This window comes from Spodoptera frugiperda, chromosome 29 (assembly GCF_023101765.2).
Source record: "Spodoptera frugiperda isolate SF20-4 chromosome 29, AGI-APGP_CSIRO_Sfru_2.0, whole genome shotgun sequence".
Lineage (NCBI taxonomy): Eukaryota > Metazoa > Arthropoda > Insecta > Lepidoptera > Noctuidae > Spodoptera > Spodoptera frugiperda.
The window spans coordinates 9,238,438-9,374,949 of NC_064240.1; the positions used below are offsets into that span (position 1 = coordinate 9,238,438).

Consider the following 136,512-nt stretch of genomic DNA (forward strand, 5'->3'; position numbering starts at 1 on the left):
GCAGTGTCGTAGAAGAAATTTTTAGTATCGATCGTTTTTTTTTTTATTTCTGTTTAAGACCTTTTTAGTGAATCAGTGGACCCGATAAAATTTGCCATAGTTTTGCCATTGTTGCACCTCTGCCGTTTTTTCTACTTAGGTGTACCCAAAATACATCGAATTGCTAGTAGTCAAACTATTTATTTATTTATTTATTATAGCTACTAAGTGAGCATTTCGTTAAGATTTAAGAAAGTGAGAATAATTTGTCTATCTATTGACCCATTATACGAAAATAGCTTTTAAATACTTAAATTAATTAACTTTTATTTTTTACATTAGTTGCTTTAAGATAATAACCGGATCGAGGGCAAACCACGATAATTTCTGATGTAACTTAGTTCACATTCTGCATAACATAGAGTTATTATTTTAAAATAGATACGTAGGGATGTATTTAAATAAGTACCTATTTATTTTACAAACTAGCTGAACAAGTATATAACGACATTTTTACATACCAACCAGTTTTTTTTTAAATTTATAATAACTTAATACAACTTTTTAAAAACTAAAAATCTTGGAAACCCTCGTTCTTAAACTTGTCAAATGATTAAAATTATTATTTATTTTTAAATATCAGCTTATCTATCGCAATGTAAGTAATAAGTACATATTTATTTTATTATACCTAGCTCGTGTTTGCAAAAAAAAAAAACAAATCTTGACGCATTACCTATCGCATTATGCCAGTACCTAATTAATCTGTATTGTGAATTATAAATAATAAAAAAAGAAGAGTTTTATTTATGGCTTGTATCCAGTCGCATTCGATGATCGTCGGGTACGTCTTAATATAGTTACTTTCGTGCACTTTACAGTCACGGCAGTAAACAGTAAACAATGATAATAATAATGTAAACATATATTTTGATTTAGATATATAATACTTACACCCATTCATTGATTTGAAATTATAGAGTGAGGTACCTATCCTCTCCACTATCTAGGTATTCTTTTTTTAAATAAAAAAAGTTTTTATTCTTTACTCTGTTTAAAAATGGCGTCATTTTAACAAAAGTAAATAATGTGATACATTTGTCTTTTGTTTATTTATTTAATAAAAGGTTAATTTATGTCATAGTTACCTATTTCACGCTCTGAACTCGGAGGAAAATCCCTGGCGTGAAAATAGAGGGAAGTGAATGTAGTACATACTTATATACCTAAGTGATTTAACAAGCGTTTTTCCTCAAGATTTGTACTGAAGTCAAGTGGAGTCGGTAAGTTGTTTCATTCATGTTTTCCTTTAAAATATATTGTCTTTAAATAAGAATAGCGGAGTTCTTAATAACGTCGCTGTTTAGTTTGCAATTTCATTGGCTGTACCCAAAAACCGCATACAAATTCATTCAACAGTTTTTGAGTTCATCGCGAATAGATACGTTGCGCGAAGGGGATTTTTTTTACAATAAAATGTACATCTTTGTAAATAAATACCAAATTGGTTAATGTGTTTTAGGTACCTATTTAACCAATTCTGACGCACACAACCTTGTTGAGTTTAAATAATGGAATTTATTTAGGTATCGGTAATTAATTAATCAATTGTAATTAGATATTTTAACTGCAAGGAGTTTCCGATTTGATTTCAAATAGTGCTCCGCATATCGGAAATTCTCAGTAGGCATCTACGCAGTGTGGTGTCGCCTGGTATAAAGTCTACAGTCATGTAGGTATAGTATACTACATAGCGTTATAAAGAGGTAAATTAAATAGGTTCACCTGATGAAGGTGTAAGATAGTGTTAAAGAGTGATTCTTGTGTTGTGTTTATTCCTTTTTACCTAACTTTTGTGAGATAAAAAGTATCCTATCATCCAAGTCAGCTTATACCCTGTCAGTATACCAAATTTCATTAAATCGTTAATCGTTAAATCGCTCCGTAGTTTCAGCGTGATTAACGGACAAACATCCAAACAAACTTTTACATTTAATACAATATTAGTGTGAAGTGTTTTGATAGGATATTTCATGAAATATCCTATCAAAACCTAGCAATAGGCATTCAAAGTCAAATCAGTATGGCCCGGGTCGACGGACGGACGGCGCAAATCGATTGATCGTTCAAGTAGATTTATGTTGTACTACCAACCTACCTATGGGTGCCACTGTAATATGAGTGAAGAACATACCGGCCACGCAGTCGCGCCGTTAACCATAGATGAAATGAAATTATGTTTTTTTATACCTACCTGGTTTTACAGTCTCTACTTCTCCTAAAGTAATTTATTAAGCACAATTTGTCAGATTCATACAATTAATCTACATTTTTACTTAGCTTCGATACATCGGAATGTTTCATTTTATCGATCAGTCAAGAAGTTGAGAAGGTTAAGAAACTGGCCCTTATTTTTTTATATTATGTAATGTTTGATATCATTTGTTACCAACTCTCTGGAGTATAAAACTTAAGTCTTATCGTACTTGTATCTAGAAGCATATTCGATGAATAAACTCGCTTATCGAGTGGCCTGGGAGTCTCCGGCGGTTCACGGCATTAGGGCTCTACAAGCATAAAGTCATCCAAAACAAATGGTTCATTGATAAAACATTTCAATGATAAACTTTAAACTTTCAAATACACTGTTATCAGGAACACCTACCCGATGTTTTGATTCTGACGCAACTTTATTTTGCAATTTGGATTATTTTTTAATGTTCCTTTAAACTTTATATAATTTTATGAAGACGGTGTGAGAATTCTGATTTTGTAAGATTAGGTAATTTGTTTGCTGAAATACCTAAAGGCTTTGAGAGTTGAAGTTTGTAACGCTATCTAAATCTAGCTTCCCCAAAAGTTCTTATAAACCTCTTCTTAGCCAAAATGTGCTAGATACATGTTACGTTACGTTAGTACCAGTCATAGAATTCTATTTTTATCATGCGACAAAAAATATGAAAATTAACTCACGACGTCAAATATAAAAATTACCATAACAATTGTGAGATAATATGGGACTATTTAGCTCGAAAATAGATGGAATCCCCCCCCTCCCCCAACAGATTTGTGATGAGGTACTTTCAAAGATTTTCGCAATTTGGCAATGTAGAAACTTCTCAGGGAGGGGTGCAAAGGTTTGGGGAAACTGAATTCAGTCGGGTTGTTGATATAAGTAGATATTTACCTTGGTTCTTGGTCGGTTAGGAAGAGTGCATCCATTGATATTGGCCTCTGTTGTGAGGAGCATGGCAAGCTGTCCCTTTGGCCTGACATGCTGTTTACAATACTGGTCACGAACCTTAACAGTCCTAGTATGATTCGAGGATACCGGTATCTACACAACGATAGAGATCTGCCACCAATCGGTACGTAGAAAATGCTAACTTTAAGTAGCATTCAGTTGCAATGAGATTTTCTCGTAGCGCACACTTCGAGATGGTCAACGTTTGATATCTGTCAAAAAAATGAAACATTCTTTTTTTTTAATAAACTGAAGACCAATTCAGGTTGAAAACAAAAGAGTTTTTACTTAATTCTTATTAATAGCTACTTAGGTATTTACACTACGAATAGTTTTGCGAATTTACTTATCGCATGACGTTGTTATTGCAAGGGTTGAGATATATCAATCAAAATATTATATTACGTCAGTGTTGTTAACTGCTCGATTCACTCAGTGGCTTGCTCTAATCGCAACGTGAAGTTTTTGTTGTGGTTCACACGTTGCTATCAAGATTTAATCAGTGCGTGAACTTTAAAATGACGTTGAATTGGCAATATAATATTCAAATCTGTGAAATAGTCACATGAGTATTTTTTTTATCTCATCTCATTTTTTTATTAAATAAAGTAATTGACCGGATATTGAATTCAATACTAAGTAGTTCGGCCCTTTGATATACTACGTAGCGTAGCATGTTATGATTTTATGCTACGCGTTCCACGAGCTACGAGCAACTATGTAGCGTAGCGTATTATGATTTTTGGATACGTAGCGTAGTATGCTACGAGTTACTGTAATAATATAACTCATTGGGTTGGTGGTCAAACGCAGACTTATCAACGCTAAAAAAAAAATGGTTTAATCTATACATATAATAAAATCGTAGAAAAGTGCTGTCTGTACATTGAAAATAAAAATAAAAAAAATAGCAGGGGTTATTGTTATGTCGATGTCGAACCCAAAAATGTAATTAACTTTTTTTTTGTCTGTTTGTCTGTTTATCTGTTTGTCTGTTTGTCTGTTTGTCTGTGTGTCTATGCGCGCTAATCTTAGAAACGGCTGATCCGAGTTGGATGCGGTTTTCACGAATATATTGTGGTATGCTTCAATTTACATTTAGTGTTTGTTTCATGTCAATCGGTTCATAAATAAAAAAGTTATGTCAAATTAAAGAATCACGTCGAACACTATTCTATGCTTATACCATTAATCTCCGCAACTATTTGACGGATTTGGTTGAAATTTGGTACAGATATAGTTTAGAACCTTAGAAAGGACATAGGATAGTTACATTCATTTGGTTGGGTATCGGCCGAGCGCTTCGGTACTATCGTAAAAGAAGTGTATTATCAGTCGTATGATTATTTGTCTGTAGTGGTCCTGCTGTTTCGTATAAATATTCTAAATAAATTGGTTTCGTTGTATTTGTCAATTAATAAGTTTATTTGTTGGGTTTTCCTGGTTTTCTGGTTAAATTATTTAACGTAGGTTTAGTTTGATATCGATTATTAGTAGTTACTGTAGTTAGTTTTTTTAATAAAATTGTAAGTCTAATTTATTAATTAATTAGATAGATTAGATTTAAGTCGTTTCTTTTAAATTATTTAGTTTAAGCTTGGTTATTATAACATAGAGGATAGGTTGTAATATAATTTCTTTTTTAATTGTTATAAATTCGTAATTCGTAGCTTTCTTTAGTTTTAAGTTATTTTTCATCTTAAGTTCGGAAAGATTATAATATTTCTTTAGTTTAAGTCCGTTTTTAAACTATTTTTTTCAATGCCCTAAGTGAGTATACATCTATTAAATTCAAACGCAGAGCTCATTATGTTGATTTTTGAAGAGTTCCCTGGAATATCTTCTACATCTCATTTTTGAAGAGATTCCGCGAGATCGGGAACTATGTGGTTAAAACCAAAAATTTGCCGGAAGTCACTATTCCACGCGAACGAAGTCGCGGGCAAAAGCTAGTTTAGAATAAAATAGAGTTTTAGCTTCTGTACGGTCATATGAACTGTCTTTACATCAAATCAAAGAAATAGGTCATCATAATAACGCGTTTATGAGCTCCGAAAGTGTTGGTTAGAGAAACACATGAAATTAACATTCGGTTAAAGGTAATGTGTAGTGCAAAAACATTCTACATTCGTATTTCTATGCAGAAATATAACTATTGCACCAATACTGATTTTGGAAATCATGATAAAACCACATTTACCTACATTTTTTTATCCGACTGTGCGAGACAAAGAGAGGTTATGTTTTCATCCATCTATGTATGTTTTTCAAATAAGACATTAAATGTAGATTTACATACATTAAATGTAGACAAGTAATTAATTATAGATTTACAGAAATAATAATATGCCTTTATCAACTCACGCGCAGTAATATGTGTCTAGTTCTAGCTAGTATTTATTTAATAAATCATGACGAGACTTTATTATTATAATATTATAATTACGTAAATGTATAGACATAAGGAAAAGTGAAAATGTATCTAATTATGAGTTATCGTCGTTTTATTATTTGATGTAAAAATGTAAGTTCATGTTCATGCGTTTTGCTTTAGACGAAAACTGAAAATAATACTACATGGTTGTAATCACAATAATTATACATCAAAATAAGGTCGAGACCCTGTATTGTAATTAAGAGCACTTAATCAATAACATGAATATTGCAATCATCGCAAAAATTTCATTAAACAGGTAATTATCATTGTTTAAAAAACACTTTCAGATAATATAATTGAGATGTAAATACTTTACAAGTATCTTATTGGCTAAAGTTGGTTAAATATCTTAACAATTGGCTCAAAAATAAAGTCAGTTTATTTGTACCTAAATCAAGACTAGAATGGGTCACTAAATTAACTCCATGAAATGATATAAAACACAAAACCTGTGAAGATGAGTGTCAATGCAAATGGAATCCAGTATCAATTCTTCTAAATTTTTGGTGTAGATCTTCTAGATTCTTCTGTAGTCTCGCCTACTTATTAGCACTAAAATGTAAAATCAATGTTTCCGTAATAATTTCAGATGGTAAGCCCGTTTAATAACATAATAATCCCACCCAAAACATAAATGTGAAAGGATGCCAAGTTCGATAATATTGGAATGCTTCGCCTATAAAAGAAGTGAGATCTAAATAAGTACCAAGTTCCATACACAGACCTCAGTTAAAAATGATATAACAAGTTGGCAAGTTTTCACACACTTTGTTATAAACCTACTAAACGCAATGAGTCAAGTATATAATTTTCTATTAAAACTTGCCAAGTTATATCATCTTTAACTGAGGTCTGTGTATGGAACTTGGTACTTATTTAGATCTCACTTCTTTTATAGGCGAAGCATTCCAATATTATCGAACTTGGCATCCTTTCACATTTATGTTTTGGGTGGGATTTCATTTATTTTTGTAAGGTTTATTTTCTTTTTTTCTTATTTTACTTTACTTTGACTAAATACAAACCTTCGTAACGAATTTTAGGTCGGTACGACCATTGGAAGATATAGATAATTTTTTTGTTTTAGTTCCTCAGGGGTATGAATTTACACCATCATTATTTTTAAAACCGACTCACACTTGGCCATTTTCAGATTTTTTCCTTTACCTTGACCTAAAGACCTACCTCCATGCCAAATTTCAAGTCAATACGACTATTGGAAGTGGTCTAGGTTTTTGATTGAGTGAGTGAGTGAGTGAGTCAGTCAGTGAGTGTATAGTAAAAATAGCGATTTTCTGACGTCAATATCTCAAGATCTACAATAGGTACATTAATGAAATTTTGTATTTTAGATAAATAAGTAGATCTCGATAGATACTAGAAATTTCATATGCGTAGATAAAATAGATTTTGAGTTATAGGTGGGTCGAACTTGGCCCGAAATGGTTCGTGTAATATAACCCACGGCCGGTGTGTCGGTTTTTTTGCTCGAACTTGGCGGACACACTGCCGTGTGTCTAGATATAATACAAAAGTACGTACATTATACCATAGTAGGTACATATAATTATAGTCAGCGTAACAGCATCAACATTACAGCGTCTTGAAAAGAAAATATTTCCAAGCGAACGTAAGGGAATATCTCAAGTTATCTCTAGTACTCTAGTCAGTTGACAGTCATATATGAAATACTAATTACAGTCTAAAGAAATTGTGATAATTTTCTCTTGAACTGGTATGAGGGTCAAAGGTCTAAGAGAACACGTGTAGATCAACAACAAATCTGAAACGCATGAATCTGGGTTATTGTGGTATTTCCATAATGTATCTTTTAACTATTTAAAAGTTATTATCTGTTCTAAATCTAGAAGCGTAGATTTTTCTATTTTAATGTGTTACATAGTTGTATTCAGTTATGGAAATCCAAGGTCGCTGCTCCCTGATTCTTTACAGAACGAAAATAAGAATGAGCGATATCGAGTTTCCGATCTAGATTGTACTGAAATAGGTTTTGTAGGTAGTAGGTTACACTCACGTGTTGTTAAACGTGGTTTAAAATACTATGTAAGTAAAACCTTCACAGAGCATTACAGTACGCTTTTTGTGCTAACTATGTAATATGTAAATTGTATATTTTTCAGTTTAACTAAGTATGAGCTTAGTGCTAAAGTTCAAGTACTTATTGGTTATTTATCTTCATAAGAAATCTGTTATTCTTTTCTAATAACAATGTTTTGCTTCATGTATTTATTTTAGACGTTTACATCATTCGTACGTTCTTTGGAATAAATAATTATCTCCAGTCGCCTAGGTCCAGTAGTCTAGGCTGTCTAGTGTCTAGGTCTACTCCAGGATGCTTACTCCTGAAACCAATATCAACATCAATGCAATTTCAATCCAATAAAATCTCAATAATTATTCTATGTCAAAACTATAAGTACAACCCCAATCGTAGGTGTACAAACTTAGTTCATTCAATATCCACGCAATACGAACGGAATGGGCGCTAGTGTTGCAACTCAAGAGTACGAAATCGCAATATCAATGTCGATCGATCGGAATTGGATTCAAGAGTAAGCCCCAGGTTATGTACCTAACTAAGTAAACATGAGTTTGGGTTTAATACTCAGTTTGGAGAGCGTATTGAAACTTCTTCAATTACCAAACCATTTTAGTCGGTCGTGGTAGCCCGAAGGTTTAAGACGCCCGCTTCTCGTGCATGAGAGTGCGGGTGCGATACCTATTAACGTCAAGTACCAATGTGACTTTTTCAGACACCACTGAGAAACGGTGAAGGAAAACATCGTGAGGAAACAATTTACAATTATAAGTTTGAATTGTCAACCCGCATTGAGCAAGCGTGGCGATTAATGCTCAAACCTTATCCGTGTGAGAAGAGACTTTGGTCAGCAGTGGCCACTTATAGGCTATTGATGTGATGTTTTGTGAACTGTTTCTGGAAATAAAAGGCTATGTATTGCTTAATTCAGGAAGTATAAAATAAAGTAGGTCTTTAGGTACCTATGTTAAATATTGTTTATTTATTTGGTATCAGAGTTATTTTAACTGCCTTCAAACGGTGAACCTAATTGTAAATTGTGGAAGTGACATCAGTATCTTATCTGGAATGACGAATAATTGCTCGTACGTGATTTTTGATTAAGGAAAACGAAGAGTCGAGACATTGACCCTTGTTGAAACAAGGTTACTGAATGTACACACACTGATAACCGTTTCTGTTAAGAATAATCTCTTATCATGCCTATTTGCTTTCTGAACGGATGGACTCACTGTTCATTTGTTGGTGTTTGTGATCTCGATGACAAGGGAGAATTTATTGATGAGATTTTTGTACAGTTCCTGGCTTGAAAATTTAAGGTAAAGGCTCGCAGCCGCTTTAGACTAACTTTTATTAAATTAAAATAATAGTCTTTTACTTGTCTTAATACATTAAAATTACTGAGTTTTAGTGTCATCATCTTCATCATTTTACCCCTTAAATGCATATTATAAGTTCAATATACATATTTTCTCTTTCCATTTTCCTCTTTTGTCCATCAAATGTTATATCTCAAACCTCTTTTCATATAGCTCCTCACAAGATCTATCCATAACTTCTTTGATCGTCTTTTGCTTTTCTGTCCCTCTATGTTTTAATTCAGCTCTTGGTGTGCAATCCAGTGATGACACAACCACTCACGTTTTTCACACGTTCATAATAAGAAAGATGGGTTTCCGTCCTGAAGTTTAGGACATTTCAAATTCTCTGTTAGCGGCGTTGGTTGGGTATCGTGTTCCATAATAATATCTGTAAGAAAAAAGAAAATAACGAAAGAACTACACTATTGTTAATTTCGAAAGTAAGAAGTAGGGTACCTAGATTTGTAACAACACCAATTTAGAATTTATTTCCCATACTTATGATGTGCGATTTTCAACAACCTCTCCTAAGTTTTAAGGAACCCTTAAACTAAGATAAGTGAAATTGGCTTTCGCCAATCTATGTGCTATGGCACTCGTGCGTACGGCGCATTGAGTTAAAGAGCCATCAGCACCATAGACGGGACCTAGTAAGGCTGATGCTGACACAGAGCTGTGGACTGCTTAGCAGGTTACCGGGCTCCGGCTCGATAGGCAGGAGTCGGAACGGGATGGTTTTTAGTCAGTAAGAATCTGACACTCCCTCTCACCACGCCCAAGCAGAATCCATTGGAAGAATATTCCCCTTAAAAAAAGTGTTATGTCACGCTAAGTAACTTTTAGCTAAGAAATAGTTTAGGTGTGGTTGGTGCGAAAACGGTCATAACGAAGTTGTCGACTATTGGCCTGACACTATGGTGTGGACCTAAGACTATCAATCCATATTATTCAGCACTAATTTATACGTTATCTTATCTTACTCTATCACTAGTTATTATAATAATGTAGTTATTGAACATAATTGATTTAATCACTTTATTTGAATAACAAATCAAATAATTTTTTTACAGGTATTTAACGTTATACTTATAATTTTATTAGAAAGTCTTTAGGTAAACTATTGCTAAGTTTACCTACAGATAGGTACAATAACTACTTAACATATTAATTATACGTAGGTTTACTTACTTATTTTAAGTCGCTTTTAAGAAGATAAGTACCTACAATGTAAGCTTCTTTGCATCATAATTTTAGATTTAGTTTTTTTTTTATGTTTAAGAAACACGTTTATCGCAACTTGTATTGTTTATCCGATGGTGTAAAATCTGAAAACGACTTTCGCATTGGGTGAATCGAGAGGGAATCTCAGGGTGCTTTTCCACCAAATTAGCTAATATGCTGCGAAGATGTAATAGCTAAGCTATGTAACTAAGTGACCGTTTCCACCGATACTAACTGTGAATACTATGAAGATGTGCCATAAGTAGCTCCACGAGGAAGATGGCAGCTCGAGTATACGATGTATCGATGCCCGTGCTAAGCTACGTTTACCAATGAATATACTCCTGCTTCGAATCCTGCTAACCCGGTAGTCTTTCTGTAGCCCGGGGCACGTCAGCAGACTAATTATGAGAGTTACATTATAGAAAATTTAAATCTATAATTGTCTTTCAACTATTCAGATATCTCTATTTACTTGCCCAATACCTAGGCCTGTTGAAAAAAATATCTATCTGCGACGATGATTAACATTTTAATACCACGATAAGATACCGCCTTTCAGGAACAAATCACGGCAACACGCAATTCGGTACCATAAAACACGAAGCAATAAAAATTTATTTGCAAAAATAATAAATTAAAAATGTGAACTTTAGTAGGTGGAGTTTTGATCGTCACCTCTTCAAGAATTCTAAACTACTGAAAGAGAAATGGATTTCCAGTAAACCATTAATTACATCAGCTGATGCAATCAACAATGCCCTCCATTATTACAATAATTATAATAGAAAATGAGAAATGATCTCAGACGCTTTGTTTTAGGATCGAACAACACATGTTTTCACAAATTTTCAATCACAGTCGAATATAGAGATAGGTTCGTAACGTGATCGGTGTACCTATAGGTAGTTATCAATTGATTGTGACTACAGATAATTTGTAAACAGTGGGTTGTTTAACACAATAATTAGTACGGCTGCCGTCGCGAATGAAAATACATTCAGTGCTGAAGACAATCAACAAAAGCTGTTATGGATTTTACTCGTGCCGGAATGTTTGATGCTATTCGGTTTCCAAACACTATCTTGGAGTGTCTCGTGCTAGTGTCGAAATGAACTGGACGTTTCAGTGACATAATTCTGTGATATTTGGTGATTGTGCTCTAATATACAAACATTTGTTCAAACTTTTCTTATCCAGCATGTTATTCGAGTGCAGAAAGGGTGATTTATGGAAATTATGCAAGAACGTCATTTAATATTTAGTTTATTTTATTATATCACATGGATATCGATTTTACTTGGAACGCAGGTTGGTTTATTAATTGATATTAATTTAAGAAATAAATAAAATTAGTCCTTCAATGCATACGTAATTAATTTGAATAGAAACCGTAAAACTCGCTCAATGCAGCTGAAAAGTATTTTGGCATTTTGAAATTCTGCAAGTTATGAGTGCTTTTTATTCAGTCGAAAGTCGAACAAAGTTTTGCCAAGAAGTACTTAATTTGGTACTACACAATCAAATAATCCTCTGAAATGACTTCATATCACGCTCATAAATGCGTATGAGGAAGGTAACACGCCACTGGGTCTTAAAATAGTGATAGCCTAGATAAGACCTCTTTGTCGCAGACCCAATAGAATATAGCGAAGTATAATTAAAATATCAAACTGATTAAATTGGTATTGTCATTATTTTAGGTGCTTACACGAATAATTGATTGTTTTTTAATTTAAAACCTGCGAAATGTGATAAGATACCTAATTACAAATGTAATATAATAATATCTAATAATTACGATTTTCATCTGTCACCGTATGTATCAAGATTTTAAGGTACTACTTATTTAGACCCAGAGTACCTATGTATTATTTGCTACCGATACTAAAAATGTTTCTACTGAATTCTTTTCCTTAAAAGTATTTTCTGCGGCCATAATTCTCCTTTCTTCTTCCATTTTAAGACACACCTTTGTCAAGTTAAAGACATTTAACTTAACTTATTTTTAAAAACAGCAATGACGAGTAGACACCCTTATCGCAGTAAACAACAATTCGTTCCAGGTTCAGTATATCACTAAAGGACATGAACGATTAAAAATCAAACAATCTTAATTACATCGACACCATTTCGGACTGCTTCGAACAGAATAAGAATAACCTTAATCGTATTGTCTTGACTTTCGCAATCGCTATCTTATAAAACTTGCATTCATTGATACCTAGTGATAAAGTGTTCCTGTTCGTAATACTCATTTTCGAATTCTAATAAACAAAGATAAAATATCTGAAGAATGTCGACATCGTCTATATTCTGGTGAACAAAAATTTATTAATTAGATATTATTAGTGCTGAAATAAGTATAACTGAAGAGTTTTTTTATAAGTGAAACAAAGACAGAGAACCGGCAGTAACGCTTTCTAATAAATCTGAACTGTGGAAGGGGAAAATCATCCAAAGGGCTTCTCCTTCTACCACTGTGGGTGAGGTAAAAGAGAGTGTCAGTGTATCTTACTGGCCAAAAACCACCCGATTCTATTACTGCCTTGAGCCGCCTAGCCCTAGCAACCCGCTAGGTCGTCTGCAACTCCGGGTATAAACCTGAACATAGCAATATTAAACTGCATTCTACGATCGTAGTTTATGGCAACCCCCTTTTATGTAGATTACCGGCCCATTAGTCTGTACTAGTGTCATGGGCTGTTGATTATAAATGAGTGAACAATTTTTATATAGAATTTTTTCTATAAAGATATAGTGATAGCCTAGATAAGGCCTCTTATTTTAGGAATGTATCAACTAGGACATAAGCCAGTAGCAATACCGGTAACTGCCACCCAAAGCAGATACTTAGGTGAATAGTTATTTTCGTTCAAATTACCGGTAATTCAGATGATAGGAAGGTATGTGATTTTTTCATAAAATTACTGATACTGATATAAAACACGGAACTAAGTGATGATTGAATTTTATTTATGTCTCATTTTTAATGCGTTGTTAGAATTTATAATTTTCAGCATAACTTTGTAATCAGTCTCTCGAAGTCTAGATGCATTCCTAAAGAGCGTGTCAAGCTGTAAAACTTAGCTGTTTACATAATACACGTATGTATAACAAACGACATACTATCTGTTCAATAACAGACGAAAAGCTACTTTAATGTTACCGATTAATGTTTATGAAAATCTATCCTTTTCCTGGCCTTTTCATAATCAACTTCGACTATTAAGAGATGCTGTTCACACTATAAATTGTTGAGCTTTCTCAGTAATACTAAATTCAGCTTAGGCCGAAGAAAGTTTTCTGCGTAAGGAAATTATCATTAATCTTAAATTTGCACTAAATGATAAGCTGCGCGATTTTCGACCTTTGGATTATGAGGATATAAGGTTAATGATCCTTCGATTGTAGGTGGGGGCCCACCTCAAAGATGTCCTGAATCCTGTGAACGTAGAATTGGACGCGTGGCACCAACGCGACACAAGGGTCGCGATCCGCTCCAATGAACGCCTTGCCTGTGAGAGGCCTAATATTTATATTTGTGAGGTAAGTCTTTTTGATAATATAAACATTCATGAACTTTAGTCTCTTGTATATTATACCTTTACGAATACAATTTATTAAGAAACTAGGTTTAGGGCTTTATTTAAAAAATCTTGGAAAAAACTTCGGTCCATTCTAGACAATTTTGTTTCACAGATATGCATCTAAAATATACAGATCAGATTAAAATTAGCAGATATTTTGTTACAAAGCCCAGGCATTCCCATTTCTTATTTAATAAAGAATTCATTAGGTAATCAAATAAAATCATATATTATCACGCTTGTCCCTTGACGCTCTTGTCAAACTTTTAGGAGCCACCAGAAACGGTCCCACCAGATGCAAGGAAGACCTGCAACTACCGCAATGTGCGTTACCACGAGCAGGTGTTCCGATGGGTGGCTGGACGAGGATGCCTGTTGTATACTCCAGACTTTCTCTACGTTGGAGGGGTCAACAATTTCAACCTGAATGCTGGCTGCTTCTATGGAAACTGGTTCGCACCATGCTTGGAAATCGTTAGTTCATATCATTGTTTATTTACGTAGATAGACTGGAAAAATATTACTTAGTTCTCACACTAATGTTATTCTGTCGTTTGATCCTGTAAATGGAGAAGCCATCTAGGACTACCGTAGAATCATTAGAATCATTTATATCGTCATACCTTTTAGCCCCGAAAGGGTAGACAGAGGTGCACATTAAGGCACGTAATGCCAATGTACAATGGAGGTACACCTATTTTTCAATATTTATAGGGGGTGAGCCTATTGCCCTATACCGGACACATTTCCAGACACCGTGAGTTTTTTTCTTTCAAAAAACCGAACAAATCCAGCAATACTTTGCCCGCCCCGGTAGTCGCACTTGCAAAACCAGTGCTCTTGCTACGCTTTTAAGAAACCTTCGAGTAAAAAAGTCCATACAAATTACAGGGTCTCGCAATTTTATCTCAATTTCTATCAAACATAGTAAGTAGTACTTAGATTAGATGGCTATCTACCAAAATGGAAATAACATTAATTATAATACTAAGTGTTGTATTAGAAATTAGATTAACAATCAAAATTAGATTTTCATTTCACTATCCATCGTGTAAGTGAATGTACTGATGATTATCAGTGTGATAGTAGATCGCTTGCGAAGATATGAATTTGAGATTAGTCCAGAACATTTAACGATATCTTGATTGTGTAGCCTTGTACCCGAAACAGAATTACTTGAGGTTTTACAGTAGTTAAGACATCATGTTGCCCGTAATAGCAATCTGTGTAATAAGTTTAACTTCTGTGCTAGCTAGGGTTGTCAGATCCAGACTGATCATCTCCTGGACATTTCTAGGGCCACGAATGGAAGCTAAGTTTTGGTGTTCTATTCGAGACTAAAATGTAAAAGTAGGAATTAAGTAGGTAACTAGAACTTGCCCTTCTCGCCCCTCAAATCACGCAGCGCGACTTGCGAGCATGAAACAACGTTTGTTTTGACTTTTGCAGCCATAGTATTGTATTTTTGTAAAAAAACTAGTATTTTAGCCATTAGTCATTGTGCTAACTAGTTCGAATCTTCATATTATTATACTAGCTTTTGCCCGCGACTTCGTTCGCGTGGAATAGTGACTTCCGGCAAATTTTTGGTTTTAACCACATAGTTCCCGATCTCGCGGGATCTCTTCAAAAATGAGATGTGGAAGATATTCCAGGGAACTCTTCAAAAATCAACATACTGAGCTCTGCGTTTGAATTTAATAGATGTATACTCACTTAGGGCATTGAAAAAAAAGTTTAAAAACGGACTTAAACTAACTTAAAACTAAATAAAGCTACGAATTACGAATTTATAACAATTAAAAAAGAAACTATATTACAACCTATCCTCTATGCTATAATAACCAAGCTTAAACTAAATAATTTAAAAGAAACGACTTAAATCTAATCTAATTAATTTATAAATTAGACTTACAATTTTATTAAAAAAACTAACTACAGTAACTACTAATAATCGATATCAAACTAAACCTACGTTAAATAGTTTAACCAGAAAACCAGGAAAACCCAACAAATAAACTTATTAATTGACAAATACAACGAAACCAATTTAGAATATACGAAACAGCAGGACCACTACAGACAAATAATCATACGACTGATAATACACTTTTTCTACGATAGTACCGAAGCGCTCGGCCGATACCCAACCAAATGAATGTAACGAAACCATAGCGCGATCTATTTCGATCTATCGAGGATAAAGACAACTTGGATTATTTATTTATACTCCGTTCGGGCATTTTCTTTGTACTAAAAGTTTAATTATATTGATATTATTTTTTTCATACCTTTTTACTATTTATTTACTTTTTTTCGATGAATTAAAACAATAACATGAACCGAAGTCGTGTAACGATCGACATAGAATTATCTATACTCCGTTAGAGCATTTTCTTTGTACTAAATGTTTTATTACATTGATATTATTTTTTTCATACATTTTTACTATTTATTTACTTTTTTTCGATAAATTAAAACAATAACATGAACCGAAGTCGTGTAACGATCGACATAGAATTATTTATAAATAATTTATTTCTTATTTTTATTTTTTGATTTTTGAAATAAAAATATATCTATGTCCTTTCTAAGGTTCTAAACTATATCTGTACCAAATTTCAACCAAATCCGTCAAATAGTTGCGGAGATTAATGGTATAAGCATAGAATGTTCGACGTGATTCTTTAATTTGACATAACTTTTTTATTTATGAACCGATTGACATGAAACAAACACTAAATGTAAATTTAAGCAACCCACAATATATTCGTGAAAACCGCATCCAACTCGGATCAGCCGTTTCTGAGATTAGCGCGCACAGACGAACAGACAAACAGACAAACAGACAAACAGACAAACAGACAAACAGACAAACAGACAAACAGACAAACAGACAAAAAAAAAGTTAATTACATTTTTGGGTTCGACATCGACATAACAATAACCCCTGCTATTTTTTTTATTTTTATTTTCAATGTACAGACAGCACTTTTCTACGATTTTATTATATGTATAGATTGCTTACACTTAAGCATTAATTACCTACAACTTTGGTTACGGAGCCAAATTATTCCGCTTATTTTTTGCTTCGCACTTTCAAAATCCGCTCTTCCGAGTATTAGATAATGCATCCGTTCAAAACCCGACGTTTCAGTTTTCTTTTTACCTGCCTACATTAAACAATTTCTGTACCCACCGTTTGGTATATTATAATGTACTAGTTGGCCCGGCAAACTTCGTACCGCCTCAAAAATTTTTTTTACCTTTTAAACCTTCCCTGGACTTCCACAAATAATTCAAGACCAACATTTGCCAAATCAGTCCAGCCGTTCTCGAGTTTTGGCGAGACTAACGAACAGCAATTGATTTTTATATACAATGTGATAGGGGTGAGACTTCTAACCCGTTAAGGCTGAGTTCTACATCAAATTTTATCGACAAAAGTCGGGGGTCGAAGGGGTCGAATCCCCTCCCCCTAAAAATTATGGCTATTTTAATATTTTTTTTACTTTTTTTGATATCAAAAGTTGTATGCGTCGTAGAAACAAAAAAAAAACGACAAACGGTAGCTAATAACCTTGGCTAACTAATTCATTACTTTTTTCATATGTTTGATAATGTTTTGGTGGAAAAAAATTATTTCTGAATTATTTTTACCGAAAAAATCGCTAGTTTTCAATATTTTCAATTGGGGTTTAACCCCCATATTATTTTTTTTGTCGATAAAATTAGATGTAGTACTCAGCCTTAACGGGTTAGAAGTCCCAACCCTATCACATTGTATAAAGATAATCTGGTTAAAAACTTAGGTGTATATTTTTTAAGTCTCCATCAGTTTGTTTGAGTAGGTATCTTGTCGTTGCAGGCTAAAGAAGACGGCTCATGTGGCTGCTATCCCTTTGACCCTGGTTTAGAGGAGGTAGCTGCAGCCGTTCACGACGCATTGATACCAGCAGCGCAAGGAAGATGGGAACGATGCTTCTACGCTGCCACCGACTGCTGCAGCCATTACATGCCCGAGAATCTTAATACTACTATAAGTAAATTTCAGTTTTTCTTGTTTGTAAAGTTTAGCTTTAGATTGATATCCACTGAACTTGACAAAATAAAGTCAGTGTTCATAATAGTAAAATTGATGATAAATTATTATGAGTCAATGTGGGTTAACTCTAGATCGACTTTCAAGTCATATTTTTTGTAAACAGGTACTCTATTTATCAAATTCTACGAATGTGCTACATTATGTGCCTCATCATATTATGATGTAGGTGTTTTTAATAAATCAATTTGCATCCAAGTCTTATGCCTAAAGTAGTTGCTCTAGTTTTTAATTTTATTGCGCCTTTGTCTAACTGCCGATTTCAATCATCGGTCTCAATCCAAAATCTTTAAATTAAGATCTATCTTCAACATCAGGTCTATAAAGTTCTGATAAAAATGAAGATCGATCCAAAGATCTTGGAGTAAGACCGGTTATTCAAATTGGCAGTAAAACATACAACTTCAATTTTAGATCGCAATCGATGTGAGCCCACGTTTGACGGATGGACTTGCTGGCCCGAAGCTCCAGTGGGGACCGTGGCCACAGAAGTCTGTTCCGAGTTTGCTTACTCCAATAGTGGGCCTTCTTGTCATCGTAAGTAACTATATTTCTTTTAAATGTTGCCCCACTCTTATATTTTCTCCTGTATCGTGGGTGCGTTTACAAACATACAAGTTCATATACACATGACACCCAGACTCGAAACAACAATTTGTGGATCACAGAAGGAGTTGCTGCGTTACGCAGCAGCCTGCGTACGGGATCCGACCACACACGTTGCGCGGTAGCTGGTTGCCCTGTCACCGGGCCAACCGTGCATGCAAATCAAATTGTATTATATATATTTAATGTGTACATACATACAAATTCGGTATTATCTGTTTCGCTTCATTAATTTTAGATCTTGTGATTTTGATATTGACATTTCTAGTTTTTTCTTATCGATAATGCTACACAAGCAAACAATGTAGGTACCTACGGCAATGTTATTTTCGTAGATACGCTTAGAAAAAATATAATTGTATCTTCCTATGCATAACAATATACATTTAAATAACAATAACTTCAGATAAAAGATAAAACATTATTTTTAGCTACAATTTGAAGAAACGTAAACTCCATTCTGTTTCTCACTCCATATTGTTTCTTTCTGCGTTTACAAAATTGCAATTTCAATGTCAATCCAATAAAATTTCAATAATTATTCAATGCCAACAGTATCCCACACTAATTATAATAGCATTCATGGCACGGAATATCAAGCCAAACTCAATACCATTTAGTTCGTTCAATATCCACGCAATACAGATGCAATAGGCGCTAGTGTTGCTTCTGATGAGTACGAAATTTCACAATATCAATGTTGATTAATCGAAATTGGAAATAAGTCCCGATTTTGTTCGTTTCGAGAACACTTGAAGGAGCAAGCAAGTGTATACCTTAATATGTCACAATTCTGCCAGCTTCTTCTACTGAGCTTTTAAAAAATATCCAATCTTCAAAATGTTACCTAACTCCAAAAATGTTGGCACACAAACACAAGTGCATTCACTTGTGTTCAGACTCTTCTGGTGTTTCGACGTTCCGTGAGCTCATTTGCTGCCCTATTTCATAAAAAAAATCGTCTTTATGAACATCGTCACTCTACTTAGAGTATGACATTCTACACTGCATTCTCGAAGGCGTGGCCTTAATAATTTCACCTTCGTTTTTTATTATCTCATCAAGATACCTTTTGGGTATACTTTCGCAATGCACGATGCAGTCTATCTATATTTATTTTTTACTTTTCTTTTCCTTTAAAAAAGCAAATACGTAAGCTTTACTTTAGAGACGGTTGCTGAAATCGGTCATTAATGTTTTAAGAACTTTGCTAAAAAGGGACTCATTTTTTATTCATCATCAGTTACGGTATCTTCCCCTGTTGTTCCCTGAAACTGTCTTAACGCACTCATTCCGATTCAATATTCTAAAGAGCGAGCTTATTCCCAAAGACTATGAATTATAAGACCTTTTTATCAGAAGCCTTTATCTTTATTAAGCTGAGCGTTCCTCACAAACCAATTCCATTTCAGACTACAGCAGCAAACAATGCCACAGGAACGCGTCCTGGGAACTTCAAACAGACTACAGTACCTGCAGCATCACCCCTCGCCTAGTCCGTAGATACCAGTACTACATCATTGTCCTGTCCATCTCCATCGCCGCCTGCCTCCCCGCAGTCTTCATATTCTGCTTCTACAAAAGACTCAGAATACCTCGCGTCGTGTTACACAGAAATCTTCTTATTGCTATCGTAATAAGGAATGCACTGGTTATTGTCAGCCGAAGTGAGGTAAGTGAGAACAATGGCTGACATCACGCCGGATAATCTGGATTTTAGTACCTACTATTGTGTTTGTGCTGAAATATTTACTTCGTTTGTTTGTTTACAATCAATTTTTAAGTGGTAGTTGCTTTTTGATTAAGATTTTTGAAGGTGAATGTATACACGTCGTCGTTTATGTTTACAGTAAAAAGCAAGGCGAAAAAACTATGAGAGTTCGATTAATATTTACTGAAGTAGTGAAACTATAGACTACTGATTTCCATTTCAGTACTCACGTACTTTTTTTTACTAGTGTTGCCTTACTTATGTACCTTTTATAAATGTCAAGTTCAAAAACTAATTACGTATACCCAAACAGCAACAGAGGCTAACCCAATGGAGCTTTACAAGTCCTAGCAACAAGCATAATCAGTTAAAAAACGTATTAAAATAATCCTTCTACCAACCTGCTAAATTGCACCATTTCTCTAGATCTACATAGACGAGCTAACAAGTGCAGGAGAGACAGTTATGTCGACACACGGGATTGCATGCCGCATCCTAGCATTTGCCGAGAGAGTTGCGGGCAACGCCGTGTTCGTGTGCATGCTTGTCGAAGGGATCTACTTGCATCGCTCTATCGTCGCCGTTTTCAAACAGAAGCTGAAGATTAAATGGCTGTATGGTGCTGGAGCTGGTTCGTACAATTATCTCTATTTAATTATTTAATTAAGGTGCGTTGGGGTAAGATCGGCGCAGGGGTAAGAACGTACAAATCAAATATCTCACTTATTTTGCTATATTTTTTAATGCTGATCACATTGCGTGGCACGTCATTAAATTCCGCTCCGTCTCGCGGTGACCACCACTTGCTCCGGTTAACACGGAGTGAGATATTTGATTTGTACGTTCTTACCCCTGCGCCGATCTTACCCCAACGTACTCTACATATCATTACGTCACGTATTTTATCTCGATCACAAGCTTTTTATCTGATGTGTAACTTGTGTTGTGATTCTTTTGAAATAATGACCAATTTGTTTTCCTTTTTTCGACATTCGGATAATGCCAAAGTACTCAATCACAATCCCAGGCACCGTATCTAATATTTACTAGGAATTTCAATCCGAAATCTCAGTTGGTCACCTTTAACAAGAATACAGATTCAGGTTCACAGTGATGCAGGTTCACAGAGAACGAAAACTTTCTTTTCATTAGACAGGCCATAACCTTAATCTCTGATTTGCCGGTATATGAGACATAATAGAAAACACATTGTGTCTCGCGTAGATCTACGATCGGCACACAACGGGTTCAGGCCGCTTCAACAACCAGAAAATAAACCACCTTCCTGAGAGTTCACTACAATCGACCGCTTAAGATGCTACCAAGTCAAACCTAACAAAACTCTTTTCCCTCCAGTGATAGCCCTAACCCCAGCAATATCATGGGCGGCAGTGATGGCAGTCCACAACGACCACTCGTGCTGGCTGGTGTACACTGTGCCACACATACAGTGGATCCTCGACGTGCCTCGCATCGCCATCTTACTGATCAACACCATACTCTTCATCGATATCTTGAGAGTACTGCTCACGAAGATCAGGAACTCCGAGAATGCTAATCAATTGTGAGTGACACTTATTTGTTTCTACATCCATTCTTAAAATAACGGGTTGTCTTTTAATGATAGGGACGGTACTTGTAGTAAAACATCTTCATTTATTGTAAGATTATTTAACCCTGTGAGACGAGTAGACGACATTCTAACATTTTTATATCATTCTTCACAAAATCCCTTCCTTTTATCCATCTTTCCTATGTGTCGTACATAACTATATACTTATTTTTCATTCCATTCATTATATAGTGTCCCAAAACCCAAAACTCAACGATGACTCTACTTTTGAGATATACTGTATAGGATATCAATATTTTCAATATAAGTTTTTAAATTGACATTGTCACCAACAATATCATTTGGTCACTAACAATATCTGTTCTAATCAATATTTTCAGACTGAATTCCACATTCCAAATTCCAAAATCGAAGAGCTCAATGCTATCATTTATGTTTAATTAAAGTATTTAGAATAAAACTGTAGGTAATTGCACTCGCCTTATCTTAGATAGCTATAATCCCCCTCATAAATAACGCTAAGGATTAGTTGTATTTTCGTTGAATGCGTTAATCTTTCTGTTTAATGTGTATTTATTTAATCAGATGCAAATATATTATGTAGGTATTTTAGTACGGTATAATCTTATTTGTTAAGAAAGAAAAGGGACTAATCGAATTAATGTAGAACGCAGTGGATTTTTACCTTTGTAAGAAGGCACTTTATGAATGAATTTTGTTATCGCATTTAAGTCAAGACTCTTCGTTTATATCCATCAGTCTACTTACCTCTTTTAGTCTTTTACCTCTCGTTCGCTTATAGTGGTAGTTAATAATGTATGAATTGGCCTTGGCCAAAAGAGAGTTAAAATGATTCAAAGTCAGATTAAGATTAGGTAAAGAAATTAGGTTTTTAGGTCTCGATTATACTTAAATAATCCAGTAATGAATCATATTTGACAAATTTTACTCATAAGTAATCATTAAACGTGAATTAACACAATTGTTAATTTCTTAGTAATCAAAAGACATGAATTGCTATATAATACTAAATACTTCCGTGCGGTTTCACCACCGCTGTTCCCGGCTCATATTGATCATAGCGCGATGTTTTAGCCTATTACCTTCCTTGATAAATGCACTATCCAACACATAAAGATTTATGCAAATCGGATCAGTAGTTCCGGAAATTAGCGCAATCAAACCAACAAACTCTTCAGCTTTATACATTAGTCTAGATTTAGATATAGATTAGTCACCAAAATGCCATAAAATATTAGGTTTAGAATCAAAATGAACGAGGTCATTTAGGTACTAAAATATTTATACAAGATTTGAAATAATAATAGTAGTTTGCCTAAAGTTATTAGAGCAAACCTGCATATCGTTACTAAATATTGTGCAAGAAGTAGATAGTCTTCAATTTAATGTCCTACTTACTTCGAAAATGTTAAAATTGCACTGAATGTTGATCTGCCTGTGGTTACAAAAGATATTGACTGAAGTGAATCAGATGATATTGGACTTTATTAGCACTGAAATGTGGCTTAGTTTAGAGCACGGTGAAGGTATCGAGAGCTTAATCTTTGGTCCGATATCCGATTGGACAAAAAGATGGCAACAACAGTCTTTTTTTATGTGCAAAATCAACAAAGTACGTAGTTATAATACAGCTGATGACCCTGAGGTGCGGACAGCCTAGCAGGTCAGAACAATTGTGTCAGAATGGTCGATACTGCTCAGTAGCAGTACGAGAGGGACGGAGCTATACAACCTACATAACTCCGTCCCTCTTGCACTGCTCAGTGATCGACCATTCTGACACAATTGTAATAGCAGACTAAGGCCCCAGGTTACCGACGCTCCGGCTCGAAAAGCACGAGTAGCAATGGGGTGGTTTCTAGTCAGTAAGAGATTGACACTCTTTCTCGCCTTGCCCAAGACGAGAAGCCATAGGAAGATTTGCCGCACTCAAAAAAAAGTACAGTTTATCTTTCGCTTCCACTCAGTTAGACACCGGCCAGTTCTCACGGGCCAAGCTTGCACATATGTATTTATGAATTTGCTTTCTTTGTTCCTTTCTACCTATTTATCCCCTGTTCAGAAATGTATCTGTAGACAGCATCATGATCTTATCTACACTAGATATTTACTTAGTTACAAATTACTCAACTCCCTTTATCTTACAGGAGCACAGCAAAAACAACCTTATTCCTGATGCCTTTGTTCGGCACGCAGTTCTTACTGACTGCCTTCAGACCGAGCACTTCCAACTGCCTTGAGGAACAGATCTATTACTACGTGTCCTATACCTTAGAGGGGCTGCAGGGCTTCATCGTCGCCATGCTTTACTGCTACATTAATAAAGAGGTGAGAATTTCATATAAGTATTTATCTTACTCTATGTTTTAGAAAGGTACTACTACAAACAATGCTTTGTTGGTCAAAAAATTCCATTGTTGATAATAGCTTTTAATCTACTTTAATCAAATAATGTTTTTTTTTCGATCCAATGTCCTCTGTTCGTAAACGATTACCGATGATAATTGTACCTATTTTTAGACCTTAATCTTTTCTCTAGGTCCGTGGATTAATTAAAGCAACATACAGAAAGACTGAAAGTGCAGTTGTTTCCCGGATACGAAGAGATTCCTCATACCCTCGTTCGAGTCAGGGTTCGGATAGAAGAATTACCTGCAGTACAGGAATACCGTCTAATGCGGCAGAGGAATCGAAAGACCAATACGCGACCATAAGGCCTAAGTTACACGTCGCTGAAATCATATCGATACAAGCGAGTGAACGACTAGCTGAGATTCTAGAACCAGTGTACGAAACTATACAAAATGGAGTCACCAACGAAGGGTACGACTCATTAGACAGATCCGACTTAGACAATGACTCAGGCTTCATAGCCAATAGAGATTTCAAAGTAGAAGATTACTACGGTTTCACGAACGCGTCGAGCGTCTCCATTGACTGTCAAGACTGGATCCGCTGCGTCTCATCACCGTCCAGTAGCGTTTACAACAACTCCTTGAACGATTACGAAACAAAATATTTAGAGAAAAAATTCCCAAATCATTCCAAACTTCGTGGCATTTGTGAGGTTCGCGAAAAGAATTCGGATCAAATAATTGCGAATTGGAATTGTATGGAGTATGCGGCTGCGCAATCGCAGCCATCTAACGAAGATGTTAAGAAAGAGATCGGCCGTGAGAGGGCGCCCGTCCCCGGCGCGGGCGGCGCGAAGCCGACCGACGACGGCGACTACGACGACTGCGAGAACATGTTCGAGGAGATCATGCAATACATAGAGACCACCGACAATACTAATGCTAATACTAATACTAAAGTCTCATTAGACCCCAATTGTCTTGCACCGAACCGTCGCGACGGCGATAGAATTGTATTTCTAGATGAATAAATCACTCACTTACAACTTGTTAACATTAGATATCACGAAATCCATTTTGTTTTCATATCTGCTGCGGTAGATGATTGTAAATGTTTTAGATAACACTATCAGTATTTCCTGAAATCAACACAATTTTTTATGTATTTTAAATTAATCGCTTTAAATTAGGTAGTAAGCGCATTCCATTTTAATTTTAATTTGCTATTTTATTAAGCTACTACTCGTGCCTGCTAAGGTACCAAACATTAGCGGAACAATTAACTTTTTTATATATCTGAGAACTGATTAATGTTAATTTCGTTCAGTTTTATATCCTTAATTAATCTTAAACAAAACTGTAAAACGTTTAACTTATCACTATTATTATCTTACTATAAAAAATATATGAATACACATTACGCATCAGAAACTTGAGTTTAATTTTCACATGATCTAAGATATATAGACAGACAAACGCAATATATGAGTAACGATAGGATTTCTACACACCCAAACATCAGCAGTAAACATTAATTGATGTATCAACTTGTACAAAGATCTAGATCCTTTCGAAGTCGGCTTACAAAACCGAGTGCGGCAACTTACCCATGCACAGTCGACCGCGAGGTGTGCAGTTGTTACCTTTCAATTACTACTCAACCACTGACCATAAGCTAACTAATAAGTAATAACTTCACTACATACTTAAGCCAAGTTTTATACTTAAAAATGTTTACTAAGTTGTTATTAGGGTTAATTTTGTGTTGGGGTGTGTGGAGTTTCCCGGACGGGGCTCCGATCGACACGTGTGTAAAGAACCGTGCTAATCAGCCCAATCATGGGCAACACAGGACTCAACCCTTGTCCAGTCTACCGTACAGGGTGCTCGCATCGGCCCTGGTTTACGGCCCAAATACTCCGGTTACAGGTAACGTAAATAATTTCCATCATTGTCTCGATATAAGTAAATTGTTTTATGAAGAGTTTATAGGTATTACGTAGGTAATAATGTCTAATGAATATAGATAAGTTTGCTTTTTTTAATAATTTTCTTCTTCGACGGCTAAGCTTGATATTTTCATGTTTGTGTTATAGTAGGTACATCTCGTAAGTCTTATTGCGAAATTAAATAAATAGGATTTGTTATTTTTTTTTTGCTTACTTAAACAAATTAGATAAGTTGTTTACATGATGTTGCTAAGCTCCTTGAGTACTTAATTATTATCATGAAAACATAAAAGAAAGAGAAGTACCTAGTTTTTTTTTCTATTATTCATTAATTAAAGTAATGATTTTGTCATTATTTTCGCAAAAATCGTCTTATGTAGTAAGGTATTTAATTATTGAAATAAGCTCATCAATCATTTACAATGAAACGTCTAGATTGCAATAAAATATCAAAACAGAATCAAAAATTAATCTAGAAGCATCGATAACATTCTATTAGTACCTACAAATAGAAAGTCGAAACATGTCATTCATTCATCATATTCGGCGATTATTGAAAGGAGCAAGCTTTCGCAATCACTTAAGAACGATGTTTACAAATTGAATACAAGTTTAACCTCCAAATTATACTTGCAAACATTACATTCAGTATTAAATGTGTACTAAAACGGATATATCAAACAAAAGGTTATAAGATAAAACTACTTTTGTAGTAATATAGTTACGTTCATTGATAAAATCTACCGGTACACAGTGAGTGCGTAACACGTTCTATTACACAAGACCTTCTGCGTATGGTATTGTAGGTCAAACTGCCTATGGTGGTTCAACCGGTTCGTTCCCAAACGAATTGGGGTAAGGGTGACTACATAGATCCTTGAGAATTGTTGTTGAAGTACCAATAGGTACATTTGGAAGGCTGGAGACCTAACCGGCCTATTTACACACAGTCAACCCTCTTGTTCTAGGTTGAGTCAGCAAAGTACTTAATTTCATGTGCAGGCAAAATAGATGGAATCAGAAACAGAGACAGTTATTATTATTGTAAATACTATGCTTTGGTAACCATGTATTTTTTCTGTGTCAATTTTTTTTATCTGTATTCCAAATTATTTGGCTGACTGTAGGTACCCGAACTTGAACCGTTTAGGACTATTGTGTGATTTAGCGAGCGTGTAAACGTTCGTATAATTAGAATAACTTAAAAACTCGTGACAAAGAGTAATAAAAGTTTGGGTAACTAGGTATCGTTCATAATAACCTGAAATAAATCTTTCGCCTGTGAAAACTGAAAATTATAGGACGATAAAGTTAAGTAGAAATAGTAAGCAAGATTACTATTGATTTATGATATTCAGGTTTTCTAATTTAGAAATTCCAAACACAGCAGCAATTTTACAAAAAAATATGTTTTCGGGCGTAGTAGGAAAGGGTGAACCCATGAAATAAATAAACTTTTATTTCTTTCTTTTTTACTCCTTACTTCTTTCTTTTGAGTAAAGATTAACTTATAAAGAGAAAAGATTTAGGAAATTGTTATTTGATTGAATTGGCTCAAAAAACAATAAAATGTGAACCGATTTAAAAAAGAAACTTAGATATTGTTCGAAATTTAACTCTCTAGGTACGACATGATAGCTCATTAAAAACTTACGTTTATAAAATAACAACAACACAACTCACATCACTTCAAAAAACAAACTTTACAGTGACAATAGAAGGATCAGAGCCGTTCAAGGGATTCTTCATTCAAGCACGTTCAGTGGAGCACGACAACTGGATAGGGGCGTGGGAACCGGCCCCGAATACGACCATACACCCAGAATGTTCGTCCATCACACACGGTGACCCTGAGTTCAAGACGCGGGCCACTCTGCTATGGAGAGCGCCCCCTGATGCACATGGCAGGGTGTATTTCACGTAAGTATTATATTGAAGTGGTTTTGTAAGTATTAAGAATGTTGTCTATGTTATTCAATGTTGTTTCGCCTTATAATAATGGGGTGAGCAGACGTGTTTTGTACAAATGTTTATTCATAAAATAATTAAATGAGCCGTTTTCTTTACTTCAAATTAATGTTTTCAAATAGCAAATAGATTAGTTTAGGTATGCGCTTACGAACAAGTATTATATATCAGGGTAAATCCTGAAATAGTTATGGTGGTACCATGAAGCAAACTTCATGGTGGTGCTACTTATTTAAATAATTACCGTAAGTATGTGCTTAGATCTTACGAAACATCTTAATTATATCGATCACAGCTTCCAACAAGTTAATTGAAGTACTAAACTAAATCGATTACATACATACCATACATGGATTTTAAGCTAAAGCGTGATAATGAGGTTGTCGACCCATGCCCTAATAGCAGCTCCTTTCACTGCACATACATTTATGTGGTACTTGCGTAACATCAATGAGCTGTCAGCATTAGTTAACGTAGGCTGACCTTTAGATAAACTTCATACGTAGAATATGTATCAATCGAGAATGATCATACAATCATACGTTTACTCTACATTAATTTAAAGCGCACACATAATTAGCCTTGAATTTATTCTTTACTAGCTTTTGCCCGCGACTTCGTTCGCGTGGAATAGTGACTTCCGGCAAATTTTTGGTTTTAACCACATAGTTCCCGATCTCGCGGGATCTCTTCAAAAATGAGATGTGGAAGATATTCCAGGGAACTCTTCAAAAATCAACATAATGAGCTCTGCGTTTGATTTTATTAGATGTATACTCACTTAGGGCATTGAAAAAATAGTTTAAAAACGGACTTTAACTAAAGAAATATTATAATCTTTCCGAACTTAAGATGAAAACTAACTTAAAACTAAAGAAAGCTACGAATTACGAATTTATAACAATTAAAAAAGAAATTATATTAGAACCTATCCTTTATGCTATAATAACCAAGCTTAAACTAAATAATTTAAAAGAAACGACTTAAATCTAATCTAATTAATTTATAAATTAGACTTACAATTTTATTAAAAAAACTAACTACAGTAACTACTAATAATCGATATCAAACTAAACCTACGTTAAAAAGTTTATCCAGAAAACCAGGAAAACCCAACAAATAAACTTATTAATTGACAAATACAACGAAACCAATTTAGAATATACGAAACAGCAGGACCACTACAGACAAATAATCATACGACTGATAATATAATACACATTTTCTACAATAGTACCGAAGCGCTCGGCCGATACCCAACCAAATAATTGTAACAAAACCATAGCGCAATCTATTTCGCTCCCAACGCCATCTATCGAGGATAAAGACAACTTGGATTATTTATTTATACTCCGTTCGGGCATTTTCTTTGTACTAAAAGTTTAATTATATTGATATAATTTTTTTCATACCTTTTTACTATTTGTTAACTTTTTTCGATGAATTAAAACAATAACATGAACCGAAGTCGTGTAACGATCGACATAGAATTATCTATACTCCGTTAGAGCGTTTTCTTTGTACTAAAAGTTGTATTATGTTATATTTTTCATTGCTTTTTACTATTTTGTAAAAACAAATTTCCAATGAATTAAAACAATAACATGAACTGAACAATTGTAATTACACCATTGCGCGATCAACGCCATCTATCTACGGAGTATAGGAACAGCCCGACATTGTTCAATTCCGTACTATAAGTACGAAATTGAACAATAGATGGCGCTGTATGTCCGGAATAAATTTATTTTTTATTTTATTTTTTTTTTATTTTATTTTTATTTTATTTTTATTTTATTTTTATTTTATTTTTATTTTATTTTTATTTTATTTTTATCTTATTTTTATTTTATTTTTATTTTATTTTTATTTTATTTTTATTTTATTTTTATTTTATTTTTATTTTATTTTTATTTTATTTTTATTTTATTTTTATTTTATTTTTATTTTATTTTTATTTTATTTTATTTTATTTTATTTTTATTTTTATTTTATTTTTATTTTATTTTTATTTTATTTTTATTTTATTTTTATTTTATTTTTATTTTATTTTTATTTTATTTTTATTTTATTTTTATTTTATTTTTATTTTATTTTTATTTTATTTTTATTTTATTTTTATTTTATTTTTATTTTATTTTTATTTTATTTTTATTTTATTTTTATTTTATTTTTATTTTATTTTTATTTTATTTTTATTTTATTTTTATTTTATTTTTATTTTATTTTTATTTTATTTTATTTTTATTTTATTTTATTTTTATTTTTATTTTTATTTTATTTTATTTTATTTTATTTTATTTTTATTTATATTTTATATTATTTTTGTTTTTATTTTTATTTTTATTTTTATTTTTATTTTTATTTTTATTTTTATTTTTATTTTTATTTTTATTTTTATTTTTATTTTTATTTTTATTTTTATTTTTATTTTTATTTTTATTTTTATTTTTATTTTTATTTTATTTTTATTTTATTTTTATTTTATTTTTTGATTTTTGAAATAAAAATATATCTATGTCCTTTCTAAGGTTCTAAACTATATCTGTACCAAATTTCAACCAAATCCGTCAAATAGTTGCGGAGATTAATGGTATAAGCATAGAATGTTCGACGTGATTCTTTAATTTGACATAACTTTTTTATTTATGAACCGATTGACATGAAACAAACACTAAATGTAAATTTAAGCATCCCACAATATATTCGTGAAAACCGCATCCAACTCGGATCAGCCGTTTCTGAGATTAGCGCGCACAGACGAACAGACAAACAGACAAACAGACAAACAGACAAACAGACAAACAGACAAAAAAAAAGTTAATTACATTTTTGGGTTCGACATCGACATAACAATAACCCCTGCTATTTTTTTTATTTTTATTTTCAATGTACAGACAGCACTTTTCTACGATTTTATTATATGTATAGATGAAGTAGATAATTGCGCTGTCGACCATCCGGTGACTTGCTTTTTCGAATAACGAGTGTTTATGAATTTTACCTACTTTAGTAATGTAGGTATCATATTATTGAACATTAATCAGCAAGTTGGAGATATTGAGACAAACAGACGCCTGCATTGTAAACTACCACAAACCGTCAGAATTCTTCAACTGATTTTCAACTTTATTCCCAATTATTAAGTTTGAAAATATAAAGTAGTGTGACTTCTTGGGGTATCTTGATGTGCCAAGTTTCGCAAGATTTTAGCACAATTGATAACCCGGAGATGATTGTTGAAAACTAGATTCTACGAGTTTGTTAATGCTGTAATAGGTCAGATGTTTGTGTAAATTTCAGTAAAAAGAATTGACGTGTCATTCTATTATGTGTTGGACGAATGAAGATAGCCGCGTGGCAGACTACTTCCCGATAAACTGTGTTACTTGTTCATAAACAGTGGATAAACTTATTACACCTATTTCGTCGTAATTAAAATCGAAATGTTGAATTTTAGGCTTTTCGTCTGTTTGTTTATCGACTGATATTTTATATCGATATCGATTTTCTCTAGACTCCTGCGCATCATGACGAAAGCAAAAGCAATCAAGGCCAGTTTGGATAATAGATGTTTTATTTTTATACATTTGCACCCTCAGCAAGGCTGATCTGAACCAATCATGATTGCACGGTTGGCGTGGTGGCAGGACCACCGGCTGCCGTGCAAAGTGTAGTGGGTTCGATTCCCGCACGGAGCAATTCTTTGTGTGATCCACAAATTGTTGTTTCAGTGGCACTTATGTCATACTTATTTATCCAATAAAAATATTTATCCATTTCATAGTTTCAAACATTTAATTTTTGATGTAGTTTACATTGAAATAGAACATAGGCTACATTAACGCCATCTGGTGAGCAAAATGGCGGCCGTCATTTTGCGAGTAACGTTAATGGAAAAACATCACTACCAAGTGAAACCATACATACGAGTAGAATCTGCAATCGATACCTAATACGTAGACTGAACATTACCGCCACCGCGGCCAATTCATAATCTGATATCACGTCACGGCATGCACGCGTGGCACTAGCCCACTCTAAGGCCAGTATCATAGAACGACACTCAGCGGAGATCTTTTCTCAAATACAGTTAAAAAAGGACGCAAATACATTCAACAGATACGTGCATCTCTTTCTAACTACGCTTGATCAGACATCTCCGCTTGAGTACAGTTCTATAACACCGGCCTAATACTCACCACCGTATTTATTTCTCTAATCAATAAATAATAATCACTTTTATTGCCTCATCAAAGACAGTTTCTGTAAACAAATTACATGACTGTCTTCCTCGTGTCGTAACTAAATAACATGTTTCTATTTACAGCGGCACTGTACTGAAGAACTACGGAACTTTCTGGTCCAACCTCATCGCTGAAGCACCACAGGACCCATCACAACTTCAGATACTTGGATGAAAGGATTTTGAACTCAAAGCTTTTGATTACAATGTCGAAATTGCTTTCAAAAGTGGTCGCTTTAAACTTAGGTTTACTAATGTAAATAAAACTAAACATAAATAAATAGATAAGTATATTAGAAATGTATTGAGTAACATAAATGCACATTCATTTCATATCAAGATCAACCAATTTGCCGAGCATCTAGTTATCACAAATTAGCAAAACGTGTGCACGTATCATTATCTGACATCGTGTTAAAATATTATTACAGTGTCAAATGTCGTTACTGATAAGCTCTATATGTATAAAAAAATATGAATCTCATATTTCTGTTAAGGTACGTTTTCACTGAGCGAAGAATTGTTCTGAAGATATGTTATAGCTGAGTAATTGTTTTGTGATATAAATAATATTCCTCTTAAGATCACATATCATCTTTTGTTCTAAATAACCCCATTATTTTTAGTAAATTAGACTGCATATTAAACCATTCACAGTTATTACTCAGCAGTTATTCAAGAAACAGAGGTCTGTACTTACAGAATTCACTATCAATGCAGTGACTCACATTCAACTTGCATTCTACAATTTCCACAAGTCATCTTTATTCCCACATTTGCCCAGTGAAAACATACTTTAACACAAGTTCATAGCACGTATTATCACATTAGCAAGTTAATATAACGATACTTCTTCAGCGGGAAAGAACTGAATGATATGCAGTACTAAGTAACTTGTATTGCAATCCTCAGTTTAGTCATTAAAGACCGGATTGTTCGTTATTTATGACACAAGATTAATTATTATGTTATAATAAAAGATGTATTATTCACTACATATTACGTAGGATTATATAATAATAAAGGACGTCTGAATTTTAATTTCAAGTTCAAGAGAATTACATTAACATATTATCTTAGTCTCCATCACTCCATAGTGCATCTAAAAACTCTTTGACAATTCAAACGTATTTTATAAACAACAATTATTTTATGAACATAAAGTATAAAACGCATAATTTTGCATATAATTACTATTATAACTTTACTGAGATAACTATTGTTGTGGATACAAGTCAGTGTATATTTATTATAATCTTGGATAGATATAACCTATAAGTTTAAGCATTTGGCGCCACCCATGGACATGCGCAACACCAGTACCCTTAGTATGAGTTTACTTTACGTTTAAAGTAATCGAAACGAGAGCGTTTGGCGCTCTGATTGGCCGGCTCGAATAAACCAACCAATCAGAGCGCCTAGGGTACAGTCCGTTAGTCCTTTCAAGTGCGTTACACTCTACAGCTTTAGGGGGACATTGGACCTTCTGGGATCGTTCAATCCGGTCTTTAATGCTATTCCATCATACAATAAAGCTATACAAAGCGTTAGTATGTGCTACAATATAAAAATCCTCCTACAATCTTACGCTCCCGTCTTCTGTTTCATGACTGGTCTCTTTATATCCATGAGGTCGCAGAGATCGTTCCTTATAGGTCTCAGTTCTGATACCTCTCTTTCCCAGTCCGTTTCTGCGAGCACCGACATTATCTGTGGAAGAGGAAGTTGGGTAAATAATGATTAGTTATAGGTGCCTGACTGCTTCGTTAGCCGTCTCAGGTTCGATTGCCGGGTCGGGCAAAGTATAATTGGGATTTTTGTCGGTTTTACGAGAAGGGTAATATTAGCGAGTGATCCCTGTAGTTTTGTGACACGTTCGTATGATTTGAAATCAAGAACCATGCGATGATTTTAAACGTATTTTAAGCTGAAACTTCGTGTAGAGATTCTATTCAACCTGTATTCATCAGCGCTTCTTGATGTATATGGTCATTTTGTTACACGTTGTATAGGTGCATAAAAAAATCGAATATCGTTGGCCTCATTATCACCTAAAGCCTGATGAGATAGTAGCCTCCTACCTAATACATTAAGACATTAAAGATAAAAAAAGTATTGTTACTTCTCTTTAAAATTAAAAAGGAATTGAAACAGACCTTATTGTTACTATGTAAGTACATTTTCACAGAGTTAGTGAAACTAATTACCGATAAATCTTCGTACAAGTGCATCGAACTATGAGTCGTTGACTGAAAGCGGTTTATAATCAAAATATACATAAATATATTATGTTCCTACACTATCAAAAAATTGCAGAATGTCGTTTTAATTAGTGCCATTGCACTGATATAAAAATTATTATTAATCCCTGTTTTTATTGGTCACGGTCACAGCACGTCTGGACGGATAAACAACAAATGAACTAATTATTTGTTTGTGTTTATAAGTGTGATATTCGCAGGTAAAGGTATCATGAAAGAAAAATATTGAAAATTGACGATAACAGTACCTACTTAATTGATAAAAGAAATATACATGGTACTATTTCCTAGAAAATAAAAAGGGGTAGGGGGGAACACTCGCGTCATTCTAAGAAGGGGTAGGGGTGAACACTCGCGACATTCTAAGATGGGGCCACTAGTGAACAATAAAATGACTATAATCAGAAATTACATTACGCGAAACAAAATATAAGTAATATACGCAATTTATATACTGATTACGTAAAAGAAATAGCACAAAAACAAATGTGTCATTTTTTAACATAATATAACCTTTTGGCATTTGACCACAAGTGATATTTTGGCTACTCATAGTTATTGTATAGTTTTTGGTAGCACGTGTAAAGAAACGTGTTATGATTAAAAACAGAATGCAACATAAGAAATGTATTTATTTGTAAGTATTTCTGCTAAAAATGCAAGGCATGCATTGCTGAACATAGGGCTCCCCAATGACTTTCAGACAGGCTGGTTGGAATCGATTTGCATTTAGCGGCCATCCATCATCCATCTCTGCGGCCTTTATCATATACATATTTATACATTGCAAACGAAAATCGAGAATCTTCTCCTTTAAGCCGTCGTCGGTTAAAAATTATATACCATTAATAAGATTTTTCGTAGTTTTTTCAACTATTTGCGCTTAATAACGATTGAGTGTTAACTGAAGATTTTAATCTTTTACTTACTCAATTTCAAAGTATTTATTACTTTTTTATAGTAACTACGAATAGTTTTTGTACATGACGTCAATGAAGATTAGAACCATTAGTTAAAATAAATGATCAATAGACTAAACGTTAATACTGACAATAACAAAAATGTTTTAATGAGAAGTGCGTCATAGTGAGATTACTATAAAGATCTTAACGCTATAGGTATAGTGTTAAGTAATATAACGACTCATATATGTAATTATATTTGCGCTTTATTTCTAAATTATCGGAAATTGGTAGGCGATGTGTGAATAAAAGTTTTCAAATATTGTTTATTTCAGAAAACCATTTACGAAAACTGGCGCTTCTAATTTTACAAAGTCATGTTTATTTTTTAATGTTAATAGAATTGGAATAAGCTCGGGAAAAAACTGCTCATCGGTCATATGTTGGAAATTCCTCACAGCATTAAATTGCGCGCAATCTTTCGCGATTTACGACAAGGCATGCCATCTATTGGTTTCAGCGTCGAACTATTATTCTATGTATGTCGCTACACACAGATAAAACTACTTTTATAACATGTTTATGACACTGACATATAAAACCATAACAATTTAATTCCCGAAGAGTGTATGTAGACATCCACTCTTCACTCGATTAACATAATTAAAGGTTTTTTAAACATCAGCCCCATATTTTATCAACCCCTAAAGCGCAAAAGCATGTGAAGACGTACGTATGTTTATTACATTTTAGAGCAAAAATTAGTAAATGGATTTTGATAGAACTAAGCAATGTTACGCCTTATCCCCGAAGGGGTAAGCAGAGGTGCTCATTACGACACGTAATGCCGCTATACAATGTACACCCACTTTTCACCATTTGTTTTATAAGTTCCATGTAATAGGGGGTGAAACTAAGCGCAGATATAAATTAGTCTGCAGTAACACGCAGGCTACTTTTTATCCGGATAACTGGCAGAAGCTATTTTTTTTTTTGTTATTACAATATTAATATCGTATACAAAATACCTGGTCGATATTGTCCTGTGGCACGGAGCAGACGTCCCCGTAGAGAGTGAGCGCCTCGTACAGCCGCGCCGCGGCGCAGCGCCGCACGTACCGGTCCGCGTAGCACAGGTAGATCACTAGCTGGCCCAGGGACCTGCTGCATACTACGCCACCCACCTACGGAGAAGACAGAACAATCATGGATATTAAGACAGGTGTAGTTCAAGAAACAATATATTTATGTAATAAGTAGTAGACATATGTGGTGTGACCATATATTCTCTGAAGTTAGTCTTGCAGACTGAGTGATGAATAGTATTTCAAGTTAGATTATACTATGCAAGGTCTATTTGCAAACATATTGAGACTTTTCTTTAGTTATTAGGGATACGTTAAGATCTCAGTCTAGATAGCAAACAAATACGTATCTAATAATATTACTGAAAAAATCACAAGCCAATTTATACGAACTTTTCCGGCATAAATAGTGGTACTAACCTGAATAAGTTGACACAAAACGTTGATAGAATCTAACAGCTTGTAGATGTTCTTTCCTCCTCGAAGTTCCAGTTGTAAATGCTTCAGTATGTCCATAGCAAACGTAGACTCAGGGTCCTCTAGTATCGGTGATATAGAGCCTATAAAATAAAAAAAAAACGGATAATCCGTTTAGCTTCTTCTAGAATTTTATTTTAATTGAAATGATTAGAAATGGTATTTTTGTCAACCGTCACATCATCGCTTACTGTCAGGAGTAAGACCATAGTTATAAAGAAAAAAAAACAATTCGAATTAAAATGTCTATTATTCAGAAACTAAAACAAATTTAATTGTCAGTCTATTAAAGAATATTGTAATTTTTATAGTATTTTTTAATAATATTTTAAAATTCAGTATTCTTTAATAAGTCAGTTAGTCTTTCCTCAAGTTTAATCTTAAGTCTTATCTCCTACAGCTTCCGAAAATGTACTAGATTCATACCTGAACTCAACAGTCGGTCCAAGAAATTGAACATAGGTCCGGTTATCCTCTTGACGTGGAGATTGTCAGCAAATACTTTGATGATGGTGTCGCAGATAGACTTCAGCATTTCTTTGTTATCGTGCAACGTGTTGAGGTAGGCGTACAGAGACTGAGTCGTGTGTTTCACCTGGGAACGAATAATTAAGTATTAAGTATACTTTGGTTACTGGGCGAGGCCTATGTTCAGCAGTGGACGTCTTATGGCTGATATAATGATGATGATGTTGGTTATCACTCATGCTGCTCATGACTATGAGTCCTGTGCGTTGTTTGAAACTAGTCGAGTTACCTCGTTGAAGAGTAAATTTCTGAATTAAAATCAATAGAGCGAGCAGGGTTTGATGGCAACAAAAATAATGATTGTTAGTTAGGAATTTGAATGTAGGTATTCCAATTTGCTGTTGCTTACGCGATATAATTAGCTTATTATTACAAGACTATTTGGTAATAGAATTGAACACTGACTCGTAATACTGGTAATAAACAAACTTTAACAATAATTCCAAAAGCAAATTCTAACATTAATTAAACATACATACCAAACTCTCAGTCAACTCGCCACCGCTGACAACCAGCCCCTTGATAACATTGTACCGATAGTCTGGGTAATTCAACAGTTGTACGAATCTGGGCATGGTATGTCCAGGGAAGAGCCACAGTACTACGTTGGTGTTCTCACTGGTCATTGTTTGATCTTCCTCTATCTCCTTAGCTGGAGGCTTCAGTTCAACTTCTTCACATGGGAATATGCGCTTCAAGGCATCGTGGTGAGGTATGTTCGTGATTGGTGGGTCACTGAAAAGATTTTTTGTAAGTACGAGTTGAAACACAATATAATTGTAACATTTTTAAGTCTAAACCATATTTAGCAAGAGCGCGCGTTTACGCGCGTTTTCGTTGCAGCGCGGATTGATATTAAGGATTTTTACGTTGTGGACTTGTCAATAATGTTTAAATTGCTATAAAAAGAAAAAAGTACGCTTATTGTTGCGTCGACTAACGGGACTCTCAACAGTCCACAACATGCGTCGTATCGAAAGCATATAAATCACAATTACGACGTTCTACAATCGTAGCGAAAATAAGCAACTCATATGATAAGTCTTGATCCTTGGTGCTTGTATTTGTTTTTTTTTATTCGACAAAAACTAATGCTTGACTACAATCCATTTCTGCACGACACGTCATAATAGTTTCTTGAATACATAGTAAATTCCTACTTGTATATAAGCGATGTAAAGATCCTCCCAGCATGTGCTCTAGTGCGATCGATCTTCTCCACGGCCTGTTGGGCCACTCCACACATGACTGCCGACACTACCGCCGGACTGTTCAGCTCCGGGGCTTCTATGGCGCACTGCCGGCTGATTGATAGTAGACCTGTTGGATAAATAATACACTCAATATCACTGTAATTTTTCTAGATGTTAAATTAATTCAATTTTACTGCATAATTTATACAGCACCATAATTTATACAGCACGACTCGTGGGCTAAACCTGGAGGAGGGGCTCGGAAACAACATCCTCCGAGTACTTGGTTGCCCTCCAAGTTGTGTCTTGAATCAAGTCCACTGTCACCACCGGTGGCAAGACACTTAGGCAGTTGTAGGAAGGCCTTAAGGCGGCAATAAGGGCTTTATTATTGCTTGCTAGACTGCTGCATCCAGTTTCTCTCCAGTCGTAGCGGTTCTCCGTTCCACTGGATCCAGGGGGACATGGACGAGTGAGTGCTCCTGCGTTTGCGCGAACGTTTGAGCACTATAATATATCCTGCGTATCTGACCGTTTCCGTTTAATGGACTCCGATCTGGCAAAGTCTGGTGGCGATAGGCTAAGGTAGAGAGGTTCGGTTGGATGCAAACCGAGCTTTGTCCGAGGCCTGCACATCAGCGGCTCTGGGGGTGTGAGTACACACCGTGGTCGCTTTTACTCTGAACCGGGGGGACAGAGTGAATTCGGCAGCACCCAGAGTGACAAAGCAGCCCTATTTAGGGAAGCACTGCTTTCCTCGCTCAGCCGAGGAGGGGGCTAGAAAAGGTGCCCTAAACAAGTGCTCACCCCAAAGTATTAGGTTAGCAGTAACCACGGCTGTTAGCGCATCAGTGAATTCGTGGTCGACGCAGCAATAACAAAAATAAATATACTACACCAATTCTATCACAACATTTGACATTTGGCGCATGGAATGTACGGACTCTCTTAGACCGTAATGTTAATGCCTGCCCGGAACGCAAAACTGCCATAGTAGCTCGGGAACTTCGTCGCTATGATGTGGATGTTGCTGCTATCAGTGAAACGCATTTGGCTGACGAGGGTGTACTGACTGAATATGGTGGGGGCTACACTTTTTACTGGAAAGGAACGTCCGCTTCGGAACCGAGGAGATCGGGTGTCGGATTCGCGGTCAAAAATCAAATCGTTAAGAGGCTTCAGGAGTGTCCTGTACACATTTCGGACCGCATTACTACCTTGCGCCTTCACTTAAGTGACTGTAACTACCTTAATGTGATCAGTATCTATGCACCAACTCTTGACAGTGCTGACGACATTAAGGACAAATTTTATGAGGAACTGTCACAGTGTCTTCAGAAGATCCATCCCAAGGAGGGCATTTTGCTTTTGGGTGACTTTAACGCAAGGGTAGGCCGAGACTATGAAGCCTGGCCTAAGGTACTAGGAAGACATGGAGTTGGAAACATGAATTCCAATGGTCAGCTGCTGCTAAGTTTATGTGCTCAGTATCGGCTGGCTGTAACAAATACTATGTTTCGCCTTTCTGCTAAGCACAAAACGACATGGATGCACCCAAGATCTAAGCACTGGCACCTAATCGACTATGCTATCGTACGGCAAAGAGACGTGTCCCAGGTCCTGGTTACTCGCGTTATGCGCGGTGCACACTGCTGGACGGACCATAGACTTGTCATAGCTAGGTTGCGTCTCCGCCTTCGCCGTCCTTGTCGATCCACCCAGACTAAAGCTATACGGTTAGATGTAGACAAACTGGCTAATTCTGTGACGAGGGAGGCTTTTGCGGAGACTGTAGCTAATAATATTGTGCCGACGGTCCCTGATACTCCTGATATTGATTCTGTTTGGGAATCTCTGTCGTCATCGGTGCTGGAAGCTGCAGTTGCAACTATAGGTGTAAAATCTCAGCAACGGGAGGACTGGTTTGACGAAAATGACAGAGTACTGACGGATGCAATTGCTAAACACCGAGCATTGCTTAAGAACACCAAAAACAATGCGGTAATAAAAGCTAGTGATCGGGAGTTACGTAAACTCACTAGAGACGCTAAAGATAGGTGGTGGAGGGATAAGGCACAGTATATGCAATGGCTTGCTGACAGTCGTCAACTCGGTGAGTTCTACAGCGAGGTTCGGAAACTCTTAGGTAGCTCCAATTTTGTTAAAGTGCCTCTGAGGTCGCTTGACGGTGAACGTCTCCTGAAATGTAAGGATGAAGTGCTCAGGCGTTGGTCGGAGCACTTTGACAGTCTGCTGAACGTGGAACGAGCCGTTGACCTAGCTTATATTTGTGAGTTGCCTCAACTCCAAACTGAAAAAGAGCTTGACGATCCTTTGTCTCTGGGCGAAGTTGTTCGTGCGATAAAAGAACAGCAAAATAAACGTGCGGTAGGTTTGGATCTTATCCCGGGTGAGCTGTTTAAGTGCGGCGGTGTAGAGTTGCAGACGCTGGTCTGGAAGTTATTTGTTCGCATGTGGGACGAGGAACAAGTTCCTAAATCATTTAAACTCTCACGTATTAAGGCCCTCTATAAGAACAAGGGTGATCGTGCGGATTGTAATTCATACCGTGGTATTTCACTTCTTTCAGTCCCCGGAAAGGTTTTTGCCAGAGTATTGCTTAACCGCCTAAGAAAATTGTCTGAAAAGATCTTGCCAGAAACGCAGTTTGGCTTCCGTCCGGATAGAGGTACGTGCGAGGCAATTTTTGCGGTACGACAGCTCCAGGAGAAGAGTAGAGAGCAAGGTAGACACTTGTACCTCTGCTTTGTCGACCTGGAGAAGGCGTTTGATAGCGTTCCTCGTGAGGCCCTTTGGATGGTACTGCGGAAACAAGGATGTACGGATAAGTTTATAAGGCTTGTGCGTCTCCTGCATGACAACATGAAGTGTTGCGTGGCGGTGGAAAATGAGCAGTCGGAGTTTTTCTCTGTTACCTGTGGTGTAAAGCAGGGCTGTGTCTTGGCCCCCACGCTGTTTGCTCTTTATTTTGCAGTGGTCATTCGCGAGGTCCTTGCTGTATCTTCGGAGGGTGTCAGGTTGCGTTTTCGAACAGATGGCGGTCTTTTCAATTTGTCGCGACTAAAAGCAAGCACTAAAGTGTCTCTTGCACATATTGAAGAAATTATGTACGCAGATGACCTATGTTTTGTGGCAGAATCCCCGGAACGCCTTCAGCAGCTTGCCGCAAGTCTTCACGAGCAGTGTTCTAAATTCGGCCTGAAGATCAGCGTCAAAAAGACGGAAGTTATGTCTCTGGATGTTCATGGTCGTGAGATGCTGAACATTAAGCTGGGTGAGGACGTGCTAAAGCAGGTTGATAAGTTTCGATATCTGGGGAGCACGTTAACATCGAAGTGTGACCTTGACGCCGAAATCAACAGCAGAATTAGTACTGCTGCTGCAGCTTTCGGTAAACTAAATGCCAGGGTCTTCTGCTCACACGACTTAAAGCTTGCCACAAAAATATCCGTGTATATGGCTGTCGTACTACCTAATATTTTATACTCTGCCGAGACATGGACACCATACCGACGCCACATACGACAATTAGATCGATTTCATCTTAAATGCCTTCGTACCATCTTAAACATTCATTGGTCTGATCGGGTGCGCAATACTGAAGTATTGAGACGAGCCAATGTGGGAGGCATTGAGTCGTACCTCATGAGAAGGCAACTTCGATGGTGCGGCCATGTGGCGCGTATGTCAGAGCAGAGAGTGGCAAAGCGCATCCTTTATTCAGAACTTCAAGAGGGCAAGCGAAAGCATGGCGGACAACTCTTAAGATTTAAGGATGTGCTTAAGCGACACATGAAGGCGTGTGACGTAGACCCATCTCAGTGGGAAGAGCTTGCATCGAACCGCGGAGAGTGGAGGTCACTGGTGCGGCAGAAGATATCTGATTTTGAAACTCATCGGCTTTCAAAGCTAGATGCTAAGCGTGACGAAATAAAAGCCCGACCACCAGCGGCAATCAATTACAATTATGTTAATGGTGCTCTCACGTGTCCACTCTGCGGAAGAACATTTGTAAACAAAGGTGGATTTGCCAGCCACATGAGAGCCCATGATAGACGCCAGTAGTCCAGAAACGGTCGCCGTAGCCGAAACCGGCATGGAAGGATTATTATTATTATTATGTATGTTCATTACATAATCACGGGACCACAGGGTCCCGGACCTTTGGAAGGCGTACGAGGGGCCGAAGCCAACTCGCAGAGGCCCGTTGAACAATTTTAATCTAAATGTAATGGGACATCAGCCGTCGATTATCCCTGTATGCACTATGGAAGTACACCAAAGAACAATCCCCGGCTGATGCAGAACTATTGTGAGATATGGTAAAAGGAAATGATAGGGATATGGGTGTGGGTGGCTGTGGAATAGTTAACCGGTTAACTATGGGGACTATGGCCCCTGCCCCTGACCAATATTGAAAAATACGGATAAACAGGCAGGGGGTGACTCGCAAACTCAATAGTGGGCCCCGGAAACGGCCGCTAGCATGTAGCGACAAGGGAAGCAACATCCGTTGAGCTGCTTGAGGAAGGGGAGGCATCCCACGGCTATCTGGGGCCGTATTATGAACTCTTATTTCCAGTCAGTTTACGCCGTGAAATGAATTGCCCGGCTAATTCGTATTATGAACACTACTGCCAGCCAGTCAGTGGTCACGTGACAATACAAACCGATTTCTGCACGACTTTTGGCTGGCTGGTTGGCGTTTACGCGTATTATGAACCCTATTTTGACGTTTCAATTCTCATGTTAGTTGTCAAATTACGACTTTCAAAACAATTCAATAAAAGCGCCTTACTTGCAGCTTAAACTGAATTGCTTGGTTTTGAAAAGTTTGTTTTAGGGTTTTTATTTAGTGTTTTTAACATAATGTGTAAGAAATTGGTAATATTTGATTTTTTGGCAAGTATTGACGAGGAGCCGAGGCGCCAAATGGCCATACAGCGTAAAATACGCTAACAATGTGACCCATTCTCGATCGATGACCGTGAATTGGTTAAAAGGTATAGGCTTACCGAGGATTTAGTGCGAATCTTTGCGATGTGCTTAAACCTCATGTCTGTGCAAAAAACATAAAAAAAAAACATCAAAAACATCAATTGCAAAAATATCCAGAAGATGTCAGCCAAAACTTCCCATCGACATCAACAGAAGAGGCTTTTATTGTCTGACGAAATCCGAAACTACAATGGAGAATATACCACCTCAGACATGAATGTTCATGTGGGTGACGTGGCATTACCAAGGAAGAGGTGCACCGGCTACTCATAGAAATAAGAAAACAAAAATTGAAAATCGAAAATAAAAATTCAACACGTACTAGTTGCAACCGAATAAAATTGCAAATAAAGGAGAAGGGGACTTTTGGGCCCAGCAGTTAACTAGTTGAAATGTATATTAAAAAAACCGTCATATTTTTCTAAGGGAAATCACAAAATATGGTACCTTGTTTCTATCTAGGAAGCGAGAAAACTTAAATTAGTTATAAAACTAAATAATTATTTATGTATAACGTACTCTGTGATTTAAAACTTCTTAAAACACTTCTGTCTGACATCAGTCAGTCACCGATTGACAGATGACACTCGTTCGTTGTGTTTCGTTCTGAGTGCGCACGTATTTTCCATGTTTTATTGTTTAACCCCACGACCTCGCCTTTATAAAGGACTTTTGACGGCTCTTGCATCTCTAAATTACCTGACTCTCTATTTTGGACAACTGTTTAAACCTATCAATCGGATATTGACGACATGGATCGCTGTGTAAATTGTACGATTGCGACTGGTCGCAGTAACTCTATTGGCAGAAGAGTCTTGGAAGATGAGGCGATTTTATCAGTTATTCGTCAGTGGCGTGCATCTCAGCCTGTATAATATGGTATCTCAGTTGGGAAAGATACCAAAAAAATATACGTACCCCGACCCCTACACAATTCTTAGATGGCATTCTCCTAATTATTGAAGATGAATAATACATATTTTATACTAATATTGGTGTTTTATTTATATATCCTCCTGTCCCTTTTTTAGTTTTTAAAAGGTTAGTGCCTACTGCTTCTAATGGCCTATACACACCACGTTTTTTAAACGCGCCGGTGCCGCGCATTTGTATCGATTCAAACGTATTTTTTTTTGTTTCATTTTCAATGTATAAGTAGAATTAAATGATAATGATGATCATTCCTGACAGTACACAATTCCTTCCAACTCTTCACAGCGCCTTCGCCTTACGCATTCAAATGCTCGGAAATATTTTCCCACATTCTCCTTGTAGGTATGCTTTCGAGCATAAGCGCTCTTGTTGTAAAAACTATATCTATATAGCGTTCGAAAACTATATCTATATCACATAACGTACAAATCCAATTTAAATTGTTATCCAAGGTCAATATTATTTGATTTATATTTCACTATGTTTTGTACGTATTGTTTTATGATATATTCTGTTTTGGAAATATATTATCTTATGTTTCAATACTAAAAGAAAACCGTAACTTACCGAAAATAAAAAATGTATACTTCCGAAGGTCGCCGGCAAACATTACAAACCAGCCAAAGACAAAGTGAACAATTCAGAAGGCGGCCTAATAAATATATGTCATAATATGAAATTTAGCCAGGCAGTTTACGGGCGTGAAGTGAATTGCCTGGAACCTGCATGGATGTTTAAAAGTTCATAATACGGCCCCAGGGGCCGTATTATGAACTCTTATTTCCAGTCAGTTTACGCCGTGAAATGAATTGCCCGGCTAATTCGTATTATGAACACTACTGCCAGCCAGTCAGTGGTCACGTGACAATACAAACCGATTTCTGCACGACTTTTGGCTGGCTGGTTGGCGTTTACGCGTATTATGAACCCTATTTTGACGTTTCAATTCTCATGTTAGTTGTCAAATTACGACTTTCAAAACAATTCAATAAAAGCGCCTTACTTGCAGCTTAAACTGAATTGCTTAGTTTTGAAAAGTTTGTTTTTTGGGTTTTTATTTAGTGTTTTTAACATAATGTGTGAGAAATTGGTAATATTTGATTTTTTGGCAAGTAGTGACGAGGAGCCGAGGAGCCAAATGACCATACAGCGTAAAATACGCTAACAATGTGACCCATTCTCGATCGATGACCGTGAATTGGTTAAAAGGTATAGGCTTACCGAAGATTTAGTGCGAATCTTTGCGATGTGCTTAAACCTCATGCCTGTGCAAAAAACATCAAAAAAAAAAAAACATCAAAAACATCAATTGCAAAAATATCCAGAAGATGTCAGCCAAAACTTCCCATCGACATCAACAGAAGAGGCTTTTATTGTCTGACGAAATCCGAAACTACAATGGAGAATATACCACCTCAGACATGAATGTTCATGTGGGTGACGTGGCATTACCAAGGAAGAGGTGCACCGGCTACTCATAGAAATAAGAAAACAAAAATTGAAAATCGAAAATAAAAATTCAACACGTACTAGTTGCAACCGAATAAAATTGCAAATAAAGGAGAAGGGGACTTCTGGGCCCAGCAGATAACTAGTTGAAATGTATATTAAAAAAACCGTCATATTATTTTAAAGGAAATCACAAAATATGGTAGCTTGTTTCTATTTAGGAAGCGAGAAAACTTAAATCAGGTTATAAAACTAAATAATAATTTATGTATAACGTACTCTGTGATTTGAACTTCTTAAAACGCTTCTGTCTGACATCAGTCAGTCACCGATTGACAGATGACACTCGTTCCTTGTGTTTCGTTCTGAGTGCGCACGTATTTTCCATGTTTTATTGTTTAACCCCACGACCTCGCCTTTATAAAGGACTTTTGACGGCTCTTGCATCTCTAAATTACCTGACTCTCTATTTTGGACAACTGTTTAAACCTATCAATCGGATATTGACGACATGGATCGCTGTGTAAATTGTACGATTGCGACTGGTCGCAGTAACTCTATTGGCAGAAGAGTCTTGGAAGATGAGGCGATTTTATCAGTTATTCGTCAGTGGCGTGCATCTCAGCCTGTATAATATGGTATCTCAGTTGGGAAAGATACCAAAAAAATATACGTACCCCGACCCCCTACACAATTCTTAGATGGCATTCTCCTAATTATTGAAGATGAATAATACATATTTTATACTAATATTGGTGTTTTATTTATATATCCTCCTGTCCCTTTTTTAGTTTTTAAAAGGTTAGTGCCTACTGCTTCTAATGGCCTATACACACCACGTTTTTTAAACGCGCCGGTGCCGCGCATTTGTATCGATTCAAACGTATTTTTTTTTTGTTTCATTTTCAATGTATAAGTAGAATTAAATGATAATGATGATCATTCCTCACAGTACACAATTCCTTCCAACTCTTCACAGCGCCTTCGCCTTACGCATTCAAATGCTCGGAAATATTTTCCCACATTCTCCTTGTAGGTATGCTTTCGAGCATAAGCGCTCTTGTTGTAAAAACTATATCTATATAGCGTTCGAAAACTATATCTATATCACATAACGTACAAATCCAATTTAAATTGTTATCCAAGGTCAATATTATTTGATTTATATTTCACTATGTTTTGTACGTATTGTTTTATGATATATTCTGTTTTGGAAATATATTATCTTATGTTTCAATACTAAAAGAAAACCGTAACTTACCGAAAATAAAAAATGTATACTTCCGAACGTCGCCGGCAAACATTACAAACCAGCCAAAGACAAAGTAAACAATTCAGAAGGCGGCCTAATAAATATATGTCATAATATGAAATTTAGCCAGGCAGTTTACGGGCGTGAAGTGAATTGCCTGGAACTTGCATGGATGTTTAAAAGTTCATAATACGGCCCCAGAGCAATCCCGGAAGTACGGTCAAGACCCCTACCAGCATCTTACTGGGATACGTCCTTCCCCCAAGTGGAGCTGAAGGCAACTCCAGTCTTGCGAATCTCCACTCAAACCAGCCGATTAAGGCAAGAGTGAGGTAGGAGAGGCCACTCCGGATAGTCACGAGTACTAACCGGAGTTAAAAAGTAGGGCCTCTCCCGGGAGTCAGGTCCGTGGGGTCGCCACTGCCCAACAGCTCGCCACAAGCTGCCTTGCGGACCACTGCCCAACAGCTCGCCACAAGCTGCCTTGCGGACACTGCCCAACAGCTCGCCACAAGCTGCCTTGCGGACCCACTGCCCAACAGCTCGCCACAAGCTGCCTTGCGGACACTGCCCAACAGCTCGCCACAAGCTGCCTTGCGGACACTGCCCAACAGCTCGCCACAAGCTGCCTTGCGGACTTATTATTATTATTATTATTTATACAGCATCATGATTATGGGACCCTGTCGTGATTGAAACCAATCGAACAACCTCGTCGTACAGTTAGGTAAGCCGTTTTACCATTTATTTCTCTTTTAGTATACATGTCTATATGCGAATAAACATGGATATAAAATCCCAACGAATAACAGTTACGCAGATAGGCACGATCACCTAGCCTGGTCAGAGGATCCTCCTTTTCTTAGGGAACTTTACTCACTGTTCCCTAAATTATATACCATTAGATTACCCAACTAAACATAATTTCCTACATTTTCCTTATACACTACAATACAGATAAAATCAACCAAGATCTTATAACACTTACCAGTCATACTAGCCTCCCGCACCCAAGCGCCGATATCCCCCCTCATATCGATAGTATACTCAGCCAGACAGTCGAGCAAGGCGTGTATAATCCCCGCGACATAGTCCCGCACTCCCCCCACGATGCCCTGTGTCTGGCATACTTCAGTGAGCCCCACTACTGCGTCACGTCTCGCCTCGGCCCACTTCTGTGTACCTTCCGTCACTTTAGTACAGTTGATCAAAGATTGGATGACCAGCGATAGGTGTTCTGTGAGCACGAATTTTGGTAGCGAGCCTGAAAGAGAGGTTTAATTATTATTATAATGTATGTTCTTTACATATCTCGGGACCACAGGGTCCCGGACCTTTGGAAGGCGTACGAGGGGCCGAAGCCAACTCGCAGAGGCCCGTTGAACTGAACAATTTTAATCTATATGTGATGGGACATCAGCCGGCGATTATCCCTGTATGCACTATTATTATTATAATTTTTCGTATATTTTTATTTATAACACTCTAAAATTATATTTTTAAACATTACTTATAAAAATAAAAAACAAAATAACATTTAAAAATATAAAAATAGGATTAATTAATTAATTAATTTAATTGATTTTATTATTGTTTTTTTTTTTATTTGTTTAACATTCTCTAGATTTACATTTTTAAATACTACACATATAAAATAAAATAATATTTAAAAATATAAAAATAGGAGCCGACCAGTAGCGGGAGCATGGTCCAAGCCACCGGTGGTTAGGGCTCCAGAGACAGAAACCTCCTCACAATACGTGCCGTTTCGAGGAGTACTGCCTTCTGCATCAGGCCCTTGATCCATCCGCCCAAGCCCAGCCTCCTAAGGTGGTTGTCGAGGCTGTTGGGAATTAATCCATTGGCCGACACGACTATCGGCACAACGATAGCCGAATCCACATTCCACATGTCGACAACCTCGTGAGCCAAGTCAAGATATTTTATTTGTTTATCTTTTTCAGCTTTCACGAGGTTCTCGTCATGAGGGATGGTGATATCGATTATCATCGTGCGGCGCGCTTGTCGGTCTATCACCACTATATCAGGTTTATTGGCTACAATAGTCCTGTCAGTGATGATAGATCGATCCCAGTACAACGTGATATGGCCGTTTTCGAGAACTGGATCGGGCACATACTTGTAGTATGGAACCTCAAACTCAACAAGTTGGTACTGCAAAGCAAGTTGCTGGTGAATAATCTTGGCCACCTGATTATGTCTATGCAAATATTCACCATTAGCCAAACGACCACAACCAGAAATAATATGTCTTATGGATTCACCAGGACTATGACATGCCCGACATATGTCAACGGTCCCATCCTTAATAATATATTTCCGGTAGTTATTCGTAAGGATAACTTCGTCCATAATTGCACAGACAAATCCTTCAGTTTCTCCAAAGAGATTACTGAATCGTAGCCAAGATACGGACGCTAGAAAATCTACACTGGGTCCATGAAGGGCCCGGAAGAAGCGTCCGTGGAGCTCCTTGCTATGCCATACCTCCTTGCGGTCATTGACGCTTAGTACCACAGGTTTGCGCCAGTTCTCTTTTGCTAAAGATAGTGGAGTGAATCCATTGTCCACTGCCGCTACTTCTCGATGCATACCCTCGTTTACTTTCAGGAAATATTCCCTGAGGTTGCACACCTCACGGTTATGAAGGGTCTTAGCATTTAATAAGCCTCGACCTCCACATTTCCGCGGGATGTACAACCTCATGATCGATGAACGAGGGTGATGCATACGATTTGCAGTCAGCAGTGTTCGGACTCGCCTATCCAGGGTGTCAAGTTCAGTCTGAGTCCACTTGAGTATACCAAAAGAATACATCAGAACCGGCATGACCCAACCGTTATAGGCTCGCACCTTGTTTCCGCCTGATAATGAACTTTTCAGCACTTTATTCAGGCGGCCAAAGAAGCGTTCCCGTAACGATTGCTTCATGTCCGGTCCATTAATGCCTAATCCCTCTGACATACCCAGGTACTTGTAAGTATCATTTGCGGAGAGCGCTCTTAGTTTTGTGAAATCTGAGAGTTCTAGACCCTCAGATTCCACAATCCCTCCTCGCTTCACATGCATGACAGCACATTTATCTACTCCAAATTCCATTCTGATGGAACTACTAAATTTTTCAGTTATTTTCAGTAATTCCATCAGTTGTTTGTTATTTGGAGCAAACAACTTGAGGTCATCCATGTAAAGCAAGTGGGATATGACTAGACCCCTTCTCCGCAAAGGATAGCCTAGCCCTGAAGCCTCCAATAAAGTACTGAGAGGATTCAAGGCCAAGCAGAACCATAGTGGGCTCAGACTGTCACCCTGGAATATTCCTCGCACTATCCTTACAGGTTCTTCACTCCCTTGGATTTGTCTACATCCCGGATAGCAAAGCACAGTACTCCATTGCCTCATACATGACTGCAAGAAGGCGCGTAGAGTTGCATCTATTTTATACAACTCCAGCACCCTCATGAGCCATGTATGTGGCACAGAGTCATATGCCTTTTTATAATCTATCCAGCATGTAGACAAATTCTTTCGGGACCGACGAACCTGTTGGCTTACAACCATATCAATGAGGAGTAGCTCCTTAGTTCCACGAGACCCCCTCCTACATCCATTTTGAGATACAGACATAATGGAATATTTTTCAATATGATTTGTTATTTTTGTTCTCAAAATAGATGTAAGAAGTTTATAGACCGTTGGTAAACATGTAATTGGTCTATAATTTTTGGGTTCAGTGGAACTACCTGATTTATGGAGCAGATGGGTAACGCCTGTTGTTAGAAATTGGGGCAACGATCCAGCTTCTAAAGCTGCCTGGAACTGCGATGCTAAGCGAGCGTGTGAACTGGTGAACCATTTGAGCCAGAAGTTGTGCAGCCCGTCTGGCCCCGGTGATTTCCAATTTGGGACCGAACAGGCTGCACTGCTCACATCAGAGGAGGTGATTATCACCTCCTCCATCTCTGGCACAGTTTCACACCTCCGCTCAACATCACAGATCCAGTCATCCTCTGTGTGGCTAACAGGCACCGACCAGATGTTGCGCCAAAATGTGTTAGTGGCTTCATCATCCGGTCGCCGCCCATCAGTCACATCTTGGTTGGATCGTTCCCAATTTCTATATACCCACCTCTGATCTCTTTGGAACATGCGATTCTGAGTATATCGCTCAACTCGTATTTTGTACCGTCTGATACGATTTGCCCATGCGTAGATTTTCTGCTTCAGGAAGTCGATGCGCTCTGTAACACGTGACATGTATTCATGAGGACTGGTTTCAGTCCCCACAAATGCACGTCTTACAAAGCGCATCACTCTAGGACGAGTATTGCCCTCCCTGAAGCAGGATAGTTTGCCGATAAGCACCCTGGCCTCACTGATACGACGTTCAATCCTGCACTGCCAGGCTGGTACTGCTGGTTTTGGTCGGACTGCTGCGTCAAGATTCGAGAATCTGACGTTAGCCACTCGACAAGCTGCTACCGCCCCACAGTACAGAATCGAGTGTGTATCATAGAGGTTTTCGCTACTTTCAAAATATGTTTTTAGTAGCGAATTTAGAGCGCTTACCAGCGCCCTATTTTTTCCACACATGGGCAAACGTGGCAGTTTTGGTTTTAAAGGAGCAAATCTATACTCACGAATCGCATCCTCCAAAGCACTCCTCAGTCTTTCATTGCACTGAGTACTTACTTGTTCAACCCTGTCGTCCTCCACTCCAGCGGTAGGAGTGGTCGGTGTCACATTTTGTGACACTGTAGGTATTTGTGCCACCTCTTGTGGTGGGGCGGGGACGACACGGTTGCGCAGTGCTTCTGAGCGTAGCCGATCAAGTGCAGCCTCGTCCAATCTACGATTGCGTTGGATGACCCGCACCTGATCCGAGAGTCGTTGAGCCGAGACGTTGACGGATGGTTCGAGTACCTGAAACATCGACAGCATCCTTTCACGGTACGCAGTGAGGTTAGTTCCTCCCTCCGTAGCACCGTAGTACGCGCGCATGACGTTCTCATTTATTGTTTGAGTCCATTTCATGCGCCGCGCAATAATTATTATTATTATAATTGATTTAATTATTATAATTATTATTATATTAACTAACTTATGTCAGGGAAATTGATATATTGGAAAAAAGTATATTTCTATGTATTTATGACCCAGACAATGTGTATTTTATCTCTGGTAGCCAAATTACCCACAATTATTGTTTCGCTGAACCACTTAAACAACTGACACAAGTCTTTAATATTTTTGGTCATTCATTAATTAATTCGGAAAAGTATAGAGAAAAAGCTTAATAACAAATGTAGAAAAACAAACAGCTTCCATTAATAAATACTGAAAAAACTACATTTAAGTAGTTGTGAACTATAACTATACAATGTACACCTGTTTTCCACCATGTGTGTTATAAGTCCCATGTACTAGGGGATGAGCCTATTGCCATAACCTGCACCTCTGCCTACCCCTTCGGGGACAAAAGACTTGACGTTGACGTTGAACTATAATCAGTCCATACTCACCAACAGCCCTAGCGTACCCCATCCTCAGCACCAAACCATTGACCCCAGTATTGCTGAGCTGTTCACAGTACTTCTCCATCAGTTGCTTGCGTTTCTCCTTAGCAGTCAGCTCGCCGTACTTCAAGTTATCATCGCGCAAGTAATGGTCGAACACTAGAGGTAATGCGTAGATTGCCTTCTCCCTAATGGCTTGTACCTCGTGAGATAGACATTCTTCAATAAGATTCAGCCATTCATCTGTAAAAACAATACAGACATGTACCAAACAAACAAATATAGACTTTATATACACCTTACTTATGAATCATATTCGTTTATCGTTTATTTCAGCTTAACTTGTAAACGATTTATTTTCGCCCCGAAATTCGACCTTATTGACTGACAGTGACCTTTCCAGTATATTTTAGTTAATAATGAATAATGTAAATACTTTTTTTATGGAATAGTAGGCAAACGAACAGACGGATCACTTGATGGTAAGCGATCAGCACCGCCCATGGACACCCGAAACACCAAGTGCGTAGCCGGTCTTTGAAAAAGAGAATACGCTCTTTTCTTGAAGGTTTGAAGGTCGGATCGGTTCGGGAACACCGCCGATAACAGCTCATTCCACAGTTTTGCTGTGCGAGGCAGAAAGTTTCCTTCATTCAAAAGATAGGCAAAGGTGCCTACCGTAACATTTTACACTACTTTTACATCAGTTACTTTGTGATTCGCATGTACTGTATTTTGCGATTTCGTAAATCATATTTTGCCACACACGGGGGCTGTTATTAAGGAAGAAATAATTATATTTAGTATATAATAGATATTTGGTCACATACGGGGGTAATGAAGAAATTATTATATTTAGTATACAAATAGCATAAGTTACCAATAATATCATGTCCATGGTACGGCTGGTTGGCCAGCGACAGCGAGGCGATGCAGTGGCAACACGCCTGCCGCATGAGTTCCCCGCCCAGCCCGCGGAACTGCTGCCGGGACCGGAGCCCTGACACCAGACCTCGGACTGATAGACATACGTCTTCTGATAGTAGGGAGTCTGCGGTTTTACCTGGAAGATGCGTAGTAGTCATTTTATACACAAGTACATTTTTTTTTCAGCCACAGTCATCCCACTGCTGCGCAAAGGATAGGGATTTAAGATATCATACACAAGTACAATAAACAACAAAAATCATTATCCTAATTTTATTTATCGGACTGTAGATATTGTTGTTTAGTAGAAAAAAATACGAATGGAAAACACACCGTGAATAGATTGATGAAATAAAATGTGGAAAAAATACTGATAAAAAAGAAACTTACCATTTGGCAGTTCAGCTTGAGAGAGAGCATAAATAGCTTCACCGATAGCTAAGATGGCTCCGTGCCTAACATTCAGATCAATGGACTCAGTCTTTTTCACCAATTTCGGTAACACAACCGTTGCTACGTAATCCGGTATCTGGAATTAAAAGACAGAGTATACCATTTTTTCCAAAATTAACTTAGTTATCTCACAACTCAAAAAGATGGGAGCAAAATATAATCTTACAAGGTCTCGCATCTTGGATTTTCCAGACGCTCAAAAAACGGTGAATGGAGTGTCGAAAATGATTGAATAATACACACTCAACATCAAAATAAAATATACAAAAATAAAAATAAAATAACTAAACCTACTTAACCTAAGTAGCACAAAATATTTATAAAATTATGACATAATGCTGTCATATTGTAGTGTTCCAAAATTAAATTTTTTGACGCAGGTTGTAGATGGCCAGTCCGAATAGTAATAAAACCTTTTTATTATAAAATCTATTTTAATTTTATCGTACAATCAGGGTCAATCGTTAGCCGGCAAACTAATATTATTTTTAGTTTGCCGTTAAACTGATATTATGTAAAAAATAACTAACTGCTTTAAATTAAGTGAAATTATTTACCTTATCAGTCAACTTATTGAGTGCTTTGGCGGCAATTTCTCTTATAGCACAGTCCCAATGTTCAACCTTCAGTTCAACGAGATGGTCTATGAGAGGCTGCGTGTATTCTGGGTATGAGGCCACTTGTGGGGCAATGACTAGGTAGGCATTGTTCCTAGGGCCTACGGATTGGAAGTCCGCAGTAGTGAGTACGTTGATACCGTGCGGGAACATGCCGTGACGACCTACGTTCTCTTGGTAAGCGGCTGAAGCGGCGCGGCGACAGTTTATCTGTGAACAATGAACAATGAGGTGGACTTACTGTAGTTAACATCATTTATAGCCAAAATTGCATAGGACGTCCACAAAAGTTTTACATCGTGATCGGTCGAAACAATGAAATTAGGTGCAAAGTATTGTTTTTGAAGTTTTTACTGGCATTTGAATATTGTCTTCAGCATTATTATTTGAGTACTAATTTTATCAATATCAAACTTATGTGTCGCCTTCCAGTTAAGTGAAGTGACAGTACATATTCATAAAATAACCACTTTAATATCCAATGAAGAATTCAAGATTATGAAATGAAGACTTACCTCTCTATCAAAACAAGCAGTACTAATAAGCGCGAAGGCGAGGGGTTTAGCATAAGGCGCGAGTGCGGCGGCGTCGTATGCCCGTGCGAAGGCCCATGCGGCGTGGCAGGCGGAGTCCCGGGCGGCGCGCCCCCCCGCGCCCCCCGCGGCCGCGCGCGCCTCGTCCCGCCGCAGCGCGCTCACCACGCTCGACACGCCCTGCCCCACCTGCCCCGGGGACAGGAGACCGCGACGGGCTGGAAACGTCAAACTATGTCATCATCAACAGTCTCTCAGAGGCCATAGCTGGACCATGAGCCTCTACAAAAGAGGGACCTGTCATAATATACATTAAGTAAACTGTGTTTTAATATCATACAAAAATCCCTTTTAGATCTATCCCACAAGTTGACACCCAAGCAAAAATCGCCGACAGCCGCAACACAGATTGATTGATCAAGTCATAACAAGTCTCAAAAAAATGTTTTTTATGAGTAATTTGTACATTTCGTTTTACTACTTTACCTAGTTCAGCCAACGCCATACATCCTCCATGCCAGGCAGTCTCTCGTTCGTTTTCGGCGAACAACGAGAGTACACTGTCACATACATCGGCGGCGGCGAGCGCGGGCAGACGGGCGCCGATACGACCGACTCCTTTAGCTGCCGACCATCGCACCACTGTGTCGTCGTCGCGCAGGGAACATAGTAGCAGTTCTACTACATCTTCCACCTGGATGAAACGAAATATTTTTAATTTAATTTTATTTGGAAAACAAACAGATATCATATAACAATAAATATATATTAAATATACAATTTACTGTTTCTGTGCTATTTAAGGGTTCCTGTATGGCTCGAAACTGATCGCGTAACCACAAATAAGTACTGTATACGTCATTAGATTTGTGTAAGGTTGAAATCTTATATCTGAGTGTACTATTTGTTGCAGAACAAAAACAGTGAGAGGAAATATTGCGCGATGATATTTTGCAGTGTGGATTGAAAGTTATTTATTTACATATCATAACTTAAATATTAGTAATCTCTTATTTTATACCTCCTGAGGAATATCCTGGTCATCATCATCAGGTGGAGAAGTGATAGGTTCGGTATCGCCGGCGGCCGCAACTCCACCGCCGAGCGTCACAGCCAACGAGCGGGAACCACGAGTGTAACGCCACGACACTACACGCGGACGGAGGAATGTCAGACCTAGGAACAAAGATATAAGGTTTAATTTAGCGTGGTTGGTTTTTATTTATTTTTAAGGTGATGTTCTATGAAAAATTATAATTAATAACATGTGGTTTCTAGAAACAAAACACATGAGAATGCCTTATTGATTGTCATGAGTTAATTTCCTGGATCAATGACGAATGTTTACTGTTTAAAGTTTTCAGTTGTTGCATGGGGCCTACAAAGCACTTAGTGTATAGCCAATAAGTCCCCCCACCCATATATTAAAAAACTGATAGTCTAACTACCAACATCACAAAGATATAAGTAGTATTTTATAAATATGTTCACTCACCTATTCTCTGCACAATCTTCACACCATACTTCCTAACGAGCATAGCTTTATGTTGTTTATAATTCTGGTTGGTGACCCAAGCCAAGAGTTTCGGAGCCAACGGTAGCAGATCATCTCTCTTGCCATGTTTCAGTACAGCTGCAACTGCTGCTAGCACACCATAGTGAATCGTTTCCTCTTCTTGTAAATTGGAATGTAGATCGCAAGCCCAGTCGAAGAATGCACCCATGTATAACTCTTTTACATCAGACCTGTGAAAAGGTAAAAAATGATGTGTAGTTTTGTTCAGATTTAAAATGTTTAAGTTTAGTTTCATTTTTATTCTACTATAATTTTCCATGCTGCCTTGCCCTGACTACCACGTTGGTCGAGTGGTCGCAAGCGCGACAGTCGGGCAAAAAGTCTCGGTCTCGGGCTCGATTCCCGGGCCGGGTAAAATACAAAATACTGGGCTTTTTTCCGTTTTTCAAAAATTTCTCAGTAGTAGCACGGGGTCTAGAATTTTGCCCAGTATATTATGGCAATAGGCTCACCTCCAAATGGTTTACATTGTGCGGTGGCATTACATATCGTTATGTGCACCTCTGCCTACCCCTTCAGGGGTAAAATCGACTGCGTTTCTTTATAATATAAAAATAAAAAAACCTTAAAACAAGAAAGTCATCAAACATTGAAGCAGTCGGGACCCATTCTAAATATGAAGACTTAGTAAGGGCACTTAGAATGGGTCCCAACTACAACTGAATTTTTTTAATTTTGACGATGCGTATAATTTTCCAAATACAAAAGAAACAGCTAAAGCTAAAGTAATTCCTTCATGACACAACAAAAATATGCAGATAAAAATATTGCATGTCATTGGTTCTAATATTTGTATGAGTTTCAGAACAAAAAAGTGAACCATTTTGATTATTTAATAAATTATAATAAAGTATTCACCTTATAAGAAACTTGGAAGCTAAGTAAGCACTGGCCTCAGCACATGAGTCCTTACTCATAGCATAAGTCTTGCAGATATTGAAAATTCTCTCCATCACGGTCAGTTTCTTTGATCCTTCCGCAGTATCTGTGAAAATAGAAAAAAATAAAAGATGGTGAAGAAGGGTAATTGGGCCTCTGGTAACCTCACAGACACAACGGAACAAACGCAGCTTGTTTCACACCGGTTTTATGTGAGGCCGCGTTGTCTCTCTGGTTGTGCCAGCCCATTCATATAGCTCTCCCCAAATGCAATATTTAATTCAATACTAATATTAATAAACTATTTATTTTTGATAATATTTTATTTTTACAATACTTTCTAAATATTGCATTAAATCAAAAAGAATTTGTCTACCTGCTTGTCCAGGTGCAAACCCATCAAGCCGACTCATGTGGAAAGGAATGATCACAACAATAGAGAGCCACAACAACAACACAAATCTACTCCTCCATGTCTCCTTGTCTTTGGGATCCTGAGCCTCCAGGAATGTTAATACTGTTAGGAGATCTGACACCTGAAATTTTAAAATAATGTAATTGAGTTATAAATGCTTCTAAATGGGCAATATGTGGTTGTATTATCATACTATCATTATAATTGTGAAAGTTTGTTTGTTTGGATGTTTGTCTGGCAATCATGTTGAAACTACTGAATGGATTTTGATGAAATTTGGTATACAGACAGGGTATGACCTGACTTAGGTGATGGATATTTTTATCCTATGGGAACATGGGTGAAGTTGCTGGCAGAAGCTAGTCATTAAATAACCATGAGCAACTATGTTTGAATAAATGGCTAGGACATAGCAACAATGTGGCCTGGTAATGTTTGCAATGTTGCCATGGTGTTGCAACCAAATATTGCACAACAATATCAAACTTTAAATAGAACTTTTGCAGTTATTACTGAATTACTTGTTACTCAGTATTTCAGTCATTAGCCAGAACAAATAGCCAAACAACAATAGAAAATAAAAAAAAAAAAACATAAAAAAAATAATTTTAGTGTACATATCGCTTGTATATTCATTTGCATGCATAGTAAAAAGCTGTTATTTTAATATTAAAAATAGACACTCCAATTTTATTTATTAATCTAGTTTACTTAGTATTGACTAAGGTGTAGTTTTAAGAACTGGATATTTAGCATAACAAATTACCTCATGAGGGAGATGTCTTATAACAATCTTGTATCCTCTTACTCTGATGATTTGATACATATAATTAAACGTAGCATGCTTCAACTCGAAAGGAGAGTCTTTATCCTTAATTAGGCTCAGGAACTTCGATAACATCTTGTCTAGATGGGGATCAAGCAGATGTGGTTGTTCATAGTATTGCTTCAAGATTGCATACAGTTTATCATATTCTACTTCCAAAGCTGGTGTGTTATATATATTTTTAACATTATCAATCATGTTCAATACATCTTCTATCTCTGAAAAGTGCTCTAAGGCACATCCTAAGCCAATGTTGTCGCATTCATCGTCCCGGTTGAGGTCTGTGTCTAGACCAACCATTTTAAACTATCTGCTCACGCTGAAATCAAAAACATTCAATAAGTTTTCATAAATGAAGTTCTTCATCTTATTAGAAAATATGAGCTTCAAGATTACTCACCAATTTCACACGCAATAAAACTAAAAAAACAATATTTTTGTTGCGGTACGAATGCTTTTGTTTGAAATGACAATTGACAATTTGACATTTTTACTCGATTCGATTCGGCAAGTTTTTGACATTGACATTGGTACTTCAACACGATGTTTTGCTATGATTAATAGTACTCTTATAACATCATGCTTTTTAATCCCTGGTAGTGAGTAGTTATTAATCTTATAGATTACTATTACTACATAAGTCTTCTTCTCTGTCATTTCACTCTTGGCAGAGCGGTAGTGGTCACGTTGAGGCGGCCGTATTTGTATTGACGGTGGAAGCTACTTTCCTCACGGCTTTCCTTATGATCTCTCCCTGTTAGTGGATTGTCTGGGGTAGTCTGACACAGCGTTTCTCGTAGCCGATTTGACTTGGTGAATCTAATTCATAGGTGATCTGGTTCCCTCTATTTTTCCCTGCACAAACAGCCGCTCGGTGAAGACATGGCTAAAGTACTACATAAGTATTATCTAATATAAGGTTTTTCTTGTTGTATTTAGGAAATAAACTAATAAAAGTCTAAAAAAGTAAAAAAAAATAACATTGAGAATCTTCTCCTTTTTGGGTAGTCGGTTAATAAAAAAGCGCTCACGACTAGAGAAGGTTGATGATTTTTGATAAAATACCAACTGAAATAATGATGATATTGAGAAAATAATCTAAAAAAAAAGCGGATCAATACTCAGTAATACTTACTCGATGTTTATAAATTATTAAAAATCGCACGAACATTATAGAGTTTATTGAAGAGCAAAGGAAATTATATACTTGATATGATTACAAATTTTAAAGTCTTTTCAAGATTTCTATTTTATTTATTTGGAATATAAAACGTACGATTTCGTATTTTAAACTATTGCAACACTGACATCTTAATTTTTTTCTACTATATTACAAAAATCATTATAAAATAACCTCCAATGTCTAGTTTCAATTAAAAATACTTTTCAGTCCACTCGTCAACTTGCATGATAAGGTTTTATTTGATATTTAAAATAATTAATAACAGCAAATCATGAGTAAGTAAAACATGAGTTGACAGGTTATTTTATATTTTTTCTATTTTTCGTACAAAAAGTTTAAACATTTTTCATTACTTTTTTTAATGATAGCAACATTGATTTTTAATTTCATGGAGTTGAGAATCTGTATGTTTTGTGTTTCTAAATTCGAGAAAAAAATGGTTTTATTGAACTAAATGTGTGTCAATCTTTATAGTTTTAATAAAAAATGAATAATCGTAAGTATTTGGAGTTAATAAATTCCCTTGTGGTTCATAATAATACAACACATTCAACGATAAAGCTTTTCCACTTGTTGTAAAAATGAATTGATTCTTTTTCAGAAAGCCGAGGCCCGGCTAAGCGCAAAGTGAAGCCGGTTGAGCCACAATCTTTGTTAGATTTTGATCTGGGTGAAGGCGAAAGTTCCGATGACTCAGACTTTCGGATAGAGGATCACCCTGAAGAAAGTGATGATTACTCGATAAACACTGACGATGAAGAAAAAAGTATGTATTCCTGACTGTGTGTGTGACTTCTAGACATAAATTCCACTATTCCATTAGTATATACTAAGTTAAGTCATATAATATTAAAGTATTAACAGCAGCTTGACTGTTTGTCCCTATGTCTGTGCTATTGTGTTCCTTATCATCATGGTATTTATATTTCTTGATCTGTCTCTTAGTCCTTATTCCAAACCATAGCTTTTCTTATACTTAGGACCTTAGTAAAAGGTTTGCAAGCCATTATTTCATTTAGTATGTATAACTTATTTGCTTTTGCAGAATAAGTAGGGACTTCAAATGTGTTTTTGGACTATTATTGATATTTGTTATGTATTATTTCAGAGGCAGCTGCACAAAGTGAATCCTCAGAGGAATCAGGATCTGATGATGATGAATTCAAAGGTTCTAACAAAATAGGAGAAGATAAACCTGTGAATGATGTTCTGGAGAAAGCAAAAAAGGAATTTAAGGTAACTATTAACACTGTCCTACTTACACAATAACAATAAAGTAGGAAGTGGACATTATGATTTAGTAATAGCTTTGAAAGTTCAACATAACAATATCTTATGATAAACAATTTCTGCCAGTGGCTTCACCCACATTCCTGTGGGATAAGAAGAATCCTATCACCCAAGTCAGCTCATACCCTGTCTGTATACCAAATTTGATCAAAATCCATTCACACAAACTCTGACATATAAGATACTTTGATAACAACAAATGACCTAAACTTACAAATCTTAACTTTTAGTTTTTAATTCCATTGACAGTTTAAAACTGATTAACCATGTAAGGTTTGACTTTCTATTTTATAATGTTGAAAGCAAAGTAGACAAAATAATATGTAAGAAATGTTACACTCTATTTTTAGCAGTTATGATTATATAATGTAAGGGACAAGCTTGTTGCTGTCCATTATTTTATTGGGCTTTACATTTAGTTTTTATACTTTTATATTTCAGTTTCCAGTTGAATTGGCAAACTTGTTGATATGTGCGGGATGCCTTGGTTCCAGAAGTGATGATTTCAATGAGATAGTAGAATGTGACGGATGTGGTGTTACTGTACACGAAGGTATTTGCCTCTTTTTTATTATAGTAAATGTTAATTAAATGCTGTAAATGAATGCTTATGCTTATAACTATTACTTGGAAATATGTTATTTATCTAGTTACATCATTTATTATGCAATTGAAAGGAACTTTGCTGTGTATGTCTGTCTATATTGTCTACACTTTACCTTTTGAGGTAAAGACATCATATTGTAATGTGTTACTGTATACTAGAGAAATCTTATTGCTGATAAATAATAAATAGAACAATAGGTTCACTTTATTTATTTCCAGTATTTTTCTCTTTAGCTAAGCTACATTATTTGTTCTAAATCAGGGGAAAAATTATGCAGGATGCAGTATTTCGCTTTATATAGGTAGTAATGTATTAGGTATATTATCTATATTTATGCAACTCTGTGCTAAATGACTAACTAATCAAATTGGTTGCAATCCAATAGTTAAAAGGAAAGCATTTAAACTTAAATGTTAAAGACAATAATTATAACTAGATACTGAATCTTTATTTTATTTGTAGGTTGTTATGGAGTCTCAGACACAACCAGCGAGTCCAGTACAGTCAGTTCAGCTTCTACTGAACCATGGTTCTGTGAGGCATGCAAAGCAGGAGTGACTGACCCTAATTGCGAGCTTTGTCCAAACAAGGGTAAGGTTTTATTGTACTTAATTTTCTATTGCTAAGCGACTTACTGACTAGTATAATATGGTGTATGTAATGCACTTTGGGAAGTGTAGCAGAGTGTGAGGGGATATGTGAGTTATGTGCCTGGGCAACAGTTGTTTAGTTGTCTATAAAATGTCTCTGTTTAACTGTCCCTCTCTGGTTATTCCCTCCTAACTGAGGTTCATGGTCATTCTGGTATCATTCTAGATCGAACGAATCGTCTCCTACGTCAGCTCCTGTCTGCGGCAAATCAAATTGATTTTATCTTTTATTTTCAGGTGGTATTTTTAAGGAGACAGAAGTTGGAGCATGGGTACATTTAGTATGTGCGCTTTACGTACCTGGAGTCGCCTTTTCGGAGGTAAATATTCAGAAAATTGATTGGGTTTCTATTCTATACAATTTCTACTTAACGATATCCTATACTTAATGTAAACCTTCTTAAACCTTATGCTTAAATTGGCCATGTATGTATGAGGATCATCACCATATAAGCCATAGCCCACTGTTGAAGATAAGTCTCTCTCTTTATGTTTCAGATTGAAGTGTTATTATAAGGGTACTCTAATAACTATAAGGTTACTATAATAATATTATGTGCAGGTGGAGCGTCTATCCGGCGTGACTCTGTTCGAGATGGCGTACTCCCGGTGGGGCGCGCGGTCGTGCGCCCTGTGCGAGGATGCTACACTGGCCCGCACTGGCGTCTGTGTCGGCTGCGACGCCGGACTCTGCAAGACCTTCTTCCATGTCACCTGGTAAATATATTGTTTTATAATATTTTTACACTTACGTCATGCTCAGACTGTGAACACTTTCCACACAAAGAGTTATTTGTATAGTTGGTCTACCAACCAATATACCAACAAAATCATGTTTTACCAATTATTGTTTAATTACAGTGGTCAACGTTCAGGATTGTTGGCTGAAGCTCACTCGGAGGAGGCGGAACAAGCTGATCCATTCTACGCTCATTGCAAGCTACATTCTGATAAAGCTCTAGTCAAAAAACGCAAGAGGAACTGGCTTGCATTGCAATTGAGAACTGAGAAAAGGTATTTGTTTAGTTTAAGACTATTTCTTAAAAACAGCAGAGGATTTTGTAGTTTGGTTATTATATTTAATGCTATTATTTGATTTGTTGAGTGCATGTACTCGTAAGTGTCAATATTGAACAAGAGGTTTTTACCGACGATTACCCGGTCAATATTATTCAGTTTGTAATTGATAGTAGTTTATGGCAATAAGATTGTTTCCTAAGAATGATGAATTATATTAAACACAAATTAACAAAACATTTGTTTTAGGAAATTGGAACTCCAAAATAACCTAAGTACAGACGAGCAACTAAGGATTCAACGTAAACTAGTGAAATATCGAAAGAAGTATTTGATACAGAAAGAGAATAGGAATCCTCCATGGGGTAAGTTAACTAGCACTTACGAATATTTTATCCTTTGACTCCGGCGCGGTTCCAGCCTTTCTGCCGACTCCTATTGATCGTAGCGTGAAACAAACAAACTCTTCAGATTTCTGTAATAAGAATTAAAAAGTGTAAGATATCAAATAATGTTCAACAATGTATTTGTAAGTTTACTGATGTTTTGGGTATTCATAGCGGCGTTGATCACTTACCATTAATTAAGGTGATGTCTTTGTTTGTTTATTTCGTCCAAAAAAATTAATATTAAGTTAATCTGTGAATTCGCTATAATCTAAAAAACAGCAGAACTTATTGTAATACGTATTTTTATTAGTGGATATAGAGTGAGATTATTGAGGATAGTACAAAATTTTAATTCGGAAAAATTGAAGAACTGAACCAATTTAATTAAAATATCGATACGATTAATATATTGACTTCGTTTTCAGTCCCAACACAAAAAATGGCGCGGTTGTTATACAGCAGTGCGTCAGCCATGAGGAAGTTTCAGAAAAAAGCAGAATGCATGGGCATTGATACACATGCATTGGAATTTCAAGATGCACAGGTAAGATTATCTGGATATTTTACAAACGAACGACTGCCTCTCTGGTCCGCTTGTTGCAAGTGTAACTGCTGGGCAATGGTGTCGGGTTCGATTACTGGGCTTTTTTCGGATTTTTCGAATATGGAGTCTGGGATTGTGCCCAGTATTACATGAGACTTATAACACAAATTGTGAAAAGTAGGTGTACATTGTACAGTGGCATTATGTGCCGTAATGAGCAAGCCTCTGCTTACTTATTCGGGGATAAAAGGCATGATGATACAACAATCGATAAACGAAATTTGTCAAAATATGAATTAAGGCCGCTTCAATTTGGATTAGGGCTGGCTTAAATCACTTAACAGGCATTGTAAATCAATACGTAAAACGACAAAAATATTTAATTAACACTAAACCTCTTTCCAGATGTCAGCACTAAAAGATGTCTCCCGTCGTTGGCACGTACCGCCAGCGTTCTCCGTCGAGTTCGTTGGCTACTACCTGGAAAGGAACACAAGAGTCTCATCTCTAAGACAGTCGCTTGAACGACTTACTAAGGAAAATGAGAAGCTTTTGGCTGACGATGATAAATTGCGATTGGATTACGATGAGGTAAGTTTTTTTTTTATTGTAGTAAAATCATTTTATTTTACTATACACTAGCTGTTGCCCGCGACTTCCTCTGCGTAGAAGAATGACTTTCGAGAGAATATGAATTTTTAATTTTTATTAAAATAAAATAGCCTAAGTACATCAGCTACTTGCCAATAAAAGCCCCGTTAAAATAGGTCCAGCTATTTCAGAGATTAGCCAGAACAAACAGATAAACAGACAAAAAAGTAAAATATATTATTTGGTGTGTGTATTGTGTGTATATTCATATGCATGTAGTAAAAATTTCAATGTTACCAGTAAACACCACAATTTTATTTATTAGTGTAAGTGTATGTTTTCTAATGTGGCCAATATTAGCGAATTCCATTTATTACCTAATGCTTTGCAATTTGAATTAACTAAATGTTACATGTTTTATGAGTGCTCTTCTAGATTTCTGTGATAAATGAAACACTTATGCAAGTCATATTCTTTCTAATTTTGTTCAAAGAAGAATCTATAATCGTCTCTTTTTTATCTTGTCAAACAAGCCGGGCGGAAGAATATTATCATCACATTATATAACCACCCTTAATAATATCTATTCTAGGCTTCAAAAGAGAACACAGAGGCATTAGCAACACTAACATCGACGAGGCAGGCCCTACTGAAACTGTATGAAGTCATAATAGCACTGTGTCCTAAGATCACGTCGCCTCCCGTCTTGGAAGACAAACCTCTCGTCCCGCCCGAGTTGCCTCGCTCCACGCCTAAAGTAACGCCGCAACAGTTGCAGAAACGGTAAGTGAATCCACTCCACATTATTTGTTTGGAAATTCAAGTTATGGGATTTAAAAACAGATGGCAGCACCCGCGTAATATGATTCTGTGAATGACTTTAAAATTTTATTGACTTTGTGTTGATTAAATCAATCAATTAATAAGTCATTGCATTATACAACTTATCGCACCTTTAGAATGAAAGTAGAATCCAAAAAATTTCAAGTTGTAGTAAATGAGCCAGAAAGTCTCAAAATAGAAACATCCTAACATATTGTTCTTTAATTTGATCAATGTCTATTTTTATTTCCTTTTCTCTAGATATCTTAGATACGAAAAGATACAATCACTGCAGCGTCCAACTATTCATATCATGCTTTTGTCATTGAATTAAATAGTGTAACATTTAGATTTTATTATTTAACGCGTCAAGTGATCGTATTTCACCGTAATATTACCGCTAGCATTATCAAGTACACTTGATGTTGCTAGCGGTATGACAACCATTCATCACTGGTCACACGTTACAAACCACGCCCGTCTCTATTTTCCAACATGCAGTCCTATACTACAAACATGTTGCCAATTGTCCACATTTTAATGTGCTACTTTCTAAGTGCTTTTAACCTTTTTAATTATAATATCATTGGACAGGGTCTATTTTTTTGTCCCAGAACACAAACACAATGACATCTCCTCTGTGTACTTGCTTCCAAAGTGTCGAATTGTACAGAAAGCTTGAAGTGTCCAGTGATGTTTGGTTCTTAATACTACTATGTTGTATTACTTGATATACTATAACGAGCGTCGGCCAGCAGGTCAATGTCTGTGCCAACTGCGGCTGCACTTAAGATGGGCGTTGGTTTTCCTCTTAGCGACAACCCGGACGCTCGCCAAGGAAAAGTCTTGTCAACATCATTGGAAGGTGAGTAGATCTAATCATTATTTATCTAAATAAATCTGGTCTAAATCTAGTGCGAATTATATTATAGACTTTAGACAAGCTCGTGTCCATCCACTGCTGTATATCGGCCTTTTCAATAGCATATCGCTGAACAAAAAACAAAATATCCCAGCTTGTTAGGTGTCAAAATTTACACTAGATTGTCTGGTTTACTGTAAACCGAATTGACATTTGTACTATGACCCAAATGGTTTCATTGCATGACTTTTTTTTATAAACAAGCAGACTTATTTAATCCTCATCCATGTTATTTGATTGGACTGATTTCGTATCCTACACCTATACTAATTCATTATGTATAATATGCCAAATATAGATTTTACAGCGTAGAAATCTAGCCTAAAATTAAGAACAGTGTATGATAATAGACCAGTAATTGGACCCATAACGTTATTATAATAAGTCCGAATAGTACCAAATCAACGCCATACCATACCATATAGGTAATAATAATAACACTGTAAGCGTTAACGCGTAGATACGCTTTTTATACAGGGACAGATAGCTTTACTTGCGTAAATGATTTATCGGTTTGTCGCGAATTTTATAACGTCAATAAATAAATCGAGAATCATCGTGAGAGTTATGTAAATGAGGACAAATATTTTTTATGTCGAGTCATCGCTATAAGGATTTAAAAGTTTTGCAGTAAATATTTTCAGGAGTCATAATGATTTGTTAAATATATTTTTAGGACTTGTCAGTTTTTCAAAGTTTACACCAAAAGGTAATGAATGCTAGGAAAGTGATAAAAAAGCAAATAATGGGATCACAGTAATTACGATAAACTAGTAGAGAGCACCCTGTTTGGAGTAAGAATATGAATTGTGTATAATTTTTGGAAATAAAATTATTTTGCTTAGATACATTTCGTAAAGAAGGAAAATCAAATTATTTAGTACCGGCCGGTTTAAAACGGTTTCTAGATTTACGGTGATATACTTGTTCGCGCTTACTCCATATAAATGTTCACTTAGTCAAGTTTTGTTTTCTTTCCTCAAGGAAAAAAATCAAAGTGGAGATACAACAACCCTGTTCATAGTATTAAATTTTTCCTCAATTACCATTCAAGGAAAAAGGCGAATGTCTAAAATAAGAGAAAGTCATTTGCCAAATGACAACCGAATATCATACACGTGACTGATTCATTAAATCGTGTACGGATAACATTTGCTACCACTCTTACTCCTCTTGGCCGTCGTAAAAACTGAGGATGGGACTACATATTTTAAGATGGCATTTGGTTCTTCGGTGACTGCAATAACCGACTGCTACTAGGGACCGCGGTCGCCTGTCGCAAGGCGACCCCTAGCTTTCGGATGTCAGCGATCGCGACATCGCCAGTGTTCGTGTTTAGTGCTCCATATAAATTGACACTAAGCAGTGGGTCGCACGATCTAGTCGCGGTCGTGGGTCGCCGTTTAGGATGACTGATTCATTAATATTGCCTCTATTGCTATCAAATCTGATATAATAAATATTTATTTAATCCCGTTAGATATATTGCAAAAGTTTAGGTATAAATAAAAAATACAGTCAATTTTGATCTTAATTCATGAATTAATAAGTTTTGAAGTTAAGCTTATTTAGATCAGATTGAAAGATTTCAATAGCTGTCGTGACTCGCAAGTCTCATGTCTGTATATTTAGTTGACATTGCCCGACTTTGTCCCGGTTGCCGTACGCGACATGTTTCGCACCGTGTTATGACTTGCCGTTTTAATAAAATAACAATACAATTTAACAAAGTAACTTTCCACGTGTTACAAAAATGCTTCGTCATTGTATACGCAAATTAATTAACCTATCTCAAAATCTAAAAAGGGCTTTAATGTATTAAGTTAAAGTATTAATCAGATTATACTAAGATCTTAGGCGGACTTTGATAGGCGACGTACGTACGTATTAGAGAAGGCCCAAATTAGAAACATCAATATTAAGAATCAAAGTAGTAGTAGGAGAATAATGTTATTTAGTTTAAGAACATGTATATAGTTTTAGACAAGACGGTATAATAGAAGGGGATGAGTTATGTATGATCACGCTGAAGATCTTAGCACGCACAGAACGCTAAGTGTCTTTAAACGCACATAGGTTGCCGAATAAAGGCACAGGGGATACTCTCGCGATAAATGCTTAGTGGTAGGCTAAAATACGTCGTATGTGAAGGCTCTAATGTTGTTTTTCCGTCAGCTGCGTCGGGTTCGCTGGCGGGCCGTGAGTGCGCGGCGTGCGGCCGCAGCTCGGAACAACATTTGATGGCGGCGTGCGACACGTGCCACCAACATTACCATCTGCACTGCCTCAAGCCACCGCTGCAACGACCGCCTAAGAAGAGCAAGCTTTATGGATGGTATGATGCTTTATTGACTTGTTTTTTTAACAACACTACTGATTTATTGGTCCTTAAATATATGGCCATATAGCGTATGGTAATTTTAAGGTAGTTAACTGCACGATTTTTTATAGGCAATGCTCCGAATGTGACAAGACCTCCGATTCTGAACCTGAAGTGCTGGAGAAGAAAGTACCAAGAAGATCGAGAATACGCTACAGTAAAGATGGCGCTATCATCACTGAACCACACAGCCCAGGCTCTCCACCCAAACCGGGCTCAGACAAATATCCCAAAGTTGAAAAAACCAAGTTGGAGACACCTGAAAGTATATCTCCTATTAAAGTAACCATCAAGCCGTTTGAATTTAGTAGCGACGGCAATGAGAGTTCCGAAATTAAAGTGAAAAAAGAAAAGAAAATAAAGAAGTCGAAACAAAGAGAACATGCGTCGGCCTCCGCCGGAGAAGGAGAGTCTCCGAGCAAGAAGATACACAAGCGAAGCTTTACTTCACCCACTTTGACAAATACTCCTCTGATGTCTATAACTCCGATTGTCGCCGATAGTCCAAACGACTCGCACAATGAAAATTCAAACGCGTCCACGAACGTTGCAACTACTAAACGAGAGGACAGCTTTTTGCCTCAGAATTTATCGTTCTCATCTCTTCTAGTGGATGGCAAAGAAAGAGACAGCAAAGCCATAGAGAGTTCAATAGAAAGTACATTAGCGAATTTATCGTCAGATATTGCAACCTATAAAGCTAATAGGAAGCGTAGAAAAGAGAAACATAGATCTAGATACTCCCCGGATCTTTTGCGGTCACCTTCGAAATCGCATAAACATAAAAGGAAGAAGAAGACGCAAGATTTGGAGAATCCAGATCCTCCGCATCCTAGAATCACTATCAAGGTAAAAATGCTTTTCTTCTGAGCCCAAAAACAATTAAAAATTCTTAACTTAATATTTAGACTTAATATCTTTTTCTGTATTTTAGATCAAGCCTATTCCAAAACCAGATGGGTCATTAGATACGCAAATGTTCTACGTGCCGACGGACAGCAACGACGGCCCGCCGCCTGCAGTCATGAAGAAGTTATCTAAGGTAATTTTAATAGTTCATTTTGTGTAACAGTGTCAGTAACATCATATAATATAACTTACGTATGTCGATCTAACACGGGTAAGAGTCGGTTCATATCTGGCGTAAAATACGTCTAGGACGTATCATCGGTCATATCATATTGAACGGTTTTTTCTATACGTCTGTTTTGGCGTTACGCGATACGCGACCCATATTACGCTACGAATGTTCCGTCAGATGTGAACCGATTCTTAAGGATTTAATAAACTAAATAACTAACTAATAGACTAACGCCCGCATATTGAAAAGCTACTCAATTTTAAGCTGTACTTAAATATCTTTGTAATTTTGAAAACGAATTTATAGAGACAGAACTATTTTTGAGAGCAACTTGAAATTTAGTGGCGTTTGAGTATTTGAACATAAATGTGTAATACCATTTGCATGTGAGTACCGTTAGTAATGTGCCGTGTGTGTGTGGTTAGCAAGCGGAGCAGGAAGCGGCGAAGCCCCCGGCGGCGCCCGCAGACGAACCTGAACTGCCACCCGCGCCTGAGACTCCCGACGCTGCCGTGGTAAGTTACACGTTTTGATTTTTGTACCCTTTTTACTACTTTCTACTAACTTATCCTTACTACCTTAATCCATGGTGTGCCAGATGCAGATCCATATAGTAACATGTATTTTATGTCTCATATGGTGATAGTCAAGTCTTTAATGATATAATTATAAAGCTCTGTACTAACTTATGCGTAATCCTTGTGTAAGACTAGACCAAATTGAACGAGTATGTGTAAAATGTATATTGCGAATAAGTTTGTTGATGAAACGAATGCTATACTGGAACGGTAGCGCTCTCGACATTTTTTCGAGTTAAGTGTCTTTCGACGGTAAAAGCCTAGAAATATGAGCAGCCATTATTACTATGCTTACAGTGCTAGAAGAAATTAATGCAGTAGCATTAACTGCTATTTCTTCTAGCACTGTAGCTCTACAATTAACCGTCTTATACGAACAACAATAGTGTTATTATTTTGATAAAAACTTGTTTGACTTCTCTAAAATGAAAAAGTATATCAATATCAAGAAACATGTTTATTGTAGTAAAAAACACGCATATATGATTAATGATTCAATCTTATGTTAGATAATTTATTATAATTATAATAGCATTACCATCTACGAATTAGTGTAAAAAAATATTATTTTGTTGCTATTGTTTGTATCATAATGTTGTGTATGTATTTTTTCACGCAAGCTTAAACCTGTGGAAAGTAAACCAGCTGAATTGATTGAACCCAAACCAAAGGTAAACTTGAGGAATTGTCTCTTTACATTTTGTGATACAACACATGGGGTCATAAAAATAGATTTTTAAGTTAATGTTATGAGCAAATTAGATACATTTATGTTACATTAAACATTACTTTTGTGCTTTAAATGAGTGAGAATTTTAAAGAGGAAGGCGTAAATTAAAAATCAATCTCAATCCAAAATCTGTTTGTCAAAAACGATTCAAAGTTAGATAAAGATCAGTAATTAACTTCGGCCATAAGAGTTTGATCGATTGAACAATTTTTCTCAACTTCCGCCAAATGCCCAAATACCTATTTAGTATTTGTTCAGTGCTAAGTCATTGCAATGAAAATTGCCTACGTGATATAAAGTCACGTAGTCAAAGAAATATACACATCATAATCACTGAAATTGGAGCTTATTAAGATCTCTGAAATGATAAAATTTTATCTTATCAAAGGGGCGTTTTGCTAGGCTGTTATTGGTTATACTTAGTTTGCTTAAGTTATGGGCGGGTCCTGATAAGAAAATCTACTATACTGATATGAGTTTCATTGCTGAACAACTAATGGCCCAAGTGTGTTGTGTGCCTAGAGGAAGCCCTCTTGCAATCAAGCTACAAGTCTTAGTATTTTCACATTTCAAGTATGTTTTCAAAGTATGTTTATTATGACATGAAATCAACGTATTAAGATTTTTACTCGATGTAAAACAAGCATGTTCTAATTTAGCATTGAAAAACTAAAACATTATACAAAATTTTTGAGTACCTGATATTTGTATGAGTATGATAGATGAACTAGAAATTTAAAATCTCACATATACATATTATTATTATAAAATAACGTACTCCTGTTTCTATAATTTTGTTCGATGATTTATGCCTAGATAGATTTTTTACTATACTTACTTAAGTAAGGTAGGTACCCTAACCTATTTATATTTTTAAACGTTGCCCTACATTAGGATTATTTGTCGATTTGTGTCGTGGACGCGTTTACAAACATACAAGTCCTCATGCACATTACACTCAGACACGAAACAACAATTGGTGGATCACACAAAGAGTTAATCCGTGCGGGGAACGAACCGCTACACTTTTTTATAATTGTTATTTACAACGCATACTATTTATATATTACCTATTTCATATATGCCACTAAATAATTGATTCTACTATACAGAGAAGTCGTAGCGAGCGCTCGCGTCGCGGCGGGTCGGGCGTGAGCAATACGAGCGCGGCCGCGGCGGCTACACCGCTCACACACTGCGATGTCTGCATGGAGGCTGGGGACGGTACCAATCTCGTGAGGTAAGGCACTCGTGATATACTTAATAAATATACTAGTGATAGTTAGAATAAAGTTGCGCGTCATATTAAATAGATTTTTTTGGTATGGTATATTATAAACGATCACCTAATGGTAAGCAATCGCCGCCGGCCAAACATCCCGGCTCACCAGAGGCGTTAGATAACGTGCGTTGCCAGCGTTTGGGGGGTTAGGAATTTAAGGGTTGCTGGGGAATCGAAGATTGGGAAGGGGGTAATTGGGCATCCGGTAACCTCACTCACACAACGAAACACAATGCAAGCGTTGTTTTACGTATTATTCTGGCCCCACTGAAAATCTTATTTGACTTCCGATTTGTGCAACAAAATGTACCTAACACGAATTTTGTCAGGTATTTTTCTGTATGAATTAGCCAGTTTATGGCTAGCCACAATAAAGACTCAGTTTTTATAGAAGTTTAGTGTTGGCCGAATCCATTTGGCACAAACTTTTAGTAGTTTCAAGTACAAAAAAATATTTGGATAAAATACAATAGAATCTTTATGTGTTGTATTTGTGTGCAGATGTGACGAATGTGCCAAACGCTACCACTTCACGTGCTTAGAGCCGCCGCTGAATAAGAACCCCAAGAAACGCGGCTACTCGTGGCATTGTGCGGACTGCGATCCGACGGTGAGTACACATATATTTGTCTTGCACTTTACTTTGGAAGTAACGATAGTAAGGGCCTGTAATGTTTCACAATATTTGCTTAATTGTCTGTTAATAAATGGCTTAGGACTTAAGACATGTCTCAAAATAAGTGTCGGTTAAGTATTAACTAAGTTTTTCGTTGTTGTAGATTCGGGTGTGACCAATTTATGTAATTTGTTTTTCTAAACTATTTGACTACACTTCTATGATTTTTCAAATTATATTTTAGAACTGTTGAGATTTTTGTGACTGGTTGTAGGGTCTATGTACTATAGGCCTATATTAAAATATGTATTTCTACAATAGTAGGCTATCATGTAAAGAGCGCGTGTAAAAAATAAGGTTCAGCATGACACGATGTTAATACCGATAGAGACTGCGACTATAAGAGAAGTTTACTACACGCAAATGACAAAGCAAATGACAAAGCAAAACTATTATTACTTAGCGGTAACTTGTAAGTTAAAATACTTGCGGTTTACGTAATCTCAGAGTCAGATCCATCATCTGATAATTCAGGCAAAAATTACACATTATTATTAACATTTCTATCCGTCCTTGGAAAGGGTATCGTTGAAATGATTATTAACACTATTCTGTCTATTACTAAGACGTATTACTTACTGAACGAAGTTTACGCAATAAATAGCGTTTATAAAGTTTGATGTAAAATGCTGTCACGGAGTCACTAATTATATTGTGTAAATAATAATCACATGTAGTACCTTAGTTGCGCTTCCAACAATAGTACTTATTTTGCAGTGCGCAAAACTGCGCAAAACGCGCAAATAATGACTTGTCTGAATACACTAATAAACTTAATTTATTTTTGTTCACAGGACGTCGAAGAAAACAACTGACATTGAACAAGTATTGTCATGATGAAATAATCTCAAAATGGTATTATTATATTTCTATCTATGTTACATGTGCATACTTTAGTTTACGTTGGATCTTAAGTTTTATTTTTATATTTAGGTATGGATTATTTTTGAAACTGTGTGTTGTATTAGAAATACATGCTGAGAATAATGCTTTTACTGTGAACAATTAGGAAATATGAGAGTAATAAGGATTAATTATATTTAAAAATAAATATACATAGATGACGACAAGCAAATTGTGTTTTATTTATTTTTATGACAACGTCAATTTTAAGTCGTAAGTAGTTTATAGATCCAGTTGACTGCGCGACGTTGGGTGTCGCTACGCCGTGCATGCTGTTAATGAATAAGACTCCCGTTGTGTCTTGAAACTAGTAGAGCTTGTATCGACGAGATAGTTATTATTCAAAAACAAAAACTTATTCGATAATTAAAAAAACAAATAAAGCTACAAGCCACTTGTGATCATTCAAGTGGCGAAGCAGTAAACAATTACATATAAATAGTTATAATATTAGCAGCTGTTTGCTAAACGATATTAAATTCAGGACTTAATTATTATTTAGAACTTATAATCATAATAGTTTCAGTCAGCAACAGACTGATAACGGTGACTTGTAAAAAAATAATAATGACTTTTCATAATATCTATTTACAAACAAGAAATCATGACTTGGCAAAAGCATAGGAGATTGAACTGCATAATACTACTTATATCTTGGATAGCAAGATATTGTTTAATTTGTTATTAAAAACAAAATTCCTGCAAGTAATGTTATTTACCTAGTAGTCAGATAAGTAATAGAGATAGCCTTATTCGTTCAGTAGAACGGTAAACAAGCGCGAAGCCCTAAATTTTAGTCTATGATTTTTACACAGGTGGCATCGTGGCTATGCAACTGATGGTTTTGGTCCCCATGCGGAACAATTAATTGTGTGATCCACAAATTGTTGGGTGTAGGTATGTGAAATTGTATGTTACAAACATACAATTACGCACGTGAAAATTCCAGTTTACAAAGGTGAAAAATCCAGTTTATAAAAATCTTGTAGTAGTTAATCTAAATAGGTACTCTACTACTTAACTTACTCCTACTTAGATATACATTTTCATTTCAGTTTGGTATGTGCTATGTGTGTCAAATTAAAACTATTCTTATTTTATAATTGAAGAATTTTCAACTATATTTACCCTACTTGGGAGTCACGTTTCCAATCACTGGATCTATCATCTAAAGTCTAGATGCTCTAGATTCTAGGCTTCTAGGCTGTCAATCACTTTCATTACTTGCAAGAATTATGTTTTCAATAATATTTTCTGATCAAATAATATAAGATTAAATTATGTAGGTAGGTATTAGGTAATTCAATCGTTCATATTTTTATCACATTTTCCTGTTAGTAAATAGAAATTCTGAAAAGTCATTATTTTTCAAAGTCATTTTCAAGTCACATGTTTTTATTAACAGTTTATTATCTACTACGTCGTGTTGCTAATCGGTAACTCAGGACTTATCACATCTCACTCTGAAACTACACATTTCACTGTGAGACGGTACCTATGTAAGAGTTCAAATTAAATAAGTATAATAGCTTCCTTTTTCTTTGTGAGGGGAAAATCATCCATGACTTCTCCCGGCTTGGGCGAGGCGAGAGGGAGTGTCAGACTCATACTGACTAAAAACCACCCCGTTCCTTCTCCTGCTTTGAGCCGGAGCCCCGGTAACCTGATACGTTGTCCGCAGCTCCGTTAGGTAATACATAGTCTGACACGTAGTTTTAATCTAACACATGGATCAACTTACAGCGGTGGTAATGCTTTTTCTCGCGATTTTGTTTGCGGATAAACGAACCAATAAGTGCTGTGTAACCGATGAGTAAGTGATGTCTATCTACATTCTACAAAAGAAATAATTAATTTTATTAAAAGGTAGCCTTCAATTTTTTTTTTAAACGCCTGCATGTTTTTAAGATACGTATTTTTCTAAGTCTGAAAAAAATGCTGAAAACAGCATTAACATCGATTAAGCCAAACGCGAAATAATCACACACAAACATACACAAATATACACACAGGTCAAACTGAGAACCTCATTTTCGTAAGTCGGTTAAAAAGTGTCATAAGGGTCTATTAAAAACGGTCTTTGACTTATGATATAAATATACCTTCATAAGTAATAATTCTGTGTTTAAGAAAGAACTCTACCAAATCAAATCTTACCTACTGAATCGAAACATATGATAGGATTTCATTCAATCAAGATTTTTATACAATTTCTTACTCCAATTCAGTTATAGATAAGTCTTCAAGATATTTTACTTTTGGAAAATATTGAGTATAAAAGAAACTTTTGGGGACTCTTCCAATTCACTGATCTTTTCATTATTTAGTTTAGTTATTAATTTTACGTGAGAAGAGGTCAATGCCCTCGATGGCTTTGACCTTTCTTGATTTAAAGGTATAAGGTATAAGAATATAGATTCACACATATTCGTAAGTCAAGTCAAGATCAAACTTCGTAAGTTTGGTTAACCGCACGATTGCCGGTATACAAGACACAATAGAAAATACATTGTGGAAATAGATGGATCCGCCTTTAGGCACACTACCGGTTAATCGCAAGTTTGATGATCACTGATTGCCAAGCATTATTTTTATAGCATTCGACTGCGTATATTCCACATCTTAAAAAAAATAAAAAAAATTTAGCTATCTTAAAATGTAACAGCTCTCTCGACGGTCTTTCCATAACGCCACTTGTCAAGATGACAATATTAAACATTCTAAAATTCACACAATAAAACAAGCCGGAACACGACCCCCACCACGATTATAAATTACAGATTATGATTAAGATTGCCTAAACATCCATGTTTTGCTTCAGCCAAACAAATAAAAACGTTGATAACAGCAGAGTATAAGTAACGCGGGCAAATTACGTTTGTATGTTACTTGTTGATCTCTGCTCGAGAAGTCGACTGTGTTAACATTAAAATAATTTGCATACAAAAAAGTAATCATGGTATTGCTACCGATTACTTTGGCCTTAATAACTTTAGTACTAGTATGGTATTTCATTGGGATATACAATGAAAATTATTGGAGAAAACGTGGTGTGGTCTTCTACAGCAAAAACAAAGTCTTAGGACCATTATGGGATTTCTTAGTGTCACCACGTCCCTTGTTCCAAGTCTTTGGAGATCTCTACCAACAATACAGACACGAACCAGCCATCGGTTTGGGACACTTGTTAACACCAGCGATGTTTGTCATCAATCAGAAAAATGTGCAGCAAGTTCTATCAGGTGACTTCCAATCTTTTAATCATCGAGGCATGGAAAGCATTGAAGGAGACCAATTAAGTGATAATATTACCTTCATGACTGGTCCAAGATGGAAGCTGATGCGATCGAACATGACTCCGTTGTTTACGGCAAACAAATTGAAGAACATGTATTACATCATGGACAAAAGTGCTCAAGACTTTGCGAACTATTTGAAAAACAATCCCAAGACCCGTGATGGTAACTTATTTGAAACTCTTATGATGTTCTGTAATGCTGCAGTTTGTGGAGCTATCTTCGGCATTGGATCAGAGTCAATCTTTGATTCACCTTTCCTCAAAGTTGCAAGAGGCATATCCCAATCTAATTTATCGATGAAGTTGAAATTCGTATCATTTATTGTAAGCCCGAAATTGTCTTCACTTTTGGGCTTGAAATTTTTCAAAGAATATGAAGAATTCTTTGTTAAATCAATTGGTGAAGTGTTAAAACGAAGAGATCAGGAAAATGTAAAGCGTCACGACTTCGCTGACATTGCTTTAGCTATACAGAAGAACGGTACCATGAGAGACCGTACAACAGGATACGAGATAGAGCCTACGACCGGTATACTCTCTGCACAGGCTTTGTTCTTCTTTGCTGCTGGTGTAGAGCCTTGTGCTAATGCGATCTATGCGACGTTGTATCTTCTGAGTGTACACCCAGAAATATTACAAGATGTGCACCAAGAGATAGATAAGCATTTTGAAAAATACAATAACAATATAACCTATGACGTTATTTGTGAGATGGAGTTTACAGAAAAGGTATTGAGTGAAGCAATGAGAATGTTCCCTCCAATTGGATTTTTGACGAGACAATGTGTTCAGGATACTGTCCTACCTGTTGGTAATATCCCAGTACAGAAAGGAACCAAAATATTCACTCCAATTTATGATATCCATCACGACCCTGAATTGTATCCAGACCCAGAAGTGTTCGACCCGGAGCGATTCTCCAAGGATAGGAGACCCAATGACGACATTTACATGCCATTTGGAATGGGCAACAGGACGTGTATAGGCGCCAGGTACGCCAAGCTACAAGTGCAGGCTGGTTTGGTGCACGTCTTACGAAACTTCACTGTTGCATCGAAGCAAACAGATGAAAAGGTAACATTCAAGCACGATTCGTTTAATGTGAGATTAAAAAACGTTGATGTTCAGCTTATTCCTAGAAATGTGAAATAGATAGTTTTGTGACAAAAAGTGGTTACTTACCAAATGCAGCTGATAAACCAAAGGACTATGATGTACTTATGTATGTAAGCTATATTTTTTTCTATGATTTTTATATATTCGTAGCCTATGAAGCTTTTTTTAAATGATTTAAAATGTGTATAATTTTCATTTAATTCACATTCGCTTGTAATTTTCAGGGAACAGAATTGTTTCAAAATAAATATCTATGTAATAATAATTTTAGGTAATAGAACGTTTATAATATATTCAGTTTATTCAATGTAACTATTTGTGTATATAATATGATGTGTAAAGAAGATTTTATAAATTATAATAAGAGAGACGTACTAGCTAGGTATAAGATATTATCTTTCAAGGAAAAAAGGAACTATTGCCGTTTTCTTAAGTGTTAATAAAAATATTGAATAATATGACATTATTTTATTTACCCTCTAAAGTGTGTTTAATTAATAACAAATATGAAAAATCAAAACATTTCTAATTAAAAGTTTGGTATTGACTTTTAAGAAACTGATAAACTCTTCAGTCTACAGTTATATACTTACATTTATAATAGAACATACATAGATTGCATGCACTTAGAACAGCTGGTAATTCTTAAAACTAAAACCATGTAACCATTTTATATAACCGTGTCCACGCTGTTAGTCTAGTCGGCGGATTCAATTCGACATCAAAAACCACTCATTGATTTTCTGCAGTGGGTTCCGTGAAATAGAACGATTCTGAACGTAGGTACCGGATAAATTCGGTCTTTGTTCGAAGTAAGTTCTGCCAATTTACTAACTGATTTCGATTTCGGATTTAAGACTTAAATCTCAACGTAAGTTGGTGGGCGAGGTTTTGGAAAATGGGAGAATTATATCTAATAATAAATTTCCCGATCGATTTCGATTACGGTGGCCTGTCTGTCTAACTAGACTAGCCCACTACGCAGGAGGTATTATAGTGCACAAGTGTGTGCGCAAACACAGAACATAGGTGCACTCTCTATTCCTTTACTCTTTACTGTTTCATTACTGATAGGATAGCAGACTGACACGACCGGAGTGAGAGATTAGGCGCAATAAACAACGGCTTTCCGAGCCACTTGCGTGAAACACCGCCAAACTCCCTGACTCCGGGCACAGAATAATAAGCTCCGGGCTAATAATGGTCATTTTGCTTAGAAAATGCCATTATCATTTTTTTGCCGGCGCAGGAACGAACCCTCGACAGGCGACACGTTGCACAGCAGTCGGTCACCAACCACTGCGCCAACCGTATAGAAATATAACAAAACGGCAAGCTGACTACTAGCATCTTCATTATTTTAATTTTGCAATTACAATGTAACACGTTTCAATTTATATGAGTTCTTACTAGGAACTAGCAAGGAAAGCTACGCCACTGGTTAATAGTTTGTTAAAAAATTTTAAGGTTCTAGTTATTTAGTAACTAATAACAACAACCAGTATTCATCTGAAAGTTGTCTTGCTCTTCCTGCTTCCTCAGAGGAAGGGACTTCATAAGGATTCCCATCTTTTTGATTGGCATAGCTAGATGAATAAAATGTTTGCTTTTAATTTGGTAACGATCACAACAGGTTACTTTGTACAAATATTGTATAGTAAGTATAATTGACAGTCAAGGTCGTATTAATATTATACATACAAACATAAGAAGTTTCATTCAGTTATCTATTACGCGATCGAGTAGTAAAGTTCATAAAGGTAATTAATCATAATTTTATCCGTGGTAAAAAGTTGTTTTATATTTTAACTAGCTTCTGCCAGCGGCTTCGCCCTCGTTCCCGTGGGATAAAAGGTATCCTATCACCCAAGTTAGCTGATGTCTTGTCAGTATACCAAACTAGCTTCTGACAGCGGCATCGACCGCGTACCTGTAAGTTTAAAAGTCGCCTATATGTTAGTCTAGACTATAATCTACCCTGTTCCAAATTTCATTCTATTTGCATTTATAATATTAGTAAAATTTCTTAAAAAATCATTCAGTAATTTCGGCGTGATTGACGTACAAACACCCAGTCAGTTAAACCTTTACAATATTAGTGTGGAATAAAAAAATAAAACTATTTACTCTTGAAAATGCCAGTGTTTGTAGGTGTGTCTAATTCTAATTGCATAAATGTGATTTAAATGAAAACTAAAATGGTACCTAAACTACATAAGCACTACCTATAGTAGGTAAATGTTTAATAGAATCAAACTAGGTAGCGCTCTGGGGTACCTACCTGTCCCCATGAGACAATAACATAGGTTTATTATTGTAATATACTTATGTTATATACCTACATCGATATTATGTAGCTGTTATCTATGTTATAGTCTGGTCAATGAATTGTTCAACATCATCATAACATAACATTTTTGTTATCTAACCTATGCCATGATTTTGCAGTTTTAAGAACCGGTTTATATAGTAACATTTGTTTACATAATGACGTTGCCGTTTTTATAGATAAACAATGTTTTTACAAACTAATATTTAGGTTTTTGAGATTACATAGGTATAGTTATATTTACTGCACTTTTTTTTTATTATTTTCATGAATTCACAGTTGAAAAAACGCATTCCTCTTATCAGGGGATGGCTTATTACGGGAGGTCACTAAAAGCTTTAACTTTAAGTTATATACTTTCAGTAACAGATCATTTCCGTGAACAATTTTAGTACTGTACTACTTATTTGGTATGAACTGGCTAAGTTTTTTATCTTTTAGAAATTTTTCATGAAACTTTTTGCCTCGCACAGCAAAACTGTCGAAGGAGCATCAGTCGGTGGTATTTCCAAACCGATGCAACCTTCAAACCTTCAAGAAAAAAAAGTATTCCTTTTTAAAAGGCCGGCAATGCACCTGTGACTCCTCTGGTGTTGCGGGTGTCCATGGGCGCCGCTGGTCGCTTACCATCAGGTGACACATAGTTTAAACAGTGAGTAAAATGCGAAATAAGCAAGCGATTCTTCTAAAGTTACAGATGTCCATATGTGCTAATAGAGCAGTAATAATGTCGCGACTGTGCTTACATTTCGTAAGTTAATATGAAATGTGAATAATAAAAAAATCTAAACGTGTTATAATAATGTACAACATTCACAAAATGTTTCCAAAATAAATCCGATAACTATCGACACTGATAGTACCTACCGATATCACTCATACAGCCGCAAGTTTATCGTCTATCGGTACAGAATAAGTAAGTATAGGATTTAATTGCATTAATTTGGCAATTGGCCCGAAATGGTTCGTGTAATATAACCCACAGCCGGTGTGTCGGTTTTTTTGCTCGAACTTGGCGGACACACTGCCGTGTGTCTAGATAGGATTTAATTGCATTAATTTGGCAACGATTCCTTATTTTTTGAGCCAAACAGCATACGTTATTTTATTCATTGCCTTTGAGCCATGGTTGTAAACAACAAAATTACAGTACGTACCAATTTAGGAGTAAACCGTCTCTTTCCAGAACTCTTGAATGTGAACTAGTTGATTTGTAGTGATGACTTAATCCATAATATTGACTTATTAAATAATTATGATTTGACTTAAGTTAATTATTCAATTAACACATCACATTGAACCTTATTTGTCTTAACTTAGGGAACTTTACTCACTCTTTCCTTAAACTTTATGGCTTACAGACAATTTTACCAATGTTTTGGATATTATTATATTCATAAATACTCTTTACTTCTGGCCTATATGGCTAAAAACAACTTCCTCTTTCCAGAATAGCTGCAAAAAAGAGTCGATTTGTGGATTTAATTAAATTCGTTATTAAGTCTTCACTCCAGTCAATAATTCGTATGATACAACATTTCTACGACAAATCGTGTTGTATATATTTGACAGAATAAAATGTACTAATTTGGAAATGACAATGCCAGAATCTCTATAGAGCTTTGCCCCAAAAAAATATATTGTACAGGCATGCCAAATGTAGCATTCAATTGCTGCTCTATTAGTGATAACTAAAAACATGATTAAAAGCCTTTAGAGCTTGCGGTTTCTATATAAATCTAAGAACAAAATATTACATTTAGGTTAGGTACCAGTTTAGATTCATTGCAGTTATAATGGTAGAAATAATTAAATTAAGTGCTTTATATTATTACAATGCTATCATAGGAATTTCATCACCAATATCACCTTTAGTAATCTTACTTTAATTCATAGTCATAACGAAACAACAATGTAAATAGAACAGACAGAGCGAATGTCAAATAATGACTTTTTGGACGTAACTGACACACGCGCCAATGACGTTTCGTTGCATCTAATCACTAACGTTCAAACACGAAATAATAATTAGAATATGCATTCATTATAATATATATTATAAAAAAATAAATTAACTAACAGTATGTATTTATACCAAATTCATATTAAAATCCGTACACATTACATTAATAAATCCTTTTTTTATTGAATGACTCTTTGTGTTCCTTTTGCAAGCGTACTAAGAAACGCAGATGGTCGCGATAAATACAGGAAGTAGGCCTTGGGTTTTTTAAATTCTTTTTATTTCCAATTTTTATCCGCAACTTTATCAGAATAATAATTAAGTAACCAAGGGTCTTATTTTCATTGCATAATATTGATTAATTTACATTTCTTGTACATTGATGAAATTAAGTGGGGCAGGATCTGGCATTGTCATTTCTGAAGTCTTCTTCGTTCTAAGAAGTACTAATGTAAAACTGGCTTTAGCTAGTTTGGACGCACGTTCGCTAAGTGTGAAATAATGTTTACACGTGCTTCTATTTTTCAATCAGTAACTGACCAGTAGGTATTTTCAATACAAAAGCTGACTAATAATGACTTTTAAATTTCATTTGCGTAAAAACTTAGAGATAACAATAACAGAGACAACCGTCTCCGATCTGCAATTTACTGATAACAGCTGAGTATAAATAATGACGAGCAATATATTTTATTTACATAACGTTTAACAACCGAAGGAGTAAGAAGTGATTTTTGTGACCCATTTTTGAATTAATATTAAAGACACAATGTTGTTTCTACCTTTGAGTTTGATAGCAGTGGGCTTACTACTGGCTTGGTACCTAATAGGAAAACGCAATGAGAGCTACTGGAAAAAGCGTGGCGTAAAGTTCTACAGTAAAAACAAAGTGATTGGACCTTACTGGGATTATTTCATAACACAGCGTGCGTTGTTCGAAGTCTTAACAGACCTGTACAAAAAATATAGACATGAACCAGCTATTGGTATTGGTCAAGTCCTAACACCTGCTCTCTTTGTCATCGATCCGAAGAATGTTCAGCAAGTTTTATCAGGTGACTTCCAATCTTTTAACCACCGAGGCATTGAAAGTATTGAAGGGGATCAACTGACCGATAATATTCTCATGATGAATGGTCCAAGATGGAAGCTGATGCGACAGAATATGACTCCGTTGTTTACGGCAAACAAATTGAAGAACATGTATTACATCATGGACAAAAGTGCTCAAGACTTTGCGAACTATTTGAAAAACAACCCCAAGACACGTGATGGTAACTTATTTGAAACTCTTATGATGTTCTGTAATGCTGCAGTTTGTGGAGCTATCTTCGGCATTGGGTCAGAGTCAATCTTTGATACACCTTTCCTCAAGCTTGCGAAAAACATATCGCAATCCAATTTTAAGATGAGAATGAAATTCGTTATTTATAGTCTCAGTCCAAAGTTGTACAAACTGTTGAGATTACAAGCTTTCAACGAGATCGAAGACTTCTTTATTGGTTCAATAAGTCAAGTGATGAAATCAAGAGAACAAGAAAATGTAAAGAGACACGACTTTGCTGAAATTGCTGTGGCTATACAGAAAAATGGTATTATGAAAGACCGTACAACAGGTTGCGAGATAGAGCCTACTACCGGCATTTTGTCTGCACAGGCATTTTTCTTCTTTAGTGCTGGTGTAGAGCCTTGTGCTAATGCAATCTTTTCAACATTATTTCTTTTAAGCAGTCACCCAGAAATACTAGAAAGAGTTCACCAAGAAATTGACGAACATTTTGAAAAGCATAGCAACAACATAAATTACGATGTTATATGTGAAATGAAGTACACAGACAAGGTGCTGAGTGAAGCGATGAGAATGTTACCTCCAATTGGTCACTTGACAAGACAATGTGTTCAAAATACTGTCCTGCCTGTTGGTAATATCCCAGTAGAAAAGGGGACAAAAATGTTCACTCCAATTTATGCTATTCATCACGACCCAGAATTGTATCCAGACCCAGAAGTGTTCGACCCGGAGCGATTTGCCAATGATAGAAAACCGAATGATAACATTTACATGCCATTTGGAATGGGCAACAGGGCATGCATAGGGGAGAGGTATGCCAAATTACAAGTACAAGCCGGTTTAGTTCACGTCTTGCGAAACTTCACTGTTAAACCGCAGAAACATGTAAAAGTAACATTTGCCCAGGATCCAATTAATGTGAGACCGACAAATTGCGATGTCCAACTAATTCCGAGAAATATCAAATAGATTTATTAAATGTATTTTAACTTATCTTAATATTCAATTGGTTGTGGTTCGCCTCGTGAAGTGATTCATCACAGAAGTTGCTCTGTTTAATAAAGAAGGGTATAAGGGGACAAAAGGTTGTATAATATCCAATGGGGCTTTTATGTTGTTTGGTAAATATGGGATAATGTTGACTACATACTGTCAATGTTTGTCAATGGATTAATGGCGATGTGATAGCCTAATAGAAATTGTTTAATATGTTAATTTGTTATTTTCACTTGGAACAAGAATTGTGAAATTACTAGAACAAAATTTGCGTTTTGAAGTAATTCTGCAGATTGAACTTGAACTCGTATTTTATATTGTTTATAAAACTTAATAAATGTTATATTTCATTACTTCGAAGTTTTGTTGTTTAACTAATAAACACACACATTTTTTTATTGTTAAGACATAACTTTTAAGTACGTATGCATAGTACTATGCCTTATATTTTTTAAAATGCAGAGGCTTCGTAAGCTGAGGTTAACTCCGTAAACTTATTGTTGATTGCACTCAAGTTAGGTATATTACCATCCATACCATCAATTATGGTATATAGCCTTATCCGGGACAGAGATAAATCTATCAAAGCAAATATGTATTGAGCCAGTGTGAGCCGTCATTATCGATCTAGAAATGATTAGTATCATAATTAACATTTTTGCTTTACTTATACACATGTGTTTCCACAGGGTTCGCATTTAGGACCATGTTTTTTAATACCTTTCCTATTGATCATATGGCTGTATATCTATGTATACTTACTAAATAATATATTGAGCTGAAGAGTTTGTTTGTTTGAACGCTCTTTGAAAATCGATTTGAATAATTATTTTTGCAATCTAAATAGTGCATTTATCGAGGAAGGCTAAAAAAATATCAAGCTCTTTAACGGTGAAAGCCAAGCAGTTTTAAGTGTAGGAGAGCCATGCTTCGGAACGAATTGATGAACACGGCGGCCTCACAGAAAACAGACGTGAAACAACGCTTGCTTTGTGTGAGTGATGCTACCGATTCCCCAACAACCCTTAAATTCCTAACCCCCAAAGGCCACTACAGATGGGGCCCAGTAGGGTTAATAACTTTTTTACAGGTGCGAAAGACTTAACTGATTGCCGGGGCTCTGGCTCGAAGCAGGAGTAAGAATGGTGTGCTTTATAGTCAGTAAGATTCTAACATTCCCTCAGAGAAGGCGGGAGGAGATTTTTGATGATTATCCTCCTTTAAATGTGTCTGCTGATGCGCCTTGAGGCTACGCATATAGGTTACCTGTGCTTAAATCAATTTGGTCGCTACAAACAGGTGTAGGATTTTTATCTTTTATTTGGGACATGTTGAATATCTGGTAAAAAGAGGGTGTTACTATAAACATGTGTCAATAAAACTTCGTAGTAGGTATATAAAAGATTTATTTAATTATGGAGTATAAAGTATAAAATAAACATTATAACAATATTAAGTCGTCAAGATTCACGTCCACACACAGAAATAATTTCAATAAGTAAAGCATCAATTTGTAACGATACTTTTTTAATGTAGTATTGACTTTGTCTACAAGTATTGACTTTGTTCTGTAAACCTTAGTCTAAAATCCTTCCTTAACAAGATGCTTCAATTATTTCATTTCGTATTTATCACATCGTCACATCATCAGTTGCGAACAACGTGTCTGGTTACCGGGGCTCCAGCGAAAAGCAAGAGTAGGAACGGTATGGTTTTTAGTTAGTAAGAGTCTGACACTTCCTCTCGCCTCGCCCATGGCGGGACGCCATTGAATGTTTTCACCTCTCAATAAAAAAAAACATCATCGTTACTATTATCACTTTACACGGTAGTGCGTAATACAAAACTTTATTTACTTAGGTACCTAACTTAATAACTATATTTTTATCAGTAATAACAAATGATCTAAATTAATACAAATTGAATATCATATGAATCACAATTAACCATTCCTACTAGGTGTTCTCATTTTCATTTTAATAATTTAACTTTATTATTGTCTGTCTACTATCTTCAATATACAACATGTCTTCCTTTAGTTAGCCAACTTTAATGTCTAACTAATCACAATAAAGACATGGTAGATGAAGAATCATATTTTTTTACGAATGATGTCAAGAAACAGTTTCATCTCGTGTTACAATAAATGATATCATAATAGGCAAATTACGCTTTTTAATTCTCTACCACAGTTGCTTTTAATACAATACACTATGTGAATCACAATCATTTAAAACTTATAGAAAAAAAATCTCAACACAATCTCTTAAATGTTTCTCGGTATTAGTTGGACATCGACATTTCTCGGTCTCACATTGAGTGCATCGTGAGCAAATATTACTTTTTGATGTTTCTGCGGTTTAACAGTGAAGTTTCGCAAGACGTGCACTAAACCGGCTTGCACTTGTAATTTGGCATACCTCTCACCGATGCATGTCCTGTTGCCCATTCCAAATGGCATATAAATGTCGTCATTGGGTCTCCTATCCTTGGAGAATCGCTCCGGGTCGAACACTTCTGGGTCTGGATACAATTCTGGGTCGTGATGAATAGCATAAATTGGAGTGAACATTTTTGTCCCCTTCTCTACTGGGATGTTACCAACAGGCAGGACTGTATTTTGAACACACTGTCTCGTCAATTGACCAATTGGAGGGAATATTCTCATTGCTTCGCTCAGTACCTTATCTATGTACTTCATTTCACATATAACGTCATAGGTGATATTGTTGTTGTACTTTTCAAAATGTTCGTCAATTTCTTGGTGAACTCTTTCTAGTATTTCTGGGTGACTGCTTAAAAGAATTAATGTTGAAAAGATTGCATTAGCACAAGGCTCCACGCCAGCGGTAAAGAAGAACAAAGCCTGTGCAGAGAGTATACCGGTCGTAGGCTCTATCTCGTATCCTGTTGTACGGTCTCTCATGGTACCGTTCTTCTGTATAGCTAAAGCAATGTCAGCGAAATCGTGTCTCTTCACTTTTTCTTCTTCTCTTGCTTTCATCACTTTACTTATTGAGCCAATAAAGAAATCTTCATACTCGTTGAAAACTTTTAATCCCAATAGTTTAAACAACTTAGGACTTAGATTGGCCAATATGAATTTTAACCTGATACTAAGGTTGGATTGTGATAAGCTTTTGGCAACCTTGAGGAAAGGGGTATCGAAGATTGAGTTCGTTCCAATGCCGAAGATAGCTCCACAAACTGCAGCATTACAGAACAACATAAGAGTTTCAAAGAAATTACCATCACGCGTCTTGGGATTATTTTTCAAGTACTGCACGAAGTCTTGGGCACTTTTATCTAGTATGTAGTACATGTTCTTCAATTTGTTTGCCGTAAACAACGGAGTCATATTCTGTCGCATCAGCTTCCATCTTGGACCATTCATCATAATAATATTGTCGCTCAATTGGTCCCCTTCAATAGTTTCAAGGCCTCTGTGGTGAAAAGATTGGAAGTCACCTGATAAAACTTGCTGAACATTCTTCGGATCGATGACAAAGAGCGCAGGTGTTAAGAATTGACCAATACCAATAGCTGGTTCTTGTCTGTGTTGTTTGTATAGGTCTCCCAAGATTTCAAATAAAGCACGTTGCGATGTTAGGAAATCCCAGAAAGGTCCAGCCACTTTGTTTTTACTGTAGAACTTTACGCCACGCTTCTTCCAGTAGCTCTCATTGCGCTTTCCTATTAGGTACCAAGCCAGTAGTAAGCCCACTGCTATCAAGACTTAATGGTAAGAAACAACATCACTGTTACGAGTTTTTCAAAATTTACATAAACACTTGTCAGTCCGTTACTTGTTTTACATAATATAAAGATAATTATATTTTGCTCGTTATTTATACCCAGCTGTTATCAGTAGAAGCCACGGATAAGTATTCTAAAAATATCTCTAGTTTTTACCGGTTCCATCATTCTTGTTTTTGCTGAGTCAATATTTTGATTGGTAGGTATACCTATAAAATTTATGAAAGTCATTGTTATTTTTTATTTTTACTTACACCAAAATACCTACTTGTTAATCAATTATTGTTTTGTTACCAATTAAAAGAGAACAGTCATGCAATATAATACCAATATACTTATAGGTTTTTTTTTACTGACTGAAACTTTAAGTCGAACACATAATGTCTTCACAACACATAAAAGTGAATGCACTTGTAAACGTGAATTAACCCTTTCACGTTTCACGAATTCAAAATCTTCAGTGATTAATTTATTTTGGAAACTACATATTTTAATATAATTCTACATATTATCCATACAAAATTTGTCAAAGCAGGTGTTAGTTAAACTAACAGCAACAGCAACTTAATGAAGCATTTAAAAATTGATTCGAAATCTCTCTCTTGCGTCCGATAATGCTTTCCCTTGGGAGAAATAAAAGGCGTTATGGTATTATATGGTACCAACATCCATCATTTTTGAGTCTGCTCGGACTGATTACACATGAGGACAAAGACTTGTAATAAATTGAAGCTCGGTCTGAAGCTGCGAACATAATGTAGTAGGGAAAGTTTGCCGAACAAACGAACAAACTTGAGGCTTATTGTGTGCACTGCGGCAACGATAACTTGTGTCATTACTCGCACTCGAGATAAGCCATGTTAATATTATAAATGTGTGTGCATGTCTGCTTGTCTTTCGTCCATGCCAAGCATTAATTTTTAAGGTTTACATGGTTGGAGAACTGGCGAATAATATGTTTTAATTTTCACAGATGAAATAATATTGTCCCATTTTTTCTGGAAAACGATTGTTGTTACTAACATACCAATAAATTGCGGTACTTACCAATAGATGGCGCTGTTTTGTGGTTTCTATCTAATTTCTCTCTTGGTATTTTGTCGTTCATACAGCCTAATCTGGTAGGTAAACGCACTGGAATAACTGTTATTATTAAAGAATAGTAATAAATATCAGCGTCAGTAAGAGTAAGAAGACGTCCACTGCTGAACTGGGTATGGGTAAGACCTTTTCTTTGTTTAGTGTAATTGATGAAAAGTTTCTTTGGAGATAGTCATTATAAAAGAAATATTTTGTCAAGAACTTTAAATACTTTTCATTCCAGAACTCACTAGTTCTTTGATTATCATTGTCATGGATGGTCATGGATTATCATTGTTTTTATCCTCAGTATGGAATAAATAAGTAAATTTTAATTGGGATAAAACCTTGTATCTTACATTATAACCATAAGAGTATAAATAATGCGAATAAAATGTGCTTGCTTGCCCTGCTTTTACGTCGTAGAAACGGAGCGTTTTAAGTAGGTACTTTTTTTGAGATTGGTGACCGGACTCAGGAGAATGATCTTGGCTCCTTTTTTTCGACCATGGCCGAAACCCAAAGCTTGGTCGTAAACTCTTTTATTGGAATTTATATCTTAACTAGCGACCCGCCCCAGCTTCGCATGGGTGCAATTGTGATATATTATGCATGTATTATACATATAACCCTTCCCCTTGAATCACTCTATCTATTAAAAAAAAACGAATCAAAAACCATTGCGTAGTTAGATTAAAGCTTGCAAAGGGTCATAGGGACAGAGAAAGCGACTTGGTTTTATAGTATGTAGTGATAAGCTGTTGTTATATTTCGTTCAGACAAATAGATAGTCAAACACACTAGAGGTGTTTGTTTTATAATTATAATATTATATCATATATATCCCTATCAATAGTTTATAGTAGAGTTCAAGAGATAATAGCTCCATATCAATCGAGGTCACACTCAAGGTCGATTGGTTTTTTTGCTTCCGATACAAAAGACAAGGTTTTTGTAATTATCGTGTCGTTGTCTGATACCAATATCGAATCGAATTATATGAAAATATTCTCCTTAATATACAAATCTATCTGCCGAATAAATCTAATATCTCATATTTTTATTTCAATATAAAATTTTTAATTCATGGGACAATTTTTGTAAATTTCTTAAAAGTTTAAGATTAAAAAAATAGTTATGTAACCAAAGATTTTTTAGTCACAATTTTTTTTTGTACAGTAGAAATACTATATTTCTATTGTTTTTTTTTAATACACCGAATTGTATGGAAGCTATTTTCTTCAATTACTTCAATGATTGGTTTGAAAAAATAATAATGAAACAATTGTTTATAATCACATAACATTAACTTCATATAATACGTAAACAAGTTTTTGTATAAAACATAAAAACAAAGTCTAACAACTACATAATAATCTAACAACATTAATCTTACACTACCATAACATAATACACATAACAATAATACATTATGCACTCTAATACAAAGCCAGTTTGGTTATATCAGTCAATCCCCTCCTCAAATCAAGCCAAGGATGGTGAACTTGGGGAAAATGCCACCTCCCATATGACAGGAACTGTCCTCTCATGTCCTGAGTGAGAAACCTTCACAAAGAATATTTACTCTTACCAGTTATATAAGTTATCTTAGTTCTTATTTTGAGGTAGAGTTCCCATGCATGAAAGTTTATTTAATTGCTCTAGGAATCAATTCAAAACCGACATTTCTCAGTCTTACATTAAGTGGATCATGCGCAAATCTCAACTTTCCACTGGTTTTCGAGAGTTTAACAGTGTAGTTTCGTAAGACGTGCACCAAACCAGCTTGCACCTGTAGCTTGGCGTACCTGGCGCCTATACACGTCCTGTTGCCCATTCCAAATGGCATGTAAATGTCGTCATTGGGTCTCCTATCCTTGGAGAATCGCTCCGGGTCGAACACTTCTGGGTCTGGATACAGTTCTGGGTCGTGATGGATATCATAAATAGGTGTGAATATTTTGGTTCCTTTCTCTACTGGGATATTACCGACTGGTAAAACAGTATTTTGAACACACTGTCTCGTCAAAAATCCAATGGGAGGGAAGATTCTCAACGCTTCACTTAATACTTTTTCTGTATATTCCAAATCACAAATAACGTCATAGGTTATGTTGTTGCTGTGTTTTTCAAAATGTTCATCAATTTCTTGGTGCACTTTTTCTAGTATTTCTGGATGAGAGCTCAGAAGATACAACGTCGCATAGATCGCATTAGCACAAGGCTCCACACCAGCAGTAAAGAAGAACAAAGCCTGTGCAGAGAGTATACCGGTCGTGGGCTCTATCTCGTATCCTGTTGTACGGTCTCTCATCGTACCGTTCTTCTGTATAGCTAAAGCAATGTCAGCGAAGTCGTGTCTCTTTACATTTTCCTGATCTCTTCGTTTTAACACTTCACCAATTGATTTAACAAAGAATTCTTCATGTTCTTTGAAAAGTTTAAAACCTAAGGCTGTATAAATTTTTGGGCTCAAACTGTAAAATATGAATTTCATCCTTACCAGTATATTCGATTGCGATAAGTTTTTGGCAAGCTTGAGGAAAGGTGTATCAAAGATTGACTCTGATCCAATGCCGAAGATAGCTCCACAAACTGCAGCATTACAGAACATCATAAGAGTTTCAAATAAATCACCATCACGCGTCTTGGGATTATTTTTCAAGTATTGCACGAAATCTTGAGCACTTTTGTCCATGATGTAATACATGTTCTTCAATTTGTTTGCCGTAAACAATGGAGTCATGTTCGATCGCATCAGCTTCCATCTTGGACCATTCATAAAGGTTATGTTATCAGACAATGTGTCTCCTTCGACGCTTTCGATACCTCGGTGATTAAAAGATTGGAAGTCACCTGACAGCACCTGTTGCACATTTTTCGGGTCAATGACAAACAGTGATGGAGTTAAAATTTGACCGATGCCGATGGCTGGTTCTTTTCTGTATTCTCTGTACAGCTTCCCGAAGATCTCGAATAGGGCTTTTTGTGATGTCATGAAGTCCCACATTGGTCCCACTACCTTATTTTTTTCGTAGAAGGCTACACCACGCTTCTTCCAATAATTTTCATTGTACTTTCCAATGAAGTACCACGCCAGAACTAGAGAGACTAGTACTAATGCTAATGGTAAGAATACCATCGTAATGTATTTTCGGACGTGCGAATAAACACGAGTGACTTATCAATTGTTTGAATACACAATGTGGTTGAATAATCGGCGCGCAATACTTATACTCGGCTCAGACTCGTTATCAGACTTGTTTGTTTAAAGTATAGGTATCAGTCGGTGTATAGATATGATGTATATACCTATAGTTTATTTGTATGACCACCTACGAACAAAATCACGACATCATCGTGACTGTCGGGTTTTTGTCGTAGTTAAGCTAATATTTCTTGTTACTGCTTACTACGTACCTGTATTATAGTTTTTCACTTCTCATATTGTTATATAACTTACTTTTTGTAATAGCAAATGTATTTGTCCGGTCATTATACGATATTGAAATAACAAAAGTTCCGACAGAGCTTTATTTTGGTACATACCTTAAATTCACTATCTATATCTATACTTATAATAAATCTGTAGAGAGGTCAATTCTGTACATAAAATATATTTCCAAAATAACTATCAGCGGGTGATTAGTGATCGATACTGACGCCAAAAATGCAATCAGATTTTTTTTTGTCTGTCTGTCTGTCTGTCTGTCTGTCTGTCTGTCTGTCTGTCTGTCTGTATGTTCTTTATAGAAATAAAAACCACTCGACAGATTTCAATGAAACTTGGTACAATTGTTCTTCATACTCCTGGGCAGGTTATAGTATACTTTTCATCACGCTACGATAAATAGGAGCAGAGCAGTGAAGGGAAATGTTGGGAAAACAGGAGAACTTACTCCATTTTTTAAGCTTCCGTCGCGTGTGCAGCCTTAATGGTTAAAGCTACACAGAAATCATGTATCACGGAAATGTTCTCCTTAAAATTGTTTAAAAAATATTCCACTAACAGCAAATGTCTATCTCTTATGGTTGACTCACGATAACACGTATAACTCCCTATAGCTTAGCAGTTCGGAGCTTTCTGATTATATTTGTCTAATTTTACGTTTAAATACTTTCATTCATTCATATTATAATAAATCTGTAGAAGGGTCAATTCTGTACATTGAAAATATTGAAAGAATAAATAGCAGGGGTGTTAGTGGATCGATACCAAACCCAGTCTATCTGTCAGTCTGTCTGTATGTTCAGGCATCGCGTGAAAACTAACGGTTCGATTTCGATGAAACTTGGTATAATTATACCTTATTATCCTGGGCATAAAATAGGATACTTTTTATCCTGGAAAAATACGTAGAAATAAAAAACTTTACTTTTCAGTTTTATTCTACAGAACGCGAGCTCAACAGCTTAACAGCAATTATAGCTCAATAAAGGGATCTCCTTAATTATTACGGGCCTCGCCGTATTTGGGTCCAATAGATATTTATAAGATGTCATTGTCAAGTTACTCAAAATGGAGAAATAAAACTTCCACGCGAAGTACGACATCCGCGCGGACGGAGTCGCGGGCGGAAGCTAGTAAAGATTAAAAATTTAAAAGTCCCCATCGATCCCATATGTGCTTCAAAAGTTATTCGAGGTCAAAGTTCAACATTTTAGGTTTTTCGAGTTTTTCTCAAAAACTGTAAGTTTTTTCAAAGTGAATACTTCAGACCAAATTTGTAGATCTCAAAATTCTCTACAAAATGGTCCTTATAAGTTTGTCCTTAAAGTATTACCGTTTCTAAGATAGATTCGTGTGTCCCCACACACACTTTTCCACTTTGGAAGCGTCTAACTTTCAAACGATTGATTTTAACGAATAGTGGTTTTAGAAACCTTAATGTCTTTTTAAAGACCTATCCATAGACACCCATCACGGATATGTAAGCTGAACAAAAAAAAATTTTTTTGAATCAGTTCCATGTATGGAGTGCCCCCCCCTTTACTTTTTAAATTTATAAATTTTTATTCAAAATTCGAATAGCGGTTACCGAAATACACCATCTTACAAAGTTTCAACTATGTAGGCCCAACAGTTTCGGAAATAAATGTCTGTCCGTCCGTCCGTCCGTCCGTCCGTATGTCACAGCCTGTTGGGCCACGAAACTGTAAAAATCTTTTATAAAACTAAAATTCATTGAATACCAGATTTACTGAGAAAACGTAGAAAAATGCTTTGATTGAACAAACCTTGTCAAATGTTTCGATTCAAGTAGATTTTATTTGAAAAGAGTCTTCATCAGTTTTATTCATCGAGAAAAAATACAAGTTTTATTTAAAATGACTAAGATAGTAACCTCACTCAGACGGTTTTTTTAAGATGGAAAAATCCTCAATGTTTTCTCATGCCTTGAGCGAGGCGAGAGGGAGTGTCAGACTCCACTTGATTAAAAACCGTTCTGTTCCTACTCCTGCTTTTTGAGCCTAAGCCCCGGTAAACTCACACACACGGTAGACGTGGTTTCACGCCGGTTTTTTGTAAGGTCGTGGTATCACTCCATTTCAGCCGCTTATAAGGCTCTCCACTGTTTAAAGTGAAACAGATTATATGAATTTTATTTAAACTCCGAATCAAATAATGTACTTAAGGACTACTTTTGCATCAATGACAAGAGTCGCAAAAAAACTTCCATGTTTATCCGAAACTACTAGTTAACGATGCTAACAATGTGAGCGCAGAGCTATTTACTCAGTTAAACCAAAACGAGTGCAGAAACAAGCAACATAAATACCTCGTAATTCCCGTGTGCAAGTATTAAACGAGTACTTATACATAAATATGTAGCAACTAGCTACTCCCGTGCGGTTTCACTTGCTACTCGGCTCATATTGGCTGCATGTTTAATGAAAAAAATTGATGCATGGTTATTAAAATACGTTAAATAGGAATTTTTAGCTTTCTTCCTAGAACTATGCAGTGTACTCCATACAAACTTACAACCCCCTATTTTAGATAAGTTTTTTTAAGGAGACCAAAAGTAGTTTCTTCATCTCTTTCTTCAACTATCTTAACTTTTCTTTTTTTGGTTATGGTATATGTCTGTGAACGAGCAGAGGGATCACCTGATGGTAAGCAATCAGAGAAACACCAGAGGCGTTATAAGTGCGTTTGAGGGTTGTTGGGGAATCGGGGATTGGGAAGATTAGGAAGGGTGGTAATTGGTTCTTCGGTAACTTCACTCACATAACGAAACAACGTCAGCGTTTTCTTCTTTAAAAACCACGTCTATTTATCGCTCTGTTTTTCCTGAAAAAACGGACAAATAAACAGACACACACCAAATTTCACATTTAAAATATTAGTATGGAAGTACCATGTTACAAAAATGCTTGAAATTTTAGCAGCAGAACGTGAAAGTTTCCGTGAAATCACTGAACGATTTGAATATTCTGCATGCATGCAGTTAACGGTGCAGTTTTCCGTGTAATTTGTAGACAATAACACTGATGATGTGAGTTAAAGTTTGCATACATTTTGGAAACACATAGTTTTTAACCAATACTCTTTAAATATAGGGAGTTTTCTCAATTTGCTTTTTTAATTTTTTTAATGAAATCATATTGGTATATAGAATAATAGTTAATAAATAATAAAAAAAATAAACAACAGTTTTTAAACAAAATATGTATCTTCTATTTACAAATAGTTTTAAGGTTAAAAGTGGTATTAAATTGTGGAAAATTAATATTAAAACTTATTATTCAAATATTCCTTAAAATGATGTTCATTTGATTAGACAATAATAAATTATAATATTTACTTTACAGCTGTTTCGCTTTTTATATAAACCATGACCTCACATACAGACGGACACACCTCCTTAGGATTTATAAGTAATAAAATAGGTATAATAGGACGCTAATAAGAAATCAACGATTTTGCCGTTTCACGGTGAATCATACTGAATAAATATTTTATTTATATCTTTTTGGGTTTTCCCTACATTTTTCACAAATGTTTTAGTATATTGCATCACATAATCAACATATTTTTTAAAGGTGATAACTAGATCTGATATTTCAACGCCCCGCGTATCAACAGGTAATCTATAGATACCTACTAAAATAAACATTTTGGTTTGATACGAAATACTATTTTTAAAATTGATAAGATGATTATCTCTTCGCCACTTATTGCCGTACTCAGAGACATTCAACTATTCCTTGGTAACCATTTTGTGAGAGATTTTGCGAGACCATTAAATGACTCTGAGCTCGGCGGTTAGAAACAGAGTTACTAACTAATGTAAGCACAGAGGTGGATTAAACGTAGGAAGCGCTTCAGTATAGCGCGAAAATACAACATCACAGACTACTGTGAGGTTCTATTTATTATTAAACTGCTTACTCATATGCTTTTTTAGTAAAGAGTAAAGTTCTCTAAGAAAAGGAATATCCTTCGACCAAGCGAGGTGACCAAGCCTGGGGGCTAGCTGTCCATCAGTTGTACGTTGGGATTTTCTATATATGTTTATTCACATGTAAGCTTCACATATTTCACTAATACATATTATAAATGTGAAAGTTTGTTTATTTGTATATATCTTATATAGGATTTTTCAAGTCATCCCTTGATTTGGTCGTCGACCGTCTATATCTGACTTCTGTCATCTGTCACTTATAATGTATCGCCCCACGTTATAGACGAGGTTACTCGACTAGTTTCAGGTCACGTCAGGGGCTTATAATTATTATCAGCAGCATTTGTGACAACCGACACTACAAGAGGCTCACCACCGATCTTTGCGTGGGTGTGGCTAAACACATGTCTAGTTACCTCGTCAAAGTAAGTATATGATTAAGCCAAATAATAATCTAATTAACCGTTTGACGTCCTCAAAGCTGTTACCAAGCTAAAATAACAAATCATCGTTACAAAATATAACGGTATTCAGTACCTACTCCGTTTGTTATTGATAAAAACAATACCTAAATAATTCATTGACGCACAATTACTATATTGCTTCTTCACAATGAGATTTCAATTATAAATATAGCAGTCGCTATATGCCACCTGGTCCAAGATAATATACAATGACAAGGCAGATATTTGTTCTAAATATAATATTTCAGTTGATAAGACGTAATATTCATGTTTCTATTTTAAAGTGTTTACTAGTTACATGTTTTGGTTTCGCTTATGTATTTTTTAGTTTTTATTATTTTTTTCCAATTGTTTCTTAGATTCCCTCTTCTCATGGGATCCAAGACAATACGGCTCATAATATATTTTTTGTGGGATAGGCCGGCCAACGAAAATGCGGATTACCTGATGTTAAGCAATCGACGCCGCCCATGGATACGCGCAACATCAGATGATTGCCGGTCATGCCATGTGTGTAAGTCCATTTCCGGTCTTTTGAGGGTTAGAGATTTGAGGATACTAAAGAACAAAATATAACGTATAAAACCTTATTTTAAGTCATCAACTGCCGCCAGGACGCTGGTTATATAAATATGTATGTTGTTTCCTCATATCGCATATTGTCTTAAAATGACTTGTAGAACCACTGATTTCCCCGTTCAAATAAACAAACAGACAAGCGCAGAATTTGAATTAAATATGTATATTATTCACATCTATTTTTATTCATCCTCAATCATATGACAAAGTGTTATCAAAAAATAACACTGACATCTAGGAATCTTATCTATAATTCGTATTACAATATTTTGACTTTATCACATAAAAATCTTAAGCGGCTAACGACACTGCGTTTAAATGAATGCGATAATGGCTATTTTTATACAATGTGATAGGCGTGGGACTTCTAACCCGTTAAGGCTGAGTACTACATCTAATTTTATCGACAAAAAAAATAATATGGGGGGTTGAACCCCTAATTGAAAATATAGGAAAATAGTGATTTTTTCGGTAAGAATAATTCACAAATTATTTTTTTTTCTCACCAAAACATTATCAAACATATGAAAAAAGTAATGAATTAGTTAGCCAAGGTTATTAGCTACCGTTTGTCGTCTTTTTTTTGTTTCTACGACGCATACAACCTTTGATATCAAAAAAAGTAAAAAAAAATTTAAAATAGCCATAATTTTTAGGGGGAGGGGATTCGACCCCTTCGACCCAGGACTTTTGTCGTTAAAATTAGATGTAGTATTCAGCCTTAACGGGTTAGAAGTCTCGCCCCTATCACATTGTATAATAGATTAGTACTTATTGCGTCTGTTATTCACTATCAGTTTTAAAGGCGGAGATTAGAACAAAAGTTGAAACTAATAATGAATTGCAAAAAAGTACTTTACTGCACAGATAATACTGTATTTTTTCCTGTTGTTAAACAAAAGAGCTTTGAAATTGGCGCACGCATGCTGTGCACTTATTGTTCTACCGAGTCAGGACATGAATTTAATATCGTTGCATCCTTGCGTAGCACGCCATCGTTGCGTTGTTTCCATAATTACGGCAAAGCGATGAGAAGCTACGGCCTACGCTACGCCGTAGCCGAGCTGTAACTCGATTTCCGTAGCCAGTGCTACGATAATCCTGAACACTCCTTTATACGTAAAATGTTGTTATGGCACTGATTTATTTCATAAATTGAGCCGAGAATTGTATTATAATAATATTTTGTATGCTTTACCTCTCTGTAGGTAATACCACGCCTACTTTTGCATGGTACGGTATGTATCGTTTTAAGCGTCTTTGTATCTTGTCGATTCAAAAGGTTTCATAAATTCGCAGTTCGATTTATCTATGATAATAATTGATATACCAAAATATATTTCATGGATATATTTGGGTGACGTCAGATGTCATCAAAGACGTCAGAAATATATTTTTCTGTGTATTATATCTTGGTATGTGGGCAAAGATTTGTATTGAAAATATGTGATGTAAATATGCCTTGCTAAGCTTATAATGTATATGTATATGAGGCGTTGTTGGTCTGTGGCGGCCTTAACTGTATACCACATTACATTATTACAATTATAGAAAAAGTAGGATTGGTAACTAAGGTCGTAACTTTTACCTCCTAATACTACCACTGTGGTCTATTTTAGTGAAGTCTTCACACATGACATAATATAAGTTTACCGACAAACTCCGAAACAACTGGAAATTCATTTGTTTGTTCGTGCAAACTTTCTTCAGCGAAATAATATGTGTGTACAGTATATTCAGAGTTCAGAATTTTCCTAACTTTTTTGTTGTCGTTTTGGTTTTGTCCCTTATTTAAAGTTTGTTTGTTAGTATGTGTACCTTTTTCTTTGATATTCCATATTGAACACACTCACATCATCAGCCTTAAGTGCTCACGTACGCAAGCTTCGGTTGATTAAAAGATATATTAATACAAATGCAAGTAATTTCTTTCTCTTAATTGGATGTTGGTCGAAATGAATGTAGAGGTTTTGAGATTGAGTTTTTGAGAAGAAATGATATCACATTAATATTATAAATGTGAAAGTTTGTTTGTTGGATGTTTATCCGTCAATGGCGTTGAAACTACTGAACGGATTGGGTATGAGGTGACTTAGATGATAGGAGACTTTTTATTCTACAGAAACGTGGGCGAAGCCGCTGGTGGAAATTAGTGACATTTATTTTTGTAAATAGGCTACAAAAATGGCGCTTTTACATGTTAATATTAAAATATATATATATGACATAAACGGCATTTCTTATTTGGCTTTTCTACTTCTTGAAAAAAAGTAAAATTGTTTTAAAGTTTCGATTTTATTTAAAGCATGTGTCCTTGAGTACTGCAGCTCATAAATGGTAAATGATATTTATTTCTGTAAATAGATTATAAAATAACACTTTTACACGTCAATATTTCAAATAGCTAGATGAGGCCGGCCCTGATGCCCTGTTTATTGTAATAGGTTCACAATAACAATTATTCATTATAACACGACTAAGATTTTGTGCTTAATTTAGAGAAACATAATTATGAACTATAACTAATGATAGGTAACGTAAGTAGTTTAAAACTTACCGAGGTTCCCGAATGGTTGGGACTACTGTCATTGATATTCACGCGACAGCTTCTAGTTTAACTTGCGCAGTGCAGTTAAGCCACAGATTAAAATCCAGACTCCTGTGGTGTTCTCAGAATAAATTTATAATGATATTGTTTGATTATAATGTTATATTAGTCTTAAAATAATTATAATAGTGTGGTCATAAATACATGTCCGTTCATTCATTAAAGTAGTCTTATTTTTGTAAACGTTGTCGCATACTTGGATTTTCTTGTATCGTGGGTGTGTTTACAAAAATACAAGTTCACATGTACATGACATCTAAACTCAGAACAGCGTTTGATTTTTTTGTTTTATGCATCAGGCAGAGTTGCTCCGTGCGGGAATTGAACCCGCTGTACGTTGCGCGGCAGCTTGTTGCCCAGCCACCGCGGTTTTGTGATCACATCACATTAACGGCCTGGCATTCCGCTGCTAGACTATGTCTTTTCTACATAAGAAGATTTGCCACATTCATCTTGCTTGGCAAGCTGGTTGGAGATCGCAGTTTAAAGGTACAGGTTCATTAAAGAGCGATGCTGATCCCTTAAAACTGCAGCCCCTTAGTCGACCTCTATGACATTCATCATATATCAACAGCAATTAGTGGGCCACTGCTGACCAAAGCCTCTCCTCACAGGGAGAAGATTTGAGTATTAATCACCACGCTTACTCATTGGGGGTCGGTTGGTTGCGCCAATGACACCCGAAGCAAAATCATGACCGGTGACAAATGTATCATTCTCTGACGTCACTACATGACACAAGGATATAGCTTTGTGCCTATCAATAGGCTAGTTTCCTACTAGTCAAATTCAATACTTTTTTCGAAACGTCAAAAACTATATTTTCTTATGAACTTTGTATGAAATACTCTATTATGACGTCATCAGATTTTTACGTCAAATAGCAGACTTATTTCTAGAAATTTAGCTAGAAAAAAATTCGAAAATTAAGTAGTACATCAAACTTATGAATGAGAGTGTGATTATTTTTGAATATTTTATTGTATTGAAAAGTTCTAATAGTTTATTTTTGACCGAGGAATTCTACCCAATTCCTAATACAACCTATTTAATAATCTTGATAATTATTATTAGTCTAGTGATGTAACATGATCGCATTGTGAAATGCCGCGACCTGCCAGCACAATGTATTCTGCGGTCATATCGCATTAACGTTGTTAGCAATAATAAATGTTACATTATTACACCATTTACATATTTATAAGTTAGGTAATGTAAAGGTAAATTACTAAAGTTAAAAGTATGTGTGTGTGTAACGTCACGCCTTTTATCCCTGAATTGGTAGGCAGAGGTGCACATTACGGCTATATAATGCCGCTATGTAAAATGTACACCCACTTTTCACCATTTGTTGTATAAGTCCCATGTAATAGGGGGTGAGCCTATTGCCATATACTGGGCAGAATTCCAGACTCCGTGCTACTACTAAGAAATTTTCGAAAAACCGAAAAAAGTCAAGTAATACTTTGTCCGACCCGGGAATCGATCCCGAGACCCCTAGACCGGCAATAGTCGCAATTGCGACCACTCGACTAACGAGACAGTCTAAGTTGGGTAATGTAAGGGTAAATGACTAAAGTTTGGATTTAACTGATAAATGAAATAAAGAGTTTGGTTATGGGATGTTTTTCTGCCACTTGGGACTAATATTTATAAAGTAAGTAGTTAAAAGAATGTGTCTACTGTAATATAAATTTACATTTAAGTACACCGTAAAATAATAACAGGTCTCCTGTGTCAAGTAAAATAACTTAAGTATTTAGGTTCTTATCATTTACAGTGCCTTTTTTAGAAAATCATCCAATGACTTCTCCCGCCTTGGGCTAGACAAGAGGCAGTCTCAGACTCTTACTGACTGAAAACCACCCCGTACCGCAGGAGTAGTCCTGCTTTTCGAGCCGGAGCCCCGGTAAACCCGCTAGGTAGTCCGCAGCTCCGGGTTTACAGTGCCTTAGTACCTAGTTAGCGTTGTTAAAACCACAGGGAAAGATAACTAACTGCCATACTCAGAGTCACTTAATGGTTACTTAACCCAGTCCTTAGCTATTGTTTTCGATACAAAATCGTTACTAAGGAATAGTTTAATCAATCATTAAATGTACATGAGTGCGGTGGTTTAAGTATTTTTTAAATCTTTTATTTTAAGGGCTTTTATTCTTAGATCATGCCAGGAATACTTTGAGAATGTGTATACTCTTTTTCCATATTTTCTAAAAACTAAACATAAACTACCAATTTCATCGTCGATTCTAGATAAATATCGGCTCTTGACTTGGTCTCGTTAGTGGCGTGCCGTTCGCTTCCTGTATTAAAACCTCTCATGGCTTTCCCCTGAGTGTTTCTCTCTGCACTTCAAATTAGAAAAGCAAAATTATTTAATTACATTAACGTTTTTAGAGTCCTGAAGATAATGTGTTTTAATTTAATATTAATTTATGAGGATTTTTTAATGCAAATGAGCAGATGGGTCACCTGATGGTAAGCGATCAGCGCTGCCCATGGACACCCTCAACACTAGAGGAGTTACAGGTGCGTTGCTGGCCTTTTAAAAAGGAATACGCTCTTTTATTAAAGGCTTGAAATCCTAAGACCTGAGACTCCTATCTACACCTTTTACTGATAATATCATTGGGTTCATTTATTCACATTATGACATTTCCTCTTTGTACTGGCTACATAAAAGTAAAACGCTTTTTAATCAGTTCATCATCATCACCATACTTGACTTAGTGCTGCTTTTTTTAAACGCGGAAAAATCATCCAATTTCTTCTCCCGCCTCGGGCGAGGCTGAGAGGAGTGTCAGACTCTTACTGACTAAAAACACCAACGGGGTGTTTTTTAATTGGTCCTAGTACTGGTTGCGTCTTAGTGCTGCTAGAGAAAAGTTTTAATAACCGAAAATATTACAATAATACTTTACTGGACTTGGTAAAAGAAACCCTGCTGTTCAGTTTCGTTTCACCAACGAGGTAGTTTTAATAATACAAAATTAAATAACGCGCGTATGGCTTATACATGCAAGTAATAAAAATAATTAAAAAGCAAGCAATTACAAGGCTTGCGATTTAATTAAAAATCTGTATTTTTTCTTTAACATCGCTACTCTGTCTCGTTAGTCGAGTAGACGCGAGCGCGAATACTGTGTATGAAGTTTTCGATTCAATTCCAGCAAAATAATTATTATACTTGTGTTATTCTAAAATCTGCGACACTATGTTTACATTGAATTCTCATGTATAAGTAACTCACCCCCTATTACATGGGACTTGTAACGCAAATGGTGAAAAATGGGTGTACATTTTACATTCGCATTACGTGGCATAATGTGCACCCCTTCGGGAATAAACGGCGGGACGACGTAAGTAACTTTCATGGTCTTCGATTTTTCAGCTACCGCGTCAACCTGGCAGTCATATAGAACTGACGAAAATGACATAAGGATCTATTCAAATTCAACACTTTCTGTTTAGTTTAGAAAAACAAATATTTGTTAGCTGGTTCGTCTATAAATTCATTGGTGCAACGTGTTTATTTATTTAAAATTCCTTTGTGTAAATTTATTACATTTTATGCACCAGTTAGTGTCAATGTGTCAAAATTTGTTATCGTTGAAGGCTGGTGTAGCGACCAATTTGATACAGAAAGAGTTGCTCGGTGCGAGAATCTAACCCGCTATATGTTGTACGGCAGCCAGTTTCCCAGCTACCGCGTCAACCGTGCAGTTTTGATAGATCTATTCAAATTCAACACTTTCTGTTTAGTTTAGAAAAACAAATATTTCCATAGCTGGTTCGTCTATAAATTCATTGGTGCAACGTGTTTATTTATTTAAAATTCCTTTGTGTAAATTTATTACATTTTATGCACCAGTTAGTGTCAATGTGTCAAAATTTGTTATCGTTGAAAACTGGTGTAGCGACCAATTTGATACGTGGCTTTGTTACGCTGTAGATATATTTGTGTTATACCACCACGGTATCAAATTCATGGTAAATAAATGCTGTTTTGATAGATACTATATTTTAGTTTAAATTATTATTTATTAATAGTACAATTTATGGTAATTAGTAGCTTCTACCAGTGGCTTCACACGCTCCATCAAATCTCTTTAATCAAAAATCACAGATGGGGGCCCGTAGGGTCAATGCCTGATCCGGGTCTGCGGACTATCTAGCGGGTTTATCAAGGCTCCGGCTCAAAAAGCCGGAGTAGGAACGAGGTGGTTTTCAGTTACTAAGAGTCTAACACTCCCTCTCGCTTCACCCAAAGCGGGAGAAGTATATGGACGATTTTCCCCCAACAAAAAAAAAAAAAAACAAAAATATTAAACTTGGAATCGTGGTCATTATGGAGTTGCCTAGCTAACTTCAAAAACACCATATTATAGCAAACTTTTTGAAATGTTTTTTATATGCGTACATAGTTACCTTTCCAGAGGCAAAATCGCAGGTAAAAACACCCTTCCCAGTCGGGTAACTAGTCACAAATAAAATGCCTGTTCTAGTTAACAGTCACGTAGTTGCATATTGAAATATATCGACGATATGTGTTGAATGCATGGGCTGCCTCCATAATCCTTCAGTGGTCAAAGTGAATCTGTCGCAATGTTACGCTTCACGGACTAGGCAAAGTGAAATAAGTTACTGAAGTCAATTGAAAACGTATAAATAACAGATAGTGATTTGAGTTGTGTACACAACTCGAATCACTATCTATTATTTATAATGATTATATATCTTGATTGATTTTTAAATGTAACCTAAACTAAAATTAAAAAAGATTATGGGTTTTTTATAGGTTTTGTAATGTAAAAAATAAAGTAAAGATTAACTTATTATTGCATAACAAGATCTGAGGTGACTACAGGCTCTCTCTACAGTATCTTTCTACAGGTTCGATCATAAATAACTGGTGCGTCCTGTGTAAATGACACATAAGAAAATATTATTAAGGTATTTATCTGTAAATGTTAAATACTTTTGTTTAAATTATAACTTTCGCGAGACACACTAAATTAATTATTATATTTTTCGGCTTATCCTTGTAACTATTGGATGAGGAACTCAACTAGTTTTAAGCCATATTAGAGGCTTATATTCATGAGCAACATTCCGTGACCGACCACGCGACAACAACAGTAGCAGCGCGACAGTCGCGTTTCTCGTGATATGTCACGTTAGTAAGCTTAAAAATATAATAATTAATTTTATTATGATACTTTTGCATTTTGATACAAATTCTTTACCTCTTCGAACATCAACATCGTTAGTATGATTCATTCAACTTTTTATCTAGTAACACTATGCAGAAAAACAACCTCACAATCCCAGCTCACTTCGAATGCATCGTAAATCAAGATTTGTGGGATCGATTCTCTTTTATATTTCAACAAAAATAGTAGATATGGCTTTCAACGCAAACTTGATCAAACTTAAACTATAACGTATGCTCACCTTTACAAAAAAAGCTAATTAGCCTAATTTCAGATGCAGGAAAATACTTTATTATTTTTATTTATTATACTTATCTTCCTTTTGAGTCCAACTTAACAATAATAATATGTAATTATTAATCAAACTGTAATTCCAACTAGTTTTGTTCAATCAATTAAAGAATCGCCTAACTTCAGTAGAATTTTGCATTCTAGTTCGGGCGGTCGGGTTATCTTTTGAATTAACTTTAGATTAAAACTTAGACATAAGAAACTTAGAACATTCGTTTTAAACTTTTAAACTAAAATTTCACGTGAGGAAATTGGCGGTTAACTTTAAAAACTAAAGTTAAAATTATTTAGAGGCGTGAGGTTCGTTGTCATACAAATAGTAACTTTTGGATGATTGAAATCAGAACTTTGTCCATCGAGTGCGTCACTGTAACTAATTGAGAACTAGACAATTAACTTATATTGATCAATAATGATTGTGTTTACTGTTGTTTCCGCCCGCAATAGATTGCAACGAACCACGGACCTTCGGTTGGGAACCACTGCAATAAGTATTAGATTTTTTGATTTTTCATTCAACCGATGGATAATATTCTGATTCTGCAAAAGATAATTTATTTATAATTATCCTCGTTTATTGCTGTCACTGTTACAATTCTATTATTAATGTAGTTTACTTAGAAATAGTTAACACAAGCGCGATCATGGCACTTGCAAACAGTGCCGAAATATCGGAAACTCATAGTCATTAATAAACATGGTAAATATCCCGACTTAAGTTCTAATGTAAGTGTTAGTGACCATGTCAGTTTAAAAACTTAGGAATAGTTTTAGAAAAGCTTTTTTTTGTGTTAACAACCTGTTAGAAATGTTTTATCATTTTGCCCGTACTTTTGGGTGACGTAAAACTTATAACGAGCTGGTAAATTCACTTCGATAGTTACTCTCACGTAGTGTCCTCGATTCCTCACATTCTATCGAAATTCCGATTTTTTGAAACTCCACAGATTCGGAAAGTTGCTTTTCCTGCTTACTTTTCCAAATATCTGAAGTATTCTGAACTTTAGAGGTAATAGTTAGAAATGTGAGGTGGCATTTTGTTAAGGTTGAGTTTTTAGGTGAACTGTAAATCGACTTTTCCGTGATTTCTACGGTGTCTGTGACGAAAAAGGGGTTTTGTCTAAAGTAAAACTCTATCTATTGTCTTGTTATTATCCCAGTCGAATTTTCATGACATAAATTGGTACTCGCCAATTAAAATTGCGCTCATGTTCGTATTTTCCATGTGATTGGTAGGCATCATCATCTACATATTATATGTGTTTCATTGATTTTAGTAACTTTGTTACTAAAAGCATTCAATCAATTTCACTCTGTAATATTCAACAAATAACACATGTCTATTAATAATTACCTTCAAATAGCAGTAATTCTAGTAATTATAAGTTATACATAATGCATAACATTATGTAAATTTCTAGACATACGTACTTAAGATAACGAATGATAATTTAAATCAAACGATATGCGTACTTAGGCAGTAGCACACAGAATTTCCCAGCTATAATCAGCTCAAGTTTCGAGTACCATTCATAGATACTTAGTACTTCAGGTAGTTATCAAGTGGGCGTGTCAAGAGTACTCTCTTCAATGAATAGCGAATGTTAATGAGAGAATTGTACGTAGAATTCTGAGACTTATGTAGTTTTAATTTCTGTATAGTAAATAATGGCAAACTGCATGGTTGGAGCGGTGGCAAGGCAATCGGCTGCCGCGTAACGTGTAGTGGCTTCGATTCCCGCACGGAGTAACTCTTTGTGTGATACACAAATTGTTGTTTCGGGTCTGAGTGTCATGTGTATGTGAACTTGTATGTTTGTAAATGCACGCAAAATACAGGAGAAAACATTAGTGTGGAGTAATGATTAAAAAAGTAAACACAAATTAAACCTTACTTTTGGGTACCAGAGCTAATCGTAAACACTATATGTGTTATGTTACTGAAAAGTCTAGGACTATAAATTTCAATGTTAATGTTAAATTTTTTATCCACTATTATTTTTTTATAAACTCAAACTGCAACTATACTTAGACCCGGTCACGTCTAAAATTAAACAAACATGCATTTAACCGCTGATCATTAGACAGGAGATACGCATCGACGCTTGATTTGATCGTGTCTCTGAAATCGAGAGAATCTCGCTAGTGTTTGCACTGTTTGAATTGCTCTCAGTCCGAGGGGCCTCGAGGAGTCGAGAGCGCAAAGCCGGGAATGAAGACTGACGCGACGATTGCTGCAGTGGTTTAAAAGAATTTGTACCTACTTGTACTTCTATACTACCTCGACTGCCTAGTTTGTCAAGTGGTTCGATTCCCCGATTGGGCGAAGTATGCCTTTTTTCAGTTTTTCGAAAATTACTCAGTATTAGCACTCAGTAGAGTCTAGGATTGTGCCCAATAGGCTCACTCCCTATTAAATGGGTGTAGTGAAAAGATACTGAAGGTTTTTTCATGAAGGGGGAAATCATCCAACTTCGCTCGCCTTGGGCGAGGTAAGAGGGAGTGTCAGACTCTTACTGATTAAAAACCACCCCGTTCCTACTCCTGTTTTTCGAACCGGAGCCTCGGTAACCCGCTAGGCAGTCCGCAGCTCCATTTAACAAAAGGTCAAAATTAGACTTATGAGGTAGAGTTCAAAAATAAAGTGTATGACCAGCCTTAAATTAGATTTATATAAATAAAACCAATTCTATCAGCAAAATCCATTCAATTATGTTACATATTTTATGCTAAATAGTTAAAATTATAACTAATTTATGTTCATAGAATTTTAATCATACACCTGGATTTAGTTAGTGGAAAAACTAATTATAGCTGTTTCAGCCATAGATAATATAATGATAACAATATTTAACCTAATAACGAGAACTCAAATATGTGGATGAAAGCAAATTGTGCTGCAAATAGAATTCAAACATGTAATAACAATTGATCAAAACAAATATCAAAATGTTACTAGGATTTGCGAAACGGCCTTAGGTTCCTAAAACGATCATAAGGGTGCTTATCCACAAGAGACGTGCTATGCTACGTTGTGTGGATGCGTTTAGCTTCTACCAAGCATATTCATTGGTACACATAGCTTAGCACTAGTAGAAACGGACTCAGCTAAGCTATGTTTTTTTTTTATGGAAAGATGCGTGCTATGGATGTGTGCTATGGATGGTTTTCTTACTATCGATACATCGCGTACTCGAGCTGCGCATCTTCCTCGCACAGCTACATAGCTTAGTATCAATGGAAACGGTTACATAGTTTCACAGCTTAGCTATTACATCTTCGTACCATAGCTACATAGCACATCTCTGCTGGAAAAGCGCCCTAAATGGAATCTATAGAATTAGCTAGAAATCGACAAATATTGATGACAAACAATTTCACATGTGTGGGTTTATATAATGTGGGTGTTTGTTTAGTAAGAGCATTAGTACCTTATGGCGTAACATCATGAATTAATGAACCGTGTAAACTATTGAGTGTGTAAACTGTGGGCGGGTAACAGATGTTCTATAATACATGAGAAACAGTCAATAAGAAACTTAATACATTTTCAGTCTTTAGGAATTTTAATAAAATTCCAGATAAACTAATCAAGGGCTCTTTGAACAAAATTAGGTAGTTTCTTTCATTCACGTTCAAGTAAACGCTAAGCGAATCACAGTAAGTCTTTTCTCAAGTTACAAAAGTCTTGCTACGAACAAACGTAGCTTGCTACGAATTATCGTAGCGCTACGGAATTCGAAATTTAATTAAGTGCCTTCAATAAAATCTAGTTTCGGAATCAGAATACGGTAAGCAAAGGAAACTTAGTTCTACCTTGAAACAATTTGAAATTAATCCTCTTGATAGTATCTTCTTAGCAGGAGTTGAGACAGACGAGTTACTTTTTGTCGACATTGAAAATCGCGATCGAATCACTCATAACCATTTAAATCGAGTGAAATCTGCTAGAGTTGCAATACTCGAATATTAATACAGTATCGATATCTCCAAGACAAGATTCGAATAGCACTTGAGTCCCAATGTAAAGCTGGAAGTATCAAGTCTAGGTGTCCCAAATATCGTATTTGACTTGGCGTCTGGTGAAGCATGGTCTTAATCTCTAGTACTTGTCGTCACTGAGTAGTTCGGTTCTGACTTACCTTTGACGAAGTGAGGTGATACTTCGGCACTAATACATCTATTTGGAAATGCTTTAACGCTGTGTTAATATTTATTCGCTTTGTAACCGTGTTTTGCTGAATGATTTACTAAGTAAGTTTAGAATTGTAATGAGATTCACTGTAATATTTAGTTTTTTTATTGAATTGCTAGTTTCTGCTATGCGGCTGGCTTTGGCTGCATTCCTGTGGGGTATAAAGTATCCTATCCTGTGTTATTCTAGGCTATAATCTACTTCATGTTCCAAATTTCATCACGATCCCTTTAGTTGTTTTGACGTGATTGAGTAACAAACATGTACACACATATACTCACAAACTTTCGTATTTATAATATTAGTAAGATTTATTAATAGAGTTATTTGTTTTTGGTATTGCTATTATTTTTAGTGGAATATTAAGAAGGAGACTTGAGAAATGATGCAGGTCTAAATAGCTTAAATACAAAGCACGAATTCTATAACAGCTGATTACTATAAAACAAGATAAACTCAAACTTATTTGTATCAAGCTTTTTTTGTATGACATAAATTCGTTATTTTATAGCAAAACAATAATTTTCATAGAAATAACACCGCAGTGTCGTGTTAATTGATACAGTGACATAATTAGTTAGGTCGAGCGAAGGCAATTTGTGCATTGCATGCTGTACTGCACAGCTTGTGAACTACCTAATTGACATAGTAACATACTTGTATGAACAGTTTTACTAAAATATCGTAGTATTTATAGTAAATTAAAATTAAATTAATAGGTTAAGTAATAGGTTAGTATAATTTTTTAATGTCCATCTTATACATGACATGTATTTTTTCTTTTCTTGACCTCTTGCCCGGCTGTCACTTGCGACCAGTCGGCCAACGACGCAGGCATTAAGACACAAAATGACCTGAAATAAAAGGTTAATTAATAACTCACTTTTTACCAGATAAGTTGTGATTTTCACAGTTATATGTGCTGAACTTAGCCATTCTAAGTGGGAAAAGCCATTGGATAATGTTCCACGAAAAAAAATAGCCATACTAGGTATAATCCCAGGCTATAAATGCTAGGCAGGTTATGTGACTAATCCAAATTGTGGCTGAAACAGATCCGTTCCGATTAAATCCTTTCATGGAATACCAACACATATTATCAGTTCTAGTGAAACCTCTTCGATGGTCATGTCATGTTATAAAAATTATATTCTATATAGTTTTCCACGTATTTCGTGGTTATATGGAAATGATTTTGTGATATTATCTAATGTAGTGGTTACAATTAAGTAGAAATGGAGGGCATAAATACATAAATATATGCTTATACAAATGTTATCGCAAGTTGCTTGAGTTAATAATTTTGTTGTTTGTTGCATTGCTATTGAACATTTTAGGCACCGCGCCGTAATAGCCGTCGTATTAAGTAATAAGCAATAAATATATTATGAGTAGCTTCTGCCCAAAATTTTGTACGCACAAACCCGTTTTTTTGCCGCTACCGAAAAATTTTCGGCAACCCTTTGATAAAAAAGTATCCTGTGTTCTGGTTCTAAATTACCTCCCTATTAATTTTCAGCCAAAGTCAATTTAGCCATTATTGAGTTATAAACAGTGTAACTAACACGTCTTTTTATGTATATATAATCATCTCTTTACTAACGTATTTAAATTATAAGTTAACGATAACTGAAATGCGATTATGAGTTCCAAAACTTAGGATTACTTGCGGTGCTACTTTCGCAGTATTTACTATAGTTGTGGTTACTTTTTACTTGAAATAAGTGAAGGGAGATATTTTTTTAAATCTATTTTATCGGGAGCTGCTCAACTACCTAGCGGGTTTACTGGAGCTCCGGCTCGAAAAGTAGGAGAAGGAACGGGTGGTTTTTAGTCAGTAAGAGTCTGACACTCCCTCTCGACTCGCCCAAGGCGGGAGAAGTAATTGGATGATTTAACTCCCTCAAAAAAAGACATGTATAACACTGTCTCCTTTACAAAAACAAAGACCAAAGCCTAGCAAAGAACAAAACAGAGGAGTTAATATCATCCATGCTCCAGTAAATACGATGATGAGACATTATACAAAATGACTAGTTATGTTCCACCGCACTTGTACTGATATGTCTCGTAAACGGAGCGTGAAATCACATCCCTGTTGACTGCGAAGCTTGACAAAAGGAAATTGTTCTTACTACGAAGGTGATTGCCTCCCGAGACATGCTATTATAATATTGACTTGGAAAACTCCTGATATTACCTTCATGTTATAGTACTAGTGTTTTAATCTTGTTCACATGGTGTTGTTTACATGGAAGTGATTTTGTAGTGGTTTCGTTTTATTAAAGTCTGTCTTGTTTAGTTTGACTTTATAAGTATAGTAACTTTTTTTTTAATTCTGACTGAATGTTATACTCTCATGTTATCGGCTTATAATAGTATAATAAACAATTTTGTAAATTATTTTCAACCATATAACACATTTAGAATATTGAAAAGAAGTAAAATAAAACTTAAAAGAATAGGAACAGACTTAAAAACATAGAGGGCGAACCTCCTTATTTTGTAATATAGCTAATTTTTATTCCTAAAAAATACTATGCTGAAAACTGCATCAAAATCGGTTCAGCTAAACGTGAAATAATTGCGCACAAACATACATACTTACAGGTCAAACTGAGAACCTCCTTTTTTGAAGTCGATTAAAAATCTATGTTACAATCCATGATTATTCGATACATTTCAAGCTCCATATACGCCAATTACATCCAAAATATGTTGAGCTTTACTCTCAATGAAACAATACTTTGATGTTTATAGCCATGTAACACTTAATATAATAAAGAAGAAATGTAATAACATACAACAGCCTTTACCCTGCAAACAAAATTTTCACTTCAGCATAAAATATAAAACGCTTCAATGTAAAACATTGCACCTACCTTTTTGATGTTTCTGTATCACGAGTTAAATTGTGAGTAACAAAACGCCTACGGCATTTAGTACAGCAATGCGCATGTTTGTGTGCATAAACCATTAAATACTTACATATAAAAAAAAAACAAATAAATGAAATATGGAGTGTAACCGGGTAAAAAAAATGTTTTTCAACGATTTTTAAACTCCGTGACTCCGTACCGTTATCCGGGTACGTTCGCACATGACCGGGTCGGTTGTATCAGCACTGTGTCTGGATGTGACACGTTTTATTTCGGGTGGCCAGACTATTATTATGGTGTGCGTTATCTTAGTATCAACGTGATATATAGCTGTTAATGTTTTGATGTTCGTCGATGATTTTGTGACAATAGAATCATTCCTTATTAGGGGTTTATGACATGGTGAATAGTAGTGAGTCTACTTGATATGGGGAATGCACTGAGTTTGGATTGTGCTTGTTATATGGCCATTGACTCATCTCCTATTAGGTTCTCTTCACCTCTACGGAGAATAAAAAGGGTCTAGTGTTATGATAACAACGGTAGGAGAAATTTTAATCGATAGGTTCGATAGGTAAGAAATTTTAATCGATAGGTTTCTTCAAAAACCCTGCCTTATGTCTTGCCTCTAAAAAACTTGTAAAAAAAGTCACGTTTGCCTTTGCCCAACATAACTATATTCAGGCTCATTTTGTATAAGTTTTAAGTCTAAACCTGTGGAACTTCGCGGTTGCCAAAGGCAAGTTTTAAAGTTTTGCGGTTAACCAAATAAAGTTGTAAGACTAGCTAAAGCTTGTGGCTTTGCTCGCGTTAATGCAGATTTTGTCAATTAATACCACTTTGTATAGAATATTGTGTATCCTTCGTCTTGTTTGCTAACACGTATCGATTTGTATAAGACTTTGTATTCGATACTTGGATTAAGTTAATCTATTAATGGATATTCAGTTAAATTTCAAAACTATGAAATGTAAAAGTTTATTAACATATTGCCCGCTGTTCTATAATAAGATAAGCTGCTAATGTTATAAAGAATTTCATATAAACCTGCACACCGTAAAGGTTTTAATTTTTACTATATTTCTTATGTAGCTTTGTTGTTTTGAGCTTTAATATTGTTATTTAAATTTTGTAATATTTATCTTTTGTATTATTGTTTCTGACTAAACCACAGTGCATGTAATGTGCCGAATAAATGCTTTTTCTTTATTTCTTTATTGAATCTAAGATGTAACTCTCGACAGACGCACTACCAATCATTTGACCAACAAGGTTTATTGTCGTACATGTAGAAAATAAACTCCGATCAATCACAATGTACCCCATTACAACAGAACCGGGAAACTACTTAATCATAAGCCTTTAAAACGTTGATGGATGTTGTACAAAGCTCATTGTGTGTTAAACAATGATGTGTTGTATGTATGCAAATGCGTAAAATAGTAGGTATATGGGAATTGGGACTGTATGTATTGAAGTGTAACATTAAATTGAGTGTGTTTTAAATATATGTCTATATATGACTGCCTCGTTGGCCGAGTGGTTGCAAGTGCGACGGCCGGGCAAAGGGTCTCCGGTTCGATTCCTGGGTCGGGCAAATTATTACTGGGCTTTTTTCGGTTTTTCGAAAATTTCTCAGTAGTAGCACGAAGTCTGGAAATGTGCCCGGTATATGGCAATAGGCTCACCACTTATTACATGGGACTTATAACACAAATTGTAAAAAGTGGGTGTACACAGTGGCATTACGTGCCATAATGTGCACTTCTGCCTACCCCTTCGGGGATTAAAGGCGTGACGATATGTATGAATGTATGTTTTAAATATGAAGTTTGATTTTGAAGTCTGTTGATATGGTGCTGTTCAGTAGATCAAAATCAATCCTTTTTTTTATGTTAAGCAGAGCTATTATGAGCTATCCATTAATTTTGACCACTTGATAAATGATAAATGATATTTATTTCTGTAAATAGGTCATAAAATAACACTTTTACACGTCAATATTTCAAATAGCTAGATGAGGCCGGCATTTCCTATCTGACTACTCTGAGAAGAAATGCCGAAACAAACTCAGAGGTCATAGTCTCTTTTAAAGTCCAGACAATGAAATAGAGGATAATGTGAGAGAACCGTGCAAGTTGGTTCTGTAGTGGTCTTTAGAGGAAAGAACCACAACAGTATGAGCGGACCTGTTCAGATGGCCGTACGCATGTGTCAGTTTACAATCAGCTCAGCTAAACGGATCACATCTTTCCTTTAAAACTACCTTAATATCAATGGGAGTAGGTATCCAATTTTTCCTGAGACAACAGTTTTCTCATCTTCATCAAATAATAATTAATATCCGTGTAATGAATTCCAAAGTTTGCCGACAACGAGAAGGGGAGAAGAGGAAAAATAAATAAAATATCTTTTTTATTCCATCACGTTGGGGAAAACACACAGAAAGTCGTTAACTAAATTTATTTTCCGCCCATTTTATTGAATTTCATAAATCCATTTATTTTCTTATTAGTAAGTTAAGAAATTGGGGCTTATGATTGTCGGGTGATTGAAAATACGTGAGGAAGAAAGTCCTTCTCTTTATGCCTTAAATATGGTATGGTAAGGTTTCAGTTTGATATTGTGGTGTAATTAACAGAAACATATCGACGGTTGAGAGGTTATCTCAACCGTCGATATGTTTCAGTTATCTAAGAGAAATTTTTTTGCGATATAGAGTTATATACATCATTCGATGGAGAAAAAATCGATGATTCTGGATCAATTAGCCTCGGAGGTCGCTTGGATCAATTAGCCTTTCAAAAACTTACGAGTACAACTAATCACAAGTTACAAACAGTGTAATATAGTACAAATTAAAATGAATTAAAATAACTAAACCACCTAAAACCAAAAAGATATCTAACCGATCACTAACTGATATTCCATCAAAGCAACCGAAAAGAGACAGGCTCAACTCGAAAATGATTGTGTCATCAGCGAACAATAGCGAGCTTATCCTGTATCGAACATGTCAGTTTAGAGACATAGGATAAAGGATGTCCAATAAACGATACACACGACACAAACGACAGATTATATACGACACACGACGATACGACAATACGACAGCTGGTGAACGCGACTGTGTTCGGACGACGACGCATGAAACGCGCTGCATCCTATTTGAACGTTCAACGTGTGTATATTTTGGTGAAAAAGTGTTTTTTAAACGGTATATTTGAATATGCAAATAGTCCTCGCTTCAACACAGCGCAGTGTGATGTCCGAACAATAAAATTAAATTCAGTGAGAATACCTGAAAAAATAAGATAGTACGTACTGTCCGTGTAATAACTGTGGTGGGTAAAAATTACTGTGATATAATACTATTTTGCGATTATTTTATTGTTTTGTGTGGTAGGAGACGAAATACTGTTTTTTTACACTTTTATGATGAACGAAACTTATTTAGTTTCGCTGAGTGGTTTTGCTATCAAGTTTACTTGAAAACATGAATTTGTATATAACTTTTACTAATTGTAGTAATATTGTTAAATGAACAACGCAGGCTCCATTCTCGAAATGACATTTTCTATCACTTTTACTAATAACTTAATATACTTAAAAACCGCAGTCTCCATTCTCAATTTCAGAAGCAATAATCAAATATTACTTTCTATTTCGAAAAATCTGTTGAACTCTAAACATGAATAAACCATCATATATTGACCATTGAAGATAATGGTCAATATAACAACAATGATATTATTAACAAGACAGTTAACTAATTAACAATACAACTATATTATTATAATTGTTAATTAAACCAAAATAATATTGGGTGCACAAATAGATACTTTAAATATTTGTCGAAAGGAAAATGTTGTTATTCTGTGTTAATATATTCTTGGAATTAAAAAGTAAACATATGTTTGGTGTTTAAACTTGTTTATTGTACAATGTACCTACGGACACACGCATATAATTCCATTTACAATAACATGTATGTTTAACAGCTGTACATTTCATGATTAATTATTAATTGTTTCATTAACACAATTCATTGTTCACCGCAGGACTAAATATTTTGAATGATTGGGATGTAGGTGAATAATGACAATAATAATTAATAGATCTACTTACAGGTTTTTTTAAGGGAGGAAAATCATCCAATGACATCTCCCGCCTTGGACGAAACCGACTCTTTCTGACTAAAACCACCCCATTCTCACTCCTGTTCTTTGAGCCGGAGCCTCGGTAACCCGCTAGGTAGTCCGCAGCTCCGGGTCGGGATTAACGCACAAGTACTTCATGCATTGAGGGAAAGACAGAAACAAAGATTTTTAATTATTTATTTTTGTTCATCCGGTTGATATTTCTGCAAGCACTGATCTAGAAAACATAAAAATAATTGAGATTGCATTCACTACCTTTACAGAATACATTTAATATTAATGAAACAGAAAATAAGTATAAATTAAGTAGTAAATTGGTGTCTAAATAAAATGGTAGTACGAACAATGCGCCTTCTATATATTGTTAGCAATATGCATATCTACTTATTTGGTGTGAGCCTTGGCCACGGCACGCCCCTTCCGTCGCGACGTCAATAGGAAATTGACGCCACAATCCAATTTCCATTTAATAAATCGACCTCTAATTGACAGGTCGAAGCTCTAAGTGAGTGAGTAAACTTGTGTTCATGTAACAATTACAAGATCACGCCAATCAAAAGCGCTTTGTGGCGATGTCAAACTTCGGTAATTCTTTCTCATTTCGTTTGTTTTAAGATGTCAAATGTATCTTGGCAATTGCCATAGCAATTTTAAGTGTAATATCTTTTCGTTTTACTGTTTGTAACTCTCATTGATTTAATATCTATTTTATTCAAATGACTTCACATTATCTATACGTGGTCACTGCTGACCAAATGCCTTTTCTCACACGTAGAAGGTTTAAGCATTATTCGTCACCACGGTTGCTCAATGTGGGTTGGCGATTTCAAATTTATAATTAGAAATTGAGTCCAGGTTTCCTCACAATCTTTTTCTTTACCGTTTATGAGCTAAATAATCTTAGAAAGTAAACAAACATGGAAAAAGTTACATTCGTACTTGCCGTTGGTAGGTTTCGAACCCGCACTTTCAGGTATAAGAAGCTGACATCTTAAACCACCGAGCCACCACAATATATGCTATGATATAATTACCTCTATTTACTAACTTTCAGATATCTAGACTCTGTTATTTATGTCTACACTTATGTGGTAAAAGTAGTCCTTATCCTTATTCATAATACGAATGCGAATGATTCGTCTTTGTAAAACTTATGCGACAGTAATATTTGATGGATGCTATATTTCACGGTTTTATTTCAGCCAAAAAGATGAATGAACTGCTATTATGAATTGCGAAGTCTGAGATATTACGGGCAAGAAATTATGAATGAGCGGGTAGATATAACACAATAGATTTTAAGGAGACCATTTTGAAGAAAGCTATTTGTATACTTTCCTGTACCTAACAAATATGAATTGCGGTGCTTCGAACTTGTGTCTGGAACAAAAAATCTTTTGTTAACTGAGCAAATTCTTAGACGTATTTTACAAAGTGGAATCCTTTATTGTTAGAAATAAATTCGAAGTCTTGCTTTCTCTCAAGCAATGTGACAAATTCTCGCCGCTCGTTGAACTTTAAGCGAAACTTAATTTGTTTTCTGTTTAACTGTTTGTACTTACAGCGCTTTAAATACTAAGTACATAAGGTCGTGCTGAAAGTATCTGTCTTAATACTTAGGCCTGAACTTCTAGGTCGTTGAACTTCTTCTAATTTGGTATTATAATTATTCGATAATTTTAAACTGCTTCAATACTGTTCAAGTGTTTGCAGTCTTCCATACACAATAAACTTATTGCCATTGCCGTATCAAAATTGCTTTAAGGTGGAATAAATTCTACTCTTTATAAGACTATTTAAGTGTCTATACCAGACATTATACATAGTTTTCGCTTGTTCTTTTCAGAAGATAACGAAGAACTTTTTAACTTTCATGCAATAATTTATTAAAAGAAATCTTCTTCAGGACATTTCTTTTTTCTACGTATAAGTAAGTTATCGGAAAATAAATAGCTACAACTAATATAATGTAGATAGTAAAGAAAATGCTACGTTGCTCTAGGGTTCCTATAATCGAGTCTCGAGGCTCACAATGCAATTATCAGACTATTCTTGGAACACCCTTTTGATCTAAGAGTTGTTTAGAGAAACCTAGCACTGAGGTTAGCCACGAAATTAACCAAGTAATTATTGAATACATGGAGCTATTTGATGATAAGTATAATCCCAATACAATGAAAAGAGCTTTCTTACCTATAAGTACTAGTATTAAATGATTAGCATAGTTTCCATATTTTAAATATTTTGCCTGATTATATTATGTTCGAGACGTTCGGCGTAGAAGTGGACGATGGTGTTAGTTACTCCTTTCATTCATATATGCTAAAAATGCTGGAGTCCGCTCCGCAATTGCTGCGTCGTGTGTCGCTCATGAATATGAGCTACTAGCATGGCTTGAAATTACTTGAGTTTCTCGTCAAATATTTACGTGAGTAAGCCGATAACCAGAACAATTAATTTAGCATTCAAGAAAGTTATAATACAATGGTTTTTCGCCTGAAGTGCAAACCGAGACAGATTTGTGACCTATAGATTCAGGCTATGCAACAAGAGAAGCTGAGTATGTGAAAATCCTAAAATAACTTCCTTAAAAGAACACAAACAAACATACTGTTTTTACCATTATAAACGTATAAGAAATAAACCAGGAGACAGAGTCAACTTCGTTATGGATAAATTTGCATGCCTTCGAGTAAACAGCAAGCGGGTCTGTTAGCATTTTATTTTCTTCGGTAGGTAATTGAATCCTACACCGCGGGCCTTCTACTCAACAACATAAAAGGATTCTTTTTCGTGCCTATACATAATGTTTACGTTGGGTTTGATACTATTTTTATATCAATTTATTAATATTAATTTTATATCTCCAAGGAAAGTAAAGTTGAGGAATTTGTTTGTTTGTTTAAACGCGCTAATCACCGGAACTACTGGTTCGATTTGAATTTTGTTTTGTGTTGGATAGTCCATTATAGGGGAAGATCGAGCTATAGCAATTTCAAACTTATACTTAATTAGAAATTATATGCCCGGGGTTCCTTATGATTCCTTCACCGTTTTTCAGTGGTGACTGAATAATCTTTGAAAGTATACATAACTCAGAAAAAGTCACATTGGGACTTGCCGTTTGTAGGTTTCGAACCCTCCGGGCCACCACAAGAGACTATAAATATTATCATACTTAATTTTTTTGCCTTAGGCGAGGCGAGAGAGAATGTCAGACTCTTACTGACTAAAAACCACCTCGTTTCTACTCGTGCTTTTCGAGTCGGAAACCAGGTAAACACGCTAGGTAGTCCGCAGCTTCAAGCATATTATCATACTAGAGTCAAAAACCTTAAGTACGTATTTAATTCTTTTTCTTCTTATAAAATATTTGTCTACCGTGTTTGTTTGTTCTACACTTCAAATACTCATAAAGCAATTAGCAAAAAGTAATTATAATATAGGTACTTTGTATTTAATTTACGTCATTATCATAAAAAAATGTGTTTTCGTTTATTGTTTTACAACTGTGCTATATAGAAATAGTTTGTACACGCTATCATTGAGGTCTTACTGCCATACTCATAGACATTTAATGGTTGCTTCACCCAGTCCTTAGCTATTGTTTTCGGAACAAAATCGTTGTATTAAGAAATAGTTTAAGTAATCATTAAATGTCTCTGAGTGCGGCAGCTAATTACTTTAATATTTAAATTGTAACTGCCAAATACTATGAGTCAAACAGTGTTTAGTTTTAAGACCTAGTCGATTTGTTTTACGATTTTCTAAAGTATGTCACAGTAGTAAACTGGCGGTGACAACGGTAGCGGTAGGTATATGTATATGTATATTTCAGTCTACTTTTCTTTTAATAATAAAATACGTGACGATAATTTCAGGAAACAAATAAACGTCCCTAATTAATAGGTAATCTTGTTGCCATTAAACTTAAATTCATAGTCAATTATGTTTTACTTACAATTTATTGAAGTCAGAGTACTTAGTACGAGTTTGTTTTACGTTCAACGATATAGAAACGAGAGCGCGTTCGACGCTCTTATTGGTAGGTTAATTCGTGTCGACCAATTAGAGCGCCGAACGCGCTCTTGTTTCGTTTTCGTTCAACGTAAGGCAAACTCGTACTAAGGGTGCAGAACACAGTAAGTAGCAGTTAGAACAATGCTCACGGTTAGTTAGCGCCAAACTCAGCAGGTAGATAATTGTTTTGACCTCTGTCCCGACTGAAACTGTACAAACTCACCGAGTTTCTAATTGCCCGTCGCGTTGGTTCAAAGTTCTGTTCCAATGTTTGCCAAACATTGGCCGTACACTTTCGCACGATTCAATAAGCTGCTCTTTCAACACGAGTTTGGTTCAGTACGTTCGTCTTTGTTTGAGAATAGGCTTGGTTGGCTTATGGCCAATGTGTGCTTAGAAACAATGGATGCTACTTATTAGGATTAGAGTTGAAATTTTAATTGTTCATTGATTTTCATATTACTATTTACTTTATCAAAATATACAGGTTAGTCTGGTGAACTGTTCGAGTAAAGCTCTACCAGTTTCAAGTCAAACCGGGTCTCATATTTATGACTCAAAATACTAATACGTGTTGTTATTTCGGTTTGCGTGGATTCTTCAAATTAATAAATATCAGACTGCCTGACTGATGATTTTCCCTTAAATTGATGATTTTTAATGTATAATCATTCACATTTAACAAATATTTTGGGCTACTACAGCAGCGGTTATTTCAGGTAATGACCTGAAATAACCATTGCTATAATACTGAACTATATTTAGTTCAGTATTTTGTAATGTAGCACGTTACGTCACGGTGGATTAACGTAATGCAAAATTAACTATCAAACTAATGGATTTGTATTGATAATTTTCATATTATTATGCATTTAAATCATGAATTAAACTTTCATTGATTATGTTGTCAACATCATTCCGCTTTTCACACACCACTGAGCTCGATCTTCGTTTCTTTGTCTCCAGGTATATATTTTTTAAAACTCATATTTCTAATCTGTAAGTAACTCTGGTATAGAATGAGATTATGATCATCAAGCTGTAAATTATCATACATAATGTTTCGTAGCACAGATTTACTCCACAAATCCAAGTAGTTATGACGTTTGACTATCAAAACAGTGAAACATCATCATCATCATCATCAGCCTATAGCAGTCCACTGCTGGACATAGGCCTCCCCAATTGTTCGCCACTTTGCTCTATCACTAGCGACTCGCATCCAGCTCCTGCCAGCCATCCTGCGCAGATCGTCACTCCACCTCGCCTGGGGGCGTCCTACACTACGTTTACCGAGACGCGGTCTCCACTCCAGGACTCGCTTACCAAAACAGTGAAACAAAAAAAATATTTTCATTTATTGAAATAACCTCTAAATTATATTATTTTTGATCCGAATGAAAATTAATTGAACTGTAGGTTATATAAAATTAAATTAAATAATAATTATTAATTTATTAAAAGATCATCCTTTTTATTGTTTATATTGTATGCTAATTGTGATTGTGGGCTTAAAATAATTGACAATACTGCATTAATGATGCAGATTTTTAATAATTATGGCCTGTATTCGGTAATAATATTATTTATTTTCAATAATTCCTGTAGATATCATTAAAAGTTTAAATTATGGACAGTTTTTTAAGACAGTTTTTGAGGGAGTGTCAGACTCTTTCTGACTAAAAACCACCTCGTTGCTACTCCTGCTTTTCGGATCCGGATCCGGATCATACAGTAGGAGATTGATTTTCGAAACTCAGGGTCTAAAATTAATCAGTGTCACTAATAATGCGTCTTTACTGTCGGTACTGAGTCTAATCAGTCTAAGTCTACAGGTAAAGCCTACTAAATGACTGCCGATAAATACGTGATCAATTTACATACATACAGCGTGATTTTGACATGATTGTTCTCCTGTAGTGAAACGGTTTTGTTTTAATAGTAAGTACAAATGATATCTAAAATCTATATATTTTTATAATATCTATAAAATTTGCATACAAGTTACATATAGATAAGAAAGTACTTTGGTACTTACGTACCAAAATATTGTTGTATAATGCTATCTAATTTTCATTGTTTTAATCTCATCAAGGAATTACTCTAAATTACTAAATCATTTCCTCAAATTGTTCAATGAATCGTAAGATATTTTCTCATAGATTTACGATAAGTAATTAGCATAAATAATGGTTTGATAAGTAAATAATCATTGATCGGTCTGATGACGTTAGTACGAGCTACATAGCTACTCATGCTGAGCTGATAATGCAAGATAGTCTAAATAATTTTGGGTCAGTCGGTCTTGTTGACTGAGTCAAGCCAGCGAGCAAGTTGAGTTGTGTGGTGAGAGTAGAGAATAAACTTATCACCGACCATTTTAACCGATTTAACAAAAGGAGTTTGTCCGTTTGACCTGCATTTATGTACCGTACCGTATGGATTTTTGTAAGCGAACTCAGCTATATTACCCGACTAAAAAAATGAAGGTTCACACTTTAACATATAAAGGCGGTTCCCTTTTTTGCTACCATAGTTTTAATAACAAAAATCCCATTTTTTATATCTGTGCGGTCAAAACTCATCACTATGTGGCACTACCAATACAAAATCCGCTTATGTCTGGTTTACACTGGCAAATTACATTTGAAATTACAAAACAGATTACCGAAAGTAGCAAACAAAGCCGCGTAATTGTGAATGCAACGAATAATATCGCTATTCAGATCATTTGTAGACTGAAATGAGGTTTTGTGCACGTGCCATTAGGATGAATGCTGGCGAGTCGATCGATTTAGAAACAAAGCCTCTAATGCCAGCTGTGCCGGGAAAGTCTGCTACCTAGCCAGATATAGGTAATGGAATTTCCTAGCCACCAGTGCTGATACGATAGAGCTTTCGTTTTTAATGTTGTTTGCTTTAATACATGTTGGGTTTTACATGGTTGCACGCTTTTAACCGTATTAAGCAAACGTGGTGATTAATGCTCAAACCTTCTCCGTGCTAGAAGCTGAGATGTGAAGAGACGTGAAGAGCTGTTGATGTGTGATGCTTTGAGAATTTAAAAATTATCATCGTATCAGCCTTAAGATGTTCACTGCTAATGCGCTCACGCCGCGTTTGCTGGTGGGTTTTTGCTCTTTTTGCTCCATCAGCTATCCGTTCTGTTTTGCGTCACATTGGCTGTCATTTAAGCTATTTTACTACTTCATATTAAAAGTGGCAGTAGCTTTGCCAGTCTAATTACGAACAAGGAAAATGAACACCTCGCTAAATATTAAGCTGTGAATGTTTAATAACAATTACAATTACATATTAATTAATTAATTACAGTTAGTTAATGACGCGAGCGATAATTATAATTTGCTCTGTCATTGTCATTATAATGTCGCGTGTGACTTATCAAGGAAACAAGGAAATCACATAAACATTGTTATGATATTTGACATTTGGTAGATGTACATTGTACACCTGTGTAGCTGTGATTTTGGTAGACTAATATTAATTTATTTTAGCATTGACACGGTGTATTGTTTGTATATTGGCATGATGGTTCCTATATTTTTGTGAGATCCTAATCGGTGGTTTATTGGTAGAAACAGAGCGTCACCAGCACAACTACCAATAAAAAGGGCACTTCATTGTTTTGGTTGATATCATATTGATGATATCATAGATTAAGGTCGATTACTACAAAAGAGCAATACTGAAAGAAAGAAGAAAGAAAAACAGTTTATTTGCACCGATTACAAAAATAATAAACATAAATAGTTGATAAAATAAAAATCCTGAACCGCTTATCAAGGATAGGAACCTATCTTTTATATTTAATAGGATAGCGTTTGGTCACCATCACACCTGGTTCTACCACCATCTTTCTTCAACTGCAGACAGTATTCTTTTGCTGTTAAGAAAAATTGTACCTACTTAAATATTCCACTTACCACATTAAAGTACTATAAAATTCAAATACATATCTTGTTTTATACAGCATGTTCCAAACACATGAATCTGGGGGTAACACAAGACATTGTGCCACATAGAAGGGTAGCTTCATCTGCGACTGACATCTGACGAGGGTCGAGATGTTCCTGATATCACCCTCTAACTAAACTTTCATAAGAAGTAGAGTGCAGCATACTATGTACATACATATGTGTTCCTGTTTCTAGTCGCGATTGTATGTATCATACATGATTTTTAAGGGTAAGCAGAAGTGTGCACATTGGAGGTAATTTTTTGCTTAGTTATATTAAGGGCCGTGCTAGAGGACCTATGGTGAAATATTAGAATTTCCTGCTTCATTTCTATTACTGGTTTCACATACATTTTTTTCTTTGTTGGGATCAGCTGGTAAACGAACAGACGGATCACCTGATGGTAAGCAATCGGTGCTGCCCATGGAGACCGGAAACACCAGTGGCGTTACGTTGCCGGCCTTTTGAAGGCTAGGAATTTGAGGAAACTGACTAAGTGCTACGTGCATTCATAAGCAGTGTGGTAAAGGCAGAGTGGAATGAAGTTGCTACCACTCCTACTCTCCTCCTGGGTGTCTTGAGAACCTTTACTCATATATCTCTCATAAATCTTTTAAGCTGACCCATCGACTTCTAGATCTCTTTGCAAGCACTTGACTATCTAGCTAGACAGTCTAAATTAATAATATTATTTAATTTAATACGTTAATGTAGCCTTAGAGACAGAAAATGATTTACATTCATTGTCCCTATCGTGTGTTCAATGTTAGAAGAAATGTAATAAAAACGGTCTTTGTTTCAATTTGCGTTGAAACTAATTAACAATTTGTTTTTTAAATGAAAAATTGTGGGCGTACATAATTTTCATTGAAACAGCAACGACTAGTATAATATTGTTATTTTATATGGAAGCGACTTCCATACAGTTACTCGTTGCAATAGTTATTTGAAGGGCTACCTATGATCTGCAACGATTGTCGAAGTATTGCAGCCCAAGACTTTTTTATGGTATAAGCCGGTAACCGACCAGACGGACCACCTGATGGTAAGCAACCGACGTCGTCCATGGACACCCGAAACACAAGAGGCGTTACAAGTGCCCTTTGGGGATTTTTGGAGATTGGCAAGATTAGGAAGGGCGGTAATTGGGCCTCCGGTAACCTCACTCACACAACGAAACGCAATGCAAACGTTGTTTCACGTCGGTTTTCTGTGAGGCCGTGGTATTACTCCGGTCGAGCCGGCCCATTCGTGCAGAAGCATGGCTCTCCCACACTTGAGACAGTGCCATAAATCAATGTATGTGATTGACATTTCACTAATAGATATGTAAAGGTAAAGTTTAAGTCAAGCCCGTACATTGACTTTGGTATTCATTCAATCAATTTGCGTTTATATCCCATTTGTCTAGAGGGCAGATCATTTTAAACTGAGAACGATCGATGAATTTTACCGATAGTAATAAATGTCTTATAAATTGATACGATTTCATAAATTAGTGAGGTTATTATATATACTCATAATTTTTTAAACAGTCTTTTCTCATGTTTCGTGGGTACCTATACTTACAAACATAGTTAGTTCTCATGTACCGGAACAACAATTTCTGGATCACACAAAGAGTTGCTCGGGTGCGGGAATCAAACTCGCAACCCGTTGAACGGCAGCCAGTTGTCCTAGTACAACCATGCAGTCAAACTTTAGTTGCGCAAAAACCTGTAAAATATTCATGCAATACCTCAATTCGAAACTGATTACCTCCCCTTGTTATTAATAGATTATATATTCAAGTACTTATGGGTAAAATTTATTGCGTTTAACACGCCATGGAGCGATAATGGCTTTAATTTTATTATGTTATGACTTTATGACGTATTTTCGCGATTAGCGGTTCTAGTAAAGTGCTTCTGAAAATGTGCGATGTAGGAATTTGTTTGTAAATGTTTAACGTGCATATATTATGAGTATGCCTTAATTATCTTCTTATTTTTATCGGGTTCCTAATCCTAAAACACTTGGAGATTATACAGTCTCTCCTATAATGTGATTTTGTTTATAAAATGTAATTTTAAGTAATCTTTTTTTTTACATCCTTATCGCATTTGAAACTTGTCATAGACATCTTTACACATAGGAAGTATGATATCGCAACAACGTCATACCTATCGGTTATTTTATAGAGGCAGAGCTGTAGTTTGTAGTACGCGTATTCAATTTGAACGAAAAAGCTAAATAATTTATAAAAATTATTTAAAAAAGCAAAATGTCTAATCTGTCCGTCAGTCCTTTAGTGAAGCTATTTGCTCGTTCCAAGGTATAGATTCCTATGGAGAAGAACGAGCAAGAAACTCTATAGGTTGCTCTTTTTCAATCAGGTTCACAATACAATTCTTGGTTACATTGTTTCTTTGGTTCAATTATATGAGAGCAATATAACACCAATAGTCAGTCAGAGAGATGTAGATCCATATCAAACGTATGGCCAATCCAGTATCTAATCATATAGCATTTATATGTACAGGTATTAAGTAGGACTTTGAATTAAAATGTAATAACCAAATGACTAAACAAGCAATTAAAACTTAAAGTAATGAAATATCAACAAAACATTGTTGTCAGTTGTTATTGTTATATAAATTGTTCCTTACATTAATTTAACGAGCCCGTGGCATTGGGAATTCAATTAAGTATTTCATCACAGTATTAATTGGCTTGTCGTATTTCATACCCATGTACTTGAAAGTGAAATGTTTCGATGCGTAGATATAATAGAAATATTAATTACTGTACGTTTTCCATTGATAAAAGGTTTTGATAAATTCGACAGCTTTTCGGATTTCTGTTTTTATAGGGATAAATGGAACGTAGGTAAGCCTATCTGCGTCGATAAATTGTTTGTATAAAAGTACCAACGTGATTTTTATTATATCTATCAACAACTAGTGTCGGATCACTGGACTATAAAGGCTCGCATCGTACGCACCGCACGAGACGGATTTTAGTCTGTCATGTACACTGCATCCACTGATCCAGCTTTGGTTTGCCATAATTTCTACTATTGGCAAGCGGGTTTGAACACCACGGATTAAAAGGTTCAGGTTTATCAGAGAGCACTGCTGGCCGGTGTTTGTCAAATGTGTAGTCCCGTAGTTGGATTCTAAGACTAACAAAGTCCCATATACATCAAGAAGCACTGAAGAATACAGGTTGAATAGAATTTCTACACAAAGTTTCAGCTTAAAATACGTTTAAAAAAATTGGTACCAAATACTTGATGTCACATAGTTCATGGTATCACAACACCACAGGGGTCACTCGCTAATTACGAAACATTTCTTCTGCAAATCTGACCGCCGGTTTCTGGAATTTTATGTATTTGAAAAATTCATAACTTGGTACCATGAAAACATGAGTTTAAAAAACCCTTCGTTTGTTATGTTATCTAGAAACCGTGCACTTGATATGTATACCCCCTTTTTGTTACAACGTGTATAGAATAGAATCAGGCGTGACTTTGCGGGAAATCTATTGTTTAGTGTATGTATGTATATTGTCATTGTAAACTAATATGTATTGTTAGTGTAGCAGAGGTGCAGTCCAATCGTGTTCTACGCTGCTTTGTGCATTCGTCTATGTATTTGAAATGTTGTTTATTTTAAGTTTTCAATAAACAGTAATACCTTCTACACGGAATTTTCAATTAACATTACTTAACAAACATAGTTTTAATTTTTATTATAGCAGGTGAACGAGCAGACGGACGGATCACCTGATAGTAAGCAATCGCCGCGCCAATGGATACCAGTAACACCAGAGGCATTACAAGTGCGTTGCTGGCCTTTGACGCCCAGCCGGTAACCTCACTCATACAATGAAAACAACGCAAGCATTGTTTTACGTCGTTTTTTGGAAACCGTGGTATTACTCTGGTCGAACCGAAGCATGGCTCTCCCACACTTATCACAAATTATAATGATTTTTCGATACCGAAATTGATTCGGTAGGTACACTATTATACCTAAATTATATTTCAATAACAGCAAAGGTTGTGGGCAGAATAACTAATTAAGATGATTGATTGAAAATTTCCTTCCTCATACTAAGAATAGTAAACGAATTGATCTTCAATGTCAATGGTTCCTCGCCAAGTTCTGTAGGAATTATCCTTATTGTCGAGAGAATTTTAAATGATCAGGAAGATCTTTGTATTTTGGCTTAATACGATTGTTTATGATCAAGTATTGATTTAATCCATCATATCACACGAACATGTTGTTAGTCCAATAATGACATGGTCGTGGTATAAGCGAAATACTCGTTCAAGTGGGTGCCATAGGCATATTTAGCTCACTGATTGATTTGTAGGACTCTAAATCTGCTTCTTTCTGAAAATATACATAAATTTTTGGAAGCAAATTCAAAAGGAGATACTTTTTTGACTGCACAGTTCGTGCGGTGGCTGGGCAACCGGCTGCCACGCGACGCATAGCGGTTTCGATTCCTGTAAGGAGCAACTCTTTGTGTGATCCACAAATTGTTGTTTTGGATCTAGGTGTCATGTGTATGTGGAATTGTATGTATGTTTATAAACACACTCACAACACAGGAGAAAATCCTAGTGTCGGGCAATGTTTATTAAAAAAGCAGTTATTCTACCATTAAACAATACCTTGCCTAGCTCTGAGTACAAATTAAGATCCTTGCTTTAAGTCTGTGCATTGTGCATAACAAATGCAGCCGGCTAGTTAAACCCAGCAGTCTAATTAATGCAAATTATATCCATATTTAATTTTAAATACATATTCTCGTCTAATTGGGTTCACGTTAAAACTTTTCTGTGCATTAACGGAGTTATTTCGGTTGGTCCATCTCAAAATTGCATTAAGTGCAGACTTTGTGCTTCGTCGCATCTGCGTTGACATTTTAACGTGGCCAGTAACTAGTTAATTATTTCATGAAAATTTTACTAGCTTCCCTGCAGTCTAGATCGATACTCAGTTTCAGAATTAGGTATGTATTATATTCTACTAGTTACTAGGCATACAAATGCAGATTAAGATGGTTCTATTTGGGTAAGGACTAGGCACTAGATTCTCTTTTATACATTTTTAAATACCTTGTTATTGCTTTAGGACAACGTAACAGGTTACCGAGGCTCCTGCTCAGGAGAAGGAATGGGGTGGTTTTTAGTCACTAAGAGTGTCGTGAGTTTGACACTCGCTCTTGCTTCACCCAAGACGGGAGAAGTCATTGATGATTGACCTCCTAAAAAAAGTTTTGTAAGAAAAATAAATAAAATAATGATTATCTTTTTCTGTCTGCACTTATGTTATTTTCTTTTTAGTCGATCTGTTTATTATACTGAAGGTCATGTCCAGTCTGATTCACGTGCGTAATTTTTTATACGTTTATTTTTTATATTAGTTGCTTGCTTCTTATAAATTATGCACTCAAGATGTTACATAAGAGATTAGACATGCTACAAGTCCAAACAACGTATTAACTTAATCTTTTTTTTTATCGAAAACTGGTCTAGACTTAAAAATAGCTGTTCATTTGTTTAGTGGCATGAAAGGCACGTGTGTCTTATCTCAGAATAAAGGATTAAGATAATATTATTCATGGAAAGTGTTTTATTATTATTCATATATTTACTTTATTCAATATTACAATGGAGTTTGTTTACTGAATTTGGCTTTGGGGGCAATTTTCCGAAGAATGAAAGTGCTTATCCATGCCTATCATTTATTGGAAATAGTACATACGTATGTTGGACTAGGACCAAATGTACGAACGTAAATTGGACTAAGTGACCAACAGGTAGACGAAGCACCATGTGTCACCTTCATGTTATCAAGTCTCATCTCATCGTCTTACATACTAATTAAGATTGAAGATAATTTTAATAACTGTTGTTTTTGAAGAACAACTGTTATAAGAGTAGGTACTTAGATATAAATCAACGCCTAGCACATTTAGGGGAAAACCTGGTTCCAAGTTTCTCAAAAATTAAACTAAAGTCTCCCATTTTCCTTAAGCGTGACTGTCAATAGATTTGCGGTACGATTTTCCAAGAAAAAACAACAAAACTTTTATAAAAGAATCCAATTTGCCATCAAGCAGAAGTAAATTTGAAGGCGGGAATGCGATACGTCAGAGCGGCCGACCGTCAACACAACACGATTTGCGAAATTGAACGGAAGGGCTCGACGACTCGACTATTTTGTTGGGTAATCTTTATAATGCCGGTGGAGGGGGCGATTTATATTGTACGTCCAATAAAATACTTCGGGACTTTTTCGTTTCGAACAATATCGTGGTGAACTGAAGGTTACAATGCTTACTGGGTATAAAAATGGGTGTGAAATCACTATAATATAGTATAAAACCAAGTCGCTTTCTCTTTCGCTATGTACCTTTATAAGATTAAATCTTTAAAACTACACAACGGATTTTAATGCGGTTTCTTTTAATAGATAGAGTGATTCTAGAGGAAGGTTTATATGTATACATGCTTAATATATTACCGTTGCACCCTTGCGAAGCTGGGGCGGGTCGTTAGTATCTAATAAATACGAAAGTGAACTTTCAATGTCTTATACAGTAAAGGAAAACGTTAAGAGGCAATCTGAACCTAAAAACTAAGAGTGTTAAGTCATCAATTCACTTGATTCACTTGAGTAAGTACAGTTATCAATACTCACTCTTTTGCCATGAAAGAAGTTATTCACCTAGTGTAACAGTTACACACTGATGATATAATTCAAAACATTGAATAATAGAAACGTGGTGAGATAACGGCTATAAGATGGACAGATAAGATGAACACCTACGACACGTTCCTGTGATCTACGTCAAGATAAGTATGATAAAGCCAATGAGATCAATAATCAGTAACCGATAATCATTTTGCATAATACCATCCATCAACATCTATCAAACTCCTCAAGATTGCATTTGAAAACAAAAGATTATGTCAAGGTTATAATATGGGTTTTACGAAAAACGCACCTGTTTGTTAAAAGGGGGAGAACTGAATAATGTAAAGAGGGCTATAATTATTGTATAAGGAGTGATGTGAATCCGGGGCTGTGAACTACCTAGCGAATTTACTCGAAAAGCAGGACTAGGAACGGGGTGGTTTTAAGCAGTAAGAGTCTGACACTCCCTCTCGCCTCGCGTAAGAGAGAGAGGTTATTGGATGATTTTCACTCCGTAAAAAAGGAGTGATGTGAGGAAAGGAAGTGTTGACATTCTAACCTTTGATAACGGAACAATGGGAAACAACACAAATATCTTATCAACTTGTGAGTTGTTGTGGAATTATGGCAGCTAGATAACTTTTTTATTTTATTTATTTAGGATCTCCAACAAAGGATATACACAGTTCATTTTACATTAATAAAGTAGGTATACAGGGTATTTTGTAGGTGTATTCCTTCACTTATAGGCCACAGCTTGCACTAAGATAGCAACAGATGAAGATAATATTAATAGATATATAATAGATAATATTTATAATACAAGAGGCACATAGTATATTAGCATCATCTCCGATCAAAATTTCTATAACAAAATTTGCCCATCTTGAGACCCGTATCCAAAAGATTACTGCTGGCTTCAACGATATAACAATACTAATTAACATTTCTATGCCTACAAGTATAATACAATGATAACAGAACAGATGTAATCATGAAATGTAATTGCATTATTATCTCTCTTATCACTCATTTGCAGTGAAGTTAATAGCCTAGTTTATGTTGTTACTTAGATTTACATAATGGATTCATTTAAAAAGTATATTTAGTACTTTTTAATGGCCAGTAAGAATCGGTAGTCAACAGCTTTTTATTAGCCAGATTCCTATCTTTTTTTATTGCATTTCTATTGACTTACTTTGACAATTGAAATGTCCAACAAACCTTATATTAAGCAAATGACTCCTGCATAACCATTAGGGTGATTTTCCATCAGATATGTGCTATGCTAAACGTACAAACAGCAACGGCTGTAAATGCGTTTGGCTTCCACCGATCATATTCATTGGTACACATAGCTTAGCACTGGTGGAAACGGGCTCAACTAAGATATGTCTTTTATATGGAAAGATGTGTGCTATGGATGGTTTCCCTACTATACATTGCTTACTCCAGCTGCGTAGATACGCAGCTGGAGTAAGCAATGTATAGTAGGACGAGGAAGATTCCTCGCACAGCTACATAGCTTAGTATCAGTAGAAACGGTCACATAATTTCACATCTTCGTAGCATAGCTACATAGCACAACTCTGGTGGAAAAACAACCGGTTATGAGGCATATTCACAGCTTATATCTATTTATTTTACGTTAACTTTTGTCAGATAGGTCTATTACTCTCTATTGTTGTAATTTCCAAACAGATTCACCAGAGCATTAAATGACAATAATAGTACCTATTATGTGTAACGTCACAGTGTAGGAAAACATAATGATGAACCGTAGTTCCGCACTGCTGCAAATCTCTGATAGGCATAGGCGTTTCAAAAATATATGCTTACTGGTGAGAAATATACTATCGGGTCAGATACAATCCGAGACCAAATTTACTTTAAAGACATTTTGTCATTGCTTAAGAAATACAAATAACGGTAAAAGATGTATAACGTATAATGGTGCACAATTATATAATAATTTGCCAAATAATATTAAAGAGTGTCAATCGATTGCCATCTTTAAAGATAGGTTGAGAAAATATGTATCAGAAAAATTTTGCTAATACCGTTTGATCATTGTCATAGCTTTGTATACCTAGTTATAATTAGTCATTTAAGCTCATTGTAAGTGAACCATGTTCTTTATGAGCAAATAAATAATCATTAAGTCTTTGACTGCCAATAGAAAACTGTTGAAGGCAAATCCTCCGCTAACGTCGGTCACCGGTGACCACCACGGCGTTCAATGTGTTAACCTTAAATATTCACGTGTCACTAGAACGATTAGTGGGTCAACCAAAATCACCGGCTGCACCGAGGCCCAGTTATGAGTAATTGAACGCCACCGACCGTAGCTAACAACATAAATGCAAATTACACCAATACCAAATACCATGCCTCGCTAATAGTGCTTTTTGTGGCGACAAATTGTTGATCACCGTCATCTGATGTGGCTTGCAAATACACGCTAATCTGCGTAATTGTACTTTCTGTAATTATAATAGGATTCTTGTGATAGCATGTTCTGATGTTTGTTATGATGGTAGATTTGTTCTACTGCAGTAATCATTTTAATAATAATATGTTTTCGATTTTACTGAATGTTGCTCTCTGTTGCGTCTTTGAATAAAAAACTGTGCAGTGTAGTTTTCTTTTAATCGTTGTCCCATACTACGACTTTCTTCTGTGTAGTGGGTGCATTTACATGCCGGACCCTTCCCATAAAACAACAATTTGAGGATCACACAAAGAGTTACTCCGTGCGGGAATAGAACCCACTACACGTTGTGTGGCTGCACCCATGCTCAGCTATCGCACCAACCGCGCAGAAATATAATTTTTTGCAGTTAATAATTATTTTTCCTGCCAATTTGAACGGATTGTACAATCAATTCAGTCCTGCAACATCTTCCATTTCTATATTCTATATCTATCTATATTAATATTAAGTACGGTACCAAATTTAAAAATCCGCTCACATACACTTTTCAACAATAAAGAGAATTGTCGACCATCTTTTATGTCAGTTTTATGAGAATGGGGATGAATGACAGGAATTAAAAAAGTATTACGTGGATGAATATGATCCAGACGTGTCGTCTCTTGGCTTTTGACGATATATCTCTGTTTCCAGCCTCCCAATTCATTGCTACTTAGGTACTTTTTTTAAACTTCGATTTGAATTCGAGGGCCATTATCGTTTGTAGCCACGTCAGAGTAAAAAGGCTATCGGACGGATGAAACCGTTTGAGATACCGAAATCTAG

At 35.8% G+C, this 136,512-nt stretch overlaps 7 protein-coding genes across 9 annotated transcripts; 5 read left to right on the forward strand and 2 right to left on the reverse strand.

The window, feature by feature from the left end:
• The first annotated feature begins 11,235 nt into the window (after positions 1 to 11,235).
• LOC118268169 (uncharacterized) lies at positions 11,236 to 25,689 on the forward strand. The gene is made up of 10 exons (XM_050706585.1): positions 11,236 to 11,612; positions 13,716 to 13,850; positions 14,162 to 14,365; positions 17,760 to 17,934; positions 18,408 to 18,530; positions 20,012 to 20,271; positions 20,737 to 20,941; positions 21,667 to 21,874; positions 24,052 to 24,232; positions 24,444 to 25,689. The coding sequence occupies exons 1-10, from the start codon at positions 11,532 to 11,534 to the stop codon at positions 25,287 to 25,289; spliced, it is 2,418 nt and encodes an 805-aa protein (XP_050562542.1). The 5' UTR covers positions 11,236 to 11,531; the 3' UTR covers positions 25,290 to 25,689.
• Positions 25,690 to 25,849: 160 nt separating this feature from the next.
• On the forward strand, positions 25,850 to 34,171 carry LOC118268608 (putative defense protein 3). Its single transcript, XM_035583156.2, has 3 exons — positions 25,850 to 26,187; positions 27,917 to 28,127; positions 32,506 to 34,171. The coding sequence occupies exons 1-3, from the start codon at positions 25,989 to 25,991 to the stop codon at positions 32,594 to 32,596; spliced, it is 501 nt and encodes a 166-aa protein (XP_035439049.1). The 5' UTR covers positions 25,850 to 25,988; the 3' UTR covers positions 32,597 to 34,171.
• LOC118268415 (tubulin-specific chaperone D) lies at positions 32,695 to 59,850 on the reverse strand. The gene is made up of 19 exons (XM_050706575.1): positions 59,684 to 59,850; positions 59,224 to 59,602; positions 58,419 to 58,578; positions 58,022 to 58,148; positions 57,083 to 57,333; positions 56,609 to 56,763; positions 56,074 to 56,281; positions 55,570 to 55,805; positions 54,995 to 55,264; positions 54,375 to 54,513; positions 53,938 to 54,120; positions 53,064 to 53,300; positions 48,509 to 48,784; positions 38,835 to 38,994; positions 38,154 to 38,409; positions 37,573 to 37,741; positions 37,090 to 37,229; positions 36,613 to 36,768; positions 32,695 to 34,131 (listed from the first exon to the last, which is right to left on the reverse strand). The coding sequence occupies exons 2-19, from the start codon at positions 59,581 to 59,583 to the stop codon at positions 34,006 to 34,008; spliced, it is 3,609 nt and encodes a 1,202-aa protein (XP_050562532.1). The 5' UTR covers positions 59,584 to 59,602; positions 59,684 to 59,850; the 3' UTR covers positions 32,695 to 34,005.
• Positions 59,851 to 60,801: 951 nt separating this feature from the next.
• On the forward strand, positions 60,802 to 75,100 carry LOC118268447 (PHD finger protein 14). Of its 3 annotated transcripts, XM_050706577.1 has the most exons (21): positions 60,802 to 60,962; positions 61,068 to 61,232; positions 61,575 to 61,702; positions 62,198 to 62,309; positions 62,826 to 62,954; positions 63,251 to 63,333; positions 63,576 to 63,730; positions 63,875 to 64,027; positions 64,280 to 64,395; positions 64,845 to 64,963; positions 65,369 to 65,554; positions 66,147 to 66,337; positions 67,135 to 67,241; positions 69,474 to 69,633; positions 69,750 to 70,527; positions 70,613 to 70,720; positions 71,185 to 71,274; positions 71,958 to 72,008; positions 73,180 to 73,307; positions 73,851 to 73,959; positions 74,820 to 75,100. In XM_050706577.1, the coding sequence occupies exons 1-21, from the start codon at positions 60,953 to 60,955 to the stop codon at positions 74,838 to 74,840; spliced, it is 3,099 nt and encodes a 1,032-aa protein (XP_050562534.1). In that variant the 5' UTR covers positions 60,802 to 60,952; the 3' UTR covers positions 74,841 to 75,100. The 3 variants fall into 3 exon arrangements, with proteins under 3 accessions (XP_050562534.1, XP_050562535.1, XP_050562536.1); XM_050706578.1 differs by lacking the exon at positions 71,958 to 72,008; XM_050706579.1 differs by lacking the exons at positions 71,185 to 71,274; positions 71,958 to 72,008.
• A 2,709-nt stretch (positions 75,101 to 77,809) lies between these two features.
• On the forward strand, positions 77,810 to 79,800 carry LOC118268549 (cytochrome P450 6B5-like). Its single transcript, XM_035583086.2, has one exon. It carries the CDS (start codon positions 77,885 to 77,887, stop codon positions 79,376 to 79,378), a length of 1,494 nt encoding a protein of 497 aa, XP_035438979.2. The 5' UTR covers positions 77,810 to 77,884; the 3' UTR covers positions 79,379 to 79,800.
• Positions 79,801 to 84,333: 4,533 nt separating this feature from the next.
• On the forward strand, positions 84,334 to 86,274 carry LOC118268604 (probable cytochrome P450 6a13). Its single transcript, XM_035583148.2, has one exon. The coding sequence runs from the start codon at positions 84,404 to 84,406 to the stop codon at positions 85,892 to 85,894; it is 1,491 nt and encodes a 496-aa protein (XP_035439041.2). The 5' UTR covers positions 84,334 to 84,403; the 3' UTR covers positions 85,895 to 86,274.
• A 1,805-nt stretch (positions 86,275 to 88,079) lies between these two features.
• LOC118268506 (uncharacterized) lies at positions 88,080 to 93,971 on the reverse strand. The gene is given in 3 exon segments (XM_050706670.1): positions 88,080 to 89,654; positions 89,656 to 89,667; positions 92,409 to 93,971. Coding segments are annotated over 3 exon segments (2,970 nt in total). The 5' UTR covers positions 93,900 to 93,971; the 3' UTR covers positions 88,080 to 88,187.
• Positions 93,972 to 136,512: the final 42,541 nt, after the last annotated feature.

Excerpts from the sequence above, each read along its gene's own strand:
- LOC118268169 (XM_050706585.1), top strand. The coding sequence starts at position 11,532 with ATGGAAATTATGCAAGAACGTCATTTAATATTTAGTTTATTTTATTAT. Across the intron at positions 14,366-17,759 it reads TCGCACCATGCTTGGAAATC|GCTAAAGAAGACGGCTCATG; the intron begins GTTAGTTCATAT and ends TTGTCGTTGCAG. Across the intron at positions 20,942-21,666 it reads GCTGTATGGTGCTGGAGCTG|TGATAGCCCTAACCCCAGCA; the intron begins GTTCGTACAATT and ends TTTTCCCTCCAG.
- LOC118268608 (XM_035583156.2), top strand. The coding sequence starts at position 25,989 with ATGTTTACTAAGTTGTTATTAGGGTTAATTTTGTGTTGGGGTGTGTGG. Across the intron at positions 26,188-27,916 it reads CCCAAATACTCCGGTTACAG|TGACAATAGAAGGATCAGAG; the intron begins GTAACGTAAATA and ends CAAACTTTACAG. Across the intron at positions 28,128-32,505 it reads CATGGCAGGGTGTATTTCAC|CGGCACTGTACTGAAGAACT; the intron begins GTAAGTATTATA and ends TTCTATTTACAG.
- LOC118268415 (XM_050706575.1), bottom strand. The coding sequence starts at position 59,583 with ATGGTTGGTCTAGACACAGACCTCAACCGGGACGATGAATGCGACAAC. Across the intron at positions 58,149-58,418 it reads GTTTGCACCTGGACAAGCAG|ATACTGCGGAAGGATCAAAG; the intron begins GTAGACAAATTC and ends CTATTTTCACAG. Across the intron at positions 55,806-56,073 it reads TATGGCGTTGGCTGAACTAG|CCCGTCGCGGTCTCCTGTCC; the intron begins GTAAAGTAGTAA and ends TGACGTTTCCAG.
- LOC118268447 (XM_050706577.1), top strand. Across the intron at positions 62,955-63,250 it reads CGAGCTTTGTCCAAACAAGG|GTGGTATTTTTAAGGAGACA; the intron begins GTAAGGTTTTAT and ends TTTTATTTTCAG. Across the intron at positions 69,634-69,749 it reads AAGAGCAAGCTTTATGGATG|GCAATGCTCCGAATGTGACA; the intron begins GTATGATGCTTT and ends GATTTTTTATAG.
- LOC118268549 (XM_035583086.2), top strand. The coding sequence starts at position 77,885 with ATGGTATTGCTACCGATTACTTTGGCCTTAATAACTTTAGTACTAGTA.
- LOC118268604 (XM_035583148.2), top strand. The coding sequence starts at position 84,404 with ATGTTGTTTCTACCTTTGAGTTTGATAGCAGTGGGCTTACTACTGGCT.